Source organism: Camponotus vicinus, unplaced genomic scaffold (genome assembly GCF_025532165.1).
Source record: "Camponotus vicinus isolate PSW18456_S1 unplaced genomic scaffold, iyCamVici1.0 SCAF_3, whole genome shotgun sequence".
Classification (NCBI taxonomy): domain Eukaryota; kingdom Metazoa; phylum Arthropoda; class Insecta; order Hymenoptera; family Formicidae; genus Camponotus; species Camponotus vicinus.
In genome coordinates this window covers 5,752,000-5,891,549 of record NW_028141967.1, presented here as the reverse complement: position 1 = coordinate 5,891,549, position 139,550 = coordinate 5,752,000, and the positions used below count along the sequence as shown (strand labels likewise).

General features: G+C 33.4%; 5 protein-coding genes, 2 long non-coding RNA genes and 2 pseudogenes across 15 annotated transcripts in view; 3 read left to right on the top strand and 6 right to left on the bottom strand.

Moving 5' to 3' along the window:
• Nucleotides 1–12,267: 12,267 nt before the first annotated feature.
• LOC145968160 (juvenile hormone acid O-methyltransferase-like) lies at nt 12,268–14,554 on the bottom strand. Its single transcript, XM_083093444.1, has 5 exons — nt 14,304–14,554; nt 14,038–14,209; nt 12,882–13,014; nt 12,651–12,798; nt 12,268–12,490 (listed from the first exon to the last, which is right to left on the bottom strand). Exons 1-5 carry the CDS (start codon nt 14,485–14,487, stop codon nt 12,312–12,314), a joined length of 816 nt encoding a protein of 271 aa, XP_082949570.1. The 5' UTR covers nt 14,488–14,554; the 3' UTR covers nt 12,268–12,311.
• Nucleotides 14,555–17,143: 2,589 nt separating this feature from the next.
• On the bottom strand, nt 17,144–18,332 carry Mrpl23 (mitochondrial ribosomal protein L23). The gene is made up of 3 exons (XM_083094433.1): nt 18,176–18,332; nt 17,434–17,713; nt 17,144–17,361 (listed from the first exon to the last, which is right to left on the bottom strand). The coding sequence occupies exons 1-3, from the start codon at nt 18,187–18,189 to the stop codon at nt 17,212–17,214; spliced, it is 444 nt and encodes a 147-aa protein (XP_082950559.1). The 5' UTR covers nt 18,190–18,332; the 3' UTR covers nt 17,144–17,211.
• An 8,507-nt stretch (nt 18,333–26,839) lies between these two features.
• On the top strand, nt 26,840–30,881 carry Tmem43 (Transmembrane protein 43). Of its 3 annotated transcripts, none has more exons than XM_083093914.1 (7): nt 26,840–26,981; nt 27,197–27,341; nt 27,440–27,625; nt 27,694–27,926; nt 28,080–28,380; nt 28,664–28,869; nt 29,878–30,881. In XM_083093914.1, the coding sequence occupies exons 2-7, from the start codon at nt 27,327–27,329 to the stop codon at nt 30,158–30,160; spliced, it is 1,224 nt and encodes a 407-aa protein (XP_082950040.1). In that variant the 5' UTR covers nt 26,840–26,981; nt 27,197–27,326; the 3' UTR covers nt 30,161–30,881. The 3 variants fall into 3 exon arrangements, with proteins under 3 accessions (XP_082950040.1, XP_082950039.1, XP_082950042.1); XM_083093913.1 differs by having other exon boundaries at nt 26,852–26,981; nt 27,309–27,341; XM_083093916.1 differs by having other exon boundaries at nt 26,853–27,196; nt 27,309–27,341.
• An 862-nt stretch (nt 30,882–31,743) lies between these two features.
• Nucleotides 31,744–74,006, bottom strand: LOC145968031 (putative fatty acyl-CoA reductase CG5065). The gene is made up of 9 exons (XM_083093218.1): nt 73,852–74,006; nt 67,219–67,421; nt 62,373–62,570; nt 34,977–35,173; nt 34,478–34,587; nt 34,169–34,367; nt 33,457–33,699; nt 33,043–33,300; nt 31,744–32,352 (listed from the first exon to the last, which is right to left on the bottom strand). The coding sequence occupies exons 1-9, from the start codon at nt 73,871–73,873 to the stop codon at nt 32,190–32,192; spliced, it is 1,593 nt and encodes a 530-aa protein (XP_082949344.1). The 5' UTR covers nt 73,874–74,006; the 3' UTR covers nt 31,744–32,189.
• Nucleotides 74,007–75,667: 1,661 nt separating this feature from the next.
• LOC145968487 (uncharacterized) lies at nt 75,668–77,260 on the top strand. The gene is made up of 3 exons (XR_014437745.1): nt 75,668–76,413; nt 76,561–76,781; nt 76,931–77,260. It is a non-coding gene; the product is annotated as an uncharacterized LOC145968487 (long non-coding RNA).
• Nucleotides 77,261–94,817: 17,557 nt separating this feature from the next.
• LOC145968121 (uncharacterized) lies at nt 94,818–95,303 on the top strand. The gene is made up of 2 exons (XR_014437673.1): nt 94,818–94,921; nt 95,005–95,303. It is a non-coding gene; the product is annotated as an uncharacterized LOC145968121 (long non-coding RNA).
• Nucleotides 95,304–99,804: 4,501 nt separating this feature from the next.
• Nucleotides 99,805–102,037, bottom strand: LOC145968249 (putative fatty acyl-CoA reductase CG5065; annotated as a pseudogene).
• Nucleotides 102,038–104,527: 2,490 nt separating this feature from the next.
• Nucleotides 104,528–125,861, bottom strand: LOC145967772 (uncharacterized). 6 transcript variants are annotated; one of them, XM_083092710.1, is made up of 7 exons: nt 123,736–125,861; nt 120,129–120,393; nt 119,879–119,993; nt 119,328–119,725; nt 105,958–106,191; nt 105,431–105,885; nt 104,528–105,007 (listed from the first exon to the last, which is right to left on the bottom strand). In XM_083092710.1, the coding sequence occupies exons 5-7, from the start codon at nt 106,096–106,098 to the stop codon at nt 104,887–104,889; spliced, it is 717 nt and encodes a 238-aa protein (XP_082948836.1). In that variant the 5' UTR covers nt 106,099–106,191; nt 119,328–119,725; nt 119,879–119,993; nt 120,129–120,393; nt 123,736–125,861; the 3' UTR covers nt 104,528–104,886. The 6 variants fall into 6 exon arrangements, with proteins under 6 accessions (XP_082948836.1, XP_082948837.1, XP_082948839.1 ...); XM_083092711.1 differs by having other exon boundaries at nt 119,595–119,725; XM_083092713.1 differs by having other exon boundaries at nt 119,668–119,725.
• Nucleotides 125,862–137,362: 11,501 nt separating this feature from the next.
• The window catches only part of LOC145968329 (putative fatty acyl-CoA reductase CG5065), a 4,948-nt pseudogene continuing 2,760 nt past the window's right edge, over nt 137,363–139,550 (bottom strand). The window contains exons 4-7 of the transcript XR_014437718.1: nt 139,322–139,520; nt 138,606–138,848; nt 138,193–138,449; nt 137,363–137,519 (exon numbers count right to left, since the gene is read on the bottom strand). The product of XR_014437718.1 is annotated as a putative fatty acyl-CoA reductase CG5065 (transcript). The remainder of the gene's footprint in view (nt 137,520–138,192; nt 138,450–138,605; nt 138,849–139,321; nt 139,521–139,550) is intronic.

The following is a 139,550-nucleotide window of genomic DNA, read 5'->3' as shown; positions in this document are numbered from 1 at the left end:
TTGTTTTCTTGGAATTTTCCATTGCTTTATATGGAATTGTTTGAATTCTATTTCATTTAATTATTTATTTAAAAAATTATTTAAAAAACAATTAGTTCCTCAAATTAATTTCATTAAATTTCAACTTTTTTAGGAGAATTTTAATTTGTTAATATATTTACAAATCCAGTTAAATCCCCTCTTTGGATCAATAATTTGTTTATTATTATACACTATATTGTTGCAGAATAAAATAATTATATTAATTATAATATTGTGAATATTTATCAGCATGTATTTAATCAGCGCGATATACATATATGTCTGAATAATACTATCTACTTAATAATACCAACTACCTAATAATACTATCTATTTAATTGTTTTTTTGTATGCAATTCATAAATGTAACATGCTATACATTAATTCCAAATAATCAATTATCTTGGACGATCTATCTAGAGAGGAAGTCTTTAAGTGAGGAAGTGATTATCAATTATTTTTGTAGTGTTTCATCATGATAAGCATAAGTATTAATAATATATTTCCTGTATAATTTTTGATAAACTTAATACTTCAATTTAAAAAATATAATAATGTATGATGTTGATAAAGTATTTGTTTTCTTTTTTTTCATTTGTTTAAATAGTGGTTTATTAGTTTATATAATTTGCAATTAGCAAATGAAATCTATTGTTATATAATTCTATTGTAATATTTTTACAATAATTTTGAAACATTATTTTATTATTGCTGCAATCTTATTAAAGTTCTTTGTAATTCAATTTTAATTTCTTGTATTATCCTTTGTTGTATTATAATTTACAAGATTTCATTATTATTTCAGAATATTAATGCAATATAACTGAAAAATTCTGTGTTATGTACATACTTTTCCAGAATATTTTGTAGCGAAAAAAATCTTTATAATTGTCACATATAGGATTGCATGTGTATATTTAATCCTTGTAGCAGATATTTGAAACTAAGAGATAGGAAGCAATAAATAAATAAGAAAAGCTAAAGCTAAAGATGGCCAGTCGTCATAAACTTAGAATCTCTAAACAAAGATCGCAATTGCAGCCGCCATAAAAAATCTTACGGGTTCATATGTTTATAGCTCCACATGTGGAGCTAATCTGAAACTTTTCTATTGAAAGTTCTGAACGAAAGGTCCGCTGTACCCTGGGCAGGCTATAAAAAAGAACTAAACAACTTCTCGGAGTTCGACAGGTCATCCTTAAGTGCTAGTTGAATCGCGACAATATTCTCACGAGCTATAAATTTGTCAACTAACTCCCACTCTCCGCTGGATAGAGCTAAGTTTCGAGCTGAAGGGCTCAACCAATGAAGAGGTCTAGGAAAACTCTCTCTTTTCCAATGGACAACTCCTTATCCCTAAGAAGGGAGTAATTTAAAATTATTCTATTCGCCAAAAAAAGAATCCTACTATCCAGCTAGGAGAAGGAACTACACACTTAAAACTCGCGAGCAGAAGACGCGCAATAGTTTTTCGAGCAATTTTGTAGTCAGTCAGTCAGAACTTCAATCAATCTAAAAGTCAGTCAGTCACTCTAACTCCGATTTCTTCTATCCGATTTTTTTTCTCGCACACCGTTAATTTGTCCATCAGTTCTCTTGCGGTTAATTAATCCGTCGCGAAGTGTAAGTGAGTGCAGCGTAACACACAATGAATCGAACCGAGCCATAGTTTCTCCAATTGCAAAACCAGCCAACTGCATCCAGAGATTGAAGTCCCATTCCGGCGGATCCAATCGAAAATTAAATATTTTCAATGTTCCCCATAAGTAGTAAGTCTAATATAATCTCTCTCTTACTTCTTTGTTTGTCTGTTGATTACACATGCCTGCGAAATTTTAGGTTTGATTAACTACAAAAAGCAGAGTAGGTGAAGCTGATAGATTTTTTGACGCTGAAAACGAATTTGGCCGCAGAATTTCTCCAGCACGTCAGATCTTTGAGTAATTTATAGTTAAATATTGAATAGACTAAAAATGGCAATTTTGCCAAATTTCATGAATTCGTTATGGAAGAATTTAATTTTTTGAAATATTTCTGCCAATGGCATCGTATAGTATTAATCTTCATCTTTCAAATCCATTTTCGATTACTGTCGCACGATTTTTTTCGCTGAGACAACACAAATGCAAGTATGAAGTTATAAGAAAATTTACATAGACATTAATATGGCAAGTCCATCATCTTGAAATTTGAAAAGGCTTACATATGTCAAGTTCGGTTGCCAAAAAAGCTCTGTAAGAACATATCTAATACAGTTGTTATACATTTTGACAAATTTTTCTAAATTTTACACCTTTTTATTATGATTTTGTCCGCCATAATGGATGCGCCATTTAAAAAAATGACATAATAAATTCATGAAATTTACCGAAATTGCCATTTTTGGACTATTTAACTATAAATTACTCGAGAACCTAACGTGCTAGGGAAATTCTGCGTCGGATCGCAACCAGATTCATTATCAGCGTAAAAAAATCTATCAGATTCACCTACTCTGCTTTTTGTAACTGACCCTCGCAGGCCTGTGTTAGGTCATTCGTGAAACGATCCTTAGATAATTAAAGAACAACAATTCATAGATCTCTAAAGTAGTGACAATTCGGAACAATAATATTATCAAGATATTAAATTTATAATAATTCAAAATTATCAATAATAATAATATCCTAATATCCTCTTAGCAATTTATTCTCCCCTATAATCCATTCCTGTTCGTCCTGGGTTTCTGAACTAGAATCCGCAAATACTCTTCCTTGTTCGTTGTGGGTTTCTGAACTGGAATTCGCGAGTACTCCTCTCCATTCGAGAATTCTAAAGATTAATCCTTTCTTTTAACTTTCCTCTACTCATTATGTATATATAAATATCTCTATAAATATCTTGATAGGGTATATTTTTGTAAATTGAAAAATTAAATAATAAAAAATCTAAGGATCGTTTCAATTTTTTAGGAATAAGAATAGTAGGCCAGTAAAATAGTATCAAAAACACCGAATATCTACAAAACGGATAGACAAGCCAATTTTTTGAGGGTGAATAGAAGGTCATAGGAGATGCCAGAATTCACGAAGTTCTAACAAAATTTCCCTGTACGTCGGCGGCCATCTTTAAAATAGGGGTAAGTTTGGATATCTCGGCTCCTATTGGTCGAATTTTTTTCCTTTTTTTTAGTTTTGTAGGGAAAAATATTTGCTACAACTTTTGTTTGAAAAATTTTTTAATAGCTATCAAGGAAAAAAGTTACAACCAAAAAAGTGCCATCAATGAGGGGGGGGGGGGGGAGGTTGAACATTTTTATTGACAATTATATTGCCCCCTGTTGATTTTATCAAAAAAATATTCAAATAAAACTTGTAGAGGACTCAATTCTCTACAATTTTCGTATATCAGCTTTTGTAGTGACTCAAAAAATACCAGAGATAGAGGGCGCCAGTTTTTTTTTTTTAGTCACCGCAAAAGCGGGTATACGAAAATTGTAGAGAATTGAGTCCTCTACAAGTTTTATTTGAATATTTTTTTGATAAAATCAACAGGGGGCAATATAATTGTCAATAAAAATGTTCAACCCCTCCCCTAATTGACGGCACTTTTTTGGTTGTAACTTTTTTTCCTTGACAGCTATTAAAAAATTTTTCAAACAAAAGTTGTAGCAAATATTTTTTCCTATAAAACTAAAAAAAAGGAAAAAAATTCGATCAATAGAAGCCGAGATATCCAAACTTACCCCTATTTTTAAAATGGCCGCCGACGCACAGGCGAAATTTTGTTGGAACTTTGTGAATTCGGGCATCTCCTATGACCTTCTACTCACCCTCAAAAAATTGGCTTGTCTATCCGTTTTGTCATTTTCAGGTACTATTTTACTGGACTATAGAACCAGTCAACCATCCGTCTCTAATAACTTCCCTATTTAAACCGTGAATATTTACTTTTATTAGTGCCGTGTCACAAGTCGCGATCGACCGTTAAGCATCGGCGGAATCGCCGGAACAAGCGACTAAGGAAGGAATTGGCTCGCTTCTTAGAGAAACCTAACGATAGCAGTCCTATTGAAAATGTTAATATCGACACCGACTTAGATGCTAATAATTTAGAACGTTAATAACGACACACATCTCCCTACACACTTTTCTCCTATTTGCATACTCAATTATTCCGTTTCCTCTCCACCCACATCAGCCCCGGAACCTGCTCCAGCACCTGCTCCGACCTCCCGATTTTCCTCAGCGCCTTCCTCGGAACAACTACTTCCCTCTGCTTCCTCATCCACTCTACTTTTAAAACCCACTTCATCTCCTCCCTCTGTACCCCCAATACGATCTCTTTTCCCCATCTCCATTATTAAAAATGAGACTCCTTCACTTGTCCTCGTAAAAATCGAGAACCTCCAACAAGAGTCGGCCGAGCTCGACGAAGTCCTTGAGGACTTCTCGCGGGATCTGCTTGATTTTGAAGGGGGTTCGAATGATTTTAAATCCTTCGCCAAATCTCAGGAGTCGCATAATAATCTAGAAAGAGGCTCGAATGACTTCGAGAAATCAGGCGAACCTGAGGAGACAGCGAGCGAACCCGATCCCGTTCCACACATCGACCAGGACCTTCAATTCTTTTCACAATATTTCCCTTCTATACGGTTCCTGTACATCCACAAGCATTCCGCGTGGGTCCTGGCCCTGTAGATCTGGAACTCCTGCATCGAGTTCTAATTGAGGCCGATCCCGACACAATTATCCCTTGCTTCACTGGATATTCCCTTCCCTTCGCAGTCCCGATTCGAGTCCTCTGGATGAGGTTTCTCCCTTCTATCATTCATCTCGAAAACTCTTGACCCTCGATCCATCTCTCTCGACTCTATTCCTAACATATAACACACACACATTATTATTTATTACTTATTTAAATTGTATACGCCAGTCGGAATTAAAATTATAGACTTAAAACTTTCATGACTTATATTCCAACTGATGACCTCCGAACCAGTGTAACACCGGCGAAAATTATTTATTTACATACCACACACATACATACACAATAAAATTTATGTCGCGAAACCATTATAAATGTATATATCGTTCCCGAAAGATTTAATTTAAGAATAAATTTTTACTAATAATTAAATTTATTTTTAATTATATACTTTTAATTATATAACCCGCTCTCTTTCCTCAATCCGGAGATCGCACAAGGTTCCATTCCGTGTAAAATATAGCATGATGGCAAAAGCATAACAAGGATAGAATACTATCTATTTTATTAACTGTTGAAGACAAAAACACAGCAGAAATCGAGTATGGTTTGCCGTCACATCGTAATGGCAAAAATACAGCAAAGATAGACCACGACTTAATTTATCATCTATTAAAAGTAGAAACACAATAAAAATCTAGTATAATTTGCTGTTACTATGACAGCAAAAGTACAGCATAATCTATTATAGTATCACCGATAAAGTCGCCAGTTATATTATTTAGTAGCTAGTTAGTAATTTTCTAGTCAATATATAATGTAATCATAATTATATTCTGTATAAGATATATATAATCCGCACAGTTAAATAATTATTAAAATCACACACATTAAATTTTAATAATTTAATATTCTAAATATAATAGTTTAATAATCTAAATTTTCTGTTGGAATTGTATCAGAAATTAAGCTGATAGAAATAAATACATTTGTAGATTTATCAGTCCCGCTTTGCAATCTTTATATTTGCCCATGACAAAAACTTCAATCCGAGATAGATACGTCATAGAGTAAAGGAAATAACTCGATATAACATTTCTTGATATTGTTGATTCATTTTATGATAACAGATCATGCTGCGTTCCTGCCATCATGTCGTGCTTGCAGATAAGCTCGATTTTGGATATTCTATCTACATATATATGATGTCATGTTATGCTCAGTTTAATTTTTGTCGACATATTGTATTGACTCATAATGCTTAAAATCTATATTATGTCAAAAAAACATTCTGAGAAAAACATTCGAAGAAAAAATATGTAATTTACAATTAACAATTACATATTTTTCTTAAAAATAATTGTGTTTTCTTTACACCAATTGATTTCCCTTATTATTTTGTACATAAAAGTATTAAGATAAGATAATTGAAAAATGAATATTTTACAAGATATTTTACGGTTTATGTAAAATTAAGAAATTACTTCAAGCCTCATAACATGGAAAGTACTTAATGAAAACTAACTTAATTATAGTGTTTTGGAAAGCTCTCGAGATAAGCTACAAGAATATGTAATAAAAAATAGGAGGTTCTATTTAAGAAATTGAAGGTTTTGACGTGACCTTAACAGCACTCTTCAAGGTCATAATAATATTACTGTGTAATGCGTCACTTAAAACCCTACAACTTTTGTCTGAAACATTTTCCCACAGGACCACTATTTTCGGAGATAATTGACCATTTCCAGACTTTTAAACCACCCTGTATATAGCGGGATATAGAGTAATTCATCAACGTTTACATTTTGTAATACGCGTTCTACATATTTCGCATTTGATTGACAATAGTGTTCTACATTTTACGTACAGGTTGCATTCTTTATATTACAATCCGCTGACGCTGATGCTTTTTATTTCGTGTGTATAGTTTGCATTTTATATTTCAATCATTTCGTAGTTATGATGAACTATAACAATATTTTCTATCTTGATGTTAGGTGTTCTACTGCGAAAAAATTATAACATAAAGAGTAAACAAAATCTCATTTCAAATTAGAAAAAAGAAGATACTTTAAAAAGCATATTACTTGGAAATCAAACAAATAGTTGAAAAATAAGTCAATGCAATGCAACAGGTTTATACAATCTTTTAAGAGGAGAAGTAGAGATACATTAATTACATAAATTGTAAATTACATCGAATATTTTCACTATGAGGATTAAAACAATTAAGATAAAGAAATACATATACTGTTATCAAATTATCGAATGTATAATAATAATTTTGATAATGATTAATAATAATTATATATACAAAGTACAGAGCAAAGAGTCGTGAATCACATAAGATGAATGTATAGTTACATAAATGTGTAAAATTATCATGAATGTTACAAAAGTTCGAAAGTCATAAGTTAGAATATAATAAAAGGTAAGGATTCTAACCTCAAAATTTTCAAACTTAGGTTATTGCAATACATAATTAACAGAATAAGGTAAATAAAATAAAATCTTTCAAGTTCTATAATAGAATAAAAGTGTATTTGTATGTAAAGAAAATTATTGTTTTTTCTTATCTTTATTAAAATGAGAAACGACATAAGAAGGTTGAAAATAGAATTCTACACTCGAATATATTCATAAATTAAAATAAAGAAAATATTTGAATGGTAAAATTTACTATGCGAAATTTTAGTCACGAATACTGACAATTGTCTATACCAATTCTTTGCGTATTACACGATTATATATGATTTATTTAATAGTTCTTTTTAATTTTTCGTAAATTATAATAATATATGAAAATAATAAAAGCGATAATGGATGATAATAATTTTATCCTTATTGGATACATTTCAGACTACACACTGAATTTTTTTAATGGAACTATTTTATTTTGTTTTAAAAAACCAGTCTTTATGATTTTATTGATTTATTTTTCCGAATACACACACACACACACACATTTAAAACTGATATTACTCTTGAATGATTGAAACTTATTTGATGCATAGATTTTTTTATCTCTGTTTCGTTTATCTCTGACATTACATAAGTTTTTTTAGTAATGAGAATAGATTGCAGGAAAGAAAAAATCATATACTCTACAGGAGACACAATTTTCTTAAAATTCAAATTATCGATTGTCTTAAATCCCCAAGCAGAATTTTCTTTTTAAAAACAAATTGTGGGCAATTAACGGTCAAAAATTGCAATTTTTGTAAACAACGGGCAATTAACGGTCAAAAATTACAATTTTTAAAACATATGCTCGGTGCTGTTGCGACGGTCTTATCTGTTATAATTTGGAAAATACAAGCATGTGAAATTTTGTATTCCTAAAAATTCGTTTCTAATTTCTGTTCCGCAACAAAAACTAATGATCTGACGGCATTTTGTCATTAGGAAAAGTTGTTATACTCGTCTAGCACAATCTGGTACAAGAGAAAAAAAATACAAAATAAAATTCTTTTTCACTTCTCCACCCCTTTTTATTAAATATTTAATCAAACTTTATAATTACCTATATTTTTTTATCTGTTTATCCTTTCTAATTATGAGGACAATATAACACAATTTATAGAAATTCAATTAATGCTATACAAAATGATTTATGTATTATTATTATTAAAAATATTAGACTCGAAAATATTAAAATTAAACAAATCAGTTTTAGTGGCAATGCGAGTCAAGTGTCGATCTTATAACACAGTTATTTATTATACAAAACAAATAAGTATGAAACAATAAATATAAATGTGAAAAGTTTGCAAACATTTCGACCCTATTTTTGGGCCATCTTCAGCACAAGTGTGATGATTGAACAAAAAACAAAAGTTTTACATCGGAGTCAATTATATTAAAAGCGTCCTATCTAAAATTATATTAACATTGATTCGGTGTCTCATTATTTTGACGATGTCTGTAATAAAATCAGTCAAAATTTTGTTAAAGAAAAATTATATTAACACAAATTGAAATAATTTAAATAAATAATATAAACTAATATAAACTAAAGATAGAATTAAGTAAATTAAATAAAATTAAAATTAAAAGATTAAGAGATTAAAATCTTATGTTAAAGTCAACAACAAATTAAAATAATTTAAATAAATATAAACTAAATATAGAATAAATAATAAATAACTGTGTTATAAGATCAACACTTGACTCGCATTGCCATTAAAACTGATTTGTTTAATTTTGTATTATTATTGTTTTTAACTTTACGAATTTTTTTTAGCTAAATGGAATAAGATAACAAAGTTTGCTTAACGGAATAATACGGCACAAACTTATGCCAATTTATTAAAAAAAATTGAACTCGATTGGGACAAAGTGCGGGGCTAGTAATTTTTTTTTTTTTTATTTTCTCGAATATGGTTCAAGTTATTGAGTTGTGGTTTGCGGCACACATTAGCACAAACGTAGCACAATACAGCACAATCAATAAAAATTCAAAATTCGAAAAGTGCGGGGCTGCCGCAAATTTCGTTCTTTTTAATTTTCTAAGAAATGGTTTAAATTATTAAGCTACGGTTTACGACACAAATCAGCACAAACGTAGCACAATGCAGCACAATTAATAAAAATATAAAATTCAAAAAGTGCGGGGCTAACTTCACACGGATGCACAAAGCTGCAAACGAAAATAAAAGATTCTTGCTTTTAACACTACTCAGAACTACGATGAGGACGTAGCAGAATAATGATTCCGCTCTTGTTTGCTTTTTTACATATTTTTAAAAATTTTTTAAATATTTTTAACTTTTTATAACTTTTTAACTTTTTTTAATTTTTTAATTTTAATTTTATTTTTGTATTTATCACAGGTTTTTTGATATCATCAAAGGCTAATCAAATATATTTTATGTCTTAATACATTTTGCTTTAATAAAATAAAAGTATAATTTAAAAGTTATGTTTCTAGCCTTAGCTTTTGCAAATATTTCTATAACATCCTTATAATCGAAGTTATTGACCACTTCTTTTTCAATCGATATCATTGCTAAATTGGATAATCGTGTCTGCGTCATTGTACTTCTCAGATAATTTTAATTAATTTTAATTATTTTTTTATTAATTTTAATTTTGAAAAAGTTATTTTGCATCCAATAGTATCGTGGTCTACCAGTTTAAACCTTGTAACACTGCGTCCTGCGAAAAAAAATTTTGCGCACTTCCAAATTTTGCGCCCCTCCAATTCTTGCGCCCTACGCTGAAGCATACATTGCGTACTGCCTTCCCAGCAAACACCAAGTAATAATTATATAATTGTTAGTTATAATTTCTCACTCAGCAATATAATTGTTATTTAACACATAACAGTTATATAACATGTAACAGTTATATTGTTGAGTAGGAAATTATAATTAACAGTTACTGGGTGTTTGCTGGGTTGTAATGGTCCCGCATATGCTCATACTCCTCTTTCTGCTCTTTTGGTTTGCAATATTTGAACCACACGCAAAAGGAGAAATAATGGTCACATTTGGAAATGATGATCTTATTAGTGCTCAAGGCGTTGGTAAAATCAGCATGAAGTCTGTGATCAACGATTAATTGAAATAAAAGAGCGCTATATGCGACGTACTGTATGTTCCCGAACTTACACGAAATCTTTTTAGTATTGGACGTGGAGCAAAAGCTGAGTTTACAAAGAACAAGTTATTAATGAAGATTAAAGACAAAGTGAGAGCAATAGGTAAGCGAGTTGTATCAAATGGACATTGAAGTAATTGTCAATACAATTGAGGCGAATATTGCAACTCAAAAAGAATCACTGGAACTGGGATATGCACGCCTTAGACGAAGCAAGCAAGAAAAATCATTCATATGGCTAAAAACAATACTGTAATTGATATGCGGTGCAGTTATATGGCTGATTCGAGTCGATCAAGCGTGCATACTACGTAAACAATATCATGAATGTTGAAATAATGGAGCCTACATGTCGACAATTCAATTAAAAGACCCTCAAAATGATATATCACTTGACAGCTATTGCCATTTAAGATTTTTGAAGGGATAGCTACTTCGACGAAGGAGATGAAAAAACTTCGTTGCATTTAATGTACTTAAATGTCCTCGAAAATAAAATTGACGTCTTTTGGCATTTCTCGCAAAAAATAATTAATCATGAAATAAATGGGTGGAAAGTTTCAAAATGAACACCTGTATATCAACAATTACATGATTTTTTAATTGATTGAGATACAAAATAAGAGCAAAATTAAAACTTTTCTCTACTAATTAAAAAATGTAATGATGAGAATATAATGGTATATTCAACTGAAATAAAAAAATGGAACTTTATTGTAAAATTATATAATTAAAAGAAAGTTATAACGCGCGCGATCCTATTTATCATTTGTCATAAATATAATTAGAACATAAATTTGTAATATGGACAATAAATGTATGTAAACTAAAAAATGCAAATTGTAGAAATAAAAATATTCTTTATAACCATAAAAATTCCAAAAAATAGAGACTTTATGTAATTATATAGTTAGGTAATTTATTATATAAATGAATTATTTGATTGATATTTGAATTATATTCTAATTGAATATTTTTATTGTATTGTGCATCGTTTGTGAAGTAATATTTATATGTATAAGTCGTTAAAACGCACAGATAAAAGGAAAAATATTTCCAATTATCAATCTTTCACAGACTGTATATTACTTACTTCAGCTTGATAAAATATTTTAAAAAAGACCGAATAACATTGAAACTGCGATCTCTTTTATTTTCCGTATTAAAAATTGTTAACAATAAATAGAAACTGGAAACAATAAACGTTATCAAGCTAATTCTAGAACGGGAATTGCACAATAGCAAAATGGCCGAAAAGTTATCTTTTATACAATGGTTACAATCGACTGAACACTGTCGGCTATAATTTAAGTCTTGTTAATAACGTACAAATTATATGAAATCAACAATTAAACAAATACTAATAACCTAATAATTAAACTACTAATAATTAACTAAAATAAAAGGGATGATATAACTATTAGAAAACTTGTCGAATATTAATGGCTAATTATTATAATTATTATAATATTAATATAGATGACTAATATTAATTATAATATTAATTAATTTTATAATGCTGTAATGCTATAACTTTATAATGCTGTGAAAATCAGAATATGAATTTTATCAAAAATATTATAAGAGTGATTAAAATGTGAAAATAAATAAACTGATTTAATGATAATTAAATAATTGGCATAAAATAATACTTGTAAGTACTGATAATTATGTATGGAAATTAAGTATTAAAATTGAGGAAGATATCGTTGACAGCGAATCGACGATGCGATTCGAAGACACATTGACTATACATTTATTTTCGTAATATATTTTTACAAAAATTTAATTGTGCAATGCACATGTGTATATGCACGTATAGATAAGTATGTTGTTTATTTTGTTTATATTACACAAATCTTAATTAGGAAAGGTAGAGTAACAATAAATGGAAGAATTCTGGAAATAATTCAATGGTCATGTTCTTCTTAAAAGTTCAACAAATTACTTAGAGTGAGATATAATATATATTTTTTATTGTGTGTATATGTGTGTACATATACTTATGCAACTTTTCGTGCATAAATTACTAAAGTTTTGTATAAATCTATAAATATTTTTTGATTATTCTTTTGACAAACAAGCTTTCGTTTCATAAATTCATGTGTTAATTCATTCTTGAATTCTTCACCTCGATCATGTGGCATTTTGTCCAAAAATGGGTAGATGGATATTATTGAAGCTATCGAAATAATCCATCGAGATTACATTAAATTAAAAAAAATTATTAGAATTAAATTAAGATTTAAATAAGTGAGAAGAGGACGTTGCAACAAATTTATAATGTAATCGTCACACAGAAATATAAAATTTAATTTTTATATATTTTTTAAACAACTTACATAAAAAGTTGTGTAAATCTTTAGAGGAATATGTTGTTTCTCGAAGACTGCAATGGCAAACCTCAAACCCGATATCTTTAAGTAATTTTCTCAGCTCTTTACGAGGGCAGACTGAATCATTAAATGGCGAAACGTATTTTCTGATGTCCTATGTAAACATAAGCGTAATAATTAAATGTTTATAACTACAAATTTGCAAAATTGATGAAACATGAAAATAATAAGATTTACTTGTATGTATGATGCAAAACGAATATCTCGAGCCAAAATTTTCATAACTTCATATACATCATGAGATGCTACTATAAGCATAAGTATGTTTCCACCTGGTCGAATCATACGGTAAATATTTTCAAATGCTTGTCTATTAAATAAAACACAGATAAATATAATTAATTTTTGAAACTTTTATATTTATTGCGATTTTTAGTTTTTTAAAATAATATTAAATTAATATATTAACATCTTACTTCTGCCTCTTTAAAATTATATTGTAATGTGATGGAATTATTAAGAGATATTTAAAAAATAATTGTATGTTAAAATATTTAAAATCTGTATAAAAATTACAAGCTATATTTTAAATAATAATAAGAATAATAAATAAGTGATATTTAGTTTTTAATTCTTATTATTTATAACTATCACGTTTTAAAAACTAAAAACTAGATATTATATGTAATATTGCATTTATTATCAGAGACAATATTAATGAATGTTGGAGAATTTTTTAATCATCATAAAAAGTCATCATAAAAATCATCTTATGTATTGCATATCTAACTCATAATTGAAATAAAGCTACAATTATTATCAGTTTCAATTTGTAATTATAATAATATAATTATAATATTGCACTTATTATGAAAGATAATATTGATTTTGAACTTATTTTTCACAACTATATGTTATCTAAAATAATCTCTTCTTTTAATTTTACACGATATAGAATTTGTGACAGAATTCAAGTTAGAATTCTGTTTATTGTAACATATAAAATATAAGTGATATGTATTTTTTATATGCTTATTCTTTAAATGCTTTCTATTTAGTAAAATTAAAATTCTATCTTTAATTTTGTCATGGTTATATTTTAAATAAAATCATTTAAAGTGACTTTTAATCTACAAAGCATTTGAATACAATTAATTAGTTAATTCAGCATTTTATATCATGTCGAAATAGTCAATGATTCAACAACAATTTGTACCACTTTGATCAAACTTTCAACTTTACTTCAATATTTGATTTTCGATATTAATTTGACGTCACATCAATTATATATTTCTGACTGGCTAAGAATCAAACCGCGATTGTTTAAGAATCACCACGATTGATGATTGAATACAGACTTGGTCTATACTTAATTCATTAAAATTTAACTTACCGAATATCATAACACCAATTTAAAGTGTGAAATGAGAATATATGATCAAATTTAGAAATATATTTTTCAGGTAAATTTTTAGTTTGGATATCTAATACTTCAAATTTTAGCCGTTTCTCATGAGAATATGTTTTGTTTGCAAACTCGATCATATTTTTCGAAATATCGGTCCCTTCAAAATATACAATTATTGAATTAAATAATAATTTATGTAATAAACGTATGTTGTTATAAACATTATTCTACGCGTATTATTGTTTTCTTACCTATTATTACCGCATTTGAATTTAGAGCCGGCAAGAGGATATCTTTTGTTATATCTCCGGGACCACAACCAATATCCATACATTTCCCGGACATTTGTGCTAAATCTTCTTGAAATTCGTCGATTAAATTCAATACTTTGCATTTTTGCAAATCATCAAAAGAAGCGTATTCTTTCGCATTCATAATTTTCACAAGTTTGACTGCTTCTATTCTATATCTTGCGTACTTCAGGATTATTTCAAGACGCAGTCTTATATACTATGCTGTGTAGTAGGGATATAGATTACGAAAATGTGGAGTGCATTTTCTAGGAAGTTTATCAATGACGAAGAAAAGCATATGAGCACTTTGTACATTCTTATTCTATTTGTCTACTATTAATAATAATTCAGCAATATTCTTGGAGCTATTCGAAGTAATATTCTCGTTACTTTATATATACAGAGTTACAACAAAATTTAATGTAAAAATTAAAACAATAATAATAATAAGGAAGGCTTATTTAAGACCTTAAATAAGCCTCCCTTATTATTATTATTGATTTATCATTTGGAACATTTACGTATATTGTGTTAATTTAATTAAAATTTTTTTTGATCCTTTGTTAAAAATTAAAAAATCCGTGAAAACTCTGAAATGTTCTTGAGCCGCATTAATCGAATTTACTGTTTCCGCATGTCCGATTGACAATCGTTGATATGATTATTATTGAATTCAGTACAGTGATACATCATGAGCGGAATTAGTAATAATTATATTTGTGAATTTATTAATTTGAATTTATTAATACAACGAATTATATTTTGTTATGTCTGCTTAGTAATATGAATGTTATTGAATTCAGTTAGATGATAATTTGATGATAGTTCGGTGACATTTTGTACATCGTGAATGAAGTTAGTAATAATTATAGTATATTGATATTTATTTGCGAAATTTATTAACTTAATATATTTAAAAATATATGTCTGATTGATGGTTGATGATGTAAATCGAGTATGGTTAAATGAATATTATTAAGTTAGTTCATATATCGTGAATGATATTAATTAATATTTTAAAATATTTGTTTATTTCGAACTGTCGATGAAGAAGAGATGGTAACATATTACATACTTAAAGAGATTCTACAAAAAGCAAAGCATTCAAAGTGATTTATTTTGGAAATATTTTTATTTTACAATATGTGACCACCTATTACAAAAAATGATCAAATAAAAAGCTCGACTAAACTTATAATGTCAACAATTGTTTGTTAATAATTTAATCACTGGCAACTTAATTTATTTCTTGATATAGTACGCACCAATAAACAGTTCGTACGCATCAATGAACAATTCAAGCACCTGTTCAAAACTAAGCTTCTATGATTTGTTATGATATTATAATAAACTTTATTAGAGCTAAATTTATATGAAAAGTTTTTTTAATTTTATCTATAAAAAGATATACAATATCCTAAATTGTACAAGTTTCAAAATTATGTTTGTACTTGCAATATAACATCAACATGGCGAATATAATGCATTAGTTATTATATGCATTTTGAAATATTTTATTGAGATTGTTGATGAAGAAGATATGTTAAACACTTTGAAGCACTATAATTAACTTCAGCAAATGAAACATTATTTTTTTTTAAATTGGAAGAACTTTTAATGCATTGGTTGAATTAAGGGGATTCTATAAGCGTAAAAATTAAAAAAATCGATTTTGTCTTTTTTGCATTTTCTTAAAGAATATAGCTTCGAAGATATGTCTGCAAAAGTATTTGCCTGAATTCGGCAAAATTAACGGATTTAGAGCGGTTTGAATGGGGCGGCGCATGGTGTACTGTGATAACGCTGCTAATAGTATTATTGTTACGACAGATCAATTTTTGACAAAGAATTTTGGTCTTTTTTTCTTCTCAACAAAGTAACTCAACATTTAGTAGTTTTTTTTCCTATACAAGCGAACATTTGACAGTTTTATTCACATGATTTTGAGAGTATAGTGAATTTAGTATAGCTTTGATCGAATAAAGCACACGCAGCATTTGTAGCGCAAATATTTAGTTTGAAAATTATGTATTCTGAAAATTATATCTATGAGAGTGACTATGAAATGCAGGCTGAAATGTACGTGAATATACGAGTCGAAAATTGAGTTTGCCGTTCAAAACATGGGTCCACAGAAGCTGTAAAAAAAGCCAGAATTGCCAAAGGCATGAAAAACCACTCGAATTTGAATTGAACAAGAAAAAAGCCCTTTATATTTTGACCTAGCACTTAGGTCTTGAACTGGCAGATTAACTATAAATATAATTATATTCATTGAAATGGTACGAAAATTTTTAATGCGTTTTTCTCAAAATTGTTTTTTAAAACGGTGATCACAATTTCAAGATCTATTGATCCGATTGAGTTTAATTTATGTATGCACCTTCAACACATATGTATATCGTTATTGTTTCAAAAATTCATTTATTTTCCGATTTTCTAGCCGTAAAAAAAAAAAAGAGAAAAATCAATAGTTAATTTTCAAAGTGCCGTTATTTTGTTAATTTTTTCCCAACTGGTTCGAACAATAACAGAAAACTCGTATAAAAAATATTTCTTTTTCCCAGATAAGTTGGAGTACCAGAATCATGGCCCCATCATTCGTGATCTTTAAATTTCTCCCATTTGAAAACTCAACATTTTCGTATTAAAATCTTACAAAGAATTTATAATTAAAATATTTATCGCGAATTTAGGTACACCCTGTATAATTATTGACATCTATAAGAGTATATGAGCAAGAAGTAATATAAAAACTATGTTGGTCATTAATTTAAAGATTTTAATAATTAAAAGAATCAGGAATATTAGATGCTTTATTAGTTATATATTTTTAAATATTATAATATATATATATACATGTACATTAAATTCTAAACCAACCAGGCAATCCAGGTGCTTTATTTACTTTCACATATTCCTGCAAGTCCCGTTTAGATTCATTCATAGTTTCTTCATCGAATTCACTTTTTGCATCTTTAAATAGATTGGGAAACACAAAGGATTGGTCTTTTGGCTGGAAGAAACGAAATTTTGTTTGCAATTAAAATTTTTCTTTGTGAAATCAAAGAGATAATTGCAAACTAACCAATACAACATAGGCTATTTTTCTATCATCTTCGTTAATAATGGAGCCTTGCAACTGATCCTTCTTTATCCTCCCCATTGCTATTCTTGTTCTCACTTCAATAATATCGATATTGTAAATCTTTTCCAGGTAATTCTTTATGTCGAATTTAGTCATTTCCATTGAGCAATGGAACTGCACCACATTTGCAAGGTGCTTGCTTTTAGGCTTCAACAGTTTCATCCAGAAGTTTGGTAAAAATACTCTTAATTGCGGATTGCCTTTTTGGTATAATGGATACCTAAATTGATTTGCGACAATTTTAAAATATCATAAAATTAGTTGCCTTAAAAAAAAAACAGTAAAATTCTATGTGAAATCATACATACACACACACACACACACACATATATATATATATATATATAGTAATTATTTATAATATAAAGTATATATAAGTATTTATATTACATATATAATATAAATAATTAAATATTACAAAAAATTTTATATTTTATAAATAATCCCTATTTATATAATAATTATTTATATAATAATTATATATATTTTATAAATAATCCTTATTTATATAATTTTTACAAATATAATATTGACAGATTTATAACATAAAAACCTATTGTAAATTATAGAAAATTAGATTAAGTTAGGTTATTCATCAAATAAACTCTTTCACTTTAAAAATTTGACTTATCAAGAATTATATTATCACTTAATTATCGTGTTAAATATTACTCAAACTTACCATCGCGTTGACATTTTCTTTTATATTGTACAATAATATATAAAATATACAAAGAATGACAGAAAACAAAACTCAGATAAGCTCCGACACCACCACGGTCTTACATACAGGTCTGGAAACTCCGGTGGTGGGGGAGGTCTCACTTAGTGTGTCCGCAGAGAGAAGAATGAGAGGTGTCATGGCCCGCTTTTAGGTGATCCCTGAAAGCGATACGCCCTCTGTGGACCTTAAAAACGTGCACCTAAACTACGAAGCCAAGGTGCACGAATGTTCTCAGAGGGTAACATATAAGGTGCACAATTTCTGGTTCTGTTCCGTGCTATGTGCACAAAATGACGGTAGCACCAGTGCTGTATAGCAAGACGCTTACGTATATTAAATAAATTTTTAATGAATTTTGTATGACTCTCTCTCTCTCTCTTTCATATATATATATATATAGAAATTTATTCATTATATGATTACAACACTTGAAAATAAGATATTTTATTAGGCTATTAATAAATAATTTATATATTTACAGAGAGAAAGTTTGATATTATTTTTAATGTAAAACGCGTACACATTTCTTAAGAATAAAAGTTCTAAATAATAAAGATGTATGTGTGTATATATATATATATATATATATATATATATATATATATATATGTGGGTGGGGGTATGTGTGGTATGTACGTATGTATGTACGTATATATGCATAAAAGCGATGCGAGAGTTACGTGAGGAAGCGAGAAGGACGAGTGAAATAAGAGCGAACGAGATAGAAATAGCACGAGCAACGAGGACTCGAGCTCGAGAATCAGATTTTTCTTGCGCGCTATTATTTTCCTCTCGCTCGCATCTATTACTGTCTCGTTCGCTCCTATTACTGTCTCGCTCACTCCTATTACTGTCTCGCTCACTCCTATTATTGTCTCGCTCGTTCTTGTTACTGTTTCGCTCGATCTCGATTCTTGGGTCCGCTTATCTTTCCGAGCTGTCTATCACGATTGTCAAGTGTGACAGAGAAAGTAAGACCATGAGTAGAGAGCGAGCGAGATGACCTATCATCAAAGAGTTCCGAAGTCTCTTACAATCGGTTTCTTCGCTTCCTCTCCATTCGCAATTCACGAAAATGTAAACATCTTATAAAATAAACATTGAAACTTTTATTTTTAATTTCATCGGTTTGAAAGTAATTTTAATGAATTAAAGAGATTTTTGCGATTAAAATGATATCAAACACGACGTAAATCGGGTAATTTTTAATTAGTCTGATAATAAAAATTTTATAATTATATTTTATAATTATATTTAATTAAATTTATGCGATTTATATCGTGTTTGATATTATTTTAATCTTAAAATTCTCATTATTCAATTAAAATTACTTTCAAATGAATAAAAAATGCATTTAATTTTTTGACATATATTCGTGAATATTATAAATGAAGTCTCATGTAAGAAACTTCGGAATCTGCGACATCGGGAATTTTTTCATTATTTATAATAATACACGACTTTAAATTGCCATAAAATAAAAACTAAAGCTTTGATATTTTATTTGATCTTTTTGATTAAAAGGGATTAATGAAATTTTTAAAATTGAAAATTATTCTAATAAAATATTGGGTTTAATGTGATTTCAATCGTAAAAATCAATGTGTACATGTATATAATAAAACTCTTAATTTCTCATAATTATAGTTTTATTTTAATAAATTAATAGTGTCTAATTTAAACTATAATTTTGAAAATAAGACTACATTGTATAAAATGTTGCATTGTACTTTACTTAATTTATCTTACTGAACATAACTTTAGAATTAATTTGATTTTTACGATTGAAATCACATTAAACTCAATATTTTATTAGAATAATTTTCAATTTCAAAAATTTCATTAATCCCTTTTAATCAAAAAGATCAAATAAAATATCAAAGCTTTAGTTTTTATTTTATGGCAATTTAAAGTCGTATATTATTATAAATAATGAAAAAATTCCCGATGTCGCAGATTCCGAAGTTTTTTACACGAGACTTCATTTATAATATTCACGAATATATGTCAAAAAATTAAATGCATTTTTTATTCATTTGAAAGTAATTTTAATGGAATAATGAGAATTTTGAGATTAAAATAATATCAAACACGATATAAATCGCATAAATTTAGTTAAATATAATTATAAAATTTTTATTATCAGACTAATTAAAAATTACCCGATTTACGTCGTGTTTGATATCATTTTAATCGCAAAAATCTCTTTAATTCATTAAAATTACTTTCAAACCGATGAAATTAAAAATAAAAGTTTCAATTTTTATTTTATAAGATGTTTACATTTTCGTGAATTGCGAATGGATAGAGGAAGCGAAGAAACCGATTGTAAGAGACTTCGGAACTCTTTGATGATAGGTCATCTCGCTCGCTCTCTACTCATGGTCTTGCTTTCTCTGTCACACTTGGCAGTCGTGATAGATAGCCCGGAATGATAAGCGGACCCAAGAATCGAGAGCGAGTGAAACAGCAACAAGAACGAGCGAGACAATAATAGGAGCGAGCGAGACAGTAATAGGAGCGAGCGAGAGGAAAATAATAGCGCGCAAGAAAAATCCGATTCTCGAGCTCGAGTCCTCGTTGCTCGTACTATTTCTATCTTGCTCGCTCCTATTACTATCTCGCTCGCTCCTATTACTATCTCGCTCGCTTCTGTTATTGTTTCACTCGCTCTTACGTACTCATATACTGTCATGTTCATCTCGTTATCAAGCCTGCCGCTGGCAAGCGGCCGATGGCAAATTGTGACAAATAAATAAGTTAATCATTTTAAGATATATTTATAAGGGTATGCGAGTAATTTTAATGGAATAATGAAAATTTTGCGATTAAAATAACATCAAACACGGTATCAATCGGATAAATGTATTTAAATATATATAATCAAAATGTTTATTATCAGACTAATTAAAAATTATCCGATTTTTATTTTATAAGATGTTTACATTCGCGAGGAAGCCGAGTCCGCTTATCTTTACGACCTGTCAAGTGCGAGAGCGACAGCGAAACCGCGAGTCGAGAGCGAGCGAGATGATCTATCATCAAAGAATTCCGAAATCTCTTACAATCGGCTTCTTCACTTCCTCTATCCATTCGCAATTTACGAGATTATAAAGTAAAAACTGAAACTTTTATTTTTTATTTTATCGATATGAAAGTAATTTTAATGAATTATTGAGATTTTTGCGATTAAAATGATATCAAACACGACGTAAATCGGATAATTTTTAATTGGTCTGATAATAAAAATTTTGATTATATATTTAACTACGTTTATCCGATTGATACCGTGTTTGTTATTTTAATCGCAAAATTTTCATTATTCCATTAAAATTACTTCTATACCCTTATAAATATATCTTAAAATAATTAACTTATTTATTTGTCATAATTTGTCATCGGCCGCTTGCCAGCGGCAGATTTGATAACGAGATGAGCATGACAGTATATGAGTACGTAAGAGCGAGTGAAACAATAACAGAAGCGAGCGAGATAGTAATAGGAGCGAGCGAGAGAGAAATAGTATGCCAGGCTGCAAGAAAGACTCTATTTCCAAGTCTTCGTTGCTCGTGCTATTGCTATCTCGTTCGCTCTTATTGCCATTTCGCTCTCTCTTATTACCTTCTCGCTTGCTCACATAACTCGTATACGCTATACACGCACACACGCACACACACACACACACACACACACACACACACACACACACACACACATATATGTATATAAAACTTTGCTCACTTGAAATATCTACGCTATTTTTACAGATATGAAAAAATTGTAATTACGAAAATTGTACGATTAAAAGGACCATGATATGCTAGTAATATTGTTTTCGTAAGTGGAAGCGTTTTAGAAATTTCAAGATTATCTTCATATTTTTTAATGGAACCATCCTAATTTTTTTATATAAATCGATTCTTCGCAATATTCCGTGTAAAAAGTTATAAAGATAGTATAGTCAAAAATTGAACAGTTAACGAGATATTTGATTCTTTAAGTTGACATAATTTTATATAAATTATAAAATATCTGATAAAATGTTCATTTTTCGATTATTTTACTTTAATAATTTTATGCATAGAATAGTAAGAGGAATCAGTTAATGTAAAAAAAACATATAATTGTTCTTAAGAAAAAATATGTCGCTGCTCATTGCAAATTCATATATCAAAAAAAAAATTATATATATATATATATACATATATATATATATATATATATATATATATATATATATATATATATATATATATATATATATATAGAGAGAGAGAGAGAGAGAGAGAGAGAGAGAGAGAGAGAGTGTGAGAGGATCGCAAATTCGTCATTTCTCATTTATATTAAAATTTATTTGATATTGTAAGCACCTTGCTATACAGCACTGGTGCTACCGACATTTTGTGCACATAGCACGGAATAGAACCAAAAATTGTGCACCTTATATGTTACCCTCTGAGAACATTCGTGCACCTTGGCTTCGTAGTTTAGGTGCACGTTTTTAAGGTCCACAGAGGGCGTATCGCTTTCAGGGATCACCTAAAAGCGGGCCATGACACCTCTCATTCTTCTCTCTGGTGTCCGTTTTTCGGAAGTTCACGGCTTGCCTGCTAGGTTCGCTGCGATCTAGAAGTCATTTTAGACGTATGTTAGAGAGAGAACGACTACTGCCGTCTATCTCTGTCTCTCTCGCTCGTATTGCGACTTCTAGTCGAAAAACGGACACACTAAGTGAGACCTCCCCCACCACTAAAAAAGGCCTGAGTTTCCAGACCTGTATGTAAGACCGTGGACACCACCAACCTTAACTTACGGCCATCTTGTCACATTGATGCTGCTATCTTTTGGCATTCGAGCGTACTTACTGCCATTGGCTGCGTTCAGCAGAAAAAGCTGCTTTGCAACCGTTGTAAAATTCGTGAGCCTGATTGGTGTATGCTCTTAGGGCTCGTTCCCACTGAGCGCGTCACGCGTCGCGTCACCAGCGTGAGCCAATCAAAACATTCCATTGTAATAACACGGAAAACATGTTATTACAATGGGATGTTTTGATTGGCTCACGCTGGTTGACGCGACGCGTGACGCGCTCAGTGGGAACGAGCCCTTAATTTTGACTGAATCTAAGGTCCATATTCTGAATCCTCTTTTATCGATAAAAGTGCCTCTAAAAGTGGCTTATAGCCAATCAGAAGGCTTATAAGCCACTTTTAGAAGCACTTTTATCGATAAATGAAGATTCAGAATATAAACCTAAGAGCATACACCAATCAGATTCACGAATTTTACAACAGTTGCAAAGCCATTCTTCAACAGCCATTCTTTTGAAGAATGTAACTATACATTCTTCAGAAGAATGGCTGTGATTGGTCAATAACGTATAGTAAACTATCCCGGGTCAGGTCAAACCCGACCGCTCGAAAACGCCAATAGTCATTTCTCAAATCTTAGGGCCCTCACACACGAAATTGCATAGCTGCATATGCATAGCATAAGACCATATGGACTAATGAACATCGAGTATTAAGTCGCCATATTGACTTACATAACATAATACTCGATGCTCATTGGTCCATATAGTCTTATGTTATGCATAGCTGCATATGCATAACATAAGACCATATGGACCAATGAGCAACGAGTATTTAGTCGCCATATTGACTTACATAACATAATACTCGATGCTCATTGGTCCATATAGTCTTATATTATGCATATGCAGCTATGCAATTTCGTGTGTGATGGCCTTTATGGCCATCACACATGAAATTCCATAAGCACGTAAGACGTAAACGTAAGGAAATCGACCAATCACGGTCGAGTTTTGACCCCTTGGAGGGGCTAATACTTGACCGTGATTGGTCGATTTCCTTACGTTTACGTCTTACATGCTTATGGAATTTCATGTGTGATGGCCATTAATCGGAGTTGGTTGAAGTGGCCCTAGAAAAGGATTTCTAATTCTATACAACCAATAAAATGACAATCGTCCGAAAATTACTGTATGTTTTGTCGATAAAACCAGAGAGAAGAATGAGAGGTGTCACGGCCCGCTTTTAGGTGATCCCTGAAAGTGATACGCCCTCTGTGGACCTTGAAAACGTGCACCTAAACTACGAAGCCAAGGTGCACGAATGTTCTCAGAGGTTCTGGTTCTGTTCCGTGCTATGTGCACAAAATGTCGGTAGCACCAGTGCTGTATAGCAAGGTGCTCACGTATATCAAATAAATTTTAATATAAATGAGAAATGACGAATTTGCGATCCTCTCTCTCTCTCTCTCTCTCTCTCTCTCTCTCTCTATATATATATATATATATATATATATATATATATTTTTTTTTATTTATTTATTTATTTATTTTTTTTTTCATTATGAATGCAATGAGCAGCGACATATTGTTTCAGACAATCATGTTTTCTTTACATTAACTGATTCCTCTTATTATTCTGTGCATAAAATTATTAAAGTAAAATAATTGAAAAATGAACATTTTATCAGATATTTTATAATTTATATAAAATTTATATGTCAACCTAATGAATCAAATATCTCGTTAACTATTCAATGTGTGTGTGTGTGTGTGTGTGTGTGTGTGTGTGTGTGTGTAGCGTACACGGGAGATATGTAATTTGCAATTAACAATTCCATATTTTTTCTTAAAAACAACTATGTGTTTTCTTTACACCAATTGATTCCTCTCATTATTTTGTACATAAAAGTATTAAGGTAACATAATCGAAAAATGAATATTTTACAAGATATTTTACGGTTTATGTAAAATTAAGAAATTATTTCAAGCCTCATAACTCAAAAAGTACTTAACAAAAAAGTACTTAATTATAGTGTTTTGGAAAGCTCTCGAGATAAGCTACAAGAATATGCAATGACAAATAGTAGGTTCCATTTAAGAAATTAAAGGTGACCTTCATGTGACCTTCAAATAACTCTTCAAGGTCAAACCAATGATACCATCTTATGGCCCCCTCGAAACCATAAAACTTTTGTCTGAATCATTTTTCCGTATCTGTCTTAGGTACAAAGAAATTTGGGTGCATAGATTAAAATGGCCCACCCTGTATATATACAGGGTGACCCATTTTAACTTAGGCAGCCAAATAACTCGAAAAATAAGCAAGATAGAGAAAAATATTTTAGACAAAAGTTGTATGGTTTCGAGGGGGCCATAAGATGGTATCATTGGTTTGACCTTGAAGAGTCATTTGAAGGTCACGTGAAGGTCACTTCAATTTTTTTAAATGGAACATACTATATATTTTTGTACATTCTTGTAGCTCATCTCGAGAGCTTTCCAAAACACTATAATTAAGTACATTTTCGTTAAGTACTTTTTGAGTTATGAGGCTTGAAATAATTTCTTAATTTTACATAAACCGTAAAATATCTTGTAAAATATTCATTTTTCGATTACCTTACCTTAATAGTTTTATGTACAAAATAATGAGAGGAATCAATTGGTGTAAAGAAAACACATAGTTGTTTCGAAGAAAAAATATGTAATTTGCAATTAACAATTCCATATTTTTTCTTAAAAACAACTATGTGTTTTCTTTACACCAATTGATTCCTCTCATTATTTTGTACATAAAAGTATTAAGGTAAGATAATCGAAAAATGAATATTTTACAAGATATTTTACGGTTTATGTAAAATTAAGAAATTATTTCAAGCATCATAACTCAAAAAGTACTTAACGGAAAGGTACTTAATTATAGTGTTTTGGAAAGCTCTCGAAATAAGCTACAAGAATGTACAAAAATATATAGGGTATTCCATTTAAAAAAATTGAAGTGACCTTCACGTGACCTTCAAATGACTCTTCAAGGTCAAACCAATGATACCATCTTATGGCCCCCTCGAAACCATACAACTTTTGTCTAAAACATTTTTCTCTATCTTGCTTATTTTTCGAGTTATTTGGCTGCCTAAGTTAAAATGGGTCACCCTGTATATATATATACATACATACATACATATATACATATATATATAATTTTTTTTTTTTCATTATATGAATGCAATGAGCAGCTATATATATATATATATATATATATGTAGAGAGAGAGAGAGAGAGAGAGAGAGAGAGAGAGAGAGAGAGAGAGAGAGAGAGAGAGAGAGAGAGAGAGAGAGAGAGAGAGAGGATCGCAAATTCGTCATTTCTCATTTATATTAAAATTTATTTGATATACGTGAGCACCTTGCTATACAGCACTGGTGCTACCGACATTTTGTGCACATAGCACGGAACCACGGTCTTACATACAGGTCTGGAAACTCCGGTGGTGGGGGAGGTCTCACTTAGTGTGTCCGTTTTTCGGAAGTTCACGGCTTGCCTGCTAGGTTCGCTGCGATCTAGAAGTCATTTTAGACGTATGTTAGAGAGAGAACGACTACTGCCGTCTATCTCTGTCTCTCTCGCTCGTATTGCGACTTCTAGTCGAAAAACGGACACACTAAGTGAGACCTCCCCCACCACTAAAAAAGGCCTGAGTTTCCAGACCTGTATGTAAGACCGTGCACGGAACAGAACCAGAAATTGTGCACCTTATATGTTACCCTCTGAGAACATTCGTGCACCTGGGCTTCGTAGTTTAGGTGCACGTTTTCAAGGTCCACAGAGGGCGTATCGCTTTCAGGGATCACCTAAAAGCGGGCCGTGACACCTCTCATTCTTCTCTCTGATAAAACAGACGATTGAAGGATTTGCTGGATTCGCCTAAATATGACGAAAAGAGAAAATTGGGTGGTAAATATAATAGAATTTGTAATTAACAATTTACACAACTTACATATATTCTAACCAGAAAATGGCTTGTATCACTTTTAACAACACTATAAGTAATCTAAGAGATAAAAAAAAAGAATATAAGGAGATCTTTTTGAGAGAAAATCAAGATTAAGTTAATTAAGTTGACAGTACTACAAGAGATTTTACTAGTCACTTATTATCTCATCGACCAGGTGAGATCTCTTTCCTAGTCAGCAAGTGTCATTTAAATTTGTAAAAAATAGAAAAAATCTAGTAAAATATCTATGACACGAATATTTCAAGATCTTTTACGCTCGCTTTAAGATTATAACTGGTATCAAGATGTATCGTGCGAATGTAAGTACAATTTTCTTCACGAAGAATATTATTAACATTTTGCATTGAATACTGAGATTAATAGAATATGATAGATTTACGGAACATATGCTTTGTAGCAAAATGGTCAGCCGCAGAGAGGAGATGCTACAGACAGACTTTGTCAGAATTGTCATAGTCAAGGGAAGCAGACTAGCTCTATGAGTCAAATGACAATCTCAGAGCAGTTTAGACAATCATGGCTCACAGCTATAATCGGCTCCATTATGTTTGCCACTGGATTGTGTCTTCTATTTTGGAATGAGGTTTGCTAATAATATACTTCTGTAACATAATTCAAAAACTTGATTTTCTGTTCTTTCTTTTCTTTTAGGGGAGGGCAGTGAAAGTGGCACATTCTTTAGATGAGGCTCTACGCAATGTAATTGTGCTTCCTAATTCAATGGTACTGTCACCTGAATATGAAGGACGCTTAATACATCTGTCGGGGCCTTTGATGGTTTTTGAACCATTAACCGAGCCAGATTACGGAGTTGTTATGTCCAGTGTGAAATTAAAAAGAAGAGTTCAGATGTATCAGTGGGTTGAAATCGAGGAAGAGCAAAGGTAACATATATAATATAGGATAATAATTAGCGTGTTTGAAAATAAAAATTTTATCAATGGATTGCATATATGAAATAAACATTAACATTACATAACATAAATATTAACATTGTTTATTAAAGTATGTTAAAAATTGAATCTTTCAACTTTTAGTTTTGGTGGAATAGCAGAAGATGAAAAGCACTATTATTACACGACAGAATGGAAGGATAAACTTATAGATTCAGATCATTTCTATATTCGTACTGGTCATCATAATCCAAAGGAAATACCAATCAAGAGCCAAGTACAGATCGCGGACGAAGTAAGGATTGGTGCGTTTGTTCTTAGCATGGAATTGAAGAAGAAATTTAGTGATTTTGTAGAGATTACCAGTGATGAGAGACCAGAGCGAAAGGACATTAAGATGCATTCTGGATTATATTATCATAGCGCAGATTTATGGAATCCACAAGTATGTTATTCAAAAAGTTTTTTTTAACTATAAAAGAAACAAAATCATTAAGATACATATGATTAATAATCAATAGTGAAGATTTTAAGGAAAAACTGGAAATTTTTTCTAAAAAAATATATGTATATTTTTCTCCATTTTTAGCTCATACAATATTTTTGACTTTTCTTCATACTCAAATATCTACATTTCAATTCGTATTATTTCTTAAAAAACATTTACATTAGTTATCTTTTTTTTGTTGTTAAATTATTATATACATTTTAAACTTCATTGTTTGTAGGTGGGTGATATCAGAATACAATTCTCCTATGCAGGAAAAAGTGGTGACATTTACTCAGTGGTTGGCTTGCTAGAGAAAGATACTATCAAGCCATATTACACATCCCATGGTGAAGAGATCTTACTTCAACGAAAACATAAAATATCAGTAGATCAAATGTTTCATTTAGAGCATGTGAACAATTACTGGCGTACTTGGACCATTAGGTAATGTTTGATAAAAATAAATAAAAATATCAGAATTAATTATTTTGTAATATCATTTTGTAAATTAATTCTAATTAACAATACAACCCTTCTTTATATGTATGTGATTCAGTTATATTAAGGCATTATACATATACTATATATACGAGGTATACCATAGGTGTATATACGAGAAAAATGAGTATCCCAGATTAACTTGAAGGAATGACGTTTTTGAAAGAAATGTTAAATACAAAAGTTTTAGGATTTGGAAATCTGGTAGTGAATTTAAACTTGACCTAGGGGTCAAATTTAGAAGTCGAATCAAGGTCAACTTAATTTTTTTTAATGGAAACTCCCATTTTCTATTGCATATTCTTGTAATTTATCTCCAGATCTTTTCAAAACACTAATAAAATATCTTTTCATTAAGTACTTTCCGAGTTATGAAGTTTGAGATGATTTTTTAATTTTACATAAAATATATACATAAAATATAAAATATATCGTAAAATATTCATTTTTTGATGATCTTACATCAATATTTTACAAGATATTTTATATAAAATTACGAAATTATTTTAAGCTTCATAACTCGGAAAGTACTTAATGAAAAGATATTTTATTATAATATTTTGAAAAGGTTTGAAGATAAATTACAAAAATATATAATAGAAAATGAGGATTTTCATTAAAAAAATCAAGTTAACCTTGATTTGATCTTTAAATATGATCCAAGTTCAAGGTCACCACCAGATGCCCATTTTCAAATCCTAAAACTTTTGTATTTAACATCTTTTTCAAAAAACGTCATCCCTTCAAGTTAATCTGAGATATCCATCTTTCTGGTACACCATGTATATATATATATATATATATATATATATATATATATATATATATATATATATATATTACATCATGCTTTAAATTAAATTATATAATTAAAAAGTATATAATTATTGTATAAAGTATTTTCCGTTGTACTATACATATATTATAAAACATTAATGATTGTTCTTGTTATAGAGGACTTGGTTGGTTGGTCTTGTTTGTGGCAGCAACATGTTTAGCAAATATACTAAAAACTATTATATTAAATTCGACTTTCCTTTGCGGAATAATAGCAGTTGAATCTTTGACTATGTCCGTTTCCATGTCCATCAGTTTGCTGGTAATCGGCTTCGCTTGGGTATGGTATCGACCGGTAATCGGTCTCTGTTTAGCATTAACGTCCGTTCTGCCATTTATTTACTCAACAATGACGTCAGGATCTTCATCTCAACAGCGTGATAATTATAGAAGATTGTAAATCATACTTCTCCTTTCTGTATATTTTATAGCACCAAAGTATTGTATATTGTAATCTTTTGGATGCTTTTCCTAGTTAATCATTTTCTGATGCTGTTTTATAACATGTCTTCCAAGAAAGCATATTCTAATTAATTTATATACACAGTTTCCTAATAATATATTTTTCCATTACAACATATAACAAATAATAATTTTTTAGAATGAATTATTGCACACAAAAATCTTAAAACAAAACAAATCTTAAAACAAAATAACAAGATGTGTGACCAGATATTCGTTTTATTTATAGATATTAATTGATTTTACATTTAATTATCAATACAAAGTTAGTTTTACGATATTTTTCATGGATGTTTGCTAATTTATTTGAACCTCCCTAGTTTCTAGTATCTAGATAATTTTTTAAATCATTTAGAATAAATATTTCAACTATTATTTTTAAGCAATATAATGAAGGAGAGTGAGTCCGTAGGGCTATCCGAGTACTTGTGCTAGATATAAACAGACAGACCACTTGAGTATTTTTCTAGATGTAAACCCGATAGGTTACCCGAGCATTTTCGGTCTGCGATGTCAACAGTATATGTATCGTTGCGAGAGCGTGAAGATGTGCGTTAGACGAGCGTATGCGAGAACGCGTTATTTCGAGGATTTTCTTTCTTTCTTTGTTCGTGTATTAATTTTATAATCTGACTAATAAATTTCTCAGTCAATTTGAATCACTCTTTGTCCTAAAAGTGTTCTACAACTCCATTTTTATACATCTTTATAGCAACCCACACGGAACATGACATCCATTGGAGGTCCATATAACCTTCACACCTCCATGTGACCTCTATCTTCACGGTGGATGTTCAATGGATCTCTAATAGAAATCCATATTATCTCCACGGTAGATGTCGTTTGTAAATATATCATGGATGTCCATTAGACGTCGGTTATGGATGTATGATAGATGTGTACACATTTCTCTTAACATAAATAATTTTTATTAATTATTTTTCCTAGTATTGGTAAATATTATTTTTTGTTACTTTATCTTATATCTCACTAATAATTATAGTCAGTGGAAGTAAAATTTCACTGTAAAATCAGTAATCGCGCTAGTTCGTTCAATTACCGCTATGATGCGCTATTTTTCTCGTACTTGAGTTTTAGTCATGAGAATTATACAGGGTTTAGCAAAAGTGTGGAAACCCCTTAATATTTCGAAAAATACGCATTTAAAAAAAAATGTTTCATACAAAAGTTATAGGGTTTTATGTGGCGCATTACACAGCAACATTATTATGACCTCGAATAGCGTTGTCAAGGTTATGTGAAGGTCACCTCCAACTTTTTAAATGGGACACCCTATATGCTTTTGCATATTCTTGTAGCTTATCTCGAGAGCTTTCCAAAACACTATAATTAAGTTAGTTTTCATTAAGTACTTTCCGAGTTATGAGGCTTGAAATCATTTCTTAATTTTACATAAACCATAAAATATCTTGTAAAATATTCATTTTTCGATTATCTTACCTTAATACTTTTATGTACAAAATAATGAGAGGAATCAATTGGTGTAAAGAAAAAACATAGTTGTTTTTAAGAAAAAATATATAATTTGCAATTAACAATTACATATTTTTATCTAACACTTAATAGCCGCTTTCTTTACGATCCGATGTTTCAATTTACGCTTTTTAATAGCTTCGTTTACGCTTCCGTCACTTTTCCGTTACATTAGATTTACTCTCCAATTCATGCTTTGTTAACGCTCGGTTTACATTTTATTTTCGCTAGGGTAGTCGTAAGAAGATTTCTAATAGTAATTAGTAATAATTTTGATAGTAATTAGTAGATTATTGATAGTATATTAGTAGATTATTGATAGTATAGAAACTCGTTTTCACTCTATAATTTATACCCCATTGCACATAAGTATAAGTAGTTTAAAAATACAAATACGTAAAGCAGAGAGAGATGAGTCGGGCCATGAAAGATCAAGTAACTATAGTTTCTCGTCTTCTCATCTTCACGTGCTTCTAAACATGCTCTATGAATTCTCTTATAAACGGTAGCGATTTTATTTTCTCAGTAACGTAATCCAAGAAAAATCTTACTATTTCTCTCTCAACATTGTTATAAATAAAATATAATACACCGAAGTAAAACAAGTATATTGTCGTGATATGAATAACGTACATCCTGAAATAAATGAGCTGCATAGAATACGATAACATAAGAATTTTAAATAAAAATACATTTTAAAGTTCCAAAAAATTTAAAAAATTAATTTCAAATTTAAATTAATTCAGAGTTTAATCTTAATATATTTAGATTTATTATATAATTCGTTTAGATTTATTATAATTTTAATTAATATATTATAAAATTTAATTTATTTAAATTTATAATTTAAAAATCTAAAAAATAAGTTTCTCAAAATCAATTTTTAGAGAAAAGTGGATTAAATTTTGTTACACCAGAAACGGTAATTACATGTAATTTATACAAACATGAAATGTAAGATGGAAAATGTATCTATAACATCAAGAAAAAAGTACATATTTATATAAAAAAAAATTTCAGATATTCAGTTTTTTTTTATTATTTCTTTTTTTCTTCTTTGATATATTTTCTTTATATGATTAAATATTTTTTCCCAAAAATGTAAAAAATATATTATTAATATACAAAGATTCCGCAAATTTTATAATCAAATATTATATATCCACTTCTCTCTTCTGCTCATTGAGAGATTTATCTTATTGTTTGTATATGTTTTGAAGATCTCTATAAAATACTTAGCAGATTTTATTCCTAACATGGCAATGGTATTGTTTGATTATACGAAAATATCACGAAATTTAATAAATTTATATAAAGAATACTCACATTTTTTGATGCCGACGGGCTTTCGGCAAAGTAGATAGATCTTCTTTCATGCAATATTGCCGCACGCCAAGGACTATATGCTTAAAGTATTCCATTTTATCGACATTATAAATCATAGTTGGAAATATTTTTTTATCTAATGGTGTTAGATCGTTGCACAAAATAATTATATTTTTATTATAAAATATCCATGGCCGCGTGGTGAAATATTGCAATACCGCCAGACCGTCTAAAATTTTTTTCTGGATTCTGACCATACTGTTTGTAAGAATAACGAAAAAAGATAATAGTTAAAGAAATTTATACAGTTACATAATATTGTGTAATTACGTATAAAAAAGCAAGAAATGTCAACAGATAATAATTGATAAAATATATATAATGTCTAAAAGTATTAAAATATATGAAACTTACAATCTCTTTCGTCGAAATATCAGCATCAGAAAGTCGATGAAGTATGCGGGTATAATGTGGAAGAGTAAGATGATAATATTATGCACAAATTTATTGCTATGTATGTCGCCACCTGGATACCAAATTTGTCCCTCGAAAGGATATTCGTAAATAATTTGTTTACTATTCTTTAATACCTCGCTCCATGTGTCACGCAATGTATCGATTTGCGATGTCATATTGACTACGAGTATACTTTCCGAACTATATATGACAAATCAAACAGAAAAAATTAATATTTTTTATTTATTTAAGTAACAATTGTGTAAATATAAAATAGTTAAAGAATGCAATCGATGAAAGAACATATGAAAAGCTTTTGAACATTGCTCTCTATTGCATAATTTTAAATAATGTAGAAATTGTAGTAAATTGTAATAAATTGTAGTAATTTCATATTTTTAATAAGTCACGACAATAAATTTAAGAAAAAGTTAAAATTTTAAAAAAAGATGAGATATTTTAACAATTTACGAAACTTTAATTTGGAATACTTTAACAATTTAAAATATTATATAATCTTGATAAGAAAAAAAATGTTTTAAGGAGCACTAGTGACAAAAAGACTTGTCTATATTATGAGCATAATATTAGATGATAAATTCCACTTTAATTTAAATTATAATATATTTTACTATTGCAGAAGAAAAGTTTGAGCAAAATCGAAACTTACTTTCTCAGGTCAGTGGCAATTTTATATGCAATTATGATCAAATCATTAATTGCAAGATCAACTGGTATAATTTCGGCATTATAATTGCCGTTGCAATGCATCGATCTGATAACACCCTTACCGCCACCGACAAGTATTCCTATAAGTCCATTTAAATTATCGACCCATCCTGGTAACGGCTCCTTGTAAGAAGGAAACACTGCGACGAGATTCATTAATTTTTATATTCTTTTTTGTCTATACATAGTACTCGCTGAGATATTATATTTTATAATCTTTTTATAATTAATATGATATATCGATAATTACCGATCGATGGTCTAGCAATGCAACAAGGCAGTTCGGGAAATTCATTAGCTACCAATTTTTCAGCCAGATGTTTCGAATATGTATAAGTATTTGGGTGCCGATGTAGTAATCTAAAAGAATATTGCAAAGATAAACACGCAAAATCTCATATATTTTCATATGCACAATTAAGAGGGAGAAATAAAATTTAATTAAATTAATTTAATCATTTAATTAAACATTACAATCATTAGTTATAAATATTATATTTATACTAATATTGTATATTAATATTCTGTCATCAATATAGTTAGTTTATTTTATTAATTTATATAATTATTTATAATAATTTTTAAATATTTAAATATTTTAATATTTTAAATTTTTAAATATTTTAAATATTAAGTTAAAAAAATTATAATTTAAAAAATATATTATCAATGATTAAATAAAATATACTTGCGCATGCTACGATTATGCTGAATGTTATTAATTATTAAAATCATCGATTTTTAATTACTTTGGCGTAATAAGATCGACAGTATCTTCATCTAAGCATTGAACGAGTCTTATGATATCCTCAGGGTCATTACAGGAATCATATATACGCTCGCCTATTTCTTTTTGATCGACAAGACAGAAGGCTGTACTTAGATGTATAAAAGCTTGCAGATGTTTCATTTCTTTTCCCAAGTTTAGTACCTTTTTTGTACTTACCTTGAAAATTAAGTCAAAGTCTCATGTCTTATATATCATCAAGAATATTATATGTGCAAAATTAAGTCTAAAAGATAAACTATGTCTCTATTATTTGTAAAGGACCCCGCACAAATCTTATGGAAAAATGGTTTCAGTGAAATTGTCTAAAAGTTGGACATTTTATTTATGATCTCCTGATCAAAAGTCCCAATGGGCACGATCTTTAAAAATGAACAGATTTTTCGTTACAGACGTTCAAAACGGACAATTAGAATTCACGTACGCTGGAGATGTATTCGATATTACATGTGGAAATGTGCTGATGTATTCGCGTGTATGCACGAATCTCTCTGTGTGTGTATATGTATATGTAGAGTGTCCCGTTTTAATGGTGCATCCTGATTAACGTCGCAGAAAGTGATGGGGTGAAAAAATGTTTTAGACAAAAGTTGTAGAGCTCGGAGGGGGACATCTGATAGTGATATTGGTTTGACCTTGAACTTGCCAAGGTTATACACAGAGAAAAATGTATACTGTATTCAAGTAAATATTATTTATTTTAAGTATATCATAAGTTTGTATATCCGCAAATATACCATAAACATTAAATTTAAATATATTCTGAATTTTAGTAAGTGCAGTATTTTAGTCAAGAATGTTAAATTAAAACAAAAATTTAGTGTGCTTACTACATAGAGTTGGCGTAAAATAAGTTTGATTTTTCTTTGATACAACTTTACAATATTTTTGAAGAGAAAATAAATTCTTCTTTTGAGTACATAATAACGAGATTTTCTAACACTTGTGATGAGTATATTTCAAGCGACGCAGTTGCGTCGCGACGCCAAGTACATAAAAAACAGGATCCGAGCATTGAGAGTCACTGTTCTCGACGCGGCGCTACCAAGTAGCTTATCCGGAATTTCATATCAAGTAAACTTTCGGTTAAGATATTTAATAAACTAAAACCGTATCAAAAATCAAACGACACTTTTATTATATAATGTGAATATAAATTTTCGATTGCGACCAGTTTGAATAAAATCGATGCAGTCAATCCTGAGAGATGATGATCGAATATCAGAATTGTAACATTTTTCGTTCTTCTTTTTTTCTTTTCCAGGTTCAGACTCATGTACATATGCTCGCACGCATACGCGCAAAGCGAGTATGTCCCTCAAGCGTTCACACCGTGCATATACGATTATTGCTTCGATGTGCAAAATTTTTAAGAGACTTTCTTTAAGAGACAAAATATATGCGTGTACACATATGATATGTTTATGTATGTGTGTACGTACATGTGAAAGATTAATTTATTGTATTGTCAAAAACCATCCCTTCGGGGATATTTAAAATCTTAGAAACCGAGCCGTTAAAATACGGAACTTCTGCCGTTAAATAAAATTAAAAAAAAAGTAATTTCATCGTATAGTAACAAAAACTATCCCTTATAAAAGCAAATTTCAAAAGTCACCCCTTGAAGATGAAAAATAAATCTCGAAAATGATGCGTCGTAGAAATATGGAATTTACGTCATTAGTTGAGGTTTCTACAAAGACTAAATTAACGTAGAGTGACAATTTTTAAAAACCACCCTTTGGAGATGAAATCTAAAATATCTCGAAAACGATGTACAACAAAAATATAAAACCTGTGCCGTTCGATAAGACTTGTAGAAAGACTAATTTAACGTATAGTAATAATTTTCGAAAATCACCCCTTGGGAGTGAAATCTAATATCTCGGAAACGGTGTACCACAAAAATATAAAACCTGTGCCGTTCGATAAGACTTGTAGAAAGACTAATTTAACGTAGAGTGACAATTTTTAAAAACTATTCCTTGGGAGTGAAATCAAATATCTCGAAAATGGTGTACCACAAAAATATAAAACCTGTGCCGTTCGATAAGACTTGTAGAAAGACTAATTTAACATATAGTAATAATTTTCTAAAACCACCTTTTGGGGGTGAAATCTAATATTTCGGAAACGGTGTACCACAAAAATATAAAACCTGTGCCATTCGATATGACTTGTAGAAAAATTTACCGTCTAATAAAAATTTTTAAAAACCACCCCATCAAGAACATTTATTAGTATTATATAAAAACACAGATTTGTGACACTTAACAACAACCAAGTAGACCGTGAATTTTGAAATTTTCATTAAAAGGTAAATATTGTGAAATTTTTCTCATTTCTGTTTAGACATAATATATTTTGACATATTATATATTAATCTTAATGAAGAGAGTAGACAGTTATTTTGTGGAAAGTCTAGAAGAGAGCGGGATAAAACTCTTTTCCATCTTTAAGTGATACTGAAAATAAACTTTCTGGAAAGAGATTGGGAGGATACTATCAAGATATTTATCTAGTTACCAAACTATAAGGGCTATCGCACAAACTTTTTCATAACATGTTGTATTACATTAAGTACTGATTACATTAAGTACTGATCGTAACTTAGATTCATACATAATTTTAAATTTCAATCAACGCTGAAGAAAATTGTAATTTAGTAGTACAAAAGTGTAGTTGGCCTCAAAATGCTAAAAATGTATATATATTTTTTGCAGAAAAGATATAAATTTTACAAAAAGATGTGAAATCCCTCTAAAAAAAACCTTAAAAAGGTAAAAATAATAAGCCAAGTACATGAAAAATATTCCACCTTGCATGCAACAAAACGTTTAATAAAAAAATATCCCTAAAAATAATTTATAAAAATTTTCCCTAAAAAAATATATATAATTTTCCTTAAAAAAATTAAAACTAAATATGAAATCAATAATTCATTATCAATAATTAATTAGCCAAGTACATTAAAGCAATTGATAGGGATATGTAATTTGAAATATTTGTCATAAATTCAATCTTGCATTTATGTATTATAGATTCTCGACAAAATGAAAAAGATTTTCAAAATAAATTCAATACTTTGTATATGATATATAAAAATACATTATGACGTGTGATCCAAATAAATATTTGTACAATATATGAAATATCACTAATATATTTTATATTGCAGAGTACAAATAGTAAGTCATAAAACTATTTAACACTTATTGCAATAACATCGATTGCATTAATTGCCAATTTTGAATTTAAAAGAGAAAAACTAATCGACTTTTTTTAAGATCATAAGTTTTACTAAGTAGACCTGGAACTAAAGGATTTAAGAAAATTTACAAAAATTTGAGCCGAGTCGTATTATAATTTTCCAGAAAAGATAGGGATGTATGTGGGAGGACGTATCTATACGCCTATTTGATCAACAAGCGATAGAATCCATCCGTGGCAACGGCATCGACGCATATCCTGTGGAGAGAGCATTCACACATTTTTCAGCCCAACGAATAATTGCTAGAAAACAATATTCGCAGACTAGAAAAATATGTGAGGCGCAAGTGGCTGGATCGGGAATCGAACCCGAGTCTTTCGCTTTCCGGGCAACTGCTCTAGACCACTGAGCTATCCAGACCTCACACCTAATGTTGCTTTTTAACACAGTAATATGTGACTCCAGAGCGATGTTGGTTTCTTGCTCGATGGATGCAATGCCGATTGCCATGGAGGATCCTTGAAAAGGTCGCTCGCTGATCAAATAAGTGCCGGTGGAGGTATTCGCATGCACTGCATGCTGGCTTCCGACTGACCTTCTGTAAAAAACGGCAAACTTACAAAAACTTGGCATGCTCGGGTCACATTATAATACACATAATTTTACAAATTTATAAATATACATAATTTTACAAAGTTTGTGAATTATATATCTGTAATAAATTTCAATTATAGAAATATGTGAATTATAATACCCGAGCACGCCAAGTTTTTATAAGTTTTTTGGTCTTAATTTTTTTAGTTCTGAATTTACTTAGCAAAGCTTATGATTAATTTCAAAATTAAATATTTCCTAATAATAAAAATATGTAAATTATAATACGACTCGGCTCAAATTTTTGTATGTAAATTTTCTTAAATCCTTTAGTTCCAGGTCTACTTAGTAAAACTTATGATCTTAAAAAAAGTCGATTAGTTTTTCTCTTTTAAATTCAAAATTGGCGATTAATGCAATCGATGTTATTGCAATAAGTGTTAAATAGTTTTATGACTTACTATTTGTAATCTGCAATATAAAATCCGCAATATATTAGTGATATTTCATATATTGTACAAATATTTATTTGGATCACATGTAATAATGTATTTTTACATATCATATACAATGTATTGAATTTATTTTGAAAATCTTTTTCACTTTGTCGAGAATCTATAATACATAAATGCAAGATTGAATTTACGACAAATATTTCAAATTACATATCCTTATCAATTGCTTCAATGTACTTGGCTAATTAATTATTGATAATGAATTATTGATTTCATATTTAATTTTGATTTTTTTTAGGAAAATTATATACAGGGTGACCCATTTTAACTTAGGCAGCCAAATAACTCGAAAAATAAGCAAGATAGAGAAAAATGTTTTAGACAAAAGTTGTATAGTTTCGAGGGGGCCATAAGATGGTATCATTGGTTTGACCTTGAAGAGTCATTTGAAGGTCACGTGAAGGTCACTTCAATTTTTTTAAATGGAATACCCTATATATTTTTGTACATTCTTGTAGCTTATTTCGAGAGCTTTCCAAAACACTATAATTAAGTACCTTTCCGTTAAGTACTTTTTGAGTTATGATGCTTGAAATAATTTCTTAATTTTACATAAACCGTAAAATATCTTGTAAAATATTCATTTTTCGATTATCTTACCTTAATACTTTTATGTACAAAATAATGAGAGGAATCAATTGGTGTAAAGAAAACACATAGTTGTTTTTAAGAAAAAATATGGAATTGTTAATTGCAAATTACATATTTTTTCTTCGAAACAACTATGTGTTTTCTTTACACCAATTGATTCCTCTCATTATTTTGTACATAAAACTATTAAGGTAAGGTAATCGAAAAATGAATATTTTACAAGATATTTTACGGTTTATGTAAAATTAAGAAATTATTTCAAGCCTCATAACTCAAAAAGTACTTAACGAAAATGTACTTAATTATAGTGTTTTGGAAAGCTCTCGAGATGAGCTACAAGAATGTACAAAAATATATAGGATGTTCCATTTAAAAAAATTGAAGTGACCTTCACGTGACCTTCAAATGACTCTTCAAGGTCAAACCAATGATACCATCTTATGGCCCCCTCGAAACCATACAACTTTTGTCTAAAACATTTTTCTCTATCTTGCTTATTTTTCGAGTTATTTGGCTGCCTAAGTTAAAATGGGTCACCCTGTATATTTTTTTGAGGGAAAATTTTTATAAATTATTTTTAGGGATCTTTTAATTAAACGTTTTACTGCATGCAAGATGGAATATTTTTTATGTACTTGGCGTATTTTTTTACCTTTATAAGGTTTTTTTAGAGGGTTAAGACTATTATCAAGAATATATTCTCTTTGTTAAAGAAAACTATTACTTAAAAAGAGAAAAATAAACTGATTAATCGCTTTTCTTGGCAATGAATGATATTTTTCTCTGGGTATGGACTTCAACTTTGTTTTTCTAAATAAAGTTCCCCATTTTTTATTATACAATTTTATAACTCATCTCGAGAGCTTTCCAAAACACTACAATAAAGTATTTCTTTGTTAAATACTTTTCGAGTTATGAAACTTGAAATAATTTCCTAATTTTACATAAACTATAAAATATAAAATATCTCGTAAAATATTCTCGTAATATTTTTCAACGATATTATCCCAATATATTTATACGAAATAATGAGAAGAATTAATTGATGTAAAGAAAACACAGTTATTTAAGAAAAAATATGTGACTGTTAATTGTAAATTACATAATTTTTCTTAAACTTTTGATCAGGTGTTCATAAACTAAAATATATCCAACTTTTAGACAATTTCACTGAAACCACTTTCATAAGAATTGTGCGGTGTCCTTTGATTTTTATGTTGCTTTAATATGTAAAGCTTTCTAAAAATAAATATCTTTATCTACATTATTATAAGAGTAGGTATACTAGGAAAGTTCTAACTCAGGTCTTCTCAGGGGGGGTGAGGCGCGAGGGGGATTTCGGTGACGTGGGGGAATGACGTCACGCGGGACGGAGGGGATTTCGATGGCGCGGGGGGCGGGGGACGCTTATTTTGGCGCGTGTAGGATGTTTTATCGCAAGTATAAGCAATATTATATTACACATACCCGGTTTATAAACAATATAAACAGCGGTATTCCTTTGAAGAGGATTGGATTTTGGGGCTGACTAATGCGTCGGGACATGTTTTCGCAAACAAAATAGCTTTCGCAGTACCCCCCCTCACCCCTCACCCCTCACCCCCCTCACCCCTTCACCCCCAATATAAGTAATTCTAGATTTTTTTTCCGTTCGACGTATCCTTACAAAATAGCTCTCGCGGTACCCCCCCCCCACCCCCACTCCCCTCACCCTCAATATAAGTAATTCTAGATTTTTTCCGTTCGACGTATTCTTATTTCTCGCATTGAATTACGCGTCGCGCGAATTTATAAACAATATAAACAAATGGCGCCCCCCAGAATCATCTTCCATATTTTTTTTCTCGGAAGGAATGCAACGCATATCAGCGTCGATGTTCGGCTGCTTTGTGCTCTCGCGGTACACCCCCTTACCTCCAATATAAGTAATTCTAGATTTTTTCCGTTCGACATATTCTTATCTCTCTCATTGAATTACACGTCGCGCGAATTTATAAACAATATAAACAAATGGCGCCCCCCAGAATCATCTTCCATATTTTTTCTCGGAAGGAATGCAACGTATCAGCGCCGATGTTCGGCTGCTTTGCGCCCTTGCTTCCTCCGTTCACAAAGATAAGAAAGGACGAAATATATACAGGGCGATCCTGAAAAACGATCCGTCTATAAAATGACATATTCCTGACACCATTCTAAGACAATTTTTCCTTTACCAAAATTTGATTTGAAGCGTAGTTTTTGAATTATGAGCAAAAATAGTTAGTAAATCACGCGTCGGGTACAGAAGGCAGGCAGGAGCGGCGCGGCGTGCCGCGAGCGCGGGCGCAGCTGACCGCCCGACGGGTGATTACCACCGCATGAGTCGCTAACTATTTTATCTTATAACAAAATTATGCTTTAAATAAAATTTTGGTAAAGAAGAAAATGTCTTAGAATTACGTCAGAAATACGTGTTCCTTAAAATAACGTTATTTTAATAATGAAAAGTTGTTCCGGATCGCCGGATCGCCGGCCGTCCGACGTTGCAATCAGCTGATTGCTACACGCGATGTGTGTATGGCGGAGTGTGTGCGTAAGAGAGAGAGAGAGAGAGAGAGAGAGAGAGAGAAAGAGAGAGAGAGGGAGGGTAGGAGGGACAGACATTCATACGCACGCACTTTTTTTCTCGCTCTCTTTCTCTCTTTTACGCAACACTCATACACTCTCTCATTCAGTCTCTCACTCACACTCTCTCGGTCACTCACTCACTCACTCACCTGCTTACTCACTTGCTCACTCACCTTGTAGCAGCGTAGCGAATCTTCATGCTATGTATTGTTGTATCTGCTGCACGGTTATGATTGCTAGAGATGCGCGACACATCGAAATTTTTTCGATTATTAGTCTCACACTCGATTGACACAATACAGATTACGCGATAACGAGTTTACTGTTTATTCACTCACTATTGATTTATCGATACCAAAAATTACTTTCAAAGAAACGCGAATGCAAACAGCACATGACTCGACGCGAAGCGACGGACCGCGGAGACTGCGCGACCACAAGAGTTATGTTGCCAGAAACGCGACACGCGACATCTAACAAACGACTTGCGCGTGGCGCGTGATTGACGCGAGATAAGACGAACGATCGGCTAAAACCTTCGCATTGCGAATGCGGTAGAAAACATGAAACGTATAATGACATACTTAAAAAATTAATTATTTATTATAAATAATAACTATTTTTAATTATAATAAATAATTATTATTTTAAAAAGCATGTGTTGTACGTTATTACGTTTTCGAAATTATTGCATTCACGATGCGAAGATTTAAGTCAATCGCAAGAATAATGTAATTAAAATTACATTATTGTAATTAAAATTACATTATTCTTGCGATTGACTTAAATCTTCGCATCGTGAATGCAATAATTTCGAAAACGTAATAACGTACAACACATGCTTTTTAAAATAATAATTATTTATTATAATTAAAAATAGTTATTATTTATAATAAATAATTAATTTTTTAAGTATGTCATTATACGTTTCATGTTTTCTACCGCATTCGCAATGCGAAGGTTTTAGCCGATCGTTCGTCTTATCTCGCGTCAATCACGCGCCACGCGCAAGTCGTTTGTTAGATGTCGCGTGTCGCGTTTCTGGCAACATAACTCTTGTGGTCGCGCAGTCTCCGCGGTCCGTCGCTTCGCGTCGAGTCATGTGCTGTTTGCATTCGCGTTTCTTTGAAAGTAATTTTTGGTATCGATAAATCAATAGTGAGTGAATAAACAGTAAACTCGTTATCGCGTAATCTGTATTGTGTCAATCGAGTGTGAGACTAATAATCGAAAAAATTTCGATGTGTCGCGCATCTCTAGCAATCATAACCGTGCAGCAGATACAACAATACATAGCATGAAGATTCGCTACGCTGCTACAAGGTGAGTGAGCAAGTGAGTAAGCAGGTGAGTGAGTGAGTGAGTGACCGAGAGAGTGTGAGTGAGAGACTGAATGAGAGAGTGTATGAGTGTTGCGTAAAAGAGAGAAAGAGAGCGAGAAAAAAAGTGCGTGCGTATGAATGTCTGTCCCTCCTACCCTCCCTCTCTCTCTCTTTCTCTCTCTCTCTCTCTCTCTCTCTCTCTCTCTCTCTCTCTTACGCACACACTCCGCCATACACACATCGCGTGTAGCAATCAGCTGATTGCAACGTCGGACGGCCGGCGATCCGGCGATCCGGAACAACTTTTCATTATTAAAATAACGTTATTTTAAGGAACACGTATTTCTGACGTAATTCTAAGACATTTTCTTCTTTACCAAAATTTTATTTAAAGCATAATTTTATGTTATAAGATAAAATAGTTAGCGACTCATGCGGTGATAATCACCCGTCGGGCGGTCAGCTGCGCCCGCGCTCGCGGCACGCCGCGCCGCTCCTGCCTGCCTTCTGTACCCGACGCGTGATTTACTAACTATTTTTGCTCATAATTCAAAAACTACGCTTCAAATCAAATTTTGGTAAAGGAAAAATTGTCTTAGAATGGTGTCAGGAATACGTCATTTTATAAACGGATCGTTTTTCAGGATCGCCCTGTATAAGGAGGATTGAAGCGCATCAAATCATAGTACGTGATTTGAACGCCCACCGACACGTGCAAGTGCTCCATAGAAAATTGTTGACGTATTAAAAGTGTGAAAAGAACAGGAAGAAAATGAAAAAACATCGAGGAGACTGAACGCGACCTGGTGGAGCAGTCCCGCCAAATTGCCACCTTGGGCGAGTATTTTGCATGGCTGCAGCGTTGCGAGGAATTTATCAAACAGCTCGAAGAACGCAGTCGTGTCAAGCGTCCGCGGCTCTCGATCGGAAGTAGACAATCTCTGGTAGCTAAAATTGCGATTCGAAGGTGAAAAGACTCGATTGCAGAGACGGTTTATACCCAGTGGTGGTGATTACAGCGGCGACAATAACGCGGAAAGACTCGTTTGGCGAGAGATCGATACCGCGTTCGATAGCCGTATTCTGACCGGTGCTGTGATTAAGGTAAACTATATCGAACCTCGTCAATTTCTCGAGGATGCCAAAGACATCGTGCTCGAGCAAGTGCAAGACGTTATAAAAAGACACAACAGTGTAAAAGTGAACACTATATTCAACGGTGAATTTGTGTCGGGTGATAAGCGTGCAAATAAAAGTATCAATACGAGAAACTGTGAATTCTTTCGCACGTCTGATTTACACGAGTGGTACGAGCGCCGCGTTATTGAGCCCACCCTAGCATTGCTAGAAGAATTTCAGGAACGCGATAGTGGCTGGGCATTGTCGCGAATACAGAATTTGACTGTTAATGTAAATAAATATAATCCTATGCGCGCGGGATGTCACATTAAATTGCCGCGGGAGATTACGACGAAGAGAGCGGTGGTTAACGTGCAATCTAAAGACAATGCGTGTTTCGCGTGGGTAGTGGTCGCCGCTCTATATCCCGCAGAAAGGAATGCGGAACGGGAATCATCGTATCCGCATTACGCGACAGTGCTGAATCTCCGGGACATTGTGTTTTCAGTGACTGTGAATCAAATTAAAAAATTTGAACTTGCAAACAATATCTCGATCAACGTGTACAGCATCAAGAAAGAGAACAGCATTGTCCCGATACGTCTTTCGGAGCAGAAGCGAGATAAGCACGTCAACTTGTTGTACGTGGAAGACGGCAACAACGTCGGACATTTCGCTTGGACCAAGAATCTATCGCGACTTGTCAGTTCACAGTTGAGCAAACACAACGGTCAAAGATATATCTGCGACCGGTAAGTTTAATTTATATAATATAAAATAATTTATATAATTGATATAATTGATATAATATGCATTGTATAAATCTTTAATTAAAAAATTTTCTTTTACAGATGTTTACATTACTTTAGTTCGAACGACAAGCTGCAGTCACATACGGTCGAGAGATGAACGACTGCGCTATCCGATTGTCGAGCGACAATGACAAGTGGCTCGAGTTCAACAATTTTAATCGGAAGGAGCGGCTTCCATTCATCGTATACGCCGACTTGGAATGCGTTTTGGCCAAGATGGAGGAGGAAGAACAGCAAAATTTGTACCAACACCATCGGGTAATTAGTATAGCGTATTATGTGCATTGTTCGTACGACGACTCGTTATTCGTTTATAATTCTCGCCGTAGCGCCGATTGCGTTTTGTGGTTCACCGAAGAACTTAGAAATTTAGCGTTACGTGTAAAGACTATTTTAACGACAAATGTTCCCATGATAGATTTAACGTCCGAAGAGTGGGAAAAATTTAATAACGCGACACATTGTCATATATGTGAAAAATTGTTCGCGGAAGATGATACACGCGTACGCGATCATTGTCATTTGACCGGACGATACAGAGGTCCCGCGCACTCAAATTGCAATCTAAATTACAAAGAATCTTTTTGCATTCCCATAGTCTTTCACAATTTATTCGGTTACGACGCGCATTTCATTATCAAGGATATAGCTACGGCATTCGAAGGGGAAATCGAATTACTTCCAATAACTAAAGAAAAGTATATTTCGTTTACGAAAAATGTTGACCTTAAGAAAGAAAAATCGAGAAATCATGTAAAATTACGCTTCATCGATTTATACAAATTTCTTACGACAAGTCTCGTTAAATTGGCATCTTATCTAGAGAAAGACAAACTCAAAATTTTACATTCACAATTTCAAAATTTATCTGCAGAAAATTTCAGTTTATTAACACGGAAAGGCGTCTTTCCGTACGAATACGTCGACTCTGTGGACAGGTTGCAAGATACGCGTTTACCACCTCGCGAATCGTTTTACAGTTTTTTGACCGGTGAAACTATATCCGAGAGCGATTACGCGCATGCCGAGAACATCTGGCCGCGATTCTCCATTCGAACGCTAGGCGAATATAGCGATTTTTATCTGAAAATCGATGTCTTGTTATTAGCCGATATTTTCGAAAACCTTCCAGAGAAAGATAGGGATGTATGTGGGAGGAGGTCGGACGTGTCTTTACGCCCATTTGATCAACGAGCGACAGAATCCATCCGTGGCAACGGCATTGACGCATATCCTGTGGAGAGAGCATTCACATATTTTTCAGCCTAACGAATAATTGCTAGAAAACAATATTCGCAGACTAGAAAAATATGTGAGGCGCAAGTGGCTGGATCGGGAATCGAACCCGAGTCTTTCGCTTTCCGGGCAACTGCTCTAGACCACTGAGCTATCCAGACCTCACACCTAATGCTGCTTTTTAACACAGTGATATGCGACTCCAGAGCGATGTTGGTATCTTGCTCGATGGATGCAATGCCGATTGCCATGGAGGATCCTTGAAAAGGTCGCTCGCTGACCAAATAAGTGCCGGTGGAGGTATTCGCGTGCATGCTGGCTTCCGACTGGCCTTCCGTATGAAACGGCACCGACGAGCACAACGCCGTAGAGTGACCACATCCCCCAAGATCCCTCTAGTATATATTAAAATCCCCACTGTACCAAATAGCAGTGGCGGATGGACCCTAAGATAGGGCCGGGGCAGGCCTTCGCGATTGCATCGAAAGTTACGGACTCGACCCCGCGTATTATTATACTCTTCCTGGATGCACGTGGGACGCCATGTTGAAGCATACCAAGATTACGTTCGAATTGCTTACCGACATCGACAGACCTGTGTGAAGTTAGCCCCGCACTTTTGGAATTTTATATTTTTATTAATTGTGCTGCATTGTGCTACGTTTGTGCTGATTTGTGCCGCAAACCGCAACTCAATAACTTGAACCATATTCGAGAAAATTAAAAAAAAAGTTACTAGCCCCGCACTTTATCCCAATCGAGTTCAATTTTTTTTAATAAATTGGCATTAGTTTGTGCCGTATTGTGCCGTTAAAGAACTTTGTTATCTTATTCCATTTAGCTAAAAAAAATTCGTAAATTTAAAAACAATAATAATACATATATCATTTTTTATAGCATTAATTGAATTTCTATCAATTGTGTTATATTGTCCTCATAATTAGGAAGGATAAACAGATAAAAAAATATAGGTAATTATAAAGTTTGATTAAATATTTAATAAAAAGGAGTGGAGGGTCAAAAAAAATTTAACATTTTTTATTTTTTTTCTCTTGTGTTAGATTGTGCTAAACGAGTACAACTTTTTCTATTGACAAAATGCCGTCAGATCATTAGTTTTTGTTGTGGATTAGAAACGGATTTTTAGGAATACAAAATTTTATATGCATGCATTTTTCAAACTATAACAGATAATTTGATTCTGCAAGTTGGGCTATGTTGTGCTACCAAAGACAAAGAAATAACAAGCAAAAGATGCATCAACAATCCCAGGGATTGATTAAATATCGATTAAAAGGGGTGGGGGTGAAAAAAATTTAATTAAAAAAATTTTTTTTCTCTTATGCCAGATTGTGCTAGACGAGTACAACAACTTTTCCTAATGACAAAATTTTCTCAGATCGTTAAATTGCGTAGCACATACGAAATTAGAAATCGGACATTAGGAAATTTCGCTATGTCCACGTCGTTGGTTCCGAGTAATGCAAAACGCGGCTTTTAATTATCAAGAAAAGTTGTGCCAGCACACAGTCCCTCACATTAGGTGGAACTTTGATCAAATATTTTTCACTCCCCACTAATTTTGTTAGATTTTTTCAATCTTTTTAATGTTTTTCTATCTTTTTCGAGTTTGGCTAATTCGTCACACTTATCGTTAGCACAAATCAGTACAATTCGCGGAATTCGATTATCTATCGCTGTTTGTAAGCTACACGAGTTTAAAATTTTTCATTCCTAAAATTTCCTAACGTCCGATTTCTAATTTCGTATGTGCTACGCAATTTAACGATCTGAGAAAATTTTGTCATTAGGAAAAGTTGTTGTACTCGTCTAGCACAATCTGGCACAAGAGAAAAAAAATTAAAAATATTAAATTTTTTTTCAGCCCCACCCCCTTTTAATCCATATTTAATCAATCCCTGCGATTGTTGATGCATCTTTTGCTTGTTATTTCTTCTCCTTTAGTAGCATAATATAGCACAACTTGCAGAATCAGATTATCTGTTATAGTTCGAAAAATACATGCATGTAAAATTTTGTATTCCTAAAGATTCGTTTCTAATTTCTGTTCCACAACAAAAACCAATGATCTGACGGCATTTTGTCATTAGGAAAAGTTGTTGTACTCGTCTAAACACAATCTGGCACAAGAGAAAAAAAAATTAAAAATATTAAATTTTTTTTCACCCCCACCCCCTTTTAATCGATATTTAATCAATCCTTGGGATTGTTGATGCATCTTTTGCTTGTTATTTCTTCGCCTTTGGTAGCACAATAAAGCACAACTTGTAGAATCAGATTATCTGTTATAGTTTGAAAAATATATACATGTAAAGTTTTGTATTCCTAAAAATCCGTTTCTAATTTCTGTTCCACAAAAAACTAATGATCTGACGGCATTTTGTCATTAGGAAAAGTTGTTGTACTCGTCTAGCACAATCTGGCACAAGAGAAAAAAATTAAAAATATTAAATTGTTTTCACCCTCACCCCCTTTTAATCGATATTTAATCAATCCCTGGGATTGTTGATACATCTTTTGCTTGTTATTTCTTCGCCTTTGGTAGCACAACATAGCACAACTTGCAGACTTAGATTATCTGTTATAGTTTGAAAAAAATATGCATGTAAAGTTTTGTATTCCTAAAAATCCGTTTCTAATTTCTGTTCCACAACAAAAACTAATGATCTGCCGGCATTTTGTCATTAGGGAAGGTTGTTGTACTCGTCTAACAAAATCTGGCACAAGAGAAAAAAAATAAAAAATGTTAAATTTTTTTTGACCCTCCACTCCTTTTTATTAAATATTTAATCAAACTTTATAATTACCTATATTTTTTTATCTGTTTATTTTTTCTAATTATGAGGACAATATAACACAATTGATAGAAATTCAATTAATGCTATAAAAAATGATTTATGTTGTATTATTGTTTTTAACTTTACGAATTTTTTTTAGCTAAATGGAATAAGATAACAAAGTTTGCTTGACAGCACAATACGGCACAATATAACACAATTGATAGAAATTCAATTAATGCTATAAAAAATGATTTATGTTGTATTATTGTTTTTAACTTTACGAATTTTTTTTAGCTAAATGGAATAAGATAACAAAGTTTGCTTGACAGCACAATACGGCACAAACTTATGCCAATTTATTAAAAAAAATTGAATTCGATTGGGACAAAGTGCGAGGTTAGTAATTTCTTTTTTTATTTTCTCGAATATGGTTCAAGTTATTGAGTTGCGGTTTGCGGCACACATTAGCACAAACGTAGCACAATACAGCACAATCAATAAAAATTCAAAATTCAAAAAGTGCGGGGCTGCCGCAAATTTCGTTTTTTTTTAATTTTCTAAGAAATGGTTTAAATTATTAAGCTACGGTTTGCGGCACAAATCAGCACAAACGTAGCACAATGCAGCACAATTAATAAAAATATAAAATTCAAAAAGTGCGGGGCTATCTTCACACAGGTCATCGACATGTTCATGTTTATCGAACGCGGTATACGCGGTGGTCTGAATCAGTGTTGCAACAGATACGCGCGTGCTAATAACATGTACATGGAGTCGTACGATCCATCGAAACCATCGTCATACTTGATGTATTTTGATGTAAATAATTTGTATGGATGGGCAATGTGTCAGCCTTACGCCGATTTTCAATGGGTCGTCGACCCAGGGTCGATGACGTGTCGAATTTTGACGTAGCATCGATCGCGTTAGATTCGTCTACGGGTTATATCCTCGAAGTCGATCTCGTACCCGCAACATCTTCACGATACGCACACTGACCTATCGTTTTGCCCGACACGCGACAAGCCGCCCGGCAAGCGGCAAGACAAGCTTCTTGCAACGTTATACGATAAGAAGCGTTACGTGATACACTACCGCAACCTGCAACAATGTATGCGACACGGCCTTCGCATTACAAAAATACATCGCGTATTACAATTTACACAATCTCCGTGGCTTCGCAGTTATATCGAATTAAATACACAGTTTAGAACACTCGCGAAAAACGATTTTGAAAAAAATTTATACAAATTAATGAACAATGCGGTATTTGGCAAAACGATGGAAAATGTGCGTAATCGTGTCGATGTAAAATTATTGACAAAGTGGGACGGACGATACGGCGCAGAAGCGATGATCGCCAAACCAAATTTCCATAGTCGAAGCATTTTTTCGGAAAACTTAATCGCCGTAGAATTGCGCAAATTGGAAGTAAAATTTTATAAACCAATCTACACGTCGGTATGTGCATACTCGACATATCGAAAGTGTGTCTGTTTCGAATTTCACCACGAGTATATGTCTCCCCTGTATCGCGACAAATGTAAGATCATGTATACCGACACCGATAGTCTAATATATCACGTCGAGTGCGTCGATGTGTACGAAAACATGAAGCGCGATATCGCTAGATTCGATACGAGCGATTATGCCGCGGACAATGCGTACGGTATACCGCTCGTGAATAAAAAAGTGCCGGGCTTGATGAAGGATGAAAACAATGGCGCGATAATGACTTCGTCGGGCTTAGAGCAAAAATGTACAGGTTACGAGTCGATGGTAAGAAAGACACAAAAAAGGCAAAAGGCGTCAAAAGTAATGTCATAGAGCGTAATATAATGTTCGACGATTACACGCGGTGTTTGCATGATGAAATTGAAATGACGCGACAACAGTCCTGTATAAGATCTAAATTGCACGAAGTGTATACCGTCCGCGAGACGAAAATTGCTCTGAGTCCGTACGATGACAAGCGATATATCGTACCCGAAACCACCGATACGCTACCGTGGGGACATTATAGGATAACTTTATAAAATGTAAAATGTAATGTAATGTAATGTAAAATGTGTGTGTGTGTGTGTGTGTGTGTGTGTGTGTGTGTGTGTGTGTGATACTATTAAAAGAAATATTAATAAAGATTTTTGTATTTTATACTTCATATATTTTTTATGTAATGCATATTTTACACATTCATATTTCATATATTTTTTTTTATGTAATGCATATCTTACACATTTATATTAAGAATAAATACATATATAATACTATTGAAAGAAATATTAATAAAGATTTTATGTTTTATGTATATTTTCATTTTTTCAAATATTATATGTTATACATATTTTTTCTTGAAAATGAAAAATAAACACTGTATGATTAATTAAATCACATTGTCCTTATGTATCCAAGAGTTGTGCGAATTGTCAAATCCCAGCCATTTCACGTAAACCTCGTCACCCCTCCTGCGCAGTACTTTCTCCACGAGATACACGTCCGGATAATTCGAGCGATGCAACTCGTGCTCGTAGAACGCTCCGGCGATAGATTTTTTGCGATAATCCTCAAATAGATAGCTTACGGGATTAGTATGCTGCACTTTTACAATTTTAAACACCTCGGTTGTCCAATTTGGCGTGTAACCTTTCTCGAAAATTGTCTTGTACTTGCTAACGCGTACCGAGTCACCTACTTTGAATTTCGCCGGACCCGCGATATTTACACAGTTGTACACAGTAGCCAAGAGTCTTTCAGTGATCGCGGGGGTAACGTCGACGGGTCGCATACCGATCGTTCGATGCTTACGCGCGTTGTAATTCGATACGAGTCGCGGCAACGCGTTGATCCACTTATAAGATCCGTTCAGCGTAAACATCTTCCACATGTCGTTTTTCAGCGTGCGATTGAATCGCTCAACGATCGATGCCTTCAATACCGAATATGTAGAATAGTGATTGATGTTATGTTTTCGCATGAGCCGTTGCACGTCGGCGTTATAAAATTCCTTCCCTTTATCGGTCTGTATGTTTTTCGGACACCTCTTGCTATCTCGAATTATCTCGGCGATAGCGTCAGCTGTCTCGCTTCCGCCTTTACTCTTGAGTGGTACGGCCCATGCGTGCTTGCTCAACACATCGATGACAGTGAGTATGTAGTGGTAACCTCTGTTGAAACGAGAGTACGAACGCATCTCGACGATGTCAGCTTGCCACAGGTCATCGTATCCCCGCACTATGACGTGTCTTCGGGGAAAATTTTTTCTCGCCGGAGCGTGCAGTTCGTTCACCAACTGCCGTTTCTCTAAACTATGTTGTTTCTTCGCTTCCTCGGTTATTCCCGATCGCCGATCCATCGTTGTTTCGATTCGTCGATCAAATGATATGTGCCCCGAGTATCACCGTACGTTTTATCATTTGTTGCCGTTCGATAGTCGTTCGATAACCGTTCGATAGACGTTCCTGGCTCGTTCGTAGCCGTTTGTTGGCGTTCGATAGACGTTCCCGGCCCGTTCGTAGCCGTTCGTTGATGTTCGATAGTCGTTCGATAGACGTTCCTGGCCCGTTCGTAGCCGTTCGTTGACGTTCGATAGTCGTTCCTTACACGTTTGATAGTCGTTTCTGAGCCGTTCACTGCCGTTCTTGACCCGTTTGTTGCCGTGATTGACCCTGTTGGTAGTCGCTTCTAAGTAGTCCGTAACCTCGTTCACAGTCGTTTCTGACCCGTTCGTAGCCTCGTTGGCAATCGTTTCTGACCCGTTCGTAGCCGTTCCAGAGTTGTATGCCGCCTCGTATGTAGCCGTTTCTGACGTGTTCATAACCTTGTTCGCAACCGTTCCTGAGGTGTTCGTAATCTCGTTCGCAGCTGTTCTTGAATTGTTCGTAGCCTCGTTCGCGGCCGTTTTCTCTTCGATCACTGCCACTCATTGTAGTTTGATAGCCGTTCGATAACCGTTTATAGTCGTTCGATAATTGTTTGTAGCCGTTCGATAACCCTTCGTAGATGTTCGATAAGCCTTTGTAGATGTTCAATAATTGTACAATAGCCGCTCCTAAGCCGTTCACTACAGCTCATTACAGGTTGATAGCCGTTTCTGAATTAGTGTTAATCGCATGCCGAAGCTCGTTTATCGCAGACTGCAAAACTCGCACATCCTTCTCGAACGCAGTCAGCTTCTCGTCTGATTCATTCTGTTGATTCTTCAACGTTTTAACGCATTGTTCCACGTACAGTTTGTTGACTGCATCGGTATCAGCTTCAGGTTGCGCTACACGGCGAATCTTGCGCGACCTCGCGTCATAGTCCGTAGCGACGCGATACAGAGCGTTTTGACGCAAGTAACTCGTCACCAATTTACCCCAATGATCGCCTGTGTCGATCGCATCTCCGTTCGAATAATCCAAATTTGTTGATAGGCATTTTTTTTCGATGCGAGTGACATCGATCGACTGATTAGTTTTGTCGAGACACCGTTTAATTTATAATAAGGCCGACTTCGCGAAGTTCCTCTACGATCGACAGGATCTCGTTGTCGTGAGCGTTGTGGTCAGCTCAGCGCGAAGCGTCGAGCAATCGTAGGCGATCCACTAGCTCGTTGGGGTCGTCCCAGTGCACGTAATCGATCTTATTGTCGGTTAGCGTCATGGCGCGAGACATGAATACTCCCGTTCCGGATTTATTCTTTTTCGATTCGATCGATATCAACGGTGCGATTATTTGTTTATACTTGTATCCCTTGTTGCTATTTAATCGACCTTGCGCATCATATTTGCGTTTATGCGCACTCGTCGCCATTAATATGCTCTTATATTTTTGCATATCGTCCTCAGTGTATATGACGTCATCGGGAATTCTCTTGAAGATTAACTCGTATAATCCTGGGGTGTACCTCACTTTGTCTATGATTATTGAGTCATCTTTATCAATGTCGAATCGTTTGTTACGAGACGCATTTCATTCTCGTTGAAATAGACACCGTACATGTGATCGATCTCGTTTTTTTCGTCGCCACTAAGGAGAGCGCTCATGTACTTTCGTCCCAGTGGTCCCAAGTGCTCTCGTAACACTTCTTGACCTTCCGTTTGTGACATGTTTTGAACAGATGTTTCGAGCGGGTTGCCCGTGGTTTCGAAAACATTTTCGATTGCGAGTGATTCGGGTATCGTGGGTTGTACGATTCTCGTTGTCGCTGAGGTGTAGAGGTTATCGGCGGTTCATCCAGTAAAGTATCCGATAGATTGGATGTACGCGGCGTCGATAAACGATTCGTCTTCAATCGTTTCCTCTTTTTCGGTGTCGCATCCTCCTCCTCTTCCTCCTTGTATCGCTTGATGGGTAACGTTTTAATCTTCGCGTCAGCGTTACTCTCCGGATCGTTTTTCACCGCGATTGAGCTAGAGTTGTCGGCGATCTTTTGTAGTGGCTCGATAATAGGCCCAAAATGGGTCTTGACCGCGACATCGTCGTCGATCTTACCGGTCTTCAAAGCGCGATGTTTCTTGCGGATCGATTCGCTCGTTTTCTCAATCTCTCTCGCAATCTTTTCACGCTCGCGAATATTATCGCTTGCAGCCATGTCGACAGAGTGTCGAGCGTTTCATTCCTCTCGACGGAATGTCGGCAGCGACTAATCGTTTTGCGGTATCGCGAACACGTTAAATCCTTTTCTGTATCGCCCGTTCGTAAGCGAGCTGTCCTTATCTATCACTAGGAATCCATACTTTTGCTGCCAACAAATACGACATAATTCACTGAAATTTTCGTACGACATGTCGGTATTCACGTGATCGTTGTACACGTGTTTCAAGTTGGTACTGTCCTGTTTAAACAAGATCAGCAGGTTCGCGTTATCGCGTATAAGATGTTTTGGTATTCTCGCGTACGGTATTCTGACAGAGATAGAAGCAGTCGACGTTCGAGTGACGACCCATTGAGAAGTACTCTCTTATCGTATCTTGCTTGTCGCACGCCACGTCATCGAAGACGAAAATCGAGTTTGGACGTGCCTCGCTCGGTGGAATGACGTCACTGTTATTGGAGAACGTAAAGTAGCCGATTTCGTCGATCGGCGTCAACAAATTCTCCAGATATCGATATTTCGGCTGTTGCAGCGACTTTGAGTACATGTACACGTTCTTGAAACGTACACCGTGCGGACTTTCCAGTAGACTTATCAGAACGTTGATTTTACCACAATTCGAGGGGCCGCAAACGATCGCGCGTATAGTAGTCGGTAGCATCGTACCGTGTCTGCGCATCTCCGCGTTATCCCCCATTGATCGTAATCTGTCATCGCAATTCGTCACGCGTATCGTCAAAGGTTGTCGTACGAACCACATGTTTTCTCTTTCGAATCAATTTTGCGAATGATCACGAGGGGGGGAGACCTATTTATAGAGGTGTCTCGACTCGAAACCGCTCAGTATCATAAATGTTTCTCCTTCTGTCGGATAAAAGAGACATTCTCTGGCTTACCGCTGAACAACTGCAGTATATCCCAAAGATTGTTTTACTGCAAAATTTTGGTAATTACGTGGAATGATTGTGGGACAAGCTTCCAGAATATATAAAGGCTGATTCGGAGGTTCAACAATATCGTTCGTGCATGCGACATTACAATCAGCCGTGGCAGCGAACACACATCGACGGTCCGCCACCGTTAATAAAAGATTGCGACGAATGTCAGCGAGAATTGTAAGAGGCGGCGGTCTCTTGAATCGTGCGATAAACGCGCTTCCGATCGAATTCCATATTCCCAGCTATCAGTTTTGCGGTCCAGGCACGTGGTTGCAGAAGCGATTAGCCAGAGACGATCGAGGTATCAATCCATTGGACGCGGCGTGTTGTGAACACGATATAGCATACTCTCGGATCAACGATCTCACCGAGAGACACGCGGCGGATAGGATACTCGCCGAGAAAGCGCGAAATCGCATCGGTGCAAGAGATTCGACTCTCGGTGAGAGAGCCGCCGCCACAGCTGTCTGGGCAGCGATGAAAGCCAAGACGAAGCTCAGTATGAGTCTGAAGAGGACGAAGACAAAGAAAATACGGCGAAGAAACGCATACTTCTGGTACCGAAACGCGGCGGCGTGTTGCCGATTCTACCAATGTTGGGTGAGCACGGATTCCTGATCGGTGGAGCGGCGGGTATAGCGAAGGCGGTGAACGACGGAAAAGCCGCGCAACGTCAGTTGCAAGAGATGCTACATCACAATCACGCCATGGAAGGTCGCGGATTATATCTCGCTCCTTACAAATACGGACGAGGAGCCTCAACGAGAAAAAAAAAAAACGTCAAAGAGACGCTAAAAATACCGCAGGGCGCAACTACCAACATACAATTGCTACAACTGGCAAAACGTATGCGCATTCCATATTTTAGAGGTGTTTTCATGCGCAACTCTTTACCGATCGGTGGTATATATCAAAACGAGAGCGGCATCGTAAATTTGGATAACGTCGAAGGACCAGGTACTCATTGGGTAGCGTACACAAAGAGGGGGAATCGTGTTGTATATTTCGACAGTTTCGGCAATCTTCGACCACCGAATGAATTGATGCGATATTTCGGACGAAACGTAACGAAGATACAATACAATTACACACCTGTTCAAACTTACGATCAGAGCATCTGCGGACAATTGTACTTGCAGTTTCTTCGAACGGTCGATGCGTGCGAATTTAAAGACAGATATTGCGCTATTTAACTCAGTATTTGTTAAACAGTTTTGCCGACATGTCTATGACATTCACGTTGACTTGGAAGAGTAGCGTTCTCGCGGCAAACTTCTTTCCCGCCGTAGATTTGGGCGACGATGCATACGAGCTCGGTCTAACGGATTTTGAGACTTATTACACGATACCGAATGTGAATTCCTCGAATAATAAATTTTACTTTGGCAAAGACAACGCGGAAATTACGATTCCCGAGGGATCGTATGAGTTGCGAGATATACATGAATTTTTGAAACATGCAATTTCACGGAAACATCGCGATAAGAAACACATTGACGACGGTGACTATGAAGATGGAGAATATCCGATAGTGCTCCGCGCTAATTACAATACGATGAGGAGCGAGATCAAATGCGCATACAGAATAAACTTTAGCAAGCCCAACAACATTGGATCGCTGCTAGGATTCTCGAATCGTATTCTCGAGCCGCGAAAATGGTACGAATCGAACATGCCGATTATCATTATCAACGTGAATATTATCCGCGTAAAGTGTAACGTGACCGCGGGCGCGTACAACAACGGCAAACTCGTTCATACGATACATGAATTTTCACCGCGGGTACCGGGATATAAGATATCGGAAACGCCGGCGCAGATCATTTACCTGCCGATCATCGCGCGGAGCATTACGGATTTAACGTTACGCGTTGTCGACCAGAACGGACGACTTGCTCGATTTTCGAGGAGAAGAGATCACTGTAAGGTTGCACGTACGACGGCTACGGCGATAACATACGTATGCGACGTATGAGATGCTCGTGTTGAACGGATCGAAAGACGTGAGAGATAACGCAATCTTTACGAGGCCAGCGACAACAACAACGTCGACGTTCGCTAATATCCAATCATCCAAGAAAAAGAAACTCAGCGCATCGAACGTTGCGTTTTTACAATCTTTGGGATTCGCGGTGCGAAACAGCTGAACGATGACCGACATCCTCAACATCGGTGACGAACCAATCTTCGACGATCGTATCGTCAAGATCAAGACTCACACACGTACAACCTGCTCGCCAATACAACGTTCGGATACAGTGACGAGATAAGAATACCCATACAACAACAGGATCTGTATACGTTGCCGTATGAGAGTTTCCTATACATCGATGGAGAACTAACGAAAAACAGACCACCAGCTGACGGAGGAGCTGATGTGGTACTGGGAAATAACTGCGTCGCATTCATGTTCGATGAGATTCGATACGAACTCGATGACGTTGAGATTGATCGCAATAGAAACGTAGGAATAATTACTACGCTCAAAAATTATGTAACGGTATCATCCGATAGAAGCGTGATTATGAGGAACGCCGGCTGGGATGCGTCGACCAATGCGAATGGACACTTCAATTTTTGCGTACCGCTCTACATGTTATTGGGATTTTGCGAGGATTACAAACGCGTGGTGATTAACGCTCGTCACGAATTGATCTTAATACGATCGCGCAATAACAACAATTGTCTGCTTGGAGATTCGACGCTGGAGCCTATGATCAACATATTCAAGATACAATGGCGAATGCCACACGTGCTGTTGAGCGAGATCGAAAAACTGTCAATGCTGCGTGCTCTGGAAAGCGGACGATATCTCAGCATGGGTTTTCGCTCGTGGGATTTGTACGAGTATCCGCTATTGCAGCGTACAACCAAGCATTCGTGGGCCATTAAGACCGCGACTCAGCTGGAGAAACCACGCTACGTTGTCTTCGCTCTGCAAACAGGCCGGAAGAATGTTATGTCTGAGGATACGAGTCGATTCGACGACTGCAAATTGATCAACGTGAAACTCTATCTGGACTCAGAATGTTATCCATACGACGATATGAATTTGGATTTCGATAAAAACAGATGATCCATTCTGTACGACACGTACACGCGCTTCTGCAAGAATTATTACGGATATGAGTATCTCGAGCCGAGTCTCACCGTCTCGATGTTTCTACGTAACGGTCCATTCGTGATTATCGATTGTTCTCGACGAATCGGTCAAGAGCGCAACCGTGGATGTGAGATTAGAATTCGAGTGTAAGGAGAACGTGCCGACGAATACCACTGCGTACTGTCTCATCATACACGATCGCGTGATCCAACACAATCCGTTGACCAACGTTGTACGCAAAATCACCTAAGTGTTCGCGACAATATCGACACAAGAGAGAGGGGAAGAGGAGCAGAATATAAATCAAAGTGTTGCGAGATGGTTTTAGAGTTTCGTCATTTTTCTCGACGAGAGATCTCGTCATGTCCGTACCAACGTTTGTGGATTTGCAAGGATTTACCATCGGCAAACTATTCTTCGTGAAGGAAGCGGCAGTCCTAAGAAAGGAATATGTTCTCTCGCATTATTTTTTCGCAAGTCCCGTACCGTGGAGCGTGCTTACAAAATCTGAGCGATGTCAAGTCTCATGGGTGATTAGAAATCATCATGGATTACAATGGGAAGACGGAAACATTCCGTATGGCTTGGCTCAGCGTGTAATTACAACAGCTGTCGTTGGTACGATATACGAAGAAGAAGAAGAAGAATCGTCTGTCGTGTACGTTAAAGGACTTGAAAAGCGAAAATGGCTGACCGATATACTAGACGATGCGGGAAACGGCTATATTATTGAAACCTTGGATGCAGATTACGAAGATATTGATTTTCTAAATAAATTAGATATTACCAATAGTATGCGATGTGGAAAACATGTTAAGAATTGCACATTACAAAATGTATTCAAAATATTTAACTGGTGGTCGCAACGCCAGAAAGAATTGCAAGAAAAATAAAATATGTAAACATTAATATGTTTTATCTCTTATTCCTTCACCCTAATCCTTTCCTTGCGTTTCTAAGAATTTTTTTGTCCGAGCGCCATCTCCCCCTTCTCCTAAATTTCAGAGCGTTAGAAGCATTGATCCCCCACCACATTATACTTTTGGAAGATGAGCGTCACGTATACTCGGTTAATTCCTGTACGATCAGTGTCGCGTTAACTGCTCGTGGTTCACTTTTCATAACCCAGAGAAATGTACTACGTCGAAAGAAGCAGCAGCAGCAGCAGCGGCGGCATCGGAAGACGCGTGAATAATTACGTGCCGAGTCATGATAAAACTCCATCGTTTGAGAACAAATGTGACGAGTTTCGTTTAACATTTTTTCTATTTTTCTATTTTTTTACAAATTGTATTATTACTATTATTTAATTTTAATTTCTCCCGTAACATTTCGTTGGAGCGTTGTGCGGTTCGTATACTAGGTAGACGATACGCATTGACAGCTACGGAATTCAAATTCCTCGAAATTGGTATCAACGTGGGTCCACCGAGTTACGTGGAGATTGTCGTAGGAGATCATCGGGGAAAGGAACTGATATTATCTCTCGGAACGTGGAAGGGACTCTACGAGCAACGTCGCAATATTCAAAATTTCCTTCGGGACGACTCTAAAGATGACCACAATTTCATAAGCGTTGAACCGCTAACAGTGAGAGTTCGTACGATTAACGACGTCAAACTCATAAGTCTCGAATCTTCAAACGTATGCATGATGATGATCGAATCGACGTTACATCGTATGTTTGATCTCGATCAATGCATAGATGTAACTTTTGCTCGATTGGATAAAATTATCGAAACAGTTGATGTCAAGTTTACGCAATTCTCCAATATCGCGTCCACTGTAATAAATCCGAAAGAAGTATCGAATATAATACGCTCGAGTGACGCTTTCAACAAGCATCAACTCGTCGATTGCGAGCTGGTAGCTTTAGTTTTTAGTCCACATAGTACGTAAGAAAAATATGTATAAAAAGAAGAATAAAGAGTTTTAAGTCTAAATCATGATTATATGAGTAATTTCTTCGCACGTATTCCCACCCGCCCAACCCTCTTCAAAGGAATACCGCTGTTTATATTGTTTATAAATTCGCACGACGCGTAATTCAATGCGAGAGATAAGAATACGTTGAACGGAAAAAAATCTAGAATTACTTATATTGGGAGTGAGGGGGTGTACCGCGAGAGCACAAAGCAGCCGAACATCGGCGCTGATATGCGTTGCATTCCTTCCGAGAAAAAAATATGGAAGATGATTCTGGGGGGCGCCATTTGTTTATATTGTTTATAAATTCGCGCGACGCGTAATTCAATGCGAGAGATAAGAATACATCGAACGGAAAAAATCTAGAATTACTTATATTGGGGGTGAGGGGAGTGGGGGTGTGGGGGGGGGTACCGCGAGAGCTATTTTGTAAGGATACGTCGAACGGAAAAAAAATCTAGAATTACTTATATTGGGGGTGAGGGGGTGAGGGGGGGGGGGTGTACCGCGAGAGCTATTTTGTTTGCGAAAACATGTCCCGACGCGGTAGTCAGCCCCAAAATCTAATCCTCTTCAAAGGAATACCGCTGTTTATATTGTTTATAAACTGGGTATGTAATATAATATTGCTTATACTTGCGATAAAACATCCAACACGCGCCGAAACAAGCGTCCCCCGCCCCGCAGCCCCCCGCGTCGCCGAAATCCCCTCCGTCCCGCGTGACGTCATTCCCCCGCGCCTCCGAAATCCCCCTCACCCCCTCTGAGAGGACCTGAGTTAGAACTCTCCTAGTATACCTACTATTATATAAAAATCTGTCGTGAGAGCAAACAACGTTTAAAAATAATTAGACTGTAATCAAACACTTCATATACAATGCAAATATTAATTAATAACGTTATAGAAAGTAAATAAATTCAGTTGTTCAAATTGACTAAATTGATAATTGACTTAAATTGATTAGATTTAAATTTCTTTATGGAAGCTAATCATCTGTTGTTACGTACCATGTTCATTTCGACGGCATCTTTCAATTTCGCATTCATTTGCAGATGCGCGGCGCAATGAAATACTATGTTTACCTCATTTATTAGTTGCTCACGTTCTTTGTCAGTAAGGCCCAAGTTGCCCGAACATATGTCACCATTAAATGGTATCACTTTCTTCAAAACTTGAGGCTTCTCAATTCGTATTCTTTGAAACAACTGTATAAAAATATTAGTTCTATTTGATAATCTCCTGCATATACAGGGTGATTCTAAATAACTTTATGCTTTTGCAAAAACATAATCTTGACCGAATTCTAAGACGATTTTTCCTTTGGCAAAATTTCGTTTGAAGCTTAGTTTTTGAATTACACAGGCCCACAAAAAAAAAGTGTCTGACCTCGGCATACAAAGCATGTTTTCTTACGTATTTTTTTGCGCTGAATCCAAATCTGAAGTCAAAATGGAGGGTTCTCCGGGCCGATTTTGAGTAAATAGCTGTTTAAAGTAAAAAAATTCTGAAAATTAGTTTTAAACACCTAATCTATCATTTTTAAATAAACAATGTACCAAGACCATTTGAGTCTTATTACCCAGAAGACAAAAGGCCCACAGAGCGAGCATTTTGATCCAATAACTCAAAAAACCATAAACCCCAGCCAGGTCAGAGGCCTCAGTTCAAATCTAAACAGGCTATATAACACAATCATCATCAGATCTTACATAGAATGAGAGCCTCAGTTTAAATTTGAGCTGACTATAATTACATAACTCCTAAGCCCCAGGCACACCGGAAGCCTGAGCTAAGTGTCAAGCACGGATCCAGGGGGAAAGGGGGGCAATGAGGGTGATCGCCCCCCCCCAAGGCTCCTGGATGTATCATGAAAATGAAACTTTTTGTGTTAGTTGAGACCTTTTTTTTTAGCTTGAAGACCCTTTTCATACCAATAACATATGATACGCCCCCTCCCACCCAAGGCAGGTGTCTGGATCCATCCTTGCTAAGTGTGCTATAATCACATAACCTCCAAACCTCTGACAGGTGGAAAGTCTATGCTCTTAAAAATATTGTATTCAATTTTTTGCTCTTTTACGTACTTTTTTGTCCTCAAAAGATCTACGTAAGGGATTTCTTTTACGTTTGTCCTTATTGTGAGTCGTGTCTCTTTTTAATGTCCAGCAGAAGTCCGCCATCATGTTGATATCCCATCGTCCTTGATAACGTCTCTCCATCTCTTTAATATATATTAAAGATTAATATATATTAAAGAGATGGAGAGACGTTATCAAGGACGATGGGATATCAACATGATGGCGGACTTCTGCTGGACATTAAAAAGAGACACGACTCAAAATAAGGACAAACGTAAAAGAAATCCCTTACGTAGATCTTTTGAGGACAAAAAAGTACGTAAAAGAGCAAAAAATTGAATACAATATTTTTAAGAGCATAGACTTTCCACCTGTCAGAGGTTTGGAGGTTATGTGCTTATAGCACACTTAGCAAGGATGGATCCAGACACCTGCCTTGGGTGGGAGGGGGCGTATCATATGTTATTGGTATGAAAAGGGTCTTCAAGCTAAAAAAAAAGGTCTCAACTAACACAAAAAGTTTCATTTTCATGATACATCCAGGAGCCTTGGGGGGGGGCGATCACCCTCATTGCCCCCCTTTCCCCCTGGATCCGTGCTTGACACTTAGCTCAGGCTTCCGGTGTGCCTGGGGCTTAGGAGTTATGTAATTATAGTCAGCTCAAATTTAAACTGAGGCTCTCATTCTATGTAAGATCTGATGATGATTGTGTTATATAGCCTGTTTAGATTTGAACTGAGGCCTCTGACCTGGCTGGGGTTTATGGTTTTTTGAGTTATTGGGTCAAAATGCTCGCTCTGTGGGCCTTTTGTCTTCTGGGTAATAAGACTCAAATGGTCTTGGTACATTGTTTATTTAAAAATGATAGATTAGGTGTTTAAAACTAATTTTCAGAATTTTTTTACTTTAAACAGCTATTTACTCAAAATCGGCCCGGAGAACCCCCCATTTTGACTTCAGATTTAGATTCAGCGCAAAAAAATACGTAAGAAAACATGCTTTGCATGCCGAGGTCAGACACTTTTTTTTTTTGTGGGCCTGTGTTATTAAAGGAAGTAGTTAACGTATGACGGGTCGAATACAAGAGGCAAGCAAGGGTGGCGCGATTCACCGTCAGACGCTGATGCTTACGCGGGGCGCCTGCTGCGATCAGCTGGTCGCTATACACATACAGACACATGCGAACACATACATTCTCTCTCTGTCTGTCTGTCTGTCTGTCTCTTTCTCTCTCTCTCTCATTCGCTCACTCGCCTGTATTTTTTTTTTTTTTTTTTACGAGAGAGGGGAAAATGCATTTTATGCATACCCATCGGTCGATCCAGTGAGTTATGTGGGACTCGAGTACCAAGTCGAATTACCAACTCGGTACTCCCTACCCACTAAAAACCCCTCTCTTTTCACGAATTTCCTTTGACACACTGTCCCTCTGACTTCCCGAGATCTGTTTTCACATAACGTCAAAAAATAGTTATTATTACCTTGTTCGATGACTTTTGATGTATTGCTGTAATTGCTTGAAGGAGAAATGAATTTTCCGATAGATCGTACGTTCTCAAATTTAACGTAGATATCACGTTGCAAAAGACAAGAAATCCACACTAAATTATTAACTGAAAGTTTTTCTTCTTTCATGAACTGTATTCTTTTATAAACTTTAACGTAATCACATTTATTTACTCACTCGATGAGACGAGAAATTTACTAATGACTCTATCACTAATCACTATTAATCACTGTCGAATAATAACTGTTGGCGATTAAAAATCACTCGATGAAAGAAACACGCGCGGACACGTTACTACACGACGCGACGACGCGACAATGCGACGATAATTACTCGGCGACTGCAAGCAGTTTTTTGTCATGGTAGGTTGCGGTAGGTTAAGGTACTACTGGCGCTATCGAACGCGATCATGTGTTCGATTGAAGAATGCGGTAAACATAATAAACATTTAACATATTAATATTATTATTATCATGAATGTGTGTGATATCCATACATCGTATGATATCTATTTAAAAATTAATTAGATTAAATAAGTGTTTTTAAAATATTTATTACTTTTACTATTATCATATAAAATATTAATATTAAATATTTATTTAAGATAAAAGTAATAAATATTTTAAAAACACTTATTTAATCTAATTAATTTTTAAATAGATATCATACGATGTATGGATATCACACACATTCATGATAATAATAATATTAATATGTTAAATGTTTATTATGTTTACCGCATTCTTCAATCGAACACATGATCGCGTTCGATAGCGCCAGTAGTACCTTAACCTACCGCAACCTACCATGACAAAAACTGCTTGCAGTCGCCGAGTAATTATCGTCGCATTGTCGCGTCGTGTAGTAACGTGTCCGCGCGTGTTTCTTTCATCGAGTGATTTTTAATCGCCAACAGTTATTATTCGACAGTGATTAATAATGATTAGTGATAGAGTCATTAGTAAATTTCTTGTCTCATCGAGTGAGTAAATAAATGTGATTACGTTAAAGTTTATAAAAGAATACAGTTCATGAAAGAAGAAAAACTTTCAGTTAATAATTTAGTGTGGATTTCTTGTCTTTTGCAACGTGATATCTACGTTAAATTTGAGAACGTACGATCTATCGGAAAATTCATTTCTCCTTCAAGCAATTACAGCAATACATCAAAAGTCATCGAACAAGATAACAATAACTATTTTTTGACGTTATGTGAAAACAGATCTCGGGAAGTCAGAGGGACAGTGTGTCAAAGGAAATTCGTGAAAAGAGAGGGGTTTTTAGTGGGTAGGGAGTACCGAGTTGGTAATTCGACTTGGTACTCGAGTCCCACATAACTCACTGGATCGATCGGTGGGTATGCATAAAATGCATTTTCCCCTCTCTCGTAAAAAAAAAAAAAAAATACAGGCGAGTGAGCGAATGAGAGAGAGAGAGAGAGAGAGAGAGAGAGAGAGAGAGAGAGAGAGAGAGAGAGAGAGAGACAGACAGACAGACAGACAGACAGACAGACAGACAGACAGACAGACAGACAGACAGACAGACAGACAGACAGACAGAGAGAGAATGTATGTGTTCGCATGTGTCTGTATGTGTATAGCGACCAGCTGATCGCAGCAGGCGCCCCGCGTAAGCACCAGCGTCTGACGGTGAATCGCGCCACCCTTGCCTGCCTCTTGTATTCGACCCGTCATACGTTAACTACTTCCTTTAATAATTCAAAAACTAAGCTTCAAACGAAATTTTGCCAAAGGAAAAATCGTCTCAGAATTCGGTCAAGATTTTGTTTTTGCAAAAGCATAAAGTTATTTAGAATCACCCTGTATTACCATTCATTGTTTGAAAACATCTTAGTTTGAATAACCTTATTTAATATTAAATCTATTTATATTCAAAATTTAATAATAAATTTTTGTGATATTTTCATTTGTATGTTTGATTCACATCATATGTCCAATAATATAATAATATCGTCAATCTTTTGAAATTTAAAAAAAAATTTTATATAATATTTTGAAGTACTATTAAATTTAAAAAATTATATAGAACATTATTATATATATATATATGTATATATATATACATACACATACATACATATATATATGTATATATATATGAAATAAGCTATAGAAAAATTATCAAAATAAGAGAGAGAGAGAGAGAGAGAGAGAGAGAGAGAGAGAGAGAGAGAGAGAGAGAGAGAGAGAGAGAGAGAGGGAGAGAGTAATAAAGGATAAAATAATATAATTCACACAATATCTTACAGGTAATTTGAATATATCTTCAAGTCGATTGTCGCAACTGCGATCCTTCTTGGCTCTTATTAAGATATAGATTTTGTCGAGATCTGAACAGCTGTATAGCAACTTTTCTATAAGGACCTTGCCCATGAAACCAGAAGCACCAGTAATGAAGATGGTCTTGTTTTTGTAGAAGGATTTAATCTCAGACTTTGATTCATCCATAGCTGAAATTTATCGTATATTGCAAAATTTGTGGTCACGATAGAAAAATAGACAAAGTGTAGTAAAAATAGACAAAGTGTAGTAAAAAAAAAGAGAAAGTGCACTTTACTACGTGGTAAAACATATAGGAACCCACTCAAATTCACTTTGGAATATAATATTTATAATGCTTGTATTGTTGTACAACTACGCGCGAAATGTATATTGTTACATTATTTTAAGGGGGGAAAGTCATGTAATTTGAAATTTTTTGACATTTTTTTTTTTTACTTAAAAAATTAGTTTAACACTTGGAGAATATGCTCCTCAATTTTTAAATCCGAATTCGAAGTATAAATGTCTCTGTAGTGTATACACGGTGAGTCATTTTAATCTATAATCCCAATTATCTCGTTGGCAAAGCATGACAGAGAAAAAATTTTCCCACAAAAGTTGTTTGTTTCTTTGGGGGCCATAAGATGGCACCATTGGTTTGACCTTGAAGAGTCATTTGAAAGTCACGTGAAGGTCACCTTCAATTTCTTAAATGGAACCTACATTTTCTCATTACATATTCTTGTAGCTTATCTCGAGAGCTTTCCAAAACACTATAATTAAGTATTTTTTCATTAAGTACTTTTTGAGTTATGAGGCTTGAAATAATTTCTTAATTTTACATAAACCGTAAAATATCTTGTAAAATATTCATTTTTCGATTATCTTACCTTAATACTTTTACGTACAAAATAATGAGCTGGCAAAATAATCAACTGGTGTAAAGAAAACACATAGTTGTTTTGAAGAAAAAATATGTAATTTGCAATTAACAATTCCATATTTCTTCTTCAAAACAACTATGTGTTTTCTTCACACCAATTGATTCCTCTCATTATTTTGTACATAAAAGTATTAAGGTAAGATAAACGAAAAATGAATATTTTACAAGATATTTTACGGTTTATGTAAAATTAAGAAATTATTTCAAGCCTCATAACTCAAAAAGTACTTAACGAAAAGGTACTTAATTATAGTGTTTTGGAAAGTTCTCGAGATAAGCTACAAGAATGTGCAAAAATATATAGGGTGTTCCATTTAAAAAAATTGAAGTGACCTTCACGTGACCTTCAAATGACTCTTCAAGGTCAAACCAATGGTGCCATTTTATGGCCCCCAAAGAAACAAACAACTTTTGTGGGAAAATTTTTTCTCTGTCATGCTTTGCCAACGAGATAATTGGGATTATAGATTAAAATGACTCACCGTGTATAAGTGTCACGCCAGCACACTGCATACCGAGTACAAAGACAGGACCGTCGTACCCAAAGCAGGTCAAAAGCGGCCAGAACAGCGAAAAACAGGAGGCAGCGGCTCAAATAGATGCGTTTGCAGAAGAGGAAGGCATATTGTACGGCCCTGGTATCGCAGACTAAGCGTTGAAAGCCGTAAGTCCTCTTAAACACTACTTTTCTGTATCGAAAACTTTAAAGGCGTTTTTCTCAAAACGTAAAATTTTGCGCGCCGTGCAATGTAGCTCAGCGAATTTTCAACCGATTTAGATGAAACTTTCCAGAAATATTCTTTAACTTACTGGCCATTGCATGACGTTCGAGTTTGTTTAAAAAAAAAAAAATAAATATTGTTTTTTACCGATTGTTTATACAAAAATAAGTGATTTTTTTTTCAAAATGGTCCTGAATTTTTAATTTTTTTTTTCTCTCCGTCATGCAAAGCGTATTAATGTATTTTAACGATAAAAATTTGATTTTTTGATTTTAGTTGAGATTTGAGACTTGTAGGCTGCACGGCGCAAATCTGAGGTGCCGACTTCCAGCAGCTGTGGCGCCGCCATTTTGAAATATTTTAGTCTAAAAAAATTTGTCGATATACTTTACATCGTATATTTTGAGATATGCTTTATGTTAATTCAATAAACTTTTCCATTTCTTTATAAAAAAATCTTAAAGAAACGTACGTTTACATGACTTTCCCCCCTTAAAATCACCGTATATCGTAACACATAATTTTCACGCAAAGGCTACAGAAATCTCTGCGCAAATAAGAATCAAAAAGAAAAAAGAAAATTGACGATAGATCGATTATTTGTATTCAAATGATTGTAATTTTATAATCTGACGCATATCTACCGAGCACTAATGTTTTTTGCATATCGATTAGTACCAATATAATATATTATAAATATACATATACAAATATACACAAACATACACAAATATAGATATATACATATTACTTATACGACTACTTTGTCATTAAAAAAATTCTAAAAAAGATTATATAAGATCGTTGTGTCAGGTGATTTTTATGAAATTTTAAGAATGCATTTGCACTTATATAAGTGATTTTTAATATCGAGCGAATTATCCTTGAGAATATACATATATTGTGATTATTTTTTACTGAGAAAATTAATAAATAAGACTGCAATAAATACATTCGAGGCACGAGAAATTCTTATTTAATCTATAATCTTAGCAGTAAACTTTCTCGAAGCCAATAAAGAGATCACGAATATCTGGGATAATTACTTTTACCAAAAAGACTATGTAGAAAAATTTTGCAATATGTACAGATGTTGCAATATATATCATATTTGAATATGTACATTTATATATAGGACTTTGAAATTGTAATTTTAACCAAGGCATCTGAAATTAATTTTAAAATTGATTGAAATGAACAAAGTTTTTTAATGTAATATCAATTTAAAAAAAATATAAACATAAAATATAATCATAAATAATTTTAATAGTAAGTACGTAAATAATTTTTGTCACAAACTTATAAATAACATGAAATGCCATTGCATGCTATTTTTTTTTAGTGAAATTAAAAGCCACGAATTACATAATTTATATTTTTTTCATTGATATTTATTTTGTAGTACTATGTATGTCAATGTATATTAAATGTTAAAAGATTAAATTTGAAGAGTTTCAATTTTCACAATGAATAGCGATGATGATGTTTCAGCGGTTATAATTGCCACTTGTTTGCATTATTTCAAGGATGTGATGATAAAAAAAAAGCGGAAAATTTTACTGACATTGATGATACAGTATCAATCAAACTTAAATATATTCAGAAAATGCAAAATTGAAATTTTCTATGTTGTGTAATTAATAGTATGCGTCAGTTGAAGATATATAAACTGCATTACGTTTTTGTGCTCATTACGCACCTTTCTTATTATATACACTTTTATTTTCTATTCTTTTCGCGCTGACCAAATTACTCAAAGAGGTAAGACATTGATAAATGATGTTATGAGACGTAAAACTGTATTATTTCTGCAAAATGTACCCATTCCCTTTTTAACATTTTTTGTTCAATTGCATTTCGATTCGAAAGAAAAAAAAGTTGCATCTGCAAATAATCGTTACAAGGTTTTCCTAAAATCAGAACTGACAGGTCGGAAATAATCAGTGATGACGTAAAAACAAATATTTAGTTTTGAATTATTAATATTATTTTTTCCTCACTTACCTAAAAGAACATAGAAGCATAAGAAGCATAAGAAATATTGAAATCAAGTAAAAAGATTGTGAACTGAACTAACAAGTTTGTAAAAATTTATAAAAGTTTTACAAAATTTTTTAATGCCTTGCAGGATTTTTATCATCTAATCCTATTTGTTTCGAATGATTAATAGTTATCATTTCTTAGATTTATTCGAAAACATAAATATATAAATTAAAGTTGTGTTTCTTATAATTATAATATAAAAAATTATATTATCATTAGCATCACACAGATTTAATTTAGTACAAATAAAGTTATATTTATTATGTTGATTTGATTAAATTATGTTATTAATGTAACGTTTGAACATTACTTTTCAAACGAAATAAATTTGAATAAGCCAACAAATTTATATCAAAATAAATTCTGTTTTATTCATATTTATTACATAGGGACTTACTAAAGTTGAGTACAGTTAATGCAAAAGATATTCTTGATATTCTTTATAGCAAGAATAACAAGAAAAACTATATTTTATTTAGCAATAAGACATTCAGCAACAGAACTGCTTTAACATAATTTTATGAGCATACAGGGTGTCCCATTTTAAATAACGACCTCAAATATCTCCCGAATAATACGTTTTACAGAAAAATGTTTCAGACAAAAGTTGTATGGTTTCGAGGGGGCCATAAGATGGTACCATTGGTTTGATCTTGAAGAGCCTTCATTTGAAGGTCACGTGAAGGTCACTTCAATTTTTTTAAATGGAACACCCTATATATTTTTGCACATTCTTATAGCTTATCTCGAGAGCTTTCCAAAACACTATAATTAAGTATCTTTTCGTTAAGTACTTTTTGAGTTATGAGGCTTGAAATAATTTCTTAATTTTACATAAACCGTAAAATATCTTGTAAAATATTCATTTTTCGATTATCTTACCTTAATACTTTTATGTACAAAATAATGAGAGGAATCAATTGGTGTAAAGAAAACACAGTTGTTTTTAAGAAAAAATATGTAATTTGCAATTAACAATTCCATATTTTTTCTTAAAAACAACTATGTGTTTTCTTTACACCAATTGATTCCTCTCATTATTTTGTACATAAAAGTATTAAGGTAAGATAATCGAAAAATGAATATTTTACAAGATATTTTATGGTTTATGTAAAATTAAGAAATTATTTCAAGCCTCATAACTCGGAAAGTACTTAATGAAAACTAACTTAATTATAGTGTTTTGGAAAGCTCTCGAGATGAGCTACAAGAATGTAAAATATATAAAAATAAAAATATATAGGGTGTTCTATTTAAAAAAATTGAAGTGACCTTCACGTGACCTTCAAATGACTTTTCAAGGTCAAACCAATGGTACCGTCTTATGGCCCCCTTGAAACCATACAACTTTTGTCTGAAACATTTTTCTGTAAAACGTATTATTCGGGAGATATTTGAGGTCGTTATTTAAAATGGGACACCCTGTATATGTATATACATATATCCTATTTAAATGTTATTTAAATTCATATGTTAAGACATTTCTGTGTATTTTATATACACAATTGAATTTTTTTTCTTATTGAGGAAATAGATAGCGAGAGAGAGAATTTTCAATTTTAATTTCAATCTATTTTTTATTTAATGGACTTATATCAATGAAATTTTTTGCGCAATATATATTATGTGCATCACAAAAATAGTGCTATTTGTATATATAACTGCTTAAGCATTTTTGAACGGATTCAAAATTGTTTATCTTTAGCAATATCAAGAAGAAAAAAAACAAGAGAAAGTAGTATTTTGTGTATATATGTGTGATTTAATATAATACATTTTGATTATTTTATTAAATTCTTCTCTTCAAATTTCTTGGAAAATGATGCATATTATAATTTGTCATACGTAAAGTTAATAATACATAAAATTATATAATATCTATTAAAATTGAATATATAATACAATACTTAATAACAATTCTTATTGTTAGTTTATATTTGCTCGTTTTTACGTAATTAATCAGGATATATTTTTACGTTATTAATTGGAATTGTTGCAGAGATTATGATCGCATTATATAATATTACACACTATTTTATGAAAAATGCGGCAAAACGATTTTCTATCTTACCTGTACATATTCATTCAACGAGGAAAACATATTTCTACGCACTACTACACATATAATATACAATATGCTTGCAATTTAAGTATCACATGCCATATTAGAATTTGTGCGGAGTGTAACGATAGTTTATAGAGAAAACAAAAATATCATAAATTAATATAATACACGCGTGAATATAGTCTCATTCATAAACGAACAAACATTAACACGATTAAAATACATCATCATTCATACACATTCATGTATAAATGTTCAAAATAAGTTAATTATATTAAAGTAAATAAAAATAATAAAAATAAAAGAAAATGTGTGTAAAATGTGTCGTGGGAATAAAAATGATTTGATATACATAGCTATTCTTATTTAAACGAAACAAGTATATAAAAAGATATAATATAGAACAATATAAAAATTAAATTTAGAAATATTTATAAGTAGAGATTTTGAAAATACTCTATCGTTTGATTTATAAATCATATTGTTGTTTAGATTCTTTTTTCTAAATTTCAAGATTAAATACCGTATTATTGTAGTATTCAAATTATAAAAAAAACTTCTTGATATGTTGTATACAAATAAAAATGTGTGGAAAAGAAATAATAAAAAATTTGAAATATATATTTTACCCCATCAATGGAAATTGAATGTAAGTGACAAAGTATGTTAAAATGCGCCAATTTTTCGATTAAAAATTTCAAAATTTGTCAACAAGTTTAATTATCGAACTAAAATCTTTTTCATCAGTATATTTGCAGGTTCGGCAAAAAATAATTCGAAAATTGATACTGGTTTTGTTTTAAAATAATGATAAAAAAAACATAGCCGAAAATGATATTGGATACCTGTTGACGATGTTTCACACATTCGATTTAATTTCTTTCGATCGAGTAGTAGTATGATGTTCTGTTCTATTCTATCTGCGTTTGTTATTTTACGAGAATGGATTGCGCGTACTCCGTGCTTGTGAATTTACTGAGCTCCTGCGTAATCCGTGCTGAAAATTATACCGCAGTTGCCACTAGTCAATTATCCCAGCTGATTAATTATATGCTCTATTAAATCTTATTTCTTTTACAAACTGCGTCTTTAGTCATTTTACTTTAGTCATTTAATACTGAATTACGCGATTTGTAAAAGAAATAAGATTTTTTGTTCACTTATAAGATGCAAGATAACGATTACAAGTAACTATTATAATTAACGTTCATTAAATGTAAGACATAGATTTAATACGTATTATATTTATTATATAATTATAGATTAAAAACTTTAAAAAATAACAATTAAAAACTTTAAAAAACAAGAATTATATATTATGTCTTTAATTTTATATACTCTACTTGTAGATTTGCGATAGACGAATAATTTATTTTATATATATTCTTGATGATAAATTGTTACAATTGCGATAGACTATATTTTCTCCTTGAGAGAATCCAGCCAATGTCGATTTTTTCCCACTCTCATTCTTTCTTATAAATTATGAATTCATAGACCTTCATCATTCTTAGATGTTCACGGAATAAAGCAAAAACACTATATATTGCAATATCATAGTATATATATAGTTGACATAATTAAAATGTAGAATGTGTATGAATTTGAAAAACTTTACAAAAATGCTATCTATTTAAATATAATATTTAAATTTGTGAACTTTGAATTTTTTCATATTTTTATAAGATAAAGTTTATATCATAATGTAAAAAGTTTCATAAAAATGATTACAAAGAAATTTAAAATAATATTATAGCTGAAATAGTCGTTTAGTGTCATAAACAAATAAAATAAGAAGGAAATAAACAGAAGGAAAAGAGTGAAAGAGAGTAAAATATTATATTTTACTATTAAATCTCTTTCTATTTTACTATTAAAATAACGGGGATAAATACTATTTGATATTATCTTATTTCATTTTTTTAGCAAAGACAGGAAAATAAAATATTTTAATGTGTTATAAAAAAAGAAAAAATTTTCGAATATATTAATTTGTTATTATTTATCAGAAAAATATTTTAAAAAATAATGAAAAAAGAAAAAGAGTAGAATCCAAAGATATCCAAAGCATACTTGTAAAGCAAAAACTTAATAAAATGCATATATCGACGTTGCAATAATTAAAATCAGAAAAGATTATCGCTTAAGCCACAAATTTTATGGAATGCATGTCTTATTTGCAAGAAATTTGACGCCAAATTTTAATTTTAGAAAAATATAAAATATTGGTATGTGTTATTTTTGATTAAAGAAATGCAATTATTGTTTTTTTGGTTTTAACTTTTAATCTTTTATGTAAGTTGTATAATTATGTACGTGATATATTACAAAAGTATGTGACATTCTTACAAAAAGTATATAATATTTTTATCTTTGTATAATTTACAAGTTATACAAGTTATGCATGTTTTGCTTTATATCAAAATGTTATTGAATAACTATAGTGATGTCACTGCATATAAAAAATCAAAAACTCGTACATACTTGAATGTCAAAAGAAAAGCTAATAGTGTAAACTAATTATGTTTTCTATGATTCTTTTTAATTGTATAATTAATTGCTAATAATCAAGAGACACGGTAGTAGCTCGTGCCAAGTTCATGCGAAGCATTAGCGAGGCATTCCGTGTATCTACATATACGCGAGTCAGACAGTTGAGAGTAACTCAGATTACCGGATTTCAATAACGGCTGAACAGATCGAATTCTTACTAGGCTTAATCGATAGAGCGAGTTTGAATTATATAAAGAAAGTATCTTTATTTTTGTGCTGCATGATCTATAAACGGAAATATCATAACGCAAAATCGAAATCTGAAAATTTTCAATTAAGAAACGTCTTTATCATCGTCATCAACGCACATGTATACAACACATAGAAACAGAAAACGTACGTTTCCTACTCTCGACAGAAGATTACGCTAGCGATGTTTTACGATATTAATGACATATGTCATTAGCAGGGTTGGCAAGAAACTTGTTTTTTTTATTTTAAACAAAAAACATTGTTTTTTTGTTTAGAACAATGTTTTTTGTTTTATTTGTGTTTTAAGTAAAATAAAAAAAACATGTTTTAAACAAAAAAAGCATGTTTTAAACAAGCAAAAAACACTTAATAGCTTTGATCTGTGTAAATATTTAAATTTTTCGCTAGCGTTAAACTGTAAATAACGTTGCCAAAATTGACAACGCTATTTACCGCTTCGAAACAAATGCAGGCGTGAACGTGCAAAATGTGGGCAAATTCACACATATTTTTTGGTTAGTTCGGAATTTCAATTTGGAGTCTACCGTATCGTTTTTACTGTTTGGTTTTGTTCTTGAATTTATTAGTTACCAGTTTATTAGTTACCAGTCGACATAGAGTACATAAGTACATACTACATTCTGCAACTCAACACGAAGTAGGTAAGTGGCGATAATGCAAATGCAGTATTGTTATTGTTGTTAGATTAGGTTTTCAGTTGTACTATAATTTAAAGTACTATTTGATTATTTTCAATATTTTACTTACACTCTCGATCACATTCTTAACAAATACATAATGACGGGAAGGAAGAAAGATCCAATATGGTGTAATTTCACTAATTTCATTGAAATTAAAGAACATAACAGATCTGTCAAAGCAAGATGTAAAAAATGCGATACAATTATGGTAGGATTGGTCGCTAGAATGAGGATACATGTGACGAAGTGTAACTCCACAATAGTTAATGTTGATGAAGATAACGCTTCTGATAGCAGCAGCATCCGTTCCCGGTCCCCATTTCGCATAAGTTAGTACATAATAATATATAGTATATATAACATATTCTATTTTCTATTTGGTATCATTAAAGCATTGAACATTGACTACCTATACAGTAATTTTCGCGTAACTTTTGACTTTTTTGTTGACTGACAGTTTTGAATATTTTCTTTATAGCGACAGCGATACAGTCACACATACTTTACCATCAACATCAAGATCTACAATATCCATGCTAACACAGTCCAAATTGAGATCAATGGATATGGAACCATTTATTGTGAGAACATCAATTGCAAACAAGAAAAAATTTGACATACAGATAGCTAAATTTATTTACGCCACAAACTCGGCCTTCAGACATGTGGAACACCCAGAGTTTATAAAATTAATAAACTTGTTGCATCCTGGCTATAAATCGCCTTTAAGACGTCAAATCGCAAATGAACTACTAAATGAAGTATTTGACTCAGAGTTGGTAAAAATAAAAGACTGTTTAAATGGAAAGAGTGTTTGTATGGTTTAGGATGGATGGAGTAACATTCACAATGATTCTATAGTATGTATATCAGTGACAGATATCATTGACGAACTGTGCATTTATGCGATACTATTGATACCGAAGATAATAGCCATACCGCGGAGTGCTTGCTAAATTTGGCAGTAACTTCAATCAAAAATTGTCAAAAACATGGTTGCAGAGTTAGAAGCTTTGTGACCGATAATGCAGCAAACATGCGTAAAATGAGAGAACAATTGGCAATGTGTGAAGAACTTGGCATGCCTGACATTATTACTTATGGATGCTTCGCACATATTTTAAATCTTCTTGCGCACGACATTGAAATTCCAGGAATCAAAGGACACATTAAAAAAATTATGAAATACTTTCGAAACACACATTTTGCCGCTGCTAAGTATAAAGAAGCAGGTGGAAAAGCTTTAGTGATGTCATAAGATGTTCGATGGAATACCTTGGCCGATTGTCTGGAATCATATATTAGTAACTGCCATATTTTGTCTAAAGTTTGCACTGATAATCGAGTAGCAATTAGCTCGGATATTTCATCCAAAGTTAATGATATGGATTTAAAAATTAAAGCAATGGATTATTTGGAAAAACTAAAAGTAATTTCAGTCGCTTTAGACAAAATTCAACGAGATTGCTGTACAATTGGCGAGGCCACAGAAATTTGGATCGAAATAATAAACCATTTTAAACTTCAACAAAACAATTTTTTGGAGTCTGATCTTAATTGTGTTCTGCAGCGTTTCCAAATGACAATGACGCCTGCACATTATTTAACAAATTTGCTAGATCATCGATTTAGAGGACTTCAGTTAAGCCAAGAACAATTAGATGAAGCAATGGAATATGTCAATTCGTATCACCCTGCAACCATGCCTGACATAATGTCTTACTGAGCAAAAACTTCTCCGTTTAAAAATTATCTTTTTTCTGAGGAATCCATTAAAAATGTTAAGCCGATAACATGGTGGCTTGCGCTAAAAATTAATGTCAATACTGTAACGTTCGACTTGGTAACACAACTCCATACAGCAATTGCTTCTTCTGCTGGCATAGAAAGCCTGTTCTCAGCTTTTGGTTTAGTGCACACAAAATTGAGAAACAGATTAGGCATAGAAAAAGCTTCCAAATTAGTAACAATTTTGAAGGCACTCAACAAAAAAGGTGAAGTTGATCAAACTGAACATGAGATTGAGACTGAGCTGACTGAGTCTGTATAATCTGATCTTTTAAAAAAGTTTTTTGTTTTAGTTGAGTAGTAGAAAAAACAAAAAACTACTATTCTTTGTTAATATATATAAAACTATATTCTTTATTTTATTTTGAGTTATTAAATTTAAAAGTAGATATTAAAAAAAATACCTAATATATATAATGTAATATGCAATGACTGCAATGCAATTGCAATATGTTATCGTTACCGTTCATTTTTTTGTACTTAAATGTTTACTTTTTTTTTAGTTAAAGGATTTTATTTTTAGTTAAAGGACGTTATTTTATTTATTTGCAATGGGTGCTAAAATGCAATGTGTTATGGTTTATTTTTTTATAGCTTGTAGTTTTTAGATGAAAAAGAAGAATTGAGGTTTTTTATTTTTCTTTTATTTATAATTTATGTTGAGAGTTAAGCATGAGGTTACTTAATAAGAATAGGAAAGGAACCAAAGTATTATATATTAAATATTATTAATTAGAACTTTTTTTTAGAACTACTGACCTGCTATGAGTTATGTACTATTAATTTAAAATGCTAAAATGTAAAATGTAAAGTCAGTCAATATCTTCTAAGTAATCTTTATTGTATTGATTGTTATTTAATATCCAAAATAAATATTCTGCTAAAATATTACCCATCTTATCATTTTTATTTTATTATTTATATTTTTATATCTATATGTTACATAAATATAGATAAAAAACTAAAAACACTAAAACAAAAACTTTTTTGCAACATACACATCTATTAGTTTTTGTTTGTTTTAGATTTTTTTTACAATTTCTTTTCCAAATAATTATATATTTTATTTGCGATATTTTAAACAATTCTAAACAGTAGTTTAAAACAGTTTAAAACAAAAATGTTTAAAACAGTGTCCACTGTTTTAAACAAGTTTTAATCAAACAGTTTTAAACACATTGTTTAAAACATGCCAACCCTGGTCATTAGTGACATGAGTCATTAACCGCATTTTCAGTAGTGACAAGTAATGAAGTGCAAGTTAAATAATAAATTATTAAAATATTTATTAAAAACTGGCAAATAAGAGCCAGTAAGGTATGATAATTGGAGCGCAAGGTAAATAATAAATATCTATTTTACAAACTAAATATAAATATATATAATATAATAAAAGTATACATATAATATGTATATGTATATATACTTATTCTTTATATATTTTTATATAATTTGCTTATATATTTAAAAAATATACATGTATATATACAGGGTAGTAGTAAGACTAAGCCGGTTCTAACGCAGGGGCTCCGAGGGGGGGTGAGGGGCGAGGGGGAACCGCGGGCGGGGGGTGACGTCACGCGGGGGGGGGGCGATGACGTAACGCGGGGGGGTGATGACGTCACGCGGGGGGGTGATGACGTCACGTGCGGGGGATGATGACGTCACGTGCGGGGGATGATGACATCACATGCGGGGGATGATGACGTCACGTGCGGGGATGATGACGTCACGCGGGGATGATGACGTCACGCGGGGGATGATGACGTTACGCGGGGGATGATGACGTCACGCGGGGGATGATGACGTCACATGCGGGGAAGGGGGGATCGCGGCGCGACCGGTGGACGAGGGGGTCCGCGCGGGTAGGGGGATCCGCGGCGCGAGCGATGGACGAGGGTGTCCGCGCGGGTAGGGGGGATCCGCGGCGCGAGCGATGGACGAGGGGGTCCGCTGGGGTAGGGGGGATCCGCGGCGCGAGCGATGGACGAGGGGGTCCGCGCGGGTAGGGGGGATCCGCGGAAAGAAGACGGTGGTGTGAGAAGAATAGCGCTACGTGTGGGAAAAGGATAGCGTAAAGTGTTTGTGAAGAGGACAGTGCAACAAGGATGGCATCAACGTGTGACAAGGATGGCGTCAACGTGGGACAAGGATGATGCATTATAAGATGCCACATAGGTGGGAGCAGGACGACGCAAAGGTAAGTGAGTGATAGCGACGAGCTTGTGAATGAGAGAGAACGATAATAGCGCGAAGAGAACGCATACGAAAGAGAACTATAATATCGCGAGAACAACGTGTGCGAGAGAGAACGATAATAGCTAAGATAACGCGTGCGAGCGAGAACGAAGATATCGCGAGACTTACAACTAACGCGAGACTTATTGTTAGAACGATAGCGCGTACGAAAGAGAGAGAGAGAACGATATCGCTGTACTTACAACTAGCGCAAGAGAGACGCAAGGGATGGGAACGCAAGGAGAGGCGCGTAAATAAATACATTTCTTTTCAATTCTAAATATAACATTTATTTTAAAATGTGTGCGTGTATTATACAATTTGTGTTTTGTGTGTGTGTGTGTGTGTGTGGGTGTGTGTGTGTGTGTGTGTGTCTAATAAAATAATAATATAATAATATAAAATTTAAAATTTAAAAAATATAATAAAAATATAAAATTTAAAAAATATATAAAACATATAAAATATAAAATTTAACGGTCATCGAACGGAAACGAACGACTGTCGAACGCAAACGAACGGTCATCGAACGGAAATAAACGGTCGTCGAACGGTAATTGAACGGTCATCGAACGCAAACGAACGCTCGTCGAACGGAATTGAACGGTCATCGAACGCCCGTCGAACGGAAACGAACGCTCGTTGAACGGTCGTCGAACGGTAATTGAACGATCATCGAACGGAAATGAACAGTCATCGAACGGAATTGAACGGTAATCGAACGGAATTGAACGGTAATTGAACACCCGTCGAACGGAAACGAACGCCCGTCGAACGGTAATCGAACGGAAACGAACGGTAATCGAACGGAATTGAACGGTAATTGAACGCCCGTCGAACGGAAACGAATGCCCGTTGAACGGTAATCGAACGGAAACGAACGCCCGTTGAACGGTCATCGAACGGTAATTGAACGGTAATCGAACGGAAACAAACGCTCGTCGAACGGTAATTGAACGGTAATCGAACGGAAACGAACGCCCGTCGAACGGGAATGAACGCTCGTCGAACGGTCATCGAACGTAAAACTATATTCAATTATCAAATATTTAAATGTTTTATCATGTACCACAATGTAGTATCGAAATACAATATCTGTGGCAGCTGTGTCGCGTACGGAAACACGATACTGCACACGTACATAGATAGAGATGAGGAAAGAAAGGAGAGAATAAGAAAGACGATAAAAATATATTGCATCATCAATTTATTATAAATATGGATTCGATGAATCATGATGTTTCAACCACCAATTATAAATCTTAAATACATTTTCTAAAGCGCAATTTTTTACATGATTTTCACAACGTACAGTATTCTTAACATCTAACTTATTTAAAGAAGCTACATCCTCATAATCTGCATCCAAAGTTTCGATAATCACATCGTTTCTTGCATCATTGTCCAGTATATCGGCTAGCCATTGCCGTTTTTCATGCCCTTTAACGTACACGAGAGGTGACGCATCATCATCCTCCCCCGTTGCACCCATCACCGCTGTCGTAATTAAACGTTTCGATTTCCAATATGAAACGTGTCCATCATTCCACGATAATCCATGGTGATTTTTCATCAACCATAAAACCTGACATCTCTCAGATTTTGTGAGCATGTGCCATGGTTCGGGACATGTAAAAATATAATGAGAAAGTACGGATCCCTTTCTCAGAACAGCAGCTTCCTTCACGACAAAATTTTTCCCAACGATAAATCCTTGTAGATCCACAAACGTTGGCACAGCCATGATGACAAGATCCGATCGCAGACTGATGTCGATCGTCAAACATCTCAATCTTTTATATTTTTTCATATGCAATGGAGGGGATATTTGCTGACTTATGTAATTTTGCGGACTACATTGGTCAATGGATTATATTCGACAACCCGATCGTGCAAGATGAGACAGTAGGCGGTAGTATTCGCCGGTATATTTTCCCTGCATTCAAACTCTATTCTCACGTCCACGGTAGCAGTTTTGACAGACTCGTTTTGTCGCGAGCAATCAATGACCGCGAGAGGACCGCAATGTAGAAACTTTGAAATGGTTAATAGCGTTGCATTATCATCGCATCCATAATAAGATTTGCGAAAACGAGAGTACATGTTGAATAGAACGGCGAATCTATTTTTTTCAAAATCTAAATTTAAATCATCATAGGGATAAAATTCCGAGTTTAAATAGAGTTTAACGTTGGTCAATTTGCAGTCATCGAATAATGTAACATCTTGTGACACTGAATTCTTTTTACCAGTTTGCAATGCAAAGATCACGTATCGTGGTTTCTCTAGCTGGGAGGCGGCTTTCACGGTCCATGAATGCTTAGTCGTGCTATGCAGCAGAGGAAATTCGTATAGATCCCAAGATCTGAAACTCATGTTCAAGTATCGTCCGCTTTCCAACATTCGCAACATCGACAATTTATTAATCTCGTTCAATATTACATGAGGCATACGCCACTGTATCTTGAGTAATTCAATCTCTGCTTCCGACGATGGGTGTCCGAATAGACAATTATTATCGTTGCGCGAACGTATCAAAATCAATTCGTGACGAGCGTTAATCACAACGCGTTTATAATCTTCGCAAAATCCCAGCAGCATGTTGAGCGGTACGCAATAGTTGAAATAATTTTTGTCACCATTGTACGTCAAATCCCACGCAGCGTTCTTCAAGTTTATATTTTTCTGGTGCGTTAGAGAGACATAATTTTTGAGCGTCGAAGTTATTCCAACATTTCTGTTGCGATCAATCTCTACTCCGTCGAGTTCGTATCGAAGCTCATCAAACATGAATGCGACGCAATTGTTTCCCAATACAACCTTCATTTCGTCATTCGCTTTACGCACATTAAACCTTCCCTCGATGTAAAGAAAGCTTTCGCACGGTAACGTGTACAAATCCTGATGTTGTATAGGTATTCGTATCTCGTCGCTGTATCCAAGCGTCGTATTGGCGTACGGATTGTATGTATGAGTCTCAATCTTGACGATGCGATCGTCAAAGACTGGCTCACCTCCGATATTCAAAATATCAATCATTCTTTTCGTACGATGAATCCCAATGATTTTAAAAATTCACGATTCAACGCGCTCAGCTTCTTCTTAATGGCTATCTTATTATTGTCACCCGATACCGTAATAGTATTGTCCCTCGTAAAAGTATTGTCTCTCGCGTGCTCCGTTTCGTTCAGCACGAGCATACTATGTTTGTCGCCGCCGTATATGCAATCTTACGGTAATTTCCTCTCCTCGAAAATCGAGCAATCGACCTCTTTGATCCACAATACGTATCGTTAAATCCGTAATGCTCCGTACGATGATCGGCAGGTAAATGATCTGTGCCGGCGTTTCCGATATCTTATATCCTGGTGGTACGCTCGGTGAAAATTCATGTATTGTGTGTACGCGCATGCCATTGCTGTACGCACCAGTAGTCATGTTACATTCTATACGAATAATATTTACGTTTATAATATTAACTGGTTCGTCCGATTCGTACCACTCGCGAGGTTGCAATATACGATTCGATGAGAATCCAAGCAAGGATCCTACATTGTCGGGTTTGGTAAAGTTTATTCTGTAGGCACATTTGATTTCGCTCTTTAGCGTGCTATGATTGGCGCGAAGCGCTATTGGATATTCCTCATCATAATCGTTTTCAACATCTCTGGAAAGGTGTTCATCTTGCAAAATTGCACGTTTGAGATAGTCATTTATAGCGTGCAATTCGTACGATCCTTCGGGAATCGTAATTTCCTTGTCGTCGTTGCCAAAGTAAAATTTATTATTCGAAAAATTTACGTTTGGAATCGTATGATAAGTTTCAAAATCCGTTAATCCAAGCTCGTAATCGGCATCAGTCAAATCTATAGCGGGAAAATAGCTTACAGCGAGAACGCTGCTTCTGCCAGTCAACGTAAGTGTCAGTGACATGTCGAACGAATACTGAGTCGTGACGATGGATTGTCAGGCTTTAAATTGATCGTCGACTGTTTGAAGAAATTTTAAACACAACTGTCCACAGATGCTCTGATTGTAACTTTGATAAGATGCATAATTGTATTCAATTTTCACTCGTCCGAAATATCGCACAAGTTCCTTGGGTGGTCGAAGGTTTCCAAAACTGTCGAAATATACGACACGATCTCCCCTCTTTGCATACGCTACCCAATGAGTACCGGGACCATCAACGTCATCCAAATTGATGATACCGCTCTCGTTTCGTCGTACACCGCTTATTGGTAAATTATTGCGCATGAAAACACCTCTAAAGAACGGTATGTGCATACGTTTCGCCAATTGTTCCAATTGCACGTTAGTTGTCGCACCCGTAGGCATTTTTAATGTTTTTTCGACGTTTTTTTTTTTCTCTTAGACTTTGTTGAGAATCCCTGTCCACGCTTGTACGGAGCGAGATAAAGTCCGCGACCTTCCATAGCGCGATTGTGACGCTGCAACTCTTCCAGCTGACGTTGCGCCGCCTTGCTATCGTTTACCGCCTTTGCGATTCCCGCCGCACCGCCGGCCAAAGAACCGACAACTCCCAACAACGGTAAAAGTGGTAAAATACCACCGCGTTTCGCTACTGGAAGTATTCGTCTTTTCCTCCTCTTTGTCGTCGATGGCTTTTTCATCCCCATGCCGAGTTTTGTCTTTGCCTTCATTGCCGCCCAAACAGTCGTAGCGGCTGCTCTTTCGCCAAGAGTCGAATCCCTCGCGGTAATGCGTTCTCGCGCTCTTGCAGCTAGTATGCGATCCGCGATGTGTCGTTGACCGAGGTCGTTGCTTCGCGAGTAAGCAATGTCGTGCTCGCGACAAGCGGCGTCCAATGGATTGATGCCTCGATCGCCTCTAACCAATCGTTTCTTTAATCGAGTTCCCGGGCCGCAAAACTGATAACCGGGAATATGTAATTCGGTGGGAAGCGCGTTTATCGCACGATTTAAGAGATCGCTACCTCTTACGATTCTCGCTGACATTCGTAGCAATCTTTTATTAACGGTGGCGGACCGTCGATGTGCGTTCGCTGCCACGGCTGATTGTAATGTCGCATGCACGAACGATATTGTCGAACCTCCGAATCAGCCTTTATATATTCTGGAAGCTTGTCCCACAATCGTTCCACGTAATCACCAAAATTTTGTAGTAAAACAATCTTTGGGATATACTGCAGTTGTTCGGCGGTAAGCCGGAAAATGTCTCTTTCATCCGACAGAAGGAGAAACATTTTGATACTGAACGGTTTCGAGTTGAGACACCTCTATAAATAGGTCTCCCCCCTCGTGATCATTCGCAAAATTGATTCGAAAGAGAAAACATGCGGTTCGTGCGACAAGCGCGGATAATCAAAGTATCAAATTTCGACGATAGACTAATATCGGAGAAAAAAGTACGCAAGCATGGAAACATGCTACCGACTACTATACGCGGTATCGTTTGCGGCCCTTCAAACTGCGGTAAGACAAACGTGTTGATTAGTTTGATAGAAAGTCCGTACGGTGTACGTTTCGAGAACGCGTACGTATACTCGAAATCGCTTCAACAACCGAAATATAGATACTTGGAAAATTTATTAGCACCTATAGACGAAATTGGTTATTTCACATTCTCTAATAACAGCGATGTCATTCCACCGAGCGAGGCGCTTCCGAATTCCATCTTTATCTTTGATGACGTGGCATGTGACAAGCAAGATACGATAAGAGAATACTTTGCAATGGGTCGACACTCGAGCGTCGACTGTTTCTATCTTTGTCAAACGTATGCCAAGATACCTAAGCATCTTATACGCGACAATGCGAATCTTTTGATTTTATTTAAACAAGACGGCACAAACTTGAAACATGTGTACAACGATCATGTAAATACCGACATGTCTTACAACGATTTCCGCGCATTGTGTTAGAAATGTTGGCAACGCAAATATGGCTTCGTAGTCATTGATAAAGACAGCACGTTGATCAATGGACGATATAGAAGAGGATTTAATGATTTCGCGATACCGTAAAGCGATCAGTCGTCATCGACACATCGATCAAGCATCATGAACGGCGATCGTGAAAAGATTGCGATAGAGATTGCAAAAATGAGCGAATCAATTCGCAAAAAATATCGCGCTTTGAAAACTGGTAAAATGGAGGAAGACTTTGCATTGGAAAGACAATTTAAGCCAATTACCGAACCTTTAAAACAGCTTATCGAAAATACTGTGGAATCTGTTGCGCCGAAAATTGAACCATTGAGTTTAACGTTTGGAGAGAAGCACGAGGAAAAAATAAAAGAGTCGAAGCAAGGAATAAAGCGAGCATGGATAAATATGCCGATAAACGATTCGCCGATATATTCGACACCGAATCGATCGAAACGAAGGAAACAATTTTCTAATATGGCTACTGTTTCTACTCCGATGAAAGTACAACCGCGTCAAACAATACCATCCCCGTCCGTCGAAGAAATTTATGAGACCACGCCCGATTCGTTTGTAACATCGGTCCGACATGAATTAGAAACGTCCGAAGGTCAGAAAACGTTCCGAGATCATTTTGGTCCACTAGCGCAAAAATATATAGGAGCTATCATGAGTGTTGATAAAAATAAGAGTATGGATTACGTCTACGGTGTTAAATTTACCAGCGAAGGAATGATGCTCGGTGATAAACGTTTCGATGTGGACATGGAAGATAATATAATTATCGATGGAATAAAATATACGGGATCCGAAGGTATCTACGATTTGATTTTTAGAAAATTTCCCAATCATAAAAAATACACTCAAGACGATTTGTATAAATATCAAAGTATATTAAAAGCAACAAATGCGCATAAACGTGACAACAAAGTTAATAATCCTATTAAAAGTAACAAAGGATACAAGTACAAATATATAATTGCACCATTATTCCCTGATAGAAAGGTGGGAAGAGGTATAGACGCGCCGCACACCATGACGCTAAGCGACAACATGATCGATTACGTGCATTGGAACGATCCCAACGAATTGGTAGATCGTTTGCGATTGCTGGACGCCTCGCGTCGAGCCGGCAACAATGCTCACGACAATGAAATCTTGTCAATTATCGAAGAACTTCGCGAGGCTGGCATTATTATAAATTAAACTATGCGTCAACGATACATGTCATTCGGTCAAAGTTCTCGGTACCGAAATGTCGATTAATAAATTTGGATTATCGCTCGGAACGTCGAATAATTTGTACTATCAATGGAATGGATTATTGAGAAATTACGTTCGCGATAACGCTCTCTGCCAGACTACTACCGGCTTTGACGCAAGGTCGCGCAAAATTCAACGTGTAGCGCAACCGGAAACTGATACTGACGCCGTCAACAAACGATACGTGGATAAACTTTTGAGAGATCGACAGGGAGAAATTGAGCAAAAAATTATCACGCTTGAAACACACGTGCAGGCGCTACGAATAATGATGGACGAGATAAAGAATGTGCTGAGATATGCAACATCTGACTCGACACAGTAAACGAGAGATACTAATATCGCAATATTAATTATGCCTCGATCAAACGTGCGAAAGAAGATAAACACCTCCGAAAAGCGACAACTTGTCGAGGAACTACATGCTCCGGCGAGAAGAAATTTTCCACGAAGACGCGTCATTGTACGCGGATACGACGATCTGTGGCAGGCGGACGTGGTCGACATGCGTTCGTATTCTCGACTCAACAAGGGTCATAAATACATACTCACAGTTATCGATGTGTTGAGCAAGTATGCGTGGGCCGTACCGCTCAAGAGTAAGAGCGGAAACGAAATGTCCGAAACGATTGCAAAGATTATTGGAGACGATAAAAGGTGTCCGAAAAATTTTCAAACCGACAGAGGAAAAGAATTTTACAACGCGAGTGTGCAGAAACTCATGAAGAAACACAACATTAATCATTACTCGACGTATTCCATTATGAAAGCCTCGGTCGTGGAACGATTCAACCGTACTTTGAAAAACAATATGTGGAAAATGTTTACGCTCAACGGAAATTACAAATGGATCGACGAGCTATCTCGACTCGTTGCAGAGTACAATACGCGAAAACATCGCACCATCGGTATGAGACCTGCCGACGTCACTCCAGCGATCGCCGAAAAACTTTTAAATACGGTGTATAGTAAAGTAAAAATTGCGGCTCCGACAAAATTTAAAGTAGGCGATTCGGTACGCGTAAGCAAATACAAGACCATCTTTGAAAAAGGTTTCACACCTAATTGGACGACCGAAGTTTTTAAGATTGTCGAGGTGCAGAAAACTAATCCCGCGACATTCATACTCGAAGATTCGCGTGGAGATCCCGTCGCTGGAGGATTCTACGAATACGAATTACAACGCGTCGCTAATCCCGACGTATATCTCGTGGAAAAAATTTTGCGGGAAAAGGGTGATGACGTATACGTGAAATGGTTGGGAATGGATAAATCATACAACTCTTGGATACATAAAAATAGTGTATTATAAATATTTATTAAAATAATATACATATAAACTATATAAATAATTTAATATATAAATATTTAATAATATAAAAATATATAAAATGTATTAAATATAAAAATATATACATGGTTATGTACAAAATATACAATTAATAATAAATAAAATATACATTTATTTACAATGGTATTCTATAATGTCCCCATGGTAACGTATCGGTGGTTTCGGGTACGATATACCGCTTATCGTCGTACGGACTCAGAGCAATTTTCGTCTCGCAGATCGTGTATACTTGGTGCAGTTTAGATCGTATACACGACTGCTGACGCGTCATTTCAATTTCTTCTTTCAAACACCGCGTGTAGTCGTCAAACGTTATCGTTCTCGCAACAACGTTACTCTTGACACCTTTAACTTTCTTCGTGTCCTTTTTTCCATTCACTCATAACGCGTACATCTTTGCTCTGAGCCCGACGAATTCGGTCATTATGGTACCGTTGTTTTCGTCCTTCATCAGGCCCGGTACCTTTTTATTTACAAGCGGTATACCGTACGCATTATCCACTGCATAATCGCTCGTGTCGAATCTGATGATATCGCGCTTCATATTCTCATACACATCCGCGCACTCAATGTGATATATGAGACTATCCGTATCGGTGTACATTACCTGGCATTTGTCGCGATACATTGGCGTCATATACTCGTGATGAAACTCGTACAAACATGTCTTGGATATGTCGAGTATGCACATACCCACGTAAATCGGTTTGTAGAATTTCACCTCGAGTTTGCGCAATTCCACAGCGATTAAGTTTTCTGAAAAAACGCTTCTGCTGTGGAAATTTGGTTTCGCGATCATTGCCTCTGCGCCATACCGACCATCCCACTTTGTTAATAATTTAACATCGACACGATTGCGCACATTTTCCATCGTTTTACCAAACACTGCATTGTTCATTAATTTATATAAATTTTTTTCGAAATCATTTTTAGCCAATGTTCTAAAATGTGTATTTAATTCTATGTAATTTCGAAGCCACGGAGATTGTGAAAACTGTAAAATTCGATGTATTTTTGTTACGCGAAGACCGTGACGCGTACACTGCTGCAGGTTGCGATAGTGTATCACGTAACGCTTCTTATCGTATAGCGTTGCAAGCAGTTTGAATTCCCGCTTGCCAGGTGGTTTGTCGCGTGTCGGGCAAAACGGTAGGTCAGTGTGTGCATCGTGAAGATGTTGCGGGTACTCGAGGTCCACTTCGAGGACATAGCCTGTAGGCGAATCTAGTGTGATGGATGATACATCAAAATTGGTCACATCGTCGACCCATTGAAAATTGGCGTAAGGCAACGGTTGACACATTGCCCATCCGTACAAATTATTTACATCAAAGTACATCAAGTACGATGATGGTTTCGATGGATCGTACGACTCCATGTACTTGTTATTAGCGCGAGCGTATCTACCCGAACATTGACTCAGACCGCCGCGTATACCACGTTCGATGAACATAACCATGTCGATGTCAGTAAGCAGCTCGAACGTGATCTTGGTATGTTTCAACATGGCGTCCCACGTGTATCCGGGGAGAGTATAGTAATACGCGGGGTCGAGTCCGTAACTTTCGATACATTTATCTCGAAAGTTTTCGAAAATGTCGGCTAATAACAAGACATCAATTTTAAGATATAAATCGCTATATTCGCCTAGCGTTCGAATGGAGAATCGCGTCCAGATGTTCTCAGCGTGCGCGTAATCGCTCTCGGATACAGTGTCACCGGTCAAGGAACTGTAAAACGATTCGCGCGGTGGTAAACACGTATCTTGCAACCTCTCTACAGAGTCGATGTATTCGTACGGAAATACACCTTTTCGCGTTAACAAATTGAAATTTTCTGTTGATAAATTTTGAAATTCTGATTTTAAAATTTTGAGTTTATCTTTGTCCAAAAACGATGCCAATTTGTCGAGACTCGATGCGAGAAATTTGAATGAATCGATGAAACGTAATTTTACATGATTTTTTGATTCTTCATCCATACAAACATCTTTTGTAAACGAAATATATTTCTCTTTTGTTATCGGAAGTAACTCGATTTTCCCTTCGAACGATGTGGCTATTTCCTCGATAATGAAATGTGAATCATAACCGGATAAATTGTGAAAAACTATGGGAATACAAAAAGATTCTTTATAATTTAAATTGCAATTTGAGTGTGCTGGACCTCTGTACCGCCCGGTCAGATGGCAATGATCGCGAACGCGTGTATCGTCTTGCACGAACAGTTTTTCGCATATATGACATTGAGTGGCGCTATGGAATTTCTCCCACTCTTCGGACGTCAAATTTACCATGGGGACATTTGTTTTTAAAATATTTTTTACACGTAACGCTAAATTTTTGAGGTCTGCGGCGAACCATGCTATACAATCGGCGCTACGACGCGAATGGTACGCCGATAAAGATTCGTCGTATGAACAATGTACATAATAAGCTATACTAAATACTTGGTGATGTTGACGCAAATTTCGCTGTTCTTCATCCATCTTGGCCAGAACGCATTCCAGGTCGGCGTACACGACGAACGGGAGCCGCTCCTTCCGATTAAAGTTGTTGAACGATAACCACTTGTCCTTATCGCTCGGCAATCGGACAGCGCAATCGTTCATCTTTCCGCAGTCGACCGTATGCGACTGCAACTTGGCGTCCGAATTAAAATAGTGCAGGCATCTGTAAAAGAAAAATTTTTTAAAGATTTATATAACAAAGTGTATATAACCTATAATTATTCAATATAAATTAAACTTACCGGTCGCATATATATTTCTTGTGATCCTGTTTGCTCAGTTGTGAACTCACGAGCCGGGATAAATTCTTAATCCAAGTGAAATGTCCGACGCTGTTGTCGTCTTCAATGTAAAGCAAGTTGATATGCTTGTCCTGCTTCTGCTGCGAAAGACGCATCGGGACAATGCTGTTCTTGTCTTCGATGTTGTAGACGTTGATCGAAATGTTATTGGCAAGTTCAAAATTTTTTATTTGGTTCACAGTCACTGGAAACTCAATGTTCTGGAGATTCAGCACTGTCGTGTAATGCGGGTACGATGATTCCCGATTCGTGTCTCTTTCGGCGGGGTATAGGGCGGCGACCACTGCCCACGCGAAACACGCATTGTCTTTAGATTGTACATTAATCACCGCTCTTTTCAACATAATCTCCCGCGGTAATTTGATGTGACACCCCGCACGCATAGGATTATACTTATTTATATTTACAGTTAAATTTAGTATTCGCGACAAAGCCCACCCGCTATCGCGTTCCTGAAACTCTTCCAGAGACGCTAGGGTGGGTTCGATAACACGCCGTTCGTACCACTCGCGTAAATCGGATGTGTGAAAGAGTTCATAGTTTCGCGTATTGATACTTTTGTTGGCGTGTTTATCCCCAGCCACGAATTCACCGTTAAATATAGTGTTCACTTTCACATTACAGTGTTTTTTCATAACGTCCTGCACATGTTCTATCACTATGTCTTTGGCGTCATCGAGAAATTGGCGAGGTTCAATGTGATTATAGTTTATCACCGCGCCAGTCGATACGCGACTCTCGAACGCCGTATCAATCTCGCGCCACACAAGTCTATTTTGACGCGCGCTACATCCGGCACCCGCGTGTACGAAACGTCCACGTACCGAATTTTTCAACCCTTCGAGGCGCGCGATCCGAGCAATCAGCGATTGTCGATTTCCGATCGATAATCGCGGTCGCTTGATGCGACTTTGCTCTTCCAACGACTCGATGTATTGGTCGCATCGTTGTTCCCACACAATGTAATCTTCCAGCGAATCAATCAATGTGGATTGCTCTCGCAAATTTTGTTCCTCCATATTGTAACACACTTGCGAAATGCGCTTCCCAATGATAGTTCCGGATGTACTTTAGCAAAATTACTGGCGGGGCGTGCCTCTTGATCATGATTTATATACTGTCTCGTGCATATCATCGAACATTCTAGAATGATTTCATCTTAAAAAATTCCCCGGAGTAGCGTCTGCAATTTAACCTTGATAATTTCGCGTTTTGTCACGTACATTTGAAAAATCTGACGTGGTTGCATCGGGAGCAGCCGTAAAACGGCGCTTGATTTTAGCGAATTCAGCTAAATCTTTGTTCTAGGGATGATGATGTCATCGCAGCCGTATATCGGCGCGACAAAATTTTAGAGGAAATTAAAATGTCATGTCAGCAATAATCCCCTCTACATTGCAATTTGCGATACTATTTGAATTGATATTAATTCTAATACGATCAGTATTGCATCAATCGCGCGTGTGAAAGGTTCACTGAAGAAATCAACATGAATTTTTACGTTCCGATTCGAAACGGTGAAACTCCACCGTGTAAGAAGCAAAAATGTGACACGTAAGTTTCGATCTTTAAACATTTTATTTATTAATTTTTTTTAAATATTGATCTAATTTATATATTTTTATAGCATTCAGCCTCGTCGTGCGACTCGCATACTTGGAAGAAGATACGCTCTAACCCCAACGTCGTACAAGTATTTGGACATTGGAATAAGCGTTGGAGCTGTGTCGTACGTGGAACTGATTCTCGGTGATAATCGAGGCAATCAAATAGTGTTGCCTTTTTCAACGTGGAATTTGTTGATGCAGAAGCAAGCAGACATTGAACAATTTCTACAATCGACTGCTCTAGCATTAAGGATTGGAGATTTATCGATCGAAATGTATCAATCGAAAATTGTAAAACTCACATTATGTGACAATTCTTTGTACATGAAACCACCGACATTATTACATTTATTTAATTTTGAAAATTGTATCGATCATATGCATAATTGGTTATGCGAGAATACGTATCTCGTGAATGAAAAGTTTAAACAATTTGAAACTGTTTTACGACGTAACAATATTACTACTGTATGCGATGCTGTAAAAACGATACGCGATAGTGATGTCTTTAACAGTGAATCATTAATCGATTGTGAATTATTAACATGCGCTGGAAATGATATTCTTTATGATGCTTGCAATAAATAATTATTTTTATTCCATCTATGATTTTAATTCTTTCCTTCCATACGAATAAGAATAGTTATATTTTTCTCAACACGCTCCGCTAAAGATGTAGAGAAATGCTGAGGTAGATGAGACGTGATGCTCTAGTTGGAATGAGACAAAAGATATTAAAAGATATATAATGAAGAGGAGTCTGCGACATTAGAATATTATTTCTTTCGTTGTTCTGTGTTTCGTTAGTCTTGTGTTACGTTAGTGCAATGGCTGAAGACGATGTTATTATCATCGATGACGATACGGATGATGATGATTATTGGATGGAAAGAGAGAGAGAAATGGATGAGATGGAGAGAGAGAGAGAGGAGAGAGGAATGGAGGAGGGATCATCCGATGGGAAACCTGATTTCCGTTTTTGGACTAGTGATGATGAAGAATTACTTCAATACGAGCGGGAACAACTTTCAAAGAAGAATCTAGAAACTTCAATCGTTCAGTTTATAAGACATCAAGAGCTCGGCTTGGAAAAACCTCGCACAAATTCGTTGAGGACATTTCTTCTAGCTCGAGAAATATGTGCGCGAGATTTTGCAAAATATCATGGATGTAAATGTTTCAATATAGAACCTAATCATTCTAAAGTAAATTGTATTGGAAACAAACTGCGTGAAAATCTCGAATTAATAGAAGATTTTGAAAAATTGAAAGAAGATGATCATGAGAATATACTACGGCGGAAATTGGAAACGTTGAAGGTAAAATATTTTTGTCGATGTGTTATAAATTTAAAACATAAAATTAATATGTTTGATTTTAGAGTTTACGCGATGATATGAATGGTCGACGAGAGGATAAACAGATATGTAAATCCAAACCTGCATCAAAATATAAATTGTGTGTATTGTATAACGGTGAATGGAAAATGCCATGGAAAGTATTGTAAGTAACTTTCAATTTATAATACATCAAAAGTTCTAAAATAAATTATTAAAATACTATTCAAATGTCTTTTTCTGTTCCAGGAGCGGCTCCACTCAGCCCGGCACATCGACCCCTTAGCCTTCTAGGAGCGGCCTCCCTTTAGTCCGGTGCATCGCCCCCTCCCCATATATATATATATATATATTTTATATTTTTATATTTTTATTTTATTATTATATTACTATTCTTATTATTATTATATTTTTTAAATTTTAAATTTTATATTATTATATTATTATTTTATTAGACACACACACACACACACACACACACACACACACACACACACACACACACACACACACACACACACACACACACACACACACACACACACACACCCACACACACACACACACACACAAAACACAAATTGTATAATACACGCACACATTTTAAAATAAATGTTATATTTAGAATTGAAAAGAAATGTATTTATTTACGCGCCTCTCCTTGCGTTCCCATCCCTTGCGTCTCTCTTGCGCTAGTTGTAAGTACAGCGATATCGTTCTCTCTCTCTCTTTCGTACGCGCTATCGTTCTAACAATAAGTCTCGCGTTAGTTGTAAGTCTCGCGATATCTTCGTTCTCGCTCGCACGCGTTATCTTAGCTATTATCGTTCTCTCTCGCACACGTTGTTCTCGCGATATTATAGTTCTCTTTCGTATGCGTTCTCTTCGCGCTATTATCGTTCTCTCTCATTCACAAGCTCGCCGCTATCACTCACTCACTTACCTTTGCGTCGTCCTGCTCCCACCTATGTGGCATCTTACAATGCATCATCCTTGTCCCACGTTGACGCCATCCTTGTCACACGTTGATGCCATCCTTGTCGCACTGTCCTCTTCACAAACACTTTACGCTATCCTTTTCCCACACGTAGCGCTATTCTTCTCACACCACCGTCTTCTTTCCGCGGATCCCCCCTACCCGCGCGGACCCCCTCGTCCATCGCTCGCGCCGCGGATCCCCCCTACCCCCGCGGACACCTTCGTCCATCGCTCGCGCCGCGGATCCCCCCTACCCGCGCGGACACCCTCGTCCATCGCTCGCGCCGCGGATCCCCCTACCCGCGCGGACCCCCTCGTCCATCGGTCGCGCCGCGATCCCCCCTTCCCCGCATGTGACGTCATCATCCCCCGCGTGACGTCATCATCCCCCGCGTAACGTCATCATCCCCCGCGTGACGTCATCATCCCCGCGTGACGTCATCATCCCCGCACGTGACGTCATCATCCCCCGCATGTGATGTCATCATCCCCCGCACGTGACGTTATCATCCCCCGCACGTGACGTCATCATCCCCCGCACGTGACGTCATCATCCCCGCGTGACGTCATCATCCCCGCGTGACGTCATCACCCCCCGCGTGACGTCCCCCCCCCCCGCGTGACGTCCCCCCCCGCGTGACGTCCCCCCCCGCGTGACGTCCCCCCCCGCGTGACGTCACCCCCCACCCGCGGTTCCCCCTCGCCCCTCACCCCCCCTCGGAGCCCCTGCGTTAGAACCGGCTTAGTCTTACTACTCAGGGTATATCCTAAAAAGTGGGAAGTATTGCAATGGTGGATTCAGGACACAAAAATAAGAGAAAAAGTTCATATAAACATATATATAAAACATCCATTGACAACATCGAGATACTTCGTCAACGTGTTGAACATGAAATTGCCGGTTGCCGGGAAATTCGAGCAATGCCCGGAATTTTTGGAAAAGTCAGACAATTTATAATGAGACGTGTTGAAGCCTGTATTCAAGTTAGAGCTAGTCATTTTGAGCACTTCCTGTTACCTTAACTATCAATTCTGTTGAAAAATAAAAGAAGCTATAACTTGAAAACAAGATCATATCAGACATATGTTTATATGAACTTTTTCTCTTATTTTTGTGTCCTGAATCTACCATTGCAATACTTCTAACTTTTTAGGATACACCCTGTATATACAGGATGACCCATTTTAATCCATCCAGTCGAATATCTCGAAAACCAAGCCCGGGAGAGAAAAATGTTTCAGACAAAAGTTATATGGTTTCGAGGGGGCAATAAGATGGTACCATTGGTTTGACCTTGAAGAGCCTTCATTTGAAGGTCACGTGAAGGTCACTTCAATTTTTTTAAATGGAACACCCTATATATTTTTGCACATTCTTGTAGCTTATCTCGAGAGCTTTCCAAAAAACTATAATTAAGTACCTTTTTGTTAAGTACTTTTTGAGTTATGAGGCTTGAAATAATTTCTTAATTTTACATAAACCGTAAAATATCTTGTAAAATATTCATTTTTCGATTATCTTACCTTAATACTTTTACGTACAAAATAATGAGAGGAATCAATTGGTGTAAAGAAAACACAGTTGTTTTTAAGAAAAAATATGTAATTTGCAATTAACAATTCCATATTTTTTCTTAAAAACAACTATGTGTTTTCTTTACACCAATTGATTCCTCTCATTATTTTGTACATAAAAGTATTAAGGTAAGATAATCGAAAAATGAATATTTTACAAGATATTTTACGGTTTATGTAAAATTAAGAAATTATTTCAAGCCTCATAACTCAAAAAGTACCTAACGAAAAGGTACTTAATTATAGTGTTTTGGAAAGCTCTCGAGATAAGCTATAAGAATGTGCAAAAATATATAGGGTGTTCCATTTAAAAAAATTGAAGTGACCTTCACGTGACCTTCAAATGAAGGCTCTTCAAGGTCAAACCAATGGTACCATCTTATGGCCCCCTCGAAACCATACAACTTTTGTCTGAAACATTTTTCTCTCCCGGGCTTGGTTTTCGAGATATTCGACTGGATGGATTAAAATGGGCCACCCTGTATATACAGGGTGTCCCATTTTACTGTCGCACCCCAAATAACTTTCTTATTTTTAATTTTAGAAAAAGATGTTTCAGACAAAGGGCCTGTTCTTTTTAGCTGCACTGCTGCACTAGTGCAATTAGTTAGAGTGAAAGAAAGTATGTTTGTCTCTTTCTAACTTATTGCACTAGTGCAGCAGTGCAGCTAAAAAGAACAGACCTAAAATGATCAGACCTTGTATGGTTTCAAGGGGGACATAAGGTGGTGTCATTAGTTTGACCTTAAATAGTTGCTTCAAGGTCACGTGAAGATCACCGTCAATTTTTTAAATGGAACCTCCTATTTTTTATTGCATATTCTTGTAGCTTATCTCGAGGGCTTTCCAAAACACTATAATAAAATATTTTTCCCTCAAGTACTTTTTGAGTTATAAGGCTTGAAATCATTTCTTAATTTTACATAAACCGTAAAATATCTTGTAAAATATTCATTTTTCCATTATCTTACCTTAATACTTTTATGTACAACATAATGAGAGGAATCAATTGGTGTAAAGAAAACATAGTTATTTTTAAGAAAAAATATGTAATTGTTAATTGCAAATTACATATTTTTCTTCGAAACAATTATGTGTTTCCTTTACACCAATTGATTCCTCTCATTATTTTGTACATAAAAGGATTAAAGTAAGATAATCGAAAAATGAATATTTTACAAGATATTTTTTACGGTTTATGTAAAATTAAGAAATGATTTCAAGCCTCATAATTCGGAAAATACTTAATGAAAACTAACTTAATCATAGTGTTTTGGAGAGCTCTCGATATGAGTTGTAAGAATATGCAATAAAAAGTAGGTGATTCCACTTAAAAAATTGAAGGTGACTTTCACGTGACCTTCAAACGACTTTTCAAGGTCAAATTAATTACACCGTCTTATAGCCCCCTTCAAGGCATATAACTTTTGTTTAAAACATTTTTTTCTACAATCAAAATTAAAAGTTATTCGGGGTGATCGATTAAAATGGGACACCCTATATATATATGTGTGTGTGTGTATACGGTGTCCCATTTTAATCGATCACCCTGAATAACATTTAATTTTGATTGTAGAAAAAAATGGTACACACACACGCGCGCGTGTGTGTACCATTTTTTTCTACAATCAAAATGTGTGTGTGTGTAAAAAAGGTAAAAATGTAAAAAGTGTAGAGATATAAAGGTAGAAAATGCATAATAGAAAATAGTGATTTAGATTTAGATTAAAAAAATATGGATGTGATGGTTAGATTAAAAAAATATGGTGTGAATGTTTAGAAATATTGTAACCAAGTCCCTTCTTGGCAATAGCTGAAGAATAAAGAACTATACAGAGTGTTCGGAAATTCAACGACAAATTTTCAGAGATTGTCGGGGCACCATAAGAATCATTTCTTACAAATGAATGTGGGGTTGGAAACGTGTCATTACATCGGTACGGCATACGGAGTGTTCGAAAGAGTCGGGACCTCGAAATATCACAAAAAATAGGTTTTACAAAAAATTGTTTCAAACAAAAGTTGTAGGGTGTAAAAAGGTCTATTTACTGGCGCCATGTGTTTGACCTTGGATGGCGTCGCCAAGGTCACGACAAGGCCACCTTGAATTTTTGAAATAGAACCCTCCACTTTTTATTGCATATTCTTGTAGCCCTTCTCGAGACCTTTTCAAAGCACTAATTTTACCAACTTTAAGTAAGCCGTTTCGAAGTTATTGAAGTTATAAAGTTTTTCCTGATAAGTCGACGACTGTAACTATCGTATTATTATCCGCGAATGAAGGTAGAAGTGGTAAATGATGGTGGATCTACTTTTATAACTGCCCTGTATATCCACTATTATTTTCTGCTTATTGAGAGATTTAGCTTATTGTTTGTATCTATTTTGAAGAATCTCTATAAAATACTTAACAGATTTTATTCCTAGCATGGCAATGGTACTGTTTGATTGTACGAAAATATGTCACAAAATGTAGTAAATTTATATTAAGAATACTCACATTGTTTGATGCCGACGGGCTTTCGGCAAAGTAGATAGATCTTCTTTCATATAGTATTGCCGCATGCCAAGGACTAAATGCTTAAAGTATTCCATTTCATCGACATTATAAACCATAGTTGGAAATATTTTTTTATCTAACGGTGTTACATCGTTGCACAAAGTAATTATATTTTTATTATAAAATATCCATTGCCGTGTGGTGAAATATTGTAATACCGTGAGACCGTCTAAAATTCGTTTCCGGATTCTGACCATTCTGTTTGTAAGATTAACGAAAAAAGATAATAATTAAGGAAATTTATACAGTAACATATACAATATTGTGTAATTACATGTAAAAAAGCAAGAAATGTCAATAGATAAAAATCAATAAAAGTATATATAATGTCTAAAAATATTAAAACATACGAAACTTACAATCTCTTTCGTCGAAGTATCAGCATCAGAAAGTCGATCAAGTATGCGGGTATGATTTGGAACAGTAAGACGATAATATTATGCACTTTATTGCTATGTACGTCGCCGTCTGGATACCAAATTTGTCCCTCGAAAGGATATTCGTAAACAAATTGTTTACCCTTCTTCAATACCTCGCTTCATGTGACACGCAAAGTATTGATTTGCGATGTCATATTGACTACGAGTATATTTTCTGAACTATACATGGCAAATCAAACAGAAAAAATTAATATTTTTTATTTATTTAAGTGAAAGACAGTTGTACAAATATAAAGTAGTTAAAGAATGCAATCGATTAAAGAATATATAAAAAGCTTCTGAACATTTCTCTCTATTGCGTAATATTAATAAATTTAGAAATTGTAGTAAATTGTAATAAATTGTAGTAAATTCATATTTTTAATAAATCACTACAATAAATTTAAGCAAAATTTAAAACTTAGAAAAAAATATGCGGTACTTTAACAGTTTGTGATATTTTAATTTGGGATACTTTAACAATTTAAAATATTATATAATCTTGATATCAAAAAAATGTTTTAACTAGCACTAGGGACAGAAACTTGTCTATATTACGAGCTTAATATTAGATGATAAATTCCATTTTAATTTAAATTGTGATATATTTTACTATTATAGAAGGAAAGTTTGAGCAAAATGGAAATTTACTTTCTCAGGCTAGTGGCAATTTTGTATGCAATTATGATTAAATCGTTAATTGCAAGATCTACTGGTATAATTTCGGCATTATAATTACCGTTGCAATGCATCGATCTGATAATACCCTTGCCTCCATCGACAAGTAATCCTATAGGTCCATTTAAATTGTCGACCCATCCTGGTAACGGCTCCTTGTAAGAAGGAAACACTGCGACGAGATTCATTAATTTTGATATTGTTTTTTGTCTATACACAGTCGCCGAGACATTATATTTTATAATCTTTTATAATTAATAAGATATACCAATAATTACGATCAATGGTCTAGCAATGCAACAAGGCAGATCAGGAAATTCATTGGCTACCAACTTTTCAGCCAGATGTTTCGAATATGTATAAGTATTTGGATGCGGATATAGTAATCTAAAAGTTGCAAAAATAAACACGCAAAATCTCATATATTTTCATATATACAATTAAGAAAGAGAAATAATTAAATTAAATTAAATTAATTTAATCAGTTAATTAAACATTATAAACATTAGTTATAAATATTATACTTACACTAATATTGTTTATTAATATTCTTTCAATATAGTGAATTTATTTCATTAATTTATATAATTATTTATAACAACTTTTAAATATTTAAATATTTTAAATGGTTAAAAAAATTATAATTATAAAAAATATACTATTAATGACTAAATAAAATATATATTTGCGCGTATTATGCTTATGTTGAATGTTATTAATTACACAGGCTGCGTGAGCTTTTGTCAGTTACAAAAAGCAGAGTAGGTGAATCTGATAGATTTTATGACGCTGAAAACAAATCTAGCCGTAGAATTTCCCCAACACGTCAGGTTTTTGAGTAATTTGTAGTTGAATGGCCCAAAAATCGCTATTTTGGCCAATTTCATGAATTTATTGTGGGGAAACTGAATTTTTTGAAATATTTCTGTCCATGGCATCGTATAGTACTCACTTTTATCTTTCAAATCCACTTTCGATTACCGCCGAACGTTTTTTTTTCGCTCAGATATACAAATTATAAGACCAGTCAAGCACAGGGATCCAAAAAGCTATTCTAAACCAACCGTGCCATCTCTTTATCTCACTACGAATCAAAATTAGGGTAAAAACATACATTTTTAAATACCTTCTGTTACCTTTTGAAATTAAAAATGGCGCATCCAATATGGCGGATGGAATCACAATAAAAAGGCATAAAATTTAGAAAAATTTATCAAAATGTGTAACAACTGTATTAGATATTTCTTTACAATACTTTTTTGGGCAACCGAACCTGATATATATCAGTCTTTTCAAATATTATTTTTAAAAATTATTAAAAAATATACTAGAAAAGTTGAAAAGTCACTAAATAGAAAAATTCTTATAAAAGACGCTACTTATTTTATCATTCTTAAAGTATTCCTAAAGTATTCTTTATATATTATAGGGGAGACCGGGGATAAAAGTAACATTTTTTGTATTATAGGTCACTAAGGCTGCGCTTTCCTTTTAGGAGACACACATTGACACAAGTTAACACACTCGAACACAGTTTGTCACAGATAAATGGAACGCGTTATGTACAGTATGTGCCGTATGTGCACGAACTAATACCTAACCTTAGATTTATCACATCAAACATGCATCAGATTTATCGTAAAAACGTGTTTTAAAATTTTATAAATGTATGTATTATAATATATTATACTGTAGATAAATATTTTTAGTTAAATGTATCATAAAGTTAAAATATATCATAAAAACAAAGTTTTATTGTCATGTTAATTGCTTTTCCAAATATAAAAAATAATTCTAAGGAAAATTTATAATAATTCAGTATTTATACGCAAACTAGAAAGAGTAAACAAATTGAGAATATATATATTTTTATATGTATACACATATTTTTATGTGTATTACTGTATATTAATGTATTTTTATTAATTTTTATTATTTCTATAATTTCTATTATATTAACTTCTATTTATATTTCTCTCTATTTATATTAATATATTTTTATTATATAATTTCTTCAGATGAATCCACTACTTGATCTTTTGGTGGAAAATAACAGTAGCAGTAGCAGTAGCAGCAGCAGCAGCAGCAGCAGCAGTAGTAGTAGTAGTAGCAGCAGTATCGAAGATGAAATTTCAATAGATGACAATGAATATGATCATGACATGTTTCCAATCCTACAAATATTGCAAGTTGGTTGTAAAAGACATCGAGTGGAAAATTACATAGAAGTTGTACATAGCTGGACAAATGCAGAATTCAAAGAGCATCTCAGATTACATCGTCATATTGTTATGACATTAATCGGTATATATGTGGAAATTATTTATTATATTACTACATTTTTTTCATGTTTTTATTATCAAAAAATGTTATTTTTAAAATATTAATGATCTGTTATAGTAATTTTACAGTTAGTTGTAGAGTACGGATTAATAAATGGCACATCCTAAAATAAAAATAAAGATACAATTTTATGATTAATTTATATTATAGTTATTTAACATTTGTTAGAGCTCATATAGAGATATAGTTTATAGAATAAAGCTTATTCGCCTTTGATATTTATGAAATATGCTGTAATAGTGTATAATCCTGAATATCAAATAGTTGATTATTTCTCACTACTGTTATTACTTACTTTTATTTATTTTATATAAACTTCCTTTATTCTTTTTATACTTGAATTTATAGATGAACTTGCAGAAAGTGGAATTCTGCCATCGCATTCATTTGGTCGACCAAAAATAACTGCAGAATGGAGTTTACTAATCACATTATGGTTTCTAAGCAACACTGAGCCATATCGTACTTTGTCGGATAGATTTAACGTAACCGTATCATCAATATTTCGAGTGATTCGACGAGTGATTACTTGGATTCAAACCAAATTAGATGATGTAATCAAATGGCCAGAAGGAGAATCATTAATTGCAGTTGCTCATGGCTTTCAAAATAAGAAAGGAATTCCAAATTGCATAGGAGCAATTGATGGCTCGCATATCACCATTCTACAGCCAAAAGAAAACGCTGCTGATTATTGTAATAGAAAAAAAAGTTACTCGATAATATTACAAGCAGTTGTTACGTCTAATATGCGATTCACAAATATTTATTGTGGTGAACTTGGATCACTCCATGATGCCAGAGTTTTACGGCGGTCAAGTCTTTATTGGGAATCAGAAAATAATAAGGATAGAATATTCCCAAATAGAACGTTTATATTAGGTGACTCTGCGTATCCATCTCTATCTTGGTTAGTACCACCATTTAAAAATAATGGTCAACTCACAGCACAACAAATTGAATTTAATTTTATACATTCGTCTACGCGCATGGCAGTAGAAAAGAGTTTTGGTATATTAAAAGGACGCTTTCGACGTTTAAAATTTTTCAACGAATATCAAGATATTTAATTTATAGTTCAAATAGTTATAGCATGTTGTATTTTACACAATATATGCATCGATGGTCTTGATGATGGTATGGATTTATATGACGAAGATAATGGTGCGAACGTTGTAGGTGTCATAGATGAAAGAGAAAATCACGGACACGCAAATAATAACGATCGAAGATCAAGTTTATTTTATGAAATGTTTCCGCAGTAAACAAATAATTACATCATATTCTTAAATCTTATAACCCTGTGTATTTGTACTTTTAGAAATAAAATTATTTTTATATGTACTTTATTTATTTTTTAAACCTTTATCACAAATATACAACTACTCAATATATTAATAAAATAGAAAAAAAATCTTTTAAGAAACTTGTATAAATTTATGCAAATACATTATGTACTATGTAATGACATAATGAAACAAAAAACTTATTATATTGAAGGAGAATGAGTCCGTAGGGCTGCCCAAGTGCTTGAGTATTTTCCTAGAAATAAACAGATAGACCACCCGAGCACTTGAGTTAGGTATAAACAGATAGGTCGCCCGAGCATTTTTCGGTCCGCGATACGAGTAGTCTCTGTGTCGTTGCGAGAGCGCGAAGACGTACGTTAGACGAGCGTATCTCTTTATTCGTATTAATCCTGTAATCCAACGAATAAATAATAGTCATTTGCCCTAAAAAGTATTCTATTCCATTTTACATCCTTACACCAAAATATCCTACAATATTATATTAAATAATAAACTAATAGTTCTTATAGTTAAAGTGAGATTACTTTGAAAACTTTTATAGCCTTATTTTAGTAATAACATAAAATTTTTAATAATAAAAATAATATTAAAACTATTATTTAATAATAAAACTAAAAACTTTGGCATATAGGAACTTTGTGAAAATTATTGTATAAACTTCGTAATAAAATATAAAGACATAAATTTTATAACAAAAATAAAAGAATCTGTTTGAAAAACTTAAACTATAAATATATTGGCCTATATTCTCAACTTATAACGATAAAAGCGTTTTTAAGAATACAGTTTACTATACTTAAAAAATTTCTTACTTTTTAAATGACAGCATATCATTAACCGAAAAAGAGTCTTTTGATTCTATTAATTGTTTCAATAATTGACATTTTTCATTTTCAAATCTCATTCGTTCTCTATGTCTCTCTTCTTTCTTTTGCATTTTCCGATTTACTATCATTTCTTTCCATAATAACTGTTTTTCTTTTAACTGTAATTTCTGATCTATTTTCTTCAATTTTTCATCTTCTTTCTTGCTTTTTTCATCTAATACTTTTAGATGTTCCAACCATTGCTTTTCTAATTCCAATTTTGTGTTGGTAATATTTATTGCAGATCCAGCTCGACTTTTTTTTCTTTTTCCAGAAGATAAAGTTTCAGAACATGTTCCAGAAGATGGTGTTTCTAAACGCGGTGTTTCAGAACGTGATGTTTCAGTACGTGATGTTTCAGAACATGGTGTGTTAGAAGATGATGCCATATTGAACAATTCCTGTTGACATTTTATTTTTGAAATTTTCGTTGGTAAAAATTCAGATGTAAATGAAGACACTTGCTTTCTTACCGATGATATTTGCTGTTCAGGTTCTAATGAAGATGATTGTCTTTTATTTCCAATAAATGAAGTACCAATTACGTGATTGCAATTAATATTTTTCCGGTGGCTAAACATATCTTGCATTTCGTCAAAATAAGCAAATGTCATTGGACTTCTTCCCGATTTGGAATTATTATCGACACATTCTTTATATTTCTTTAAGAGAGCATTAAATTTCCATCTGGTCTGATCAGCAGTCACCTAAAATTCATAAATATAAATATAATATAATTATTTTATTTATTAGTTATGTTTTATACCAATCAAGGATTTCAAATTCATATGTACATAAAAAGCAATTATTACATTATATCCTACTTTATGTAACTCTTTTGCAAGATTGTGCCAAAAGTTTCTTTGTTTTTTAACATTTTCTTTATCTGGTTGCATAGAGTAGGTATACAAGGCGGGTTCTAACGCAGGTCCTCTCAGGGGGGGTGAGGCGCGAGGGGAACCGTGGTGCAGGGGGAGTGACGTCACGCGCGGGGAAGGAGGAACTGCAGCGCTCGGTGAGTGACGTCACGCGCGAGGAAGGGAGTCTGCGAGGAGAAGGGGGATCCGCGGAAAGAAGACGGTGGTGTGAGAAGGATAGCGCTACGTGTGGGAAAAGGACAGCGCTACATGTGGGAAAAGGATAGCGCTAAGTGTGTGAAGAGGACAGTGCGACAAGGATGACATCAACGTGCGACAAGGATGGTGCAATGTAAGATGGCGTGAGAAGGACGACGCAAAGGTAAGTAAGCGACGAGCATATGAAAGAGAGAAAACGACAATAGCGCGAGAACAACGCGTGCGAGAGAGAACGATATTGCAAGAACAACGCGAGTGAGAGAGAGAACGATAGCGCGTACGAAAGAGAGAACGATAATAGCGCGAGAACAACGCGTGCGAGAGAGAACGATATCGCTATACTTACAACTAGCGCAAGAGAGACGCAAGGGATGGGAGCGCAAGGAGAGGCGCGTAAATAATTGCAATTTTTTTTTTCGTTACAATTAAAAATATGTAGAATTTATTTAAATGTGTGTATGAGTATTACAAATTGTGTGTGTGTGTGTATGTGTACTTAATATTAAAATTTAAAAATTAATAAAATATAGGGAAAGAAAATAAAATGATGAATATAAAATAATGCGGACGGTGCGCCGGGCTGTAAGGGGGAGGCAGCTCCTGAAACAGGAAAAACGCTACATTAATTTTATCTTAATTAAAATAAAAAAAATAAAAAAAAACTAATTTAAAAATTTTAAAAAGAAATATGTACCTTAGCCCCCTGGAACTGCAGAGCCGTACCAGTATTCCAGTAACCGTCTTCTTCTTTCCTCTCCCAGTCTTCTTTGTATTTCCCGTATTCTCTCCTCTTCGATTATTCTGTTCTCTTCGTATCTTATAACCGATAGTTCGCAGATTTCGTCAAATAGGGACTCCATCCCGAAGAGCAGCCGCAGATTAAAAATGTCGAGATATCTCCACGATCCATTTACATCATTATCCTGGCGACTCTCCGGGGTGTCGCCCCATTCCTCCGCGAGATCGTGTCGCGCGTTCCAGCGCTCCGCCCGCACGTTGCGTCGATGCTGTATGTTGATGAACCCGGGAATTTTGACATCATCGGGGTACTATAAAATAATATATATTAAAAATCCACATACACATACGCACAATTGTTTTCACAAAAACACTACCTACCTTCCAGACAAATACCACTTTTAGTATCACAGAAAATAAGAGCTCTACAAAACTCCTCTTCCAAAATGAAAAATGAAAAATAGAATCCATTTTATTTGCAGCGTAAGAAATAATCACACACACACACACACGGAAAAAGAAATACCACGGTTAAACTCGCTGACGCTCTCCTTTCGGACAATACACGACTGAGATTGAAATCGAATGTTACTCTCCGCTGTAGGAATTATAAAGGTCTCAAAACTGGAAGGGTTACACTAGTGTACGAATATTTTTTACACCCACTGTATATATTAACCATTCATGATCCTTTCATGGTCTTTTTCTACGCTCGGTATAAACAATATGAACAGTATTCCTATGAAGAGAAATGGATCTTGGAACCTTCCTTCTTTTTATGTTTTCTGTTTATGATACCAATATTCGACTGCTTTACACCCTTGCCGCGCGTGTGAGAGAGAACGCGTACAAGAGAGAACGATAGCGAGACTTATAATTAATGCGAGAGCACGCAAAGGATTGGAGCGCAAGGGAAAGGCGTGTAAATAATTGCAATTTTTTTTGTTACAATTAAAAATATATAATTTATTTAAATGTGTGAGTTTAATAAAAAAAGTATACAATATAAAAGAAAAAATAATATATAAAATAGGCCGTCGGGCTATGTGGGGAAGCCGTTTCTGAAAACAGAAGAAAACATATGCATTTCATTAGTTTAAATTATTTAATAATTTATTTTAAGATACTTTTGATATATAATAAATTAAAAGATACTTACAATGTTATCCATGACTCATCTATTTTAATTTGTGCAAATAGGGCACATGTTGCAGGGCAATATTTGATTCAAACATTTTTTTGCACCCTTTGCATGACATATTATCCATATTGCTACAACCTATGGTTCTATGTTCCCGAACAGAACTAGTTTCTTCAAACTGATACGGGTCTTCTAGAAAGCATTTGGTACAATATTTCGATCCATTTTCCATATAGTAATAAGAAATGCAACATATCTTTGTTGCTTCGTTTAATGTTATTATTTCAGGTATGCTTAAATTTCGCTGTTTCTTTTGTAACTTTTCATCAAGAATATCGTCACTATTGTCACTATCGTAATCACTGTCCTTCGCCAAGGGTTCTATTTCTATATTATTGAACTTGTAAATTTCTATTTCCCTTTTTAATAATAAATTGCAGATTATAATTTAAACATTAATTGCATACATGTGCTATGATAATTACGTTCAGATTATTTTCTAATGCAAAGTATATAAAATGTTTTATCAAATATACTACAATGATCAAATTGTGTATGTGTAGGTGACAGAACAAGAATTAATAGACTTAGTGGCAAATAACATGATGATGATCAATACAAACTTCATGCTGAAGTGATATTTCTGAATGCTTTTCCACGTACAAATTCAGGAAAGAATTAAAAGTTATGGCTAAGAAATTAATTTCAGAGCAAAAGGATAAATTATATTTTTTATAATTATTATAATATTGAATTATAATTTAATATTTTCCATATAACTGTGGGCATATATAAAACTTAAACATATATTGTTAGAAATTTCTTTCAAGTTATTAATAAATCATACACATTTAAAGACAATGGAAAATGGAATGTATATGTATATATAAATATATACACATATAAATAAAATTAATAAAATCTACATATGCACGTCTATTTTCAAATCTTTTTCCTTTATGTATTTTTTTTTTATAATATAAATGTATATCTCTTCTATACGAAATGATAATTATAATGATCAGTTTTATTATCGAGAAATATATGTTATGCCATTGATTCTTATTTTCATTTAAATTTAAAATAAAAGCGTTCTTATAATTCAAATGTAACTTCATTTTAATATTTCAGAGTAATAATGTTGATCATGTTTCATACGAATCGTTATGGTATAAGAAGTATTTTTACAGAAAGACTTAATATATGTTGCATTGCGATGTTAGCAGCTTATATCCGTAACTGTACCATGCATACTACCGATTCTTTCAATTAATTACTATGCTTCTGTAAGTTATACTGGGATACCTGAGATAATTTTGGCGATATACATAATTTAACATATTTCTAACCATTTCTCTTTGCAACAAAAACACAATGCAAAAATTCCTAGTAAATAATAGTTGCTGTTTTCGAATTATAAATATTATTATTTGTATATTTTAAAACAAATAAATTTCTGTTTGCAGAAATATTTGTTACTTAAATTAAACTATAAAATTAAAAATCATTTATGTATTGGGAAAAATAATTAGTTAATTAATCTATATATGTTCAAAAACTATATAAAAATCCTAATTTAACTATAATAAATTTTGTCGAAATATATTTGTTGAATATGTATAAATCTTTGTTTCATTAAATTGCAATTCTCTCTATATCTACAATTAATATATCTTAAATTCATATTTGATCAAAATAAATGCACATAGGCGAAAGTGAAAGTAAAATAAGTAACATAAAATTAAAACATATAAGTAGATAAAAATAATATAATATATAATATAAGAATGACCAGAAATGTAAAACTTACTGCTCGCATATGTGTTAAATTAAAATTAAAATTTGAATGGTGTAGACTTCATTGCCGGAGCGTTTAAAATTAAATAAAATGAATCCATTATATATAAACTCAAGCTACAAATTTTATTTATCTGTTTTGATAATTCCTCATATATTTTGCGAATCTTTATTAATTCTTTTGTAATATTGCATAAATAAATAATAAAAAAAAAATAAGATAAGATAGCAAAAATGAAAAGAAGAAGTAGAGATATAGTAGATAGAAAGGCAAAAAAATTAAGAAAGGAATTCTGCGGATCTATTAAGAATTTTTAATAACTAAATGTGTATTCTTTTACACTGCATTTAAGTACAGTGTATTAAATAAAAAATTGATAGCATTCGATCGATTTGCATTTCGATTTCGTTGAAAAATTAGTTTCCATTTTTTTTTTTATATGTTCCGCTTTATTATGTGATGGGCATTAACCATAAGTTTTATAAGCAAAAAAGAGAATATGAAAATCAATAATCTATCTCTTTAGCACATACATGTATAAATTTTGTCTAATTGAAATAAAAAAGTTCCATATTTATATCAGTCACGTAATATTTTTAAGGAAATCACAAAAATTAATGAAATATAATCAAGCAATTATTGAATATGTCATATTGAAGTGTATACTAATATCATATTCAAAAAATTACATAATTATAAAAAATATATAATAATGAATAATAAATCTTTTATTAAAAATAATTTATAGGCAAAGAAATTTAATTAAAATCATAAAATGCCGGAAAAATTATTACGCTATCCGAATCGTTATGTGGAATATGTAGTTTAGGCAAATACGCTTATTGTTTGACAGAATAGAATGTTGGAATGCGCAGCAATTTCTTTCTAATTAGTTTTTATCTTCTTGCATTTTACAAAAAAGTATCGTATATATTACTTCAATTTTCTCTCTCTTTTGTTTGATATATTTATTCAAATCTTATCTTCTTAACAATACAAAACAATCACATCTTCTCTCTTAAGCATATAATAAAAGTAGAGGTAATATATTTCTACTGTATGGTACAGTAACTTTATGGAATAATATCTTCCAGTACGTTGATAATAGGACATCGTCAGTATTCACTATAGTGGTTACTACATAATATTGTACCAGTGAGTATAATTTTTAGCATATTAAGTGTATTCATTCGTTACAAAAACTTTTTACAAGCAGTATACAACTAAACAAAGAAAAGCAAGTCAACATTGTTGTCGACGTGTAAATAGGAACGAGTGATATTTGGTTTTCTCAAGATGCCTCGATTACTAAGGAATTATTCAAAACTTTTTGTTTTGGAGAAACTGAAATAAGGAATGAAATAAGGAATCGTGTTAAGAATGAAATATACAGCTCAGACTTGATAAACGGTTTTTTATTTTTAATTTAGACGCACGCTTCTATTTAAAACCTATGCAATTTAAATATAATATATTTTTGAATGTTATTAAAGATCGTAAACCTACATTGTATATTTAATATCTTAACAATAAAATATGCATTTTTTAAATTTGTATGATTATATAAAACTATTTTAAAAAATTATGAATTTTAATTTGTTAGTTTTATAATTTTATTAAAAAATTATTATCATAATATGAAATATGTGACAGTGTCTAAACACTATACTTTCTATGCACTAATTTTAAAATCGTAAAAATGCTTCAAATTATGCTTTTTACCAATTATATCCCAATCACTCTTGATTTAATTTTAAGCTATGCAATACTCATTTAAAAGAAGATTCATTTTATTTTAATGAAAATGTATATTATATCCACTTCACTAATTTAATTTTCGTTTAATTAATTGAGATGACCAAAATAAAATTTATTTAGTGCAATTATTTAGGGTACAGTGCTATTAATCGCTAAATCGATTTTTAATTGAATTCAATGTTTCATACCTAGGATCTAAAATTCAAATATTTCCGGCAAAATGGATGATTCAAAGATAAATGCAAAAACAAATATAATCTTATATAATATTTAAATAGCAAACTATACTGTCAATATGAAGTGAGATATGCACAGAGCATTAAAGATATGAGATGCAAATGTACTAGGTTTATAAAAATTTTATAATTAATTAAAAAAATAAACATCTATTATTTTTAGAATTTTACTGTGGAAAATAATGTTTATGGCTGTCGAACGGCTATCGAACGGGTCAGAAACGACTGTGAACGAGGCTACGGACTACCAACAGGGCCAAGGACGGCAACAAACGGGTCAAGAACGTCTATCGAACTCCAACGAACGGGCCAGGAACATCTATCGAACGTCTATCGAACGCCAACGAACGGGCCAGGAACGTCTATCGAACGGCTATCGAACGGGTCAGAAACGACTGTGAACGAGGCTACGGACTACTTAGAAGCGACTATCAACAGGGTCAATTACGGCAACAAACGGCTGCGAACAGCTATCGAACGGGGCAGGAACAGCTAACGAACGGCTATCGAACGGGTCAGAAACGGATGTCGAACGGGGCAGGAACGGCAACTAACAGCTATCGAACGGGTCAGAAACGGCTATCGAACGGCAACTAACAGCTATCGAACGGGTCAGAAACGGCTATCGAACGGAGCAGGAACGGCAACTAACAGCTATCGAACGGCTGTCGAACGGCTACGAACGGTAGCGGACGATACAGAACGGCTATTGAAAAACGACAAACGGTAGTGAACGGCTCAGAAACGAAGAGCTAAAGAGTGGCAACGAATGATAAAACGCACGGTGATACTCGGGGCACATATCGTTTGATCGACGAATCGAAACAACGATGGATCGACGATCGGGAATAACCGAGGAAGCGAAGAAACAACATAGTTTAGAGAAATGGCAGTACACACACACACACACACACACACACACACACACACACACACACACACACACACACACACACACTATTTCCGTTCGATAACCGTTCAACGGTCGTTCATTTCCATTCGACAAACGTTCAATAGTCATTCGACAGTCGTTCAATATCATTCCATAACCGTTCATTTTTCAATAGCCGTGGCTATTGATAGCCGTTCGTTAGCTGTTCCTGCCCCGTTCGATAGCTGTTCGCAGCCGTTTGTTGCCGTAATTGACCCTGTTGGTAGTCGCTTCTAAGTAGTCCGTAGCCTCGTTCACAGTCGTTTCTGACCCGTTCGATAGCCGTTCGATAGACGTTCCTGGCCCGTTCGTTGGCGTTCGATAGACGTTCGATAGATGTTCCTGGCCCGTTCGTTGGAGTTCGATAGACGTTCTTGACCCGTTTGTTGCCGTCCTTGGCCCTGTTGGTAGTCCGTAGCCTCGTTCACAGTCGTTTCTGACCCGTTCGATAGCCGTTCGACAGCCATAAACATTATTTTCCACAGTAAAATTCTAAAAATAATAGATGTTTATTTTTTTAATTAATTATAAAATTTTTATAAACCTAGTACATTTGCATCTCATATCTTTAATGCTCTGTGCATATCTCACTTCATATTGACAGTATAGTTTGCTATTTAAATATTATATAAGATTATATTTGTTTTTGCATTTATCTTTGAATCATCCATTTTGCCGGAAATATTTGAATTTTAGATCCTAGGTATGAAACATTGAATTCAATTAAAAATCGATTTAGCGATTAATAGCACTGTACCCTAAATAATTGCACTAAATAAATTTTATTTTGGTCATCTCAATTAATTAAACGAAAATTAAATTAGTGAAGTGGATATAATATACATTTTCATTAAAATAAAATGAATCTTCTTTTAAATGAGTATTGCATAGCTTAAAATTAAATCAAGAGTGATTGGGATATAATTGGTAAAAAGCATAATTTGAAGCATTTTTACGATTTTAAAATTAGTGCATAGAAAGTATAGTGTTTAGACACTGTCACATATTTCATATTATGATAATAATTTTTTAATAAAATTATAAAACTAACAAATTAAAATTCATAATTTTTTAAAATAGTTTTATATAATCATACAAATTTAAAAAATGCATATTTTATTGTTAAGATATTAAATATACAATGTAGGTTTACGATCTTTAATAACATTCAAAAATATATTATATTTAAATTGCATAGGTTTTAAATAGAAGCGTGCGTCTAAATTAAAAATAAAAAACCGTTTATCAAGTCTGAGCTGTATATTTCATTCTTAACACGATTCCTTATTTCATTCCTTATTTCAGTTTCTCCAAAACAAAAAGTTTTGAATAATTCCTTAGTAATCGAGGCATCTTGAGAAAACCAAATATCACTCGTTCCTATTTACACGTCGACAACAATGTTGACTTGCTTTTCTTTGTTTAGTTGTATACTGCTTGTAAAAAGTTTTTGTAACGAATGAATACACTTAATATGCTAAAAATTATACTCACTGGTACAATATTATGTAGTAACCACTATAGTGAATACTGACGATGTCCTATTATCAACGTACTGGAAGATATTATTCCATAAAGTTACTGTACCATACAGTAGAAATATATTACCTCTACTTTTATTATATGCTTAAGAGAGAAGATGTGATTGTTTTGTATTGTTAAGAAGATAAGATTTGAATAAATATATCAAACAAAAGAGAGAGAAAATTGAAGTAATATATACGATACTTTTTTGTAAAATGCAAGAAGATAAAAACTAATTAGAAAGAAATTGCTGCGCATTCCAACATTCTATTCTGTCAAACAATAAGCGTATTTGCCTAAACTACATATTCCACATAACGATTCGGATAGCGTAATAATTTTTCCGGCATTTTATGATTTTAATTAAATTTCTTTGCCTATAAATTATTTTTAATAAAAGATTTATTATTCATTATTATATATTTTTTATAATTATGTAATTTTTTGAATATGATATTAGTATACACTTCAATATGACATATTCAATAATTGCTTGATTATATTTCATTAATTTTTGTGATTTCCTTAAAAATATTACGTGACTGATATAAATATGGAACTTTTTTATTTCAATTAGACAAAATTTATACATGTATGTGCTAAAGAGATAGATTATTGATTTTCATATTCTCTTTTTTGCTTATAAAACTTATGGTTAATGCCCATCACATAATAAAGCGGAACATATAAAAAAAAAAATGGAAACTAATTTTTCAACGAAATCGAAATGCAAATCGATCGAATGCTATCAATTTTTTATTTAATACACTGTACTTAAATGCAGTGTAAAAGAATACACATTTAGTTATTAAAAATTCTTAATAGATCCGCAGAATTCCTTTCTTAATTTTTTTGCCTTTCTATCTACTATATCTCTACTTCTTCTTTTCATTTTTGCTATCTTATCTTATTTTTTTTTTATTATTTATTTATGCAATATTACAAAAGAATTAATAAAGATTCGCAAAATATATGAGGAATTATCAAAACAGATAAATAAAATTTGTAGCTTGAGTTTATATATAATGGATTCATTTTATTTAATTTTAAACGCTCCGGCAATGAAGTCTACACCATTCAAATTTTAATTTTAATTTAACACATATGCGAGCAGTAAGTTTTACATTTCTGGTCATTCTTATATTATATATTATATTATTTTTATCTACTTATATGTTTTAATTTTATGTTACTTATTTTACTTTCACTTTCGCCTATGTGCATTTATTTTGATCAAATATGAATTTAAGATATATTAATTGTAGATATAGAGAGAATTGCAATTTAATGAAACAAAGATTTATACATATTCAACAAATATATTTCGACAAAATTTATTATAGTTAAATTAGGATTTTTATATAGTTTTTGAACATATATAGATTAATTAACTAATTATTTTTCCCAATACATAAATGATTTTTAATTTTATAGTTTAATTTAAGTAACAAATATTTCTGCAAACAGAAATTTATTTGTTTTAAAATATACAAATAATAATATTTATAATTCGAAAACAGCAACTATTATTTACTAGGAATTTTTGCATTGTGTTTTTGTTGCAAAGAGAAATGGTTAGAAATATGTTAAATTATGTATATCGCCAAAATTATCTCAGGTATCCCAGTATAACTTACAGAAGCATAGTAATTAATTGAAAGAATCGGTAGTATGCATGGTACAGTTACGGATATAAGCTGCTAACATCGCAATGCAACATATATTAAGTCTTTCTGTAAAAATACTTCTTATACCATAACGATTCGTATGAAACATGATCAACATTATTACTCTGAAATATTAAAATGAAGTTACATTTGAATTATAAGAACGCTTTTATTTTAAATTTAAATGAAAATAAGAATCAATGGCATAACATATATTTCTCGATAATAAAACTGATCATTATAATTATCATTTCGTATAGAAGAGATATACATTTATATTATAAAAAAAAAATACATAAAGGAAAAAGATTTGAAAATAGACGTGCATATGTAGATTTTATTAATTTTATTTATATGTGTATATATTTATATATACATATACATTCCATTTTCCATTGTCTTTAAATGTGTATGATTTATTAATAACTTGAAAGAAATTTCTAACAATATATGTTTAAGTTTTATATATGCCCACAGTTATATGGAAAATATTAAATTATAATTCAATATTATAATAATTATAAAAAATATAATTTATCCTTTTGCTCTGAAATTAATTTCTTAGCCATAACTTTTAATTCTTTCCTGAATTTGTACGTGGAAAAGCATTCAGAAATATCACTTCAGCATGAAGTTTGTATTGATCATCATCATGTTATTTGCCACTAAGTCTATTAATTCTTGTTCTGTCACCTACACATACACAATTTGATCATTGTAGTATATTTGATAAAACATTTTATATACTTTGCATTAGAAAATAATCTGAACGTAATTATCATAGCACATGTATGCAATTAATGTTTAAATTATAATCTGCAATTTATTATTAAAAAGGGAAATAGAAATTTACAAGTTCAATAATATAGAAATAGAACCCTTGGCGAAGGACAGTGATTACGATGGTGACAATAGTGACGATATTCTTGATGAAAAGTTACAAAAGAAACAGCGAAATTTAAGCATACCTGAAATAATAACATTAAACGAAGCAACAAAGATATGTTGCATTTCTTATTACTATATGGAAAATGGATCGAAATATTGTACCAAATGCTTTCTAGAAGACCCGTATCAGTTTGAAGAAACTAGTTCTGTTCGGGAACATAGAACCATAGGTTGTAGCAATATGGATAATATGTCATGCAAAGGGTGCAAAAAAATGTTTGAATCAAATATTGCCCTGCAACATGTGCCCTATTTGCACAAATTAAAATAGATGAGTCATGGATAACATTGTAAGTATCTTTTAATTTATTATATATCAAAAGTATCTTAAAATAAATTATTAAATAATTTAAACTAATGAAATGCATATGTTTTCTTCTGTTTTCAGAAACGGCTTCCCCACATAGCCCGACGGCCTATTTTATATATTATTTTTTCTTTTATATTGTATACTTTTTTTATTAAACTCACACATTTAAATAAATTATATATTTTTAATTGTAACAAAAAAAATTGCAATTATTTACACGCCTTTCCCTTGCGCTCCAATCCTTTGCGTGCTCTCGCATTAATTATAAGTCTCGCTATCGTTCTCTCTTGTACGCGTTCTCTCTCACACGCGCGGCAAGGGTGTAAAGCAGTCGAATATTGGTATCATAAACAGAAAACATAAAAAGAAGGAAGGTTCCAAGATCCATTTCTCTTCATAGGAATACTGTTCATATTGTTTATACCGAGCGTAGAAAAAGACCATGAAAGGATCATGAATGGTTAATATATACAGTGGGTGTAAAAAATATTCGTACACTAGTGTAACCCTTCCAGTTTTGAGACCTTTATAATTCCTACAGCGGAGAGTAACATTCGATTTCAATCTCAGTCGTGTATTGTCCGAAAGGAGAGCGTCAGCGAGTTTAACCGTGGTATTTCTTTTTCCGTGTGTGTGTGTGTGTGATTATTTCTTACGCTGCAAATAAAATGGATTCTATTTTTCATTTTTCATTTTGGAAGAGGAGTTTTGTAGAGCTCTTATTTTCTGTGATACTAAAAGTGGTATTTGTCTGGAAGGTAGGTAGTGTTTTTGTGAAAACAATTGTGCGTATGTGTATGTGGATTTTTAATATATATTATTTTATAGTACCCCGATGATGTCAAAATTCCCGGGTTCATCAACATACAGCATCGACGCAACGTGCGGGCGGAGCGCTGGAACGCGCGACACGATCTCGCGGAGGAATGGGGCGACACCCCGGAGAGTCGCCAGGATAATGATGTAAATGGATCGTGGAGATATCTCGACATTTTTAATCTGCGGCTGCTCTTCGGGATGGAGTCCCTATTTGACGAAATCTGTGAACTATCGGTTATAAGATACGAAGAGAACAGAATAATCGAAGAGGAGAGAATACGGGAAATACAAAGAAGACTGGGAGAGGAAAGAAGAAGACGGTTACTGGAATACTGGTACGGCTCTGCAGTTCCAGGGGGCTAAGGTACATATTTCTTTTTAAAATTTTTAAATTAGTTTTTTTTTATTTTTTTTATTTTAATTAAGATAAAATTAATGTAGCGTTTTTCCTGTTTCAGGAGCTGCCTCCCCCTTACAGCCCGGCGCACCGTCCGCATTATTTTATATTCATCATTTTATTTTCTTTCCCTATATTTTATTAATTTTTAAATTTTAATATTAAGTACACACACACACACACACACACAATTTGTAATACTCATACACACATTTAAATAAATTCCACATATTTTTAATTGTAACGAAAAAAAAAATTGCAATTATTTACGCGCCTCTCCTTGCGCTCCCATCCCTTGCGTCTCTCTTGCGCTAGTTGTAAGTATAGCGATATCGTTCTCTCTCGCACGCGTTGTTCTCGCGCTATTATCGTTCTCTCTTTCGTACGCGCTATCGTTCTCTCTCTCACTCGCGTTGTTCTTGCAATATCGTTCTCTCTCGCACGCGTTGTTCTCGCGCTATTGTCGTTTTCTCTCTTTCATATGCTCGTCGCTTACTTACCTTTGCGTCGTCCTTCTCACGCCATCTTACATTGCACCATCCTTGTCGCACGTTGATGTCATCCTTGTCGCACTGTCCTCTTCACACACTTAGCGCTATCCTTTTCCCACATGTAGCGCTGTCCTTTTCCCACACGTAGCGCTATTCTTCTCACACCACCGTCTTCTTTCCGCGGATCCCCCTTCTCCTCGCAGACTCCCTTCCTCGCGCGTGACGTCACTCACCGAGCGCTGCAGTTCCTCCTTCCCCGCGCGTGACGTCACTCACCCCGCACCACGGTTCCCCTCGCGCCTCATCCCCCCTGAGAGGACCTGCGTTAGAACCCGCCTTGTATACCTACTGCATAGCATTATATGCAGCCAATAAGCCTAACGTGGCATTGCGATTCCAATAGAACGCTGTAATACATAATTACATGCACAATAAATCAATGCATATCTCGATATTAATTTAGAAAACTATAATTTCAATTATTTATGGAAATTTAAAAACATTGATTAATTCTAAAGATTTGAAACTGTTGCTGTGAAAGACTTTGAGAATATGCTTACATTCGTCTTTTCCAATCTTCTTCAATGGCTCGCATGGCTCGCACTTATGATTATTTAGTGCCTCCATATCAATGAAAATGCCCTTACAAGTAGCATAAGTGTAAGAATTGAAATCCTATAATCAAGTTAAATAAAAAAAGTTAACCTCAAAATCTAAGTTGTAAATGTATTAATGAAAGTTATAAATCTTATATTAATGTAAAATATAAATCATTATTTAATTACGATTATAAAGTACATAAGTATTTACCATTGTAATTTTTTATTGCACGCAAACAATTTAAATAATATAATTATTTTTCGAAATGAGATTGTTCGCACAGAGCGTATTGTACAGCACATATCACATATACGTGTTTACGCTTGTGTGCGCATGCTAACCTGACATCACTAGTCAAAAAACACACTGTAACTCTCCTCTCAAGCAGAGTCGAAGAGTGTCGATTGAGTATGAATAAAATTCTAAATGGAAAGCGAGGTGTGTCGATTTGTGTTAAAAGTGTCGCTTGTGTCTCCTAAAAGGAAAGCAGCCTAATTAATTATCGTTAGAGATATAACAAAAAAGATTATATGTTAAAAAACTCCATTTATTGTTCTATTATTATACCTATATTTCAATCTCAAATGATAGATATTTAAAGAGCTACTATAGCTTTTCGCAAGTACGTTGATTGTTACTTTTGTCCTGGAGGCCTGGGACGAAAGTAACATAGTCTGAGGATAAAAGTATCAGTTCTTATTTTCGGGAAAATGAAATAAATATGACTTTTTTCAATTTAAGGCAACTTTTATTATAATCTTTTATTAAGCAAGATGACTTTTATTATAAATTTTTTTTTGTATTATATTATATTAAAATAAAAAATAAAATAAATATTTATTTTTATCATCTTTGAAAAACTTAAAAGAAATAATCTTCGTTAAGCAAAATAATTATAAGTAATATCATAAAATAATTATACTTAATATCACACCAGTTTTGTACTTTTTTAAGTCTAAATAATAGTTTAATTCTAAATAATAGTGTAAAAATTGTATAACTACTTATACAAAAGAGATTGGTATCTATTCCGAATCACAATTATGGCATACGTAATAAGAATCGCCTTTGGTACAGTTATTATGAGATCCTTATACTTTAAGCATTGAAACATGTTACTTTCGTCCACAGAGTGTCGTGTTATTTTTGTCCCCAAACACATTTTTTAGAATGAAAGTATTATAACCTAAATATGATGCAAGACTTAGCCAAATCAACTATAAAAACTTATGAATACATTTTAGAAGAATACACCGGCAAATAATTACGTCAATATATACACTTTAATTAGGCATAGATACAAAAAAACTAAAACGAGAAATACTTAGGTGAATAATGCAAATACACTAATTTCACTCCTGCATGTGCAACCGGTGCGATCGTTCTACAACAATTAGCTGAAAAGGAAGAGAATCGGGGCGTACGCGTTTGACTATATAGTACAAATTATTCAACATATTGTGTAATTTAGTAGGAGGCTTGTTACTTTCATGACGCTGTTACTTTTGTCCTTGGTCTCTCCTACTATTATATTGTATTATTAGCTAATAAGTCAATAAAGTTTATATAGCTTTCTTAATTGCAAATTTTGATAACTAAGAATCAATTTATAATTAACAATTTAATATAGAAATTAGTTGTATCAAATAAAAAAAATTAATAAAATCTAAATACAAATGTACAAATAGAAAATACAAACATGTGATACGATTCTTATGAGAATATTTCAGAATATATAGCAACCTTATCATGCAACATTCTCTTCATATTAAGGATATAATAAAGATAATATAATTCACACAATATCTTACAGGTAATTTGAATATATCTTCAAGTCGATTGTGCAACGATCGCAACTGCAACCCTTCTTGGCTCGTATTAATATATAGATTTTGTTGAGATCTGAACAGCTGTATAGCAACTTTTCTATAAGGACCTTGCCCATAAAACCCGAAGCACCAGTAATGAAGATGGTCTTGTCTTTGTAGAAGGATTGGATCTCAGACTTTGATTCATTCATAGCTGAAATTTATCATATATTGCAAAATTTGTGATCACGACAAAAAAAGAAAATACATTTTACTACGCGGTAAAACATATAGGAAACCACACAAATTCGCTTTGCAGTATAATATTTATAGTGTTCGTATTGTTATACAACTACGCGCGAAATGTATATTGTTACATTATTTTCAAATCACCGTATTATATCGCAGAGCATAATTTTCACGCAAAAGCTTACGACGTAATATTTTTACAATCCTCGGATGTTTAAACGTCGTCAAAAACACAAATAACGAAAAGAGAATACTCGCGCTCGGAGGGACAGGGATGGTAGGTGTTTTGCGCGAGCCGCGGCGAAGCGAAGGCCGTATCGAGATCTCGAAATTGGGCGCCAGATACGGTCTTTCACGTATCAATTCGTTAAACGCCAAAACGCGACAAACGCTTGCCTTATTCGCCACGGGCCGACTAGTTCGCCTAACGGTAGAGGGTCTATGGAAAAGGATATTATAATGAATTTACACGAGGCTTTACGAAAATCCAAAAATTCGACAAACACGACAGAATCTAACGTTCACAAAAGGTCGACACTCAAATAAATTGCGCGGACTTAGTATAGAAAAATATAACAAGTTTATTCAATAAAAAATAGAACATAAAATAGAAGAAATAACAATTTAAAGAAAAATAATAGTAACATAAATTAGAAAATATTTGAAGCAACGAAATATAACAAATAATAATTCGACAGCGGATCATAATCATAAGATAATCTATCGAAATTCGCAAAACGTAAAAGTCAGGAAGATCGAATATTCACGCGATACCGAAAATCTAAGGGAATGCTAACACATTCCTAATATTTCTAACCCTTTTTTATGGCCAGACTTAGCGAGGCCGAACGGCGCATCGAAAAACGTAACTATACTTTGACAGTCAAATCGTCGTCTTACTCTATGGGACCTTTACTCGCAAACGCACTTCTACTCGCTCTAATTTTTAGTCTTGATATTCTACTCGACAATAATCGGTTCGAAAGAATACCTAATAATCGAGCGAGAATGATTAATTAATTCGCAAAGACGTGAGAACTCGCTTGCGACGAGCACGATCAATGCGATCGATAAAATCGATAGCCGTCGGATGCCGCTTACGCCGCTCTTACTTTACTTCTCGATATAACGCTCCTAACATACGCGAATCTTTCGAAATTCAGCAGTCTCATATTTTGCCGTAATTTATCACGCACCGCGACACGCTTACACACGCGACCGATATCATGAATTAAGCACAAATCATACAATGTAATAAGCGCGACAGAAAAGCGGAAAAAGCACTCACTCGCAAATTCACGAAACGTAAAGCTCACACACACACGCTAATTATACCACACGAAAATCGCACGAAGATCTATTTTGTAGTAATATGTTTGTTAATGTATGTTAAATGTTAAAAGTTTAAATTTGAAGCAATTTTCATGAATAGCGATGATGATGTTTCAGCGGTTATACTTCCCACTTGTTTACATTATTTCAAGATTGTGGTGATAAAAAAAGAGCGAAAAATTTGACTGACATTGATGATACAGTGTCAATCAAACTTAAATATATTCAGAAATTGCGAAATTGAAATTTCCTATGTTGTGTAATTAGTATGCGTCAGTTAAAGATACATAATCTTACGTTTTCGTGCTCGTAACGCACCTTTCTCATTATACAAACTTTCATTTTCTATTCTTTTCGCACGAACCAAATTACTCAAAGTGATGGAGCATTGATAAATGAAGTTGTTATAAATCATAAAACTGTATTACCTTTGTAAAATGTACCGTTCCTTTAACATATTTTGTTCAATTGCATTTCGATTCGAAAGGAAAAAAAAGTTGCATCTGCAAATAATCGTTACAATGTTTTCATAAAATCAGAAGTGACAGGTCATAATCGGTGATGACGTAAAAACAAATATTTAGTTTTGAATTATTAATATTATTTTGTCCTTAATTACTTAAAAGAATGTAGAAGCATAAGAAATATTAAAATCAAGTAAAAAGAACTTGTGAACTGAACTAACAAGTTTAAAAATTTATAAAAGTTATAAAATTTAGTTATAAATTTATAAAGTTATAAATTTATAAAATTTATAAAAGTTTACAAAATTTTTTAATGTCTCGCAGAATTTCTATCATCTAATCCTATTTGTTTCGAATGATTAATAGTTATCATTTCTTAGATTTATTCGAAAACACAATAAATATATAAATTAAAGTTGTGATTCTTATAATTATAATATATAACAAAATTATATTATCATTAGCATCGCACAGATTTAATTTAGCACAAATAACATTATATTTATTATATTGATTTGATTAAATTAAGTTATTAACGTTTAAACATTACTTTTTAAACAAAATAAATTTGAATAAATTAACAAATTTATATTAAAATAAATTCTGTTTTATCCTTATTTATTACATAGGGACTTGCTAAAGTTGATTAAGTTTTGAGTTAAAAACTCGATATTTTTTATAGCAAGAATATTTTTTATAACAAGAAAAAGTATAATATCTCAGCAATAAGACATTCAGCAACAAGAATGATTTAACATAACTTTATGCACTAGAGCAAATGTGTATTGTCCATATATATTCTGTATTTAAATTCATATGTTAAGACATTTCTGTGTATTTTATATACACAAGTGAAATTTTTTTTCTTATTGAAGAAATAGATAGCGAGAAAGAGAGAGAGAGAGAGAGAGAGAGGGGGGGGGGGAGAGAGAGAGAGAGAGAGAGAGAGAGAGAGAGAGAGAGAAAGAGAGAGAGAGAGAGAGAGAGAGAATTTTCAATTTTAATTTCAATTTATTTTTAACTTAATGGACTTATATCAATGAAATTTTTTGTGCAATAAATATTATGTGCATCACAAAAATATGCATGCAATTTAAGCATCACATTCCATATTAGAATTTGTACGTAGCGTAACGATAGTTTACAGAGAAAACAAAAATATCATAAATTCGAATAGATAAATTAATACACGCATGTATAGTCTCATTCATAAACGAACAAACATTAACATGATTAAAATACATCACCATTCATACACATTCGTGTATTAATGTTTAAAATAAATTAATTAGATTAAAGCAAATAAAAATAATAAAAATAAAAGAAAATGTGTGTATGTGTGTGTGTGTGTGTGTGTGTGTGTATGTGTGTATGTGTGTATGTGTGTATGTGTGTGTAAAATGTGTCGTGGGAATAAAAATTATTTGATATAACTATGCTTATTTAAACGAAAAGTGTATAAAAAGATATAATATAGAACAATATAAAAATTAAACTCAGAAATATTTATAAGTAGAGATTTTGAAAATACTCTATCGTTTGATATATATATAAATCAAACTATAGTTTGATTTATATATAAATCAAACTGATGGTTAGATACTTCTTTTGTTCTTTTTCTACATTTCAAGATTAATTACCATATTATTGTAGTATTCCAATTATAAAGAAAACCTCCTAATATGTTGTATACAAATAAAGATGTGTCGAAAAGAAATAACAAAAAGTCTGATATTTATATTTTAATCTATCAATGGAAATTGAATGCAAGTGACAAAGTATGTTAAAATGCGCCAATTTTTCGATTAAAAATTTCAAAATCTGTCAGTAAGTTTAATCATCGGATTAAAATCTTTTTTATCAGTATATTCGCACGTCGGCAAAAAATAATTCAAAAATTGATATTGGTTTGGTTTTAAAATAACGGTAAAATACATAGCTGAGAATAATATTGGATTCCTGTTGACAATGTTTCACACATTCGATTTAATTTCCTTCGATCGGGATTACGAGTAGTCCTATGATGTTCTATTCTATCTGCCTATGTTATTTTACAAGAATGGATCCCGCATACTCCGTGCTCGTGAATTTATTGAGCTCCAGCGTGCTGAAAATTATACTGCAGTTACTGCATTAATTATCCCATGCGATTAACTATGCGCTCTATTGAATTAATTAGTATATTTCGTAATCGTTATCTTGCATATTAAAAATGAACAAAACATCTTATGACCAAAGTTCCATTGACCATTTATCATTTACTGAATGATGTAATTTAAAAAAAAAGATTTTTTGTTCATTATCAATATGCAAGCTAACGATTACAAAGTATACTAATTAACGTTCATTAAATGCAAGACATAAATTTAAAATAAGTATTATATTTATTATATAATTGTAGATTAAAAACTTTAAAAAATAACAATTGAAAACTTTAAAAAACTTTAAAAAATAAGAATTTATCGTTGATTTTATATATTCGACTCGTAGATTTGCGTTAGACGAATAATTTGTCAATATTCTTCTCAGATATTGACTTATTGGCAGTGCTTGTATTAATAAAGATAAAATTGGTTACAATTATACAGCAATATGATTTCTCAACATCAAGCGCTTAGAAATTTTTATTTCTTATATATTTCTCATACATAATGTGATATTAATGATTAAATTTAATGCTATTCAAATATAATTCAAGCATAAGATGTGTCGTAATAATTTAATGAAGCAAAAGAATTCAACACAAATAAGTCTAAAGTTTATAATAACTTATATTAGTTATAATAATGCCTTACATCTATTGATGCTTTAAGAAATATAATTTGAACAAAACACTATTTTACAATAAGTTAATAAAGGAAAATATTCCAGCACAATGTTGGCTTTAATCTACATTTAATGTTACATAATCAGTTCAAATGTGTAGTACATAAAGCGCAAGTGAAATGAAACATATCAAACAGCGAGATAGCATCGCGACGCCAAGTACATAAAATACATAAAAATCAGAGATGTGCATTATTTGAAATAGATGCATTTAAAATGGAAATACAAAATGTAAAATGCCTATTTATTATTATTATTTTGTATTTTACATTTGAAATACTGTTTGGGAAATACCCAGCTCCCGAATATGCGCTCGTCTCAGCGATCGCGCGTCTTTCCCCACTCGATCACAATGCCTCGAAAATCAGGTGATCGATTTCTGCGAATCGGGATTCTCCACGTTTTTTTCCCCAAGCCGTCTGCCGAAACGGTATCGGAATCCGCGGGGAGATCTCTCGCTCGCCGGTTCACTTCTCGGAAGTCCACCGAAAGAACCACTCGAATTCAAAAATAGTATCGCGATATAGTTAATAAAAAAAAAAAAACCAATCAAAATGTGTTTTTTTTAGGGCCAGCGCACAAACATTGCCGTAGCGCCTTACGCCACCTTACGTAAGAACCTTATGTTACGTGACACGTAAACCAATCCTACGGCAACGCACAAGAAATTCTTACGTTACGTTAATTACGTTAATTAACGTAACGTAAGAATTTCTTGTGCGTTGCCGTAGGATTGGTTTACGTGTCACGTAACATAAGGTTCTTACGTAAGGTGACGTAAGGCGCTACGGCAATGTTTGTGCGCTGGCCCTTAACCGCCGAGCTTTACGAGAAAGCTGTACCAGCAGCCCTGGGAACGATATCGCTCGTCGTCAAGTACCTCGACAGATTCAAGGCTGTTCCCGAAACAAATACATTTTTTCAAAAACTATTTTACATTTCCATTTAAAATGGTTTTTATTACCTATTTTCTATTTCAAATGCATTTTTCTTGTAAACTAAAAATTAATCGAGATATCAATAATATGCAATGTATGTACTATCTAGTGATGCCACTGGTACCACTTCTTCATTCTGGTATCATTGGTTCTAAGCGCGCATATACAGGGTGTCCCATTTAAGTTGATAATGCGAAATATCTCAAAAACGAAGCATTGAAGAAAGAAATGTTTTAAACAAAAGTTAATTGACTTTAAGGGGGCCATAAGATGGTGTCATTGGTTTGACCTTGAAAAGTCGTTTGAAGGTCACGTGAAGGTCACCTTCAATTTTTTAAATAGAACCCTCTATTTTTTATTACTTATTCTTATAGCTTATCTCGAGAGCTTTCCAAAACACTATAATAAAGTATTTCTTCATTGAATACTTTTTGAGTTATAAGGCTTGAAATCATTTCTTAATTTTACATAAACTGTAAAATATCTTGTAAAATATTCATTTTTCGATTATTTTACCTTAATACTTTTATGTACAAAATAATGAGAGGAATCAATTGGTGTAAAGAAAACACATAGTTGTTTCGAAGAAAAAATATGTAATTTGCAATTAACAATTACATATTTTTTCTTTAAAAAACTGTGTTTTCTTTACACCAATTGATTTCTCTCATTATTTTGTACATAAAAGTATTAAGGTAAGATAATCGAAAAATGAATATTTTACTAGATATTATATGGTTTATGTAAAATTAAGAAATTATTTCAAGCCTCATAACTCGGAAAGTACTCAATGAAGAAATACTTTATTATAGTGTTTTGGAAAGCTCTCGAGATAAGCTATAAGAATAAGTAATAAAAAATAGGGGGTTCTGTTTAAAAAATTGAAGGTGAAACCTTCACGTGACCTTCAAACGACTTTTCAAGGTCAAACCAATGACACCTTCTTATGGCCCCCTTAAAGTCAATTAACTTTTGTTTAAAACATTTCTTTCTTCAACGCTTCGTTTTTGAGATATTTTGCATTATCAACTTAAATGGGACACCCTGTATACGGCTATGTTCTGGAATTCACTGATAGTACTGCCAGCATATCATCATGTTTGTTGTCCATCAAATGTTAGACAAGGATAACGATATACTGGCAGTACTGTCAGTGAATTTTGGAACACAGCCTAAGTACGCGCGCATGTAAGTACGCGTTGTTTAGTTGTTGCGTAATACGCCGTAATCTGGTATCTCTAACAGGAAAACACGCAGGTTTTATATTGACTGTTTTGTATAATTTGGCGTTTTTTTGTAAGAAGCTTTATGATATTTTGTCTTTTTAAGAATGCTGAAAAATGTAAGTATTATGTTTCATTTTTATTGATATTCCATTAAGGCAATGTTAAGGTTGAGATTATATTAGGTTGAGTAATGTCCAAATCCCTGAATATTTATAATTACTTTCTAAATCATATTAATAATTCAAATTAATGTGCCTATGTAGTATTTTTATAAATTTGAATATAGGATACATTTGATGAAGAAAAGGTTATAATTTTTAGTTTGTCTACTGCTACTTTTTCTAATCCTACAAATTGAATAAAAAATAGATCTACTATATGTAAGCCCTTTGTTTTGCTGAAGTTCTCTTCTATTATTATTATTCTATGGATTCACATTGCCACAGATTAATAATTTAAATAATAGTGAAATTAAAGAAACACTGGTGAAACACTATGTTTAAAAAAATGTTAATAGATACTAGATAAGAATCCATTTATTGTCCATATAAGTGTGAAATTTATTGGTCTGTGGATTGTTTCTTTGGATTTAAGAAATATTATATGAAATGGTCGGATTATAAAATATGATTTATAATTATTCTTTGTTTTTCTTTGTAAACTTATTAATTATAATATACTTCTTTAGGGATGAAAGTTTGCCACTGATTTTAAAGCATTGCTTTAAAGACGTAAAAAAACAAGATGGAGAAAATGTATCTGCTACCTGCACAACATGTGCAAAAACATTAAAAGAAAGTCTCGTCGCTACCACAAACTTCTTAAATCATTTAAAAGTAAGGAAATATTTTATCTATTTTTTAAAGAAATCAGAATAGATCATTTTAAAGAGATCAGAATAAATCCTTTTCTTCTTATAAGTTATACAGGGTGTCAGGGAAATTTTTGCCCACACGAAGTAAGGAGGTAGATTGGCTCAAATTAAGAAGGAAGGACTTGTACTGTTTTGTGATATTCGCAATTATTAACGAAAAATTAAATAAAGAATATCGGCCAATCTGCGTGAGCAGAAGCGCGCGGCGACGAGAGTCGTCCCACTGTAATCTTATACTAGGCGCACGGCGAAGCGATGGGCGGATCGCTCTCCGAGACATGATGGTGGCGTGCGATATATCGCAATACCGCGCCGAAAAACCCGTCCTTTTAGTGGCGAGAAAATGATGCGCTATCATTTCCACAACACCTTGCTGTAGATAGCATGGTGCGCTTTTTTTATAGTGGTTTCCCCCATAGGCCTATTCCACTCTCAATTTAAATATTTGTGAAAATTGTTCAAAATGCCGTTACTGTACGCTGAATGTATCGTAAATGTAAAAAATTTATGATGACAGTACCTTCACAAAAATTGATCCGTGGTTGAAAATCCCTCGATAAAATGTGTTGCACACGTTGGTAATGATACGAACGTAATCCGTTACACGTAAAGCGTGATGTATCGCGTATCGCGAAAAACCAAATTCATGTGCCACACGACGCACGCTAGTTCCAGGATTTTCATAAAATGCTTCAAGAATCCTTTCTTCATCTCGTACACGAAGACACACTGCTGGACCGGTTATCCCTATATTATGCACGATACTCAGTTTTACATAATTATTGCACAACTCGTAAAACTGTACGTTCACTTGGCTTTCGTGCACGCCCGGAAAATCATTCCACGTAAATTACGGCCGCGCGATAAGTATTTTCTCCCGCTAGCCCGTATGCCACAATCATATCCGTATATTCCTGCAGAGTACACTTCATTTTCACTATTAATTTACTACGCGAACACAAGATTTTTACTAAAACCGTCTGAGCTCTCATACGCCAGCAGCACGCAACTACAGCTGAGCGGACATGCGACTGTAAGCGTACGTGTGAGCTCAGCGCCTGCGCATTATGATTACACTCACATGTCCGCTCAGCTGTAGTTGCATGCTGCTGGCGTATGCACTCTGGCAACAGCCTGCGAGAGCTGAGACAGTTTTAGTAAAAATCATGTGTTCGCGTAGTAAATTAACAGTGAAAATGAAGTGTACTCTGCAGGAATATACGGATATGATTGTGGCATACGGGCTAGCGGGAGAAAATACTTATCGCGCGGCCGCAATTTACGTGGAATGATTTTCCGGGCGTGTACGAAAGCCAAGTGAACGTACAGTATAAGATTACAGTGGGACGACTCTCGTCGCCGCGCTCTTCTACTCACGCAGATTGGCCGATATTCTTTATTTAATTTTTCGTTAATTATTGCGAATATCACAAAACAGTACAAGTCTTTCCTTCTTAATTTGAGCCAATCTACCTCCTTACTTCGTGTGGGCAAAAATTTCCCTGACACCCTGTATAATTAGTTTGCATACTTATTTAGTTATTTTATTTTGATTGATGAGTGTTCACATTTTATTCTTCTTAACTACGCACATAGACCTAATCTGTTATCTCTGTAATTTTTATGTGTATATATGTTGATATAAGATAAATTATAGACAACTCACTCACTGAGCGGATGGATATAATTTGTCTTTTCTGTTTGAAATCTAACAGTAAGAATCCACAGTCGTAGTATTGGATGTACTCAATTCTGTGCAGAACATGGTGAAAAGTTATAGATCTAGATTCTAAACTAAAACGACTCTTTTTAAGCATCTAGAAAAATTTTTTAATGTTTTTTCTTAAATCTATTTTTAGACAAAAAGACATGCAGATGTTTTAAAAGAATATGAACATAATCCCATATGAATATGAAAAGAAAATCTGATGAAAGAGGCAGTATTACATACGATAAAAAAATGAAGCAAACAACCTTGAGTGAAGCTAGTGGTATAGTAAATTTAGACAACTTAATTGTTGACTTTGTAATAGAAACTATGGTACCTTTGTCTATTGTAGAATCTAGATCTTTTGAAAAATTAATAGAAGGCGCAAATAAACTTTCGAAAACACCCAAAATCTTGGGTAGACGTTCACTTATACGTAGAATTGATGAGGAATATCATCAAGTTATGACTAACATAAAACTATCTTTACAAGTTGCAGATTTTGTGTACACCACAGCGGACGTTTAGTCATCATCAAAACGTAGCTTTTTAGGCATGACGGTTCATTGGATCGACAGTGGCACAATGAAAAGAGAAGGAGCTGCTACCGCCTGTAGAAAATTCAAGGGAGCACATTATGATAAAGTAGCCGAAGTAATAAGTGAGGTGCACTCTGAGTTTGATTTAAAATTATGCAAAATTACGAAAACAATCATCGATAATGGTTCAAACATGGTAAAAGCTTTTAAGATGTTTGGAAGATCCGAATCTATTGACATATCATCATCAAATTGTCAACAAAGCAATGACTACAGCCAGTTATAATGAAGATGATGAAATTGATGAAGACAATGATTTGCTTCCACAAACTTTTCCTGAACCTGTCAAAGACTACGTAAGTGATTATGAACTGCCTAGTCACGAAAGATGTGCCACGTACACTTTACATTTAATTGCAGCTGTAGACACTAAACAAGCAGGCAGAAAGTAATGCTTATAAAAAAGTCCACTATTCTGATTTTGGGAAGTGTCAAGCACTTTTTGCTTTTCGAATCAACAGTAAATGATGCCATCTTGGCATCAGTGAGTCATCCTTTTTTAAAAATGAAATGGGTACCGAAAGAAAGAAAAGAACATGTAAAAGCATTATTTTTATAATGGAAACAAGAAAATTGAAACAGAATGAAAATGATCAAAAAGAAAGTAGTACGAAAAAAAAGAAAAGGGACGAATCATATTTTATGTTCCAAAATGACTCATTAGATTCATCATCCACAAACGAGACAACAGGAGATTTGGAGGCTCTTCAGTACTTACAAGATAGAGACACATTATTTTCAATGTTGAAGTCCTATTCAATCAAAAAAATATTTCTTAAATATAATACGTGCCTTCCGAGTTCAGCGCCAGTAGAACGTCTTTTCTCGTATGGCGAATTAATTATGAGACCTTGCAGAAGGAAAATGGGGGATTCCCTCTTTGAAAAACTTGTTCTTCTGAAAGCACATTCCACTTCTAAGAGTATTGCAACCAAAATGTTGTTTTAAAAGAATAACTGAATATAAACAACGTCAGTAAACATTTTTTGTAATCCCATATGTAAATGTTTATATTCAATTTTTGTAATTCAAGTTTATATTAAAAGATATAAGAAAGATATAAGAATAAGTATAAGAAATAATAATAAGAAATATAAATAATAAAAATAAGAATTTAATATAAATAAATATAAAAATGTAAATATTTAAAAAACCATTTTCATTTTAAAAACCATTTTAAAAATGCCTATTTTCCATTTCCTATTTTAAATGAGTGTCTAAAAAGCATTTTGCATTTTGCATTTTCAAATGGAAAGGTTCTAACTATTTTGCATTTTCTATTTCAAATAGGTTTGGACACCCATTTTGCACATCCCTGATAAAAATACATAAAAATTTCTTTTCGGCTTGTCAACAGTTTTGCCTATGTACAAGAGTTACAGCATTATTAACAAGGAAACCTCGCGAACCAAAAATTTTGATTTTAATGAAATTTTATACAATGTAGGGGAGAGAAGTATAAATATAAACGCCAAGCGCAAATTAGTATGCAAAAACAGTACTTGTACAGATCCCTTTTGCATAAAGCAAAATGTCCAAAATAATGATTTTGAGAAACTATAATTATTACGCCCAATCTACTTTTATTTGTCCGTTGAATAGATATTTAATATCATCAATTGCACAATTATCGAAAAAGTTGTTCCTTGAGTATAACTTTTAAAATGTACAATGAATAAAGAAATTTAATTCTCATATATAAAATATCTAAATAAGTATATTATGAAAAATATGTGATAAATACTTACTTTAGGTTACACAGCTCGAAAAATTTTTATTTTGACATACTGTAGATTGTAGAGAATTCATTTCTAAGTAATACACCGTTTGAATTTTACGGCGGTCTTTTTTCGTTCCTGAGATATGCAATTTTGAAATTTCATACTAACTTGCATTATCTTTTCATTTCCTAAATATGTTTATATTTTTACATTTTTAATGTAATACGGGAACGTCTGTGAGGTTATTATTAGCCAAAAATCAAACAAAATTAAAAAGTGCCTAATAAGGACTATCCTTTAACTAAAACATAACATTGCGAGAACTTCGCGCGAGCCATTGATTTCCTTCTGCTATACGATATAATTCGAAAAAAATGTATATATAATTATATATAATTGTATATAAAATTAATTATAAGGTAAAAATGTGAATTACGTTTAAATATGTTTTTTTAATAATTTTTAATTCTTGTATAACCTAAATATTGACTTATTGGCAGTGCTTGTATAATTAATAAAGACAAAATTGGTTATAACTATACAGCAATATAATTTCTCAATATCAAGCGCTTAAAAATTTCCATTTCTTATACATACATCTCTCATACATGATGTGATATTAATGATTAAATCCGATTTAAAAAAATGCAACTCAAATACAATTCAAGCATAAGATGTAATAATTCGTAATAATTTAATGAAGCAAAAGAATTCAGCACAAACAAGTCTAAAGTTTATAATAATTTATACCAGTTAATGATACCTTACATCTATTGATGCTATCATATAATTGGAACAAAAAACACTATTTTACGTAAGTTAATAAAGCAAAAAATTTTAGCACGTTGACTTTAATCTACATTTAATGTTACATAATCAGTTCAAATGTGTAGTACAGAAAACGCAAGTGAAATAAAACATATCAAGCGACGAAGTAGCGCCGTGACCAAGAGGAGGGAAGTATAAATATAAACGCCAAGCACAAATTAACTATGCGATCAAACAGATCCTTTTTGTATAAAGCAAAGTGTCCAAAATCGTCTTACAAAAAAAGACTTGTGTCTGAGATACTGTATATCTGCCAGCAAAAAAAGGATTTGAATATTCAGAATGACACTGCATTTTTAGATGATTCTTATCTTCCTATTATCTGTAAATGCGTCACATTTTCAATAATATCTCCCGCTTCCTTGCCATTTTCCTCCTAATTTTACGTCATTTTTCCTCCTCTCTTTCCCCACTCTCTCCTATGCCTTCTACATTTCCCATTCCATGTTTCAGATTTCCTCGCGACCACACTTCTTCACTCTTTACGCATGGCTTTGTCTCCTATCTTCGCTTCTATTCTTGTATACGCATTTTACTATGATTTCTACACCTGCCTTCAATTATCTCACAGTATTGTTTAAAATTTTATTTCCATTGTGTTCTTTTATAATGATTATTTTTTCTTTATACTGTAAGCGAAATTTTTATGATTTTCATCAGAGGTTAAGAATTATTTTTTTAATTATTGTACAATATGCTTGGCATAAGTTTTTTTTTGTCTTGACTGTGCTTGCTCTTTTTTGCTCAATTTTCTTACAGGCTTCCACCTCGTTATTAATAAATAAATAGCTTTCTCTCCTTGTACATCTGAAGAATTGATTTCGAAAGGACCTTCACGCTTTTTATCTTTCGGACTACGCTAATTTTATCACTTCGACTCTTTTAATTTTTTGGACGGATTTTATAATTTGGGACATTTCATCGTGGGATCAGGACGAGTTACTTTTTTCTCCAATTTCTTTGCGTTTTGTGTCGATAAATTTTTGATAGTGAGGTGAGCGGCGCTTTCTACTAAAGAAAGAAAGAAACATTTTTTCACTGCCATGTATTTCTAATTATTTAATAACTTTTTATATGCGTTTCTGTATCGACTATTCTTCTCATTTTATTGTTAAAATTCATTTTATTCTTTTTCACGTTTAGACAAGAAACTTTCTAGCACTTAATAAATTGTTAATTTTTTTACAGCACTAAATTTTTTCCTTTGGGAAATAAAAGTATATCGAAGTCGACGGAAAAATTTTTGAGTATTTTTTGTAAAGTTTTAAACAAAATAAAGAACATTAAACAACTTTATTTCAATTTATATTGTCTTAAAAAAGCAACTTTATTACCTTATAATTACAAAACCGTTCGAATTCGGACATATGTTTATTAACATTTTTAACTTGTTTTCATGTCCTAAAGCCGCTGTATCAATTTTGGCACTGAATTCAGAGACACCCTGTATACAGGGTGACCCATTTTAACTTAGGCAGCCAAATAACTCGAAAAATAAGCAAGATAGAGAAAAATGTTTTAGACAAAAGTTGTATGGTTTCGAGGGGGCCATAAGATGGTATCATTGGTTTGACCTTGAAGAGTCATTTGAAGGTCACGTGAAGGTCACTTCAATTTTTTTAAATGGAATACCCTATATATTTTTGTACATTCTTGTAGCTTATTTCGAGAGCTTTCCAAAACACTATAATTAAGTACCTTTCCGTTAAGTACTTTTTGAGTTATGATGCTTGAAATAATTTCTTAATTTTACATAAACCGTAAAATATCTTGTAAAATATTCATTTTTCGATTATCTTACCTTAATACTTTTATGTACAAAATAATGAGAGGAATCAATTGGTGTAAAGAAAACACATAGTTGTTTTTAAGAAAAAATATGGAATTGTTAATTGCAAATTACATATTTTTTCTTCGAAACAACTATGTGTTTTCTTTACACCAATTGATTCCTCTCATTATTTTGTACATAAAACTATTAAGGTAAGGTAATCGAAAAATGAATATTTTACAAGATATTTTACGGTTTATGTAAAATTAAGAAATTATTTCAAGCCTCATAACTCAAAAAGTACTTAACGAAAATGTACTTAATTATAGTGTTTTGGAAAGCTCTCGAGATGAGCTACAAGAATGTACAAAAATATATAGGATGTTCCATTTAAAAAAATTGAAGTGACCTTCACGTGACCTTCAAATGACTCTTCAAGGTCAAACCAATGATACCATCTTATGGCCCCCTCGAAACCATACAACTTTTGTCTAAAACATTTTTCTCTATCTTGCTTATTTTTCGAGTTATTTGGCTGCCTAAGTTAAAATGGGTCACCCTGTATATACATATATCTTTCATTCCAGTAAATACATATGTTTCGGATAACATAATAATATATTTATCAAAAGAATAACATGTATATTTCATAAAAACTTATTCTATATATTTATTCAAGTGCCTTAGAAACATTAATGTTACATTTATACTTTTATTGAGGAATTAATAAAAACGTTTAGTAAGATTTACTTCTTTTCTTTTTAGAACTGTCCGCGATGTAAAATTTAATGTCTTTGTCTTTATATTATAGCTAATATTGATAATCGTGAGAAGATTTCTGATAGTAATTCTGATAGTAATTAGTAGATTACTGATAATATATTGAGCTTCGTTTTCACTCTATAATTCATACCCCATTCTGCATAAGTATAAGTATTATAGTTTAAAAAATACAAATATGTAAGACAGAGAGTGATGAGTCGGTCAATGAACAATCAAGAGATTATAGTTTCTCCTGTTCTTATCTTTACGTTCCACAAATTATGTATATAGTGCAATAAACACAAATGCAATACAACGTTTGCTTTACAAATAAACTCTTAAACATGTCCTATGAATCTGCCTATAAACGGTAGCGATTTTATTTTCTCAGTAACGTAATCCAAGAAAAATCTTACTATTTCAACATTGTTACAAATAAAATATAATACACTGTAGTAAAACAAGTATATTGTCGTGATATGAATAACGTACATCCTGAAATAAATGAGCTTCATAGAATAAGATAACATAAAAGTTTTAAATAAAAATACATTTTAAATTTCCAAGAAATTTAAAAAATTAATTTTAAATTAATTCAGAGTTTAATCTTAATATATATTTAGATTTATTATATAATTTAAGTTTAGATTTATTATATAATTTTAATTAATATATTATAAAATTTAATTTATTTAAATTTATAATTTAAAAATCTAAAAAATAATTTTCTCAAATTTTTAGAGAAAAGTGGATTAAATCGTTGTTGCACCAGAAACGGTAATTACATGTAATTTATATAAACATGAAATATAAGCGGAAAATGTATCTGTAACATTGAGGAAAAAAGTACACATTTATATGAGAAATAATTTCAAAGATATTCAGTTTCTTCAGATATTTAGTTTCTTCTTTTCTTCTTTGATATATGATAAAATATTTTTGCTTAAAAATGTAAAAAATGTATTATTAATATACAAAAATTCCGCAAATATTATAATCAAATATATCCACTTCTCTCTTCTGCTTATTGACAAAATCTTATTGTTTGTACATGTTTTGAAGATCTCTATAAAATACTTAGCAGATTTTATTCCTAGCATGGCAATGGTATAGTTTGATTGTACGAAAATTTCGCGAAATTTAATAAATTTATATAAAGAATACTCACATTGTTTGATGCCGACGGGCTTTCGGCAAAGTAGATAGATCTTCTTTCATGCAATATTGCCGCATGCCAAGGACTAAATGCTTAAAGTATTCCATTTCATCGACATTATAAATCATAGTTGGAAATATTTTTTTATCTAATGGTGTTAGATCGTTGCACAAAATAATTATATTTTTATTATAAAATATCCATTGCCGCGTGGTGAAATATTGCAATACGGCCAGACTGTCTAAAATTTTTTCTGGATTCTGACCATACTGTTTGTAAGAATAACGAAAAAAGATAATAGTTAAAGAAATTTATACAGTTACATAATATTGTGTAATTACGTATAAAAAAGCAAGAAATGTCAACAGATAATAATTGATAAAATATATATAATGTCTAAAAGTATTAAAATATATGAAACTTACAATCTCTTTCGTCGAAATATCAGCATCAGAAAGTCGATGAAGTATGCGGGTATAATGTGGAAGAGTAAGACGATAATATTATGCACAAATTTATTGCTATGTATGTCGCCATCTGGATACCAAATTTGTCCCTCGAAAGGATATTTGTGAATAAGTTGTTTACTGCTCTTCCATACCTCGCTCCATGTGACACGCAATGTATCGATTTGCGATGTCATATTGACTACGAGTATACTTTCCGAACTATATATGACAAATCAAACAGAAAAAATTAATATTTTTTATTTATTTATTTAAGTAACAATTGTGTAAATATAAAATAGTTAAAGAATGCAATCGATGAAAGAACATATGAAAAGCTTTTGAACATTGCTCTCTATTGCATAATTTTAAATAATGTAGAAATTGTAGTAAATTGTAATAAATTGTAGTAATTTCATATTTTTAATAAGTCACGACAATAAATTTAAGAAAAGGTTAAAATTTTAAAAAAAGATGAGATATTTTAACAATTTACGAAACTTTAATTTGGAATACTTTAACAATTTAAAATATTATATAATCTTGATAAGAAAAAAAATGTTTTAAGGAGCACTAGTGACAAAAAGACTTGTCTATATTATGAGCATAATATTAGATGATAAATTCCACTTTAATTTAAATTATAATATATTTTACTATTGCAGAAGAAAAGTTTGAGCAAAATCGAAACTTACTTTCTCAGGCCAGTGGCAATTTTATATGCAATTATGATCAAATCATTAATTGCAAGATCAACTGGTATAATTTCGGCATTATAATTGCCGTTGCAATGCATCGATCTGATAACACCCTGACCGCCACCGACAAGTAATCCTATAGCTCCATTTAAATTATCGACCCATCCTGGTAACGGCTCCTTGTAAGAAGGAAACACTGCGACGAGATTCATTAATTTTTATATTC

Excerpts from the sequence above, each read along its gene's own strand:
- LOC145968160 (XM_083093444.1), bottom strand. The coding sequence starts at position 14,487 with ATGAATGCGAAAGAATACGCTTCTTTTGATGATTTGCAAAAATGCAAA. Across the intron at positions 14,210-14,303 it reads TTCAAATGCGGTAATAATAG|GGACCGATATTTCGAAAAAT; the intron begins GTAAGAAAACAA and ends TATATTTTGAAG. Across the intron at positions 12,491-12,650 it reads AGATTTACACAACTTTTTAT|CTTCAATAATATCCATCTAC; the intron begins GTAAGTTGTTTA and ends TTATTTCGATAG.
- Mrpl23 (XM_083094433.1), bottom strand. Across the intron at positions 17,362-17,433 it reads AAATAGCCTATGTTGTATTG|CCAAAAGACCAATCCTTTGT; the intron begins GTTAGTTTGCAA and ends CGTTTCTTCCAG.
- Tmem43 (XM_083093913.1), top strand. The coding sequence starts at position 26,958 with ATGACGAAAAGAGAAAATTGGGTG. Across the intron at positions 27,626-27,693 it reads GTCTTCTATTTTGGAATGAG|GGGAGGGCAGTGAAAGTGGC; the intron begins GTTTGCTAATAA and ends CTTTTCTTTTAG. Across the intron at positions 27,927-28,079 it reads GAAATCGAGGAAGAGCAAAG|TTTTGGTGGAATAGCAGAAG; the intron begins GTAACATATATA and ends TTCAACTTTTAG.
- LOC145968031 (XM_083093218.1), bottom strand. The coding sequence starts at position 73,873 with ATGTGTGAAACATCGTCAACAG. Across the intron at positions 62,571-67,218 it reads AAGATATATTCAAATTACCT|TTGTTTCAAAGAATACGAAT; the intron begins GTAAGATATTGT and ends ATTTTTATACAG. Across the intron at positions 33,301-33,456 it reads ATATTTCGACGAAAGAGATT|TATGGTCAGAATCCAGAAAA; the intron begins GTAAGTTTCATA and ends TCTTACAAACAG.
- LOC145967772 (XM_083092707.1), bottom strand. Across the intron at positions 106,192-106,296 it reads TACATAAAGTAGGATATAAT|GTGACTGCTGATCAGACCAG; the intron begins GTAATAATTGCT and ends TATGAATTTTAG. Across the intron at positions 105,886-105,957 it reads CTGAACAGCAAATATCATCG|GAATTGTTCAATATGGCATC; the intron begins GTAAGAAAGCAA and ends AAATGTCAACAG.